Raw genomic sequence first — 115,946 nt, 5'->3', positions numbered from 1 at the left:
GATTCTCAAATCTCAAATAACCAAATTGCAAGGTACATTTGATTTCAAAATCTCAAATACCCAAATCGCATAATCAGGGAGAAAGTTTACCAACGTATATGCATTATTGCTAATTTCTATCTTTTTCCTTTTGTATTTAAGCTGTTGTTGGCGGAATTGGTATTTATTTTGTTTAGTTTGTTAATTTTCTATTAATAATATTCATGGGTTCCATTTTGTTGAACCACAGCCACATATGGATTGTGGTTGACCACACAATGGTTTTTATATTCCTAGTGTTGATGTTGGTAGACAATACGCTAGTTGCTGGAATGGGTTTGTAAGTAATTCTATTCCTATTGTGGTGTTTTTAGATTTGTGTATTCCTTTTATTATCAATCTCGTATAAAAAAGTTCTTGTAGACTTCATCTGTTTACATGTTGTAATGAACTGTAACTGCATTTTGATTTGTAAGACAAGAGAATGTTTTTGATACAATAAAATTTTTTAAAAAAAAACTAAGAGAATGGTTTTTATGCTTAAATGTGTTTCAATCTTCAAGTTGAATGGCTTTTGTGATTATGTGATGCCACGAATTGCTTGTTCCCCTTGGAATCTGCAACTTTTTTGTAATGGTATTTTTAGCAATAAAAGGGAGCGCCAAAGGACGGAGTTCTAACGAGAGAAGAGAGAGAGGATGGTAGGCTCTACAATTAAGGTATTTGTATGTGAGAGAGATAAAATTCAGATAGAGAGAGATGATGGTAAATGTAGGCTCTACGATTGGGGTATTAAAGAAAGACGATGGGAAGCGTGGAATGTACAAGAGAGAGAGTTTTGAGAAAGAAACGGGATACGTTAAGGGGTTAAGGAGGTATTAGTTTTCAAATGAAAATGAGTCATTCTTTAAATTATTTAGAACAAAAATATATAGTCAAAGGGATCCAAGGGGTTGAAAGATAAAAAATATTGAGACTTTATGCAGCAATAAATAATATAAATCCTTGGGTCTCTTAAGAAATAGGTGGTAAAAATAGGGTATGGAGATATTACCAAAAAAAAAAAAATACAGTCTTGCAAAATGGTTAAGCAAGCTACTAGAATTCAAAAGTAACATATGGTTTTGTATTCCAAATTGGATTGAGCATTAGAGATCTGTTGAGAGCCCCTTGTTATAGCCAAGCCATTTGCAATGACATTAGCCCCGCACCAAGTATGATAAAAAGAGATATTTTGTGTGGCACTGATAAAAGAGCTATCTCTTCAAAAATCTTATCCTGACGGTCAGTGGTGCTCCCAAAATCTGCTCGACAATTAAAAGGGGGCCCTAGTTTCTATTGATAATTTATCAGCTCATCAACACATATAATATCTTGCATATCAGGATCAGGGACTAACTCCCTACACACTTATTAAATCCATTCATAATTGCGTCATTTGTTTGCATATCCTTGTCAATATAAAAAAAAAGCTAGGTTCAAATAAAAACCAACTGCATGCAATGGCCGATGTAGCTGTCTATCCCACTTCTCATCAATAATCTCCCAAACATGTTTGTAGCAGGTTTCTTCATCATTGAAATTTTGGGCTATCTCTCTTTTGCATTTCTTCATAGCATCATATATGTAACCCATAGAAAGCTTGTCACTATCAACCATGCGAAGGACTTTGACAAAAAGAAAAAATATCTTAAGAGCACCCTTTCCCTCTCTAAAAGCCTTAGAAAGTATAATATCTCTCACCTTCTTCCCAACCTGATCATTAGACCACTTGCATGCTCTCCACTCATCTGAGATAAACATTTGCCTCAACTGCACTCTCTCTTGAAACCTTGTAAGAGGGCACAAGCCTCAAGTTGGCAATGTCTATGGGCCTTGAGAAGATTAAGATTGAGGTCCCTCCATGTCCCAAAGTATTCCTCTCACAACTGCCCTACAAAGTTGAATTTTGATGGTGCCTTTTTCTAGTGGTTACCTGCAAGAGGACCTAGTTGAATGTTCTATCAGATCTGGCTATAGTGCTCTCCCAGTTCCATATGAAGTCCGAGGTTGTGTTAAGTCTTGAACCCTAAACGCTGTCTCACCCATTCAACTACCACTGTTTCGATGTTCTCCATAACTTTAGGATGGATCTCTCCTTACCTTGAAAGATCCTTAGTTACATTCCAGCCAAACATTCCATAACAAAGTAAAATTGATGCCCTCCAAAGTATTACCGTGCCTTTGGTAGTGGACGTGAGACAAAAGTGTTTTTCCAAGTTGAAAATGTGTATTTTAATATTGATTTATTACTAGCTTGGCCCAACATCACTTCCGACTTAATCATGTCTTTGAATCACCAGACCAAGAAAACAACCATGAACTGCGCCATCTTCAATAATGAACCTGCAACCCACAACTTTATGTAGTCATACTAAGCATCATCACTTATATGTAAATGGAGAAGCTTTAATGAATGAAGGTGCTTCTTGAATTCCACCAAATCCTTCAAGGCACACTCAACGCAAAAGGACAGCCTCCCAAAGGAATAATGTGACGAACCATTCGACAACTCCATGCTGCATATTAGATACCAAAGAATAAGAATCATCTGCCACCAGCATATGTTGGTCAAACACACAAGAAACCTGCAAACCAAGTGATGAACACATCCCCTCTCCCATGCAACACTCCACTCTGATATTTTTACGCACAGAAAAGTATCTAAAAGTATTCCCCTGTACCAATTATTCTGTGATGCAGACCACATCTAACCCACAACCATTCACTGTACAGGCCATTGAACCAACCACTTGCCGTACAAATTAGCATAATTTAAAAAAATGGCATGTGAGGCACATGTTCATAAATGTGTCCATATTCTAAAGTTGGATGTATCCTTAAATTTTAGAAATAAAATTTTATTGGTGCTGTACAGTATTGCCACATTTGACTAATCGAACAAGCGCCGATCTTGGGCACTTTGAATCTAAATGTGTCTCATCAGTGTTGCTTCATTTTAGGTTTTTAGTTTCCAGTCATGCTTAACTTATAACTCAAGGATGTGGTTGACTTGTTTTTCCCTTGGATCTAAATTCATTACAGCACCCGAAGTCACCAAAACTGGGAAGCCTTGGACTCATCTTTACATTCCAGAAACCTGATCCTTCACCAACATTATGACACCAGCTGATCAATTCCCTATTGTCCATTTTCGGACCATCATATTTACATTACAATATTCCATACAACCTTTATCTAAATGAGAATTCCCGAATCTCAGGGCAGTCTTAAGCTAAAAATAAAATTGAGGCAATCAGTCTTGCCCAAGAATTGCAATGTGAAGCAATCTGATGGAGAGAAGGGTCCCACAGGTAGGATTATGGTCACTGTCGAAAGCTAAATCTATCAAACCTGTATGAGCTGTTCAGTATTTGATCACATCCAGATCAACCCCCAAGCACAATGGACCAGATTGGCTTCTAGAGTTACCACCAAAGATAAGTTTAAAGGTGACATCAGACCAATAACACAAGTTTTGCTGTCGATCTCACGATGCAGCCATGCATCACTTAAGACAATGGCATTTAAAGAATGCAATGTAAAGTTTCCTCAATAGGACTAAAATCAACCAAATCCTTTCAGAATCCCTTGGAAGAGTGGGTTTTTTTTTTTTTCCTCCTCTCCCCTCAAACTTGCCATATCATACATATGCTTGTTAACCAGAGATTAGAACCTCCCAGATCGCATCAAGCATAGACCCAATGCTGCATTTTCAGCAGTAGGTTTGGGAAAACATATGTACTCACGATTTCTTGTATAACTGACATTTTCTTGGGATAGAATATGCTGCCACTTTTATTTTGACTGTTCACAATTAGAGAATTGAAAGTGAACAATCCAATCATTAAAGTGCATACATGAATCATAAAAAATATGCTTAAATACACTTGAACAGCATGTCCGCACTCGGTATTAATTACTCCCGTGGCGATTCCAAGGTGATCCCCAATTGTATCTGCCCCTTAACATGCTCAATCTACCTTAACATGCTCAATCTACCACTATAATTCCCTTGCATTGATTAGTTCTCCAAAAACATTGGCCACACTGGCTCCCAATTAGCTGAGTCTTTGGCATTGCTCACCGGCCTTAAGATCCTTAACCCATCTTGGCCTCAACCACTTATAGTGGAAAACATTATCACCTGGGCTGCTGGCTCTGGGCCGCTCCCGTGGTATCTGGCTTTGATTTTTGATGAAATTACTCACATTTGCAGGGATATGGATGTCTCATGGAGGCATATTTGGCGGGAATGCAGGAATCCAAAGCGCTGGCAGACCAACTGGCTAAAGATGGAGAGCCAACCAATAGCTCGGGACCGTGATTGTCTGCTTTTTTGGTTTTCCTTTTTTTATTTTACTTTTCTTCATTGTAAGGGGTAGGTGTTATGGCCCACTTTTGGTTTTCAGTTGCCCATTTCCGTCGGGTTTTGGTACTATGCCCGAACATTTGTTTGTATAGGACTGCTCTTCCGGGGTAGTCTTTTCTTTATGGCATGAAACCCGGGCTGTGGGTCTCCTCTGCAACACTCTTCCACTTACTATACTCTCTTTAATACAACCGTTTAACAGCATCAAAAAAAATTCCCTTGCATTGATTAATGGTCCTTTTTAGACCATCTGAAACACAGAACCATAATGAAAATCCCACAAAAGAAGGGGGGTGTAGCTCCGCATTAAAGCGATGCATCTTCTGTTCCTAGGGACATGGAGCTATGACATATCGAAGATATGAAATACTACTATGAGGGAAGTGATTTACTCAAACCCAATAAATAACACACTGTAGGAGAGTAATTGCAATTAACCTTTCCCAAAAAATTTTTACAACATTCCCAATTCTACTAACAAAGCTCACACAACATAAAAAAGTTTAAGAAACTCCTATAAGGATATCCTACTCCTTCTATACCGAGCAGTATGAGTGAATGAATAATAAAAGGCCCAACTTTTTTCCCCAATAGAGTACAAAATAAACTCCCGAGATCACTCAGAAGGGAAACAACCGTGTCTCTCAGTGTGAGTAAAGGAAAAGATAAAATATTCATATGAGTTACATATACTATCTGTTGCAACCTGACTTGGTGAACTCTTCAACAGAGCATCTATACTCAGCAATAAGATCTCTGACCAAAAGATATAAAAAAATGAACAAGTTATTATTTATCGCAAAATCAATAAGCCCTAGAGAACCACAGCACAACTATACAAACCTTCGCTGGTTTAGCATCCTCTCATACTCCTCTAGTTTACACTTTTGGCCTTCTACTGTCTGAAAGAAGCAGCAGGTGCATCAGCAGTTTACGTGGGCATACCAATACAGATCACAAAAGAGTGACAAGTGTTCTTTTTGCCTCCAAACTTATGGAGTATACTAGTCTAAATTGTAACCCCAATACATTTATTGCCAATGGCATGGGATTTTAAAAGTTTCAGTGGTTTATTGTCTTTTTGTTAATTAAAAGAATGGGAGGAATTTCAAAGAAGCGAGTGTACTTAAGATACAAACACAATTTCATAGATATAGTAATACGTGCTGATAAAAGATTTAAAGAGCTAACCTATGTGTATGATCTTGAAGTATAATATGTGATGCAGTAGGAAAAACGCTTAAGAAACTGCACTACAGGATCAGTCAACAATTTTCTGGCATTGCAAATTTCACATCCAAGAGAGCAATAAAATCAAGAGTTTCAACATATCCCATTATCACCATATATTAAGACACTGCGCTACAGGATCAGTCAACAATTTACTGGCATTGCAAATTTCACATCCAAGAGAGCAATAAAGTCGAGAGTTTCGACATATCCCATTATCACCATATATTAACCCTTTCACATTCCTCTTATTTCCAAACATTACAGGTCACCTAGAGGCTCCAGCAGATAGGGCAATAATAGCTGGTTGGTAACACATGCCCAAGTAGAAGTTTAGATAGCTGCCAAGTAGCCATTTTTAACCTCATAAACTCTAATTCATGCAATATACCCGCATTTCATGTGGTAGGCCAAAAAAGGCAAGATGAGTTCACAACATCTCCACAAGTAATGCACATACGCATACACATATAATGTTAATACATAGAATTTGACATGTTTCAAAGCTAAACATTTATTGTCAGCTTAACAACTTACAAGGACAAAGTAAGTTTAGCAATATGCTTCTAAACAAAAGATATTTGTGATTCTTTGAAATGTGCTCTCCATATACAACACTAAATGAACAGTTCATACCATGGCTTTAGCATTTACAGATGCTGCTATGGAGTTTAGAAGTTGCTGGCACTTATCGAACTGGGTACTAAGCTCACTAACCTGTATGAAAATGGAAATGTCAATTATGAGATCATAGTGGGAAAATAAACTCAATAATTCTTAAAATATTACAAGAATTTATACAATTCAAAACAGTCAGCACAGAATCAAGTTCACTTACATGTTTGGTTCACACATTTTCACATGGAAAAAATCTCTCATGTGGTCAAGTGTGGGATATTTTTACATCAATTAGTTGCCAATTGGTGTGAAAAGATGAACTAAGAACAATTGATATGAAAATATTCCCACACTTGACCACATGAGAGAATTTTTTCATGTGAAAATGTTTTTGTGAACCAAATTTGACCATTATTGAGTTCTGAACAAGTTGCAATTTGGGCCCATTTGAAAATTTCTCCTGAACAATTTTAACTAAACAAGAGGTTTGATTTGCAAATATGAATTGATTCCCAACAGCAATTGGGCTTCCAAATGCAACTTTTGCAAAACCAACCAAGTTGTTTGGAAAAACATTCTCTCTCTCTCTCTCTCTCTCTCTCTCTCTCTCTCTCTCTCTCTCTCTCTCGTGCGCGCCCCACCACCTAGCCACCACTATTCCACCACCAACTCCGCCACCTAGCCACCCACTCCACCACCATCACCACTTAGCACCACCACAACTGCATAGCTGCGACTACCACCACTGCATACACACCACCACCTACTCGCCTCCACAGCACCAACATCACCACCACTCCACTAGCTTCACCGAAACAACCACCACCATCACACTACAATATGATAATTTATAAAAATTGCAACAATCAAACACCCATAAAGAGCAAATGCCAATTGACCAAATTGCCATTTGGTCAAATGTAAATCGAAAAGAAAAAAATACTATTGTCAAAATTTTGTTATCAAACAAACCGTCCCTTACTGATCAACAAAGGGAACAAAAAACGAAAGCACCCAAGTACAGTCGGAAGATGTGAAAGCTAACTTCCTTTGCATAATTAGTTTCACAGTAATTACTGAAACCCTTAAAGTTTAACATCTTTGTTCTTATTAACCTGTTAAAATTCGTTTAAGGAAGAATTTGAATTTCTTTCCATGAGAACTTTTTCCCGACAATTTTCCTAAAATCTCCATCTAACTCAATCTCTCATAAACTCTTTCTCCTTAAAAAATATCTTAGATTTTATATCTAAATCCAATAACAATATTATTAAAATTTCTCTAATGGTCTCTCTTTCTCACAATTCTCATATACGTGTTCCTAAAATCTCGCCCCTTGAAATTCTCTCTGACATAGTTGACAAAAAAAATAAAGCTATTTTTAAGAAACATTAGAATTGATAGTAATAACCCTTATTTAAAACCAAAGTAAAAATTATTGGTGAATTACAATTCAAACACTGCTGAGTTCCATAAGAAAAAATATAAATGATTTGAGACCAATTAGACTGCTAAGATTCCAAGTGGAAACCCAATGGAGTATGGACTTTTTTCTGGAATTGCATAATCGTACAAGGTACGAGTTTTAGGCACCGTTCAAGAAGAATGTGACGTAGCCATGGTTGATGCTCTGAAAGCACTAGACATGTAAGTGTGATACTAATTTATCCAATTAAGTGATTTGTTCTGTGAACATACCGCAGCAGCTGTATGTCACATTCTAGGGTTTCTTTGTTCTCTTTTGTGAGCCACTACTCCTTCTACCTTCCATTTTGATGGATTTACCATTATTTTTCTGCAACTCACAAGTTTTAGGATCTCACTCTGTATCCATTCCCCTACTCTACTATACCTTCATTAAACTTTTGTAGAAAATAGGAAACCATCCACTCATGATTACATTATTGTGGCTGTTCAATGCACAGGGCAGCGCAGTTGTCAATAACAAAAAATAAATAGAGACTTTCTAAGACACGATGAATATCCTCGACCAGCAAGAACTAATAAAAATTAAATAGTAAATAATAAAAAAGGTACTCAATCGTCTAAAATCTTCCCTTCTTATTCATACATTGTGCTATAAAGACTGCAAATAACTTGAAAAATCGAATAACAAAGAATAAAAGACAACAAAAAGCTGAAACTTATTACAAACCAGAGCATCAGAGTGTTGATCACGTGTTCCACCTTCTATTGCATCAGCTAAGTTTTCAATAATCTGAAACAAAGAAGATACGCACATCAAAACCCTATTGCCAATAGAGGGTCATTTATGAACTTTCAAAAAAGATCACAAAGACATGAAAAAAGTAACTTTAATTACAACAAAGAGGAAATAAAAGGAGGACGTAGAATCCTGCAACTAATTTCCATTCACATAAACAAAGCTAGGAGAGAAAAACCCTAATTTTCCCATGCCAAAAATCTCTAACTTCCAGTAAAAGAATTACAGGTAAAAGGTGGAACTGAGAAGGCAAGGAATGAAAGCGTTGTTGTTCATCGGTTTGAGAGGCGCTTGGCACCAAGTTCCATGACCCTCCTCGGCTTTGATGATCCATGGTGTGTTAGAGAGCAACCTCTATGATTTTGTTTAGATGCAGTCAATAAAAACGAACCTGCAAAGTAGTTGGTGCTCCTTACGACTATATACAAATCTATGGACGTAAGAGTGTATCATCATCGTACACTCCATTGATGGACGGATCAGGAAAAAACTTCGCGTCAGCAATTCAAATTCGAAGTTCGAACCTTAAATCCAAAGTTCCATAGAGGGAGGTAACTCTGCAAAATTCTCTGAGACTTTCTTTTTTTTTTATTTTGGTCTCACAAGTTCATTGTTTTCTTTCTTTATTCTTTATTTTGGTCTCACAAGTTCATTGTTTTCTTTCTTTATTCTTTATTTTGGTCTCACAAGTTCATTATTTGTTTGGTCTCACAAGTTCATTATTTATTGGAAGTTATTATTTGTTTGGTCTCACAAGTTCATTATTTATTGGAAGTTATTATTTGTTTGGTCTCACAAGTTCATTATTTATTGGAAGTTATTATTTGTTTGGTCTCACAAGTTCATTATTTATTGGAAGTTATGTAGAGAGATGCTTCAAATGCTTTTATAGCAAAAAGAAAATAGGCTTATTACAATATATTCACAACTAAAGCATATTAATCCAAAGTCCATCATGGTGTAATCAAGTGATATGTGATTCCAAGTCAAGAGTGGAGACATGTAAAAGATGTGGCTACTTAGGGATAGGTATATACTATAGAAAAATTATGAAATGCAATAAAGTTTTGAAAAGTGCATATATTATAATCACTTGCCTAAAGATTCCATATATCAAATACCAATATAATAATTTTTTTCAAAACAAAAATATCCAAAAACGTCACAAGCAAAAAAGTACGTATTCATCCATCATAATTATCCCTAAAATAAAACAATTAAATATCTCATAAAAAAATCAAAGGATTTTTTACAACTCGCAATAAAAATAAAAGATGTGAATAAATCAAAATAAAAATGGATACAATATTCAGAAAACATTTGGGAAAAATCTATTGAAACTCTTTCTAGGACCATCATAGAAGATAGTAGCCCTATAAAGCATGTTAGTCCCCCATTTGATCCACATCATAAATGAAAAGGCAAAATGCTATTAACAAAAGGAAAAGTATATAATGAGATCATTTAGTTTTGGTATAAAGTAATCACAATTATTTTTAATCATTGGATGTGAAATTAGATGGTTGCATTTATTCCATTGATCAAGCTCAAACTTCGAAAGAAATTTTTTCGAACTTTGTGACCCCTCCTAATTATCAAATTTCACATTGGATAGTTGTAAGTAATTGTGTCTTCCTTGTAACAATAGTAAATGATCTCATTGTATACAATCCCTTAACAAATACCAAAACATAGAAACAAATAGCCCCATTTATTGAAAAGTAGTAAAGCTATCAACAATGGAACCAAATGAATATTGGATAATTTACAACAATATATATAAAAAAAATTTATAGACCTAAAAGCTTACCTCATTATAGGCATCAATACCAACCTAAAAGTGGAAGAAACATATACTAAAAAGTTAATCCAAATATCATAGAAATAATTCATTAGAAAATTTTAAAATGATAGAAAAGAAAACTAAAGATGAAACGCATACCAAAACTACAGCTTAAATCTTGACGGGAAAGTTCATCTGGCATTAGAAAAAACCTTGTAATTGATGATCCAATCCTCAACAATCATGGATCTAAAAAAAAAAAAGATTATTGAGCCATAGAAGTATTGTATCATACAACATATTATTTGGATTGTTCATTTTCAAGTATGCATAGGACTGCCAATTATGGGTTTCTAGCAATGTTACCAATAATTGAGACGATGACGGGTTTGGTCCAGTAAAAGCCAGGTTGGCTACTAGTTGAATCGTTTGGACCTGATTTTAGATTAAAAAAAAGAAAAAAAGAAGATAGACTTGTTTAAAAATATAAAATGTTTTTTAAAAAAATTATATAAGTGTGAAGCTCTAAACAATCAAATTAGAGTGCACCTCAAAAATTTCACTAGAAGAGGTTGTGTTTGATGCCCAAATGTCCTCAAATTTATCACGTTGACAGCACAATGCATGGACATGAGAAAACAATGGATTTCAAGTTTTGGAAATAGTACATCTTGTGATGCATTTTTTAGACCATCAATTATCAAGGTTTTCATAGATCTGTTCGATTTGCATTATTTTTTAAACTTGAAATTTTATAATTAGAGATGAAAATATATTATAAGGCTATCACAAAGATTTTCAATTGTGAAACCTCTCGACACTATTTAAAGGTGTGCTTTACTTTGATTGTTTAGAGCGACTCTATACAAACCACACCCTTAAAAAAATTATCCAACTTCATTTAATTAATTGAACTACTTAAAATTGGCCGGTCTGACCATTCAAGTTTGGTCAAACATTTGGTTTTTAGTAGTTTTCGACCAAATCTAGCTTTTGCTTTGAATCTGACCCGCTAAGGAATTAGAATATTGAGCCTTGATAAATAAGAAGGTGGTTTGATGTTTCAAGCATCGAATTGTTATCAGTTATGCACAATGATAGACAATTACATGTCATGGTTGTACAAAAAGTGGTCTGATATTTAAAGTATCGAACTGATGTTTAAAATATAAGACTCATCACATTCACTTGTTGTGGCTTTACAGAAGGCCATAACATCAGACCAGCTGCTCCACACAAGGTTATGCTTCGTGGCTTTACAGAAGACGGTCTGGCCAACTTCTCTACAAGAAGAGGCTAACAAAGAGCAGTTCAATATTTAAAACATCAAACCAATGAAAGTTAAATGTGGTGGCTTTACGAAAGGCAGTCTAATTTGCCAAAAATGGGGTTGACTCCTCTACAAGAAACAATGTTAACAGAGAGCAATCTGGTGTTTAAAATATTGGATGACCCTTAGTAGTTGCATCGATAGCGGTACTTACTGAAAATCGAACTAGGTTCAGTAGAGGAATTAGTGTTAACTGAGAGCAGTCCAATGTTTGAAACATCAGACTGACCTTTTGGTATTATATAAAGGTGCTCCTTACTATAATTTCTTAGAGCCTCGGACCCGTATTAAAAGACTTTGTGATGGCCTGAAAATTTATTTATATCGCTAATTATAAAAACTTCAAAAATAGTATAGATCGAACAACCCTATAAACACTTAACAATATTGAAAATTTACAACCCAAATAATGCATTACAATATCATTATTTCCCATATATCAAATCCATTTTTTTCACATCAATAAATCTCGAGGTCGAGATAATGAATTTGTGGCAAAATTGCCTCTTCTAGTTAATTTTTTTTAGATGCACCTTAATTTGATCATTTAGAACCTCGACTTTATACAAAATTTTGCTTATAAATGTAGGGACCATAGTTAGCAAATCGCCGTTTAATCGGTAATTTTTTTTTAAAAATCACTGAAAAGGTCAACAAAAAATCACGTAGATTTCATAAAAATATTTAAAACGCTATTTTTCACAATATGATTTAAATCTGGCAAAAAAATCATATCTTTTTGTACCTATAATTTTTTTTTTGAAAGAAAGTTTTTTTTGCCTATTTGTGTATTGCAGCCATTGCTCCTTTCATGCTTTTGAAAAAAAAAAATATTATTTTTAAAAAAACCAAAAATAGAAATTTTTATCTTCATTCTTCAAAGCCACTGTTGCAAATTGAATTTTTTTTTCCCTTTGTTTTAAAAAACTTAAACAAATAGATGCAGATTTCAATTGCTATTATGGAAAATCATTATGTAAATGAACTACTTTTTATAGCAAATCATTTTGTAAAATAAATCATTGTGTAAATAAAATAATATACATGCAGATTTATGTGATAATTGTTTTTATGAAAAGACTCTTTATGGCACAAATTAGAGCTCAAAACATAGTCTTTTACTGATGAATGAGAAGCAGAGAATTTGACTACCAAACCAAGCAATCAACATTTTGTTTTTTATTATGTGATAACAAAGATAAATAAACTGTGAACTTATATGAGCAAGCAATTTTACCTATAGAATTAGTTCCCCAAATATAATACTTCATCTCTGCTTGTTGTTTGCCAAGAACTTGAAAACCCTATTCTTTTTTTCTTTCTAAAAATCAATTAGGACAATTAGGGCTTTCTCTCAAACGACATCCGAAAAAAAAACCCGTTACAAACTATCCCAAATCAGCATCCCATTTTCTTTTTCTCTCTCAGGTAGTGCCTCTTCCCGTAGAATTTGTAAAGCCTATGATTTCTTCCTTCATCCTTTTTCTCTCTATAAACCTTAATGGCTATGAGCTCATCCCTATTTTCTCTCTTCCTTCTTCCTCTCTCAAAACCGTAAACACTGATATGTGAAACCCAAATTTCTACTAGCCTCTTTTCAATTAAATAAATTTATAAAACTTTAACCCTAGTTATGGAGTGACCATGGTCACCATCCCATAGCTAAATCACTGTAACGAGAAAACAAAAATCATGTAGGTGTGATGTTTAAGTATTTAATGAATAAATTATAATGTATATTTGTTACCATACCATATTTAAAGTATTTACTGAATAAATTTATATAATATATTTGTTTTTGGTATGTAATAAGTAGGTGTGATGTTTCTTAAAGTATTTAATGAGTAGATTTTATATGATACATTTTTTTTTGTATATATTAGTCAATTATATATTTAATATTGGATGATTGGATGAGAATTATAAGACATCTAACTTAATGGACTTAATTGTATTAGTTTAAAGTTTTTATGGATGAATTAGTTATTGATGGCTTTGACATAAATTTCAGTTTTTTAGAATTTAAAAATTTTAAAATTTTTAGTATTATAAAATTATCTAATTTTTTGAGCCTAATATATTAGCGACGTTTTTATACCAAGTATTTTTGGTAATCTCTATTTTTTATCCGATTTTTCATCGAACTTTTTAAAATAAAAATAATTTATTTTCGATTTTACGGTGATCCTGTGTGTATTGATTGTCCTCGACTTGCTCACTATGGTAGGGACACACAAAATAACACTTGTACTATCATATGAGTTACCAGGTGCTAATTGTACAAGAAACAAAGGATCCCAGTTACTAATCACTGACTAATCACTGATTAGCAGATGAGTCTAGTGAGAGAGCAAATTGTAGAGAGAGTAACTCAAGAGAGGGAGAGAAAGCAACAATGGCGATGGCGAGTGACGTCTAGACAAAGGGACTGAAACTTTTGTTTTTGAAGGCACAACAAGAATGTTCCTCTCCCTCTCTCTACGTGGCTATGAGAAAAACCCTAATTTGAATTCGTATGACTGAGATAGTGATGTTTCTGCCCCTACGTCTTCAATGACTGGCCTCCCACGTCAAATCCTAGCCCTGATTTCTGATCTCTTCTCCCCCTTCTTTCTCTCTCCTCCAAAGCTCAGGGCCTAAGGGCTGAAGCCTTGTTAAAGAAAGCACTGGAGCAAGCAGATAAAGAAGAGAAGAGAGAGGAAGATGAAGGAGAGGAGAGAAAGTGAGGAGAGAGAGAGAGGGTGAAGGGAGAGAGGGCGAAGAGAGCGAAAGCGAGGAGATGGAAGAGGGGGAGAGAGAAAAAAGGGGTTACAGTGGGGTTAGAAGAAAAATATACAGAAAAGGGGTGGATGCTGAGGCGCTGTTTTGTAGGGCTGACAAGTGTGGGGTTGATTTGGACATGGCGAAGAGGTATCACAGGCGTTATAGGGTCTGTGAGGAGCACGCTAAGGGCTCTGTGGTCCTGATAGGACGGGTTGCCAAGCGGTTCTGCCAGCAATGCAGCAGGTACGCTTTCTCACTACTGTCTCTCTCTAAAGGTTGCGTTTTGCCATTGATTGCTGATTACACAATTCCTTCTCTCTCCTTTAAAACTTGCCTTTGCAACCCTGTGTTTGTGTTACTTGATTTTCGATGCTGTGAATCTCTCTCTTTCTCCAATTGATTCCTTTCTGTAATCTCGGTTGATTGTGGCTTTTTTCTTTAATAATCAAACGGGCAGATTTAGCTTTAAATTTATGTAGTTTCAGCTGATATCTTGCCACCTAAAAATATTACTAGCACTAATGGTTCATATCAACATAAGTTTCCTATCGTTTCATAGGAATATGGATTACTCCTTGAATTTCTCTCCCTTTCCATCTTTAAGGAAGATTATTTCTAATTAGTGGTTACACTCCTACTGTTGATCAATTTCATGGCCTCCCTTTTCTCCAACATGTAATGCTTTAGTAAAAAAACCGTCTTCTATCCAAGCTCACATTTGTTGGGGTCAATTAGATTTGTAAGGTTTTAGAGACTAAAAGTATAACAGGAACTAGAGTCTATACAAGAGAATATCTTGTAATCCCTGTCAAAACATTTGCTCCATTTGTTATACCAATCAGTGTTTATAAGATTGCCTCGGCCCTTTGCCGAGGTGAGTTACTCAGCTGAGACCGAGTGCACTCAGCCTAGACTTGTACAAGGCCAAAAAACCCTAGAAAAACGAAAAAAAGAGAGTAAAAAATATGGAAAAAAATAAAGGTATTCTTTAACATAAAGAGAAAAAGTTCATATAAGGTTTCAACCTTATATTATTGAAGTAAGATGTACCTTAAAAAATCCTCTAGACAAGAATGTTTCTGATGTTGAAAAACCAACTAATCATCTAGACTTCAATGTATGAATATGAAGGAAAAAAAAGAATTTCAAGTCCTAAAAAGAGTACATCTTGTAACGAGTTATATAGACAGTCTATTTTCAAAGTAGTATAAAATCAAAAGCAACCTTGAAACGTCCAAATATGCTCAAAAAAATAAGAAAAATGGATTAAAAAGTTGATTTATAGCTGGACATTTCAAAACAATCCAAAAAGAAGAAAATATAAAAATAGGGATTGTGGAAAAAGAACACATACCAATTTATGGCAAAAAATCCCAAATCATATACAAAAATTTAAACAACATACCCATATATTTTACAATTTTTTGGGTTATTTGGAAATTACAACTCAGGGTAACTCAGCCTCGCCCTCGCCCTGAGCTTGAGTGGACTTGGGTGAGTCTTGTAACATAGATACTGATATTAATGTCTTGCGTCTTTTATTCTCTATAATTGTCTCGGAAGTATGCAATTTTTTGGCCCGAAGTCATGAATCACGTTTCTTTCTCCATGGGGAGTTTCAAGAAATGGTATTCCATTTAGTCATTATGATTCAGTTTTAAGAAGGAACCAGCAATACGTTTCATCTGTGATTGCTCAAACATGCAATATATGCTTGGTTTTGTGAAGAGTCTCAGGTTTCTCTGAAGAGACTCAATGTCCATTGAAGATTATGAATATACAAGCTTGTCTTAAATAGACAAATATAGATGACAAAAATAGAAATAAATGACAAACACCTATACTCTAGTCAGACTTGAAAAATACAAGATATTGCATCTACCCTTCCCATATATATCGATTACAATATACACCTTCCCAAATATGTAGATTACCATATACACGTTCTATATTAACCTGATAGGTAATATATACTTTTCTTTCATACTCCCCCCCAAACTCAAGATGTTATGAGTGAGAGCAGCTGGAGTTTGAACACTAATTGCGAAACGAGCAGGATCTTCAGTTGCATAGCGTGACTAGTAGAAACAGTGGTTGTCATGCTCAGATTGCTCTATGATCAAACAAAGCAGAGAGTCGAGGTGGAGGAGATCAAACAGATTAGAGAGTCGAAACACAACTCAACAGAGAGTCAAAACACGACTTGACAGAGAGACAGATCAAGGAGTTGAAACACGACTCGACAAAGAGATAAATTAGAGAGTCGAAACACGACTTGGCAGAGAGACAAATCAAATAGTCGAAACACGACTCAACAGAAGTTGCACTGATTGGGTGAGCAACAGACTTGTCTTGAAAATCAACGACAATGCTTTAGGGACGAGGACTAGACACTACGAATGTGAACCCATTATTGCAGAGAGCGGACCGCCCAGCGCTTAGGCGGTCGCCAAGGCAGATTTCTCTGGGCACCCGCCTGAACCCGCCTAGGCGGCCGCCTAGGGCCTGCGGCCCACCCAAGGGCGGAATTGTGGCTCCTCGAGGGTATTTTTGGATCTTTTTTTAATATAAAGAGGTAAAATTATAGGTTTTAGGTTCATTTGAAACCTACAATCCATTAGAGGCTATTTTAGAGAGAAAAAGCCTCCCAAAAAAAAAGTTTCTATTGGGCCGCTTACGTGCTGGGCGCCTGCCTAGGCCCAGGGCGGGGCTTGGACCCCCCGACCACTTAAGAGCTGCCTAGCGCTTTTTGAAACACTGTGTGAACTTTGCTCTGATATCATGTGAAGAGTCGTAGGTTTCTCTAAAGAGACTCAGTGTCCATTGAAGATTATGAATATGCAAGCTTGTCTTAAAAAGACAAATACATATGACAAAAATAGAAATAAATTACAAACACCTATACTCTACCCAAACTTACCATAAAATATAAGATATTGTACGTACCCTTCCCATATATACCGATTACAATATACACTTTCCCAATATATAGATTACCATATACATCTTCTATATTAACCTGATAGGGAATATATACTTTCCTTTCACAGGTTTGACTTTGCCGAATTGAAGTAGTGGAATTAGCTGGATTTATGATCTCTGTTGTAGGTATTCCCTTGTCATAAGGATGTCAAGCAAGGGATTGCCCTCTAGATGTCCTCACACCATGGGTTAAACGTGTTTACTTGTATATTGAAAGGACATATTGAAATCAAGTGGGCAGTACTCAATTGCTGCATGGGATAAAAGTTGCTAGATTGCAACAAGGAATGGTGTTCACTAGGCTTCTACATATTCCAGGATTCCAATTCAGAAGAATCATCCATTCTCTTTTTCATAAGGGGTACATTTCTATATTTCTCATCATGTTTTGGAAACTCGTGGGTCGCCTCCTTTATTTAGTGGATGCTTTCTAATCCTATTTTATTTGATAAAATAGGCAGACCTTGCATATGCTCAATGTGGTTAGTGAGTTGTGAGTTATTCTAGATCTATGGGTGCATGGGGAATAATTGTTAGCTTGTCAGCATCTTCCTACCTTATCATTAGGGTGCAAAAGTGGATAGGGTGCCGATCCTAGGTTTTTTCTCGGGGTTGGATTACATATTCTTCTATAACTGATCTGTGTTCTATCTATGGTACCTGGACATGTGCCTACACCTTTTATTTTTAGTAACTATGGACATGTGCCTATGGATATGTGCCTCAACCATTCAATTTTAGTAACTTTGCGTATGTTTTTAATGCATAGCATGTGGATATGGTAGCCATGCGCCGAAGTATCTTTGTGTCACTGGTTCTACCAACACACACTTGTATGTAATTTGTACTATACACTACAAATCGTGGTGAGTACCTGTGTTCTACCACACACACACAACATTCTGAAATAAATACCTCATAGTCCTAATAAATATGGATGATAGCATCCCAATAGACTGGGTCTTAGATAGAATCCTAACAGATAAAAAATATGGTGTCCTAATAGATAACATCCTCAACAAACTAGGGCTACTATTAAGATCGGTTTTCCTTCTAATAGACTACAAAAATAAGATTCGTTCTTAACACAAATCTGCAATTGAAGTTTTAAAATTAGAAACTTATCTATTTTAATCTGTCATCATGCTTGCCCATGCATCTTACATGCCGCAATCTAGCATCATATATTTACATTTTTGTATATATGAATAATTACTATAATCTCTTCAGCTCTTTTCTTTGCAATGCCCTGTTGGGTTGGGATCGTTCCATTGCTTGAGATGAGAGACTGGTTTAAGATTCCAAATCAGTTTGCTTTTCCTTCTAATTGCCAAACTCTGTTGATAAGAATGGCATGATCCATGTATCTAGAGCTGCTGCTTGAATGTTCTCTTGGTCTTTCTTGGTGAGGATTGGGGAGCTTGAGTCTGATTCTGTAAGACCATGAACATCAGAGGAAAAACATGGGCATTTAGAAAATATTTAAGTTACTTGTCATATATATATATATATATATATATATATATATATATATATATATATATGGAAAATGATTTCCTAAGCTACTAGCTATAATGAATAATGTAAGCTACTAGCTCCCAGCCATCAGATCTTCATTAGGTGGTTCAAAATTCATGACTATCTGAATTTTATCTTTTTTCTAAAAATCAAATCGTAATGAAATTTTGGACTTGCGTACCAAAAAAATAGGGTGCACAATAAAAATATATATGAAAAAGATTTCCTAAGATATAAAATAACCAAAATACCCTTGAAAATGATGGGAGTAATTTGGTCATTTTAAATTATTGAAAGTAATTGTTTTATATTTTTATATGGTGCACAATATTGTTAGGTATATATACCCAAAATTTCATCTTAAGCTGATTTATAGGTATATAATCTGATTTATATATATATATATATATATATATATATATATATTAATGATCCTATGAGACCTTCCCACACCCATGTGTGTAGGATCCCAAAGGATCACCATTAAATTTGGCACAGATCTCTAAAAAAGTTATCACATGAGTGAGGGACTTGACTTTTTTAGAGATCTGTGCCAAATTTAATAGTGATCCTTTGGGGTCCTACACACATGGGTGTGGGAGAGTCTCATAGGATCATTACTCATATATATATATATATAGGAAAAGTCTTCCCAACGCCTATAAGTGAAAATGAACAATGATTTCTCCTATACTCATCACCTTCTAAAGTTCATCGCACGGTCACGATTGTCCAGTAGTGTTTCAATTTTCATTTTTTTTTTTATAAATTGGAATGATCTGATATTTGGAGTGTGTGTATATCTTAATGAGGGGCACCTAATAAAAATATGAAAAAAATATTTCGCAAAATATAAATTGACCAAAATACTCCTGTAAATTTTCCGGGGTATTTTGGTCAATTTATATTTTACGAATTAATTTTTGTTATATTTTTATTAGATTCACGTAATAAATATATATATTTTATTATATATATATATATAGAAAAAGCTCCTGTCAACAGTGTAAGCCAAACGGCCCAGATTGAATATAGCCGTTTGCATTTCGTAATTAAATTTTAATTTTTTTTATACAAATCCATATAAAAATTTAGAGCCCACCTCAAAAATTTCACTAGAAGAGATTGTTTTGATGCCCAAATATCCCCAAATTGATCATCTCGACATCAAGATGCAAGGATATGAGAACAAAATGGATTTCAAGTTTTGGAAATAGTGCATTTTTGGATCGTAAATTTTCAAGATTTTCGAGTTTTCATAGATCTACTCGATCGACACTATTTTTTAATCTTTAAATTTTATAATTAGAGATGAAAATATATTGTAAGGCTACCACAAAGATTTCCAGTATTAAAACCATATTTATTTCTCGACACTATTTGAAGGTGAGCTTTACTTTGATATTTTAGAGCCTTGGCTCTATACAAACCGCATCCGATAGATAAAGGCATGATTTTGATTCTTTCTTTTCCATTTTTCTTTTATTCCCTTTAAGAATGTAGTGCTGGTTGCGATTATCGTCTGATCACTTTCAAGCCCATTATTTATTTTGTATGTATTGAGGTTCTTAAACTATTGGACTTTGATATGGTACAAAAAAGTCTCCCATGCCTTTAAGTATGTTGGCGTCGCTGTGCCAAGACTGATATCCCATTTGGTTGGATAGTTCTTCCTTTCTTAAGGAAGTTTTGCAGTGCATTGAATGTGGGTCCACTTAGTACTCTTGAAACTCCTTGCTTGAAATGAAGTGCGAAGATCTTTTTCTTGAAAAAGATATTCACCCAGCTAGAAATTTGTTAAAATATAATATTGTTGAATGTGTTTCTTTGTATAATTATTTGTTGTTTGTATAAATATGTATTGTTTGTTTTATGTTGGTACATTGTATTTATTGTATTGGGTAAATATTGTTGAACTTGTTGGTTTGTGTTAATAGTTATTGTTTATTTGGAGTTTGTTTGAGTATTTGTTATTTATTGATTATTTGTCCTTTCATAGTAGTACACTATTTGAATTTGTTATGTAATACTCACTTTTTATGAACCCTAGAGTAGTTAGAAAATACCCAAATTTTTTGTATTTTTTACTGTATCAATTTATTGTGACACAAATTTTGCGATTCATTTAATACAATAGTATCGACGATGGTTACTAAGGGAGTGCAACTGGTATTCCGATATAGGGGGTCATTTGAGCGAATGCAGATGACAGTCGTATATTTTACAAAGGGGAAAAATTGAAGGTTACGAAGTATAATAGAAATAGTTATTTGGAGGAAATAAAAAGTCATTTTGGTAATTTAACAATGTATGATCCAAACAAATTAACTATTATGTACCACAACACAAGTCTTCCTAGTATGCTTGATTTGATTGATGTAAGTGATGATGTGGATGTATCTTTTATGTTGGGAGGGGAATCTTCGAAAATTGTTGTAAATATTGCATCTACAATGGAGCCAAAAGGGGAATCTATTAGTGAAGGTCCATCTTCAAGAAATAGCTATATCTATAATTTAATTTTTCATCTGTAATTTGCTTTAATTTATTCTTTTATGTACAGAAATTTTATTGTTGCTTCATCTTACTATATATATCTTTTGTCAACAGTTGGCGTAACACTTTGCCTCATCAAGATCAAAACATTCAAGTGGTGCCTGACCCTGAGCTTGTACCAGAGCGTGATATGGAGGATATTGAACTACTAGAGAGCCCTTGTAGAAGTTGGTAATGAGGTTCAATTGAATACAGAACAATATTATAAAAGTGTCAAAGAATGTCGACATCATCTTGTAGATTTTGCAATTCACAATAATTTTGTTATGAAGTTTGACAAAAGTGGATTGGGACGGGTATGGGTAAGTTGTAAGGAAGAGAGATGCACATGGCAAGCGCGATGCTTACGAGTTGGCAGTACGGCTTACTTCAAAGTTAAATATATGGTTAAGGAGCACACATGTAGTGGTTCAATGGGGAGGGTTCATTAGCCACTAGCTCGTAGTGATTGGGTGGCCAAAAAAATTAAAGTCTGCCTTATTGACCAAACAAAAATTAAAGTTAAAGACATTGTAAATGATGTTCAATGTGCTCACGGTGTCAGGCTTTCCTGCATGCAAACTTAGCAGGGAAAAGAAGTTGCTAGAGATATGATAGATGGATCACATGAACAATAATATCATGACCTCCCCTTGTATGCGGAGAAGCTTCGAATATCTAACCCAAGAACCGTAGTTCGCATCGACACAGATGAAGGCAGGTTCAAATGACTATTCATTGCTTATCGTGCATGCATTATGAGTTTTGTTAATGGATTCATGCCACTAATTGGTATTGATGGGACATTCTTAAAAGGAAAGTATCAAGGCATATTTATTGTGTGTCATTTCTATAGATGCAAATAATGTACACTTTCCAATGGCATTTGCAGTGGTCAAGAAGGAGAACTGCTAGAATTAGTATTGGTTTTTGAGTATACTGAGTGAGCTATTATATGAGTTTTCTAATCTGTCTTTCTTAACAATTATATCAGATCGACAGGAAAGCCTACCAGAAGCAATAGAAAAATGCTTTCCTACTTGTTTTCCAGCATTCTACATGCGACATATGGGAAAGAACTTCAAGGGCTTCAAGAAGAAGTCAACAAACACTGAAGTATTGCTGATGTTGTTTTGGAAGGCTGCCTGTAAAGCAACCATTAGTGGGTTTGAAAAAATTATGTTTGACATACAGTATGCCGACCCAGATGCATATGAATAAATTAAAAATATCCCTCCAAAATATTGGACAGATGCTTATTTTCCAAAGATAAGATACAGTCATCTTACCTCGAACATAGCCGAGTCATTCAATGCTTGGATAATGTATGCTCGAGATAAGCCGATCATTACAATGTGTGAAGAAATAAGAGTACAGTTGATGATCAGGTTTGAAAAGAAGAGGGAGTTAGGTAATAGTTGGAGCAGCCTGCTAGTACCAAAAGCCCAAGATTTATTGGACTTGCGAAAGATGAAGGCTAGATTTTTCATACAGTTATATCTGCCATGGATATACAGCTTGAGATCCACTATCTTGGGAAGAAGTACGCTGTCGATTTAACTCATTGGACATGCAGTTGTAGAAAATGGCAATTGAGTGGCATACCGTGTACTCATATGATTGTGGCTATTAACCATATGCATTTGGATCCCACAGCGTACTGCCTTCAGTATTTCACAGTTGAAACATTTAAAAGGGCCTTTCAAACTCCCTTTAGGCCTGTCCCGGATGATATTGAGTTGACTTGTATGTTCAACCATACAGTGTTGCCACCAAGGACGACACGCCTTCTTGGTAGATCGAAAATACAACGAAAAAGATATGAGACTAAACAGCCCATCACCAGTCCTATGAAATACAAACGATGCGGTACAATCAGTCATAATAGGAGGATATGCAGAGAGCCGATAGAGTGAATTATTTATTGTCAATCTTGCATTTTAGAATGGAATTGACAATTTGATGAATTAATGAAATGAGTGATTTAGATGCCGTCAATCTTGTGTTGAATTAATGAAATAAGTGATTTAAAAATGCTTATGAACAACCAAAATTGCTATATATATATGGCTAGGAATCTATTCCTTCCAAAGAGGTATGAACAATTTGTAGCTTGTTTGGTGCACAACAAAATACTTTCCTAAGGTGGAAAGGAAATAGCACAAACAACGACCCTACAAAATATTTTCCTAAGACGGAAAGGAAATAGCACAAACAAGTGTTGTATGACAAATAATAGAAAACTTAACAATGTCGATGTCATAGTTTTAAATCCGATTCAACTCAAGAATTCGCGAGTTAGATCATTGTAAAATATTGTTTTGAATACTGTTTTAAATGTTAAAAAATGAATTTTCAAGTAGATCTATAAACACGACATTGTAAAATACTGTTTAGAATGATAAAAAATGAAAAAAACCATTTTCGGCTGTTGAACAACCAAAAATTTGATTTTGGTTGTTGAACAACCGAAATTCTAGCAATTTCGGTTGTTCAACAACCGAATTGCTGACTGTAAGAAAATTGGGTTGTTCAACAACCGAATTTCTGAATGTAAATTCCAAAAGCTCCCTGGATTTTTTCAGTCAGAAATTCGATTGTTCAACAACCGAAATTTCTAGAATTTGGTTGTTCAACAATCGAAATAAACATTCTTTTGAATCAGAATTTCAGATGTTGAACAACTGAAATGTTGATTTCAACAACCGAAATGGACATTTTTTTGAATCAAAATTTCGGTTGTTGAAAAATCGAAATTCAAGAAATGTCGGTTGTTGAACAACCAAATTTCTGACTGTAAAAATCCAAGGAGTTTCTGGAATTTACAGTAAAAAATCATAATTTTTGTTGTTGAACAACCGAAATTAGAGCAATTTTAGTTGCTCAGCAGCCGAAAATGTTTTTTTTTTTTTTTTCATTTTTTAAGATTCTAAACAGTATTTTACTTTTATGTTTATAGATCTACCTGAACATTTATTTTTAACATTTAAAACAGTATTCAAATGTTTATAGATCTACATGAACATTCAAGATTTCCATTTAGATCTACTTAATTTTAACATTTTTAAAGTTTAAAATTTTATAATTAGATATGAAAATAAATTTTTAGATACATGTTATGATAAAATTAGGAGGTGCATTTTTAGATGCATTTTGTCATAAGCATTTTTAATATATGTTATGATAAAATTAGGAGGTGCACCTTAATTGGATTGTTTAAGGCTGCAACCTTATAGAAACTGCATTCTATGTATAGGACGACTAACTACAAATAATTCCCAAAAAAATAGAGTCATTTACAACATCTTTAAGAAACTATAGAAATGTATTTAATGACCATTACATTGTCCTTTCATAATATTACAACGGTAAAAATGACCATTGCCAAAAAAATACAATTATGGATTCCGCCTTCGCTTCGGCTAATACTGCTTTTGTCTCGTGTTATGTCTTCTACGCTCCTCAACTGCAGGTTGTGTGAATGGAGCCAAGTCATCAACAGCAGCCTGACTACTCTCACCCACTACATTTTGTCCGCCCTTTTCTTGTACAGCTTCTTCATTAACTTCACGTTGTAACAATTCTATCCTGGCTTCTATATCTTCCATGTTGACCGGCACAAACTTAGACAATATTTCAAATGCGTTATTAACGCGACTGTACACTTCAGAGTACCACTTCTATCTAAGTGTAAGTGCCTCTGCTACTAGTCTGAATTGCACTAACTTGTAAAAACATTTTGTAGGTTAATAAACATACAAACTGATTGGCAAATACAAAACTAAAGCAATTTGTAGGTTAAAATATACATACCAAATCATCTTCATAACCTAGAGGTCTCATTATATAATGTGGTTCATGTACAGGAACCACCTCTTCTTTTTCCTGGTTACGAGGTTGCAAAATATCAATAGGTGGGTTAGTGACATTGTGTATCATAGGATGTGACACTCGGCTGTACCAAGCCTTGTACTCCTCTAAGGGCAACGCATTCGCAGTATCGAACTTCAATGTTTGTCATCATGTGATCACGACGAGATAACCAATGATGAATCTTGTCATAATTGACATCTTGCCAATCTCGTTGCCCACCATGTCTGATGGACCTCTTACCAACAGATAAAGGATTTCTTGGAATGCCCTGTTTACCTCCAAATTGGCGACAAACACGATCTGGCATATATGGCTCGGCAATATCATCAAAGATCAGAGTCGTTACATACACTGCAGTTTCGAATGCTTCATGTTTATCATATGAAATTGCCTCATCAGGCTTGAAGTACGGATACCATATTACGTGTTATATGAAGTGCAATCACACATATGACAATCAATCAATACAAAAATTACAAATACTATAATAAAATTACGTGTTATATGAAGTGCAAAAATTACGTGTTATATGAAGTGCAATCACACATATGACAATCAATCAATACAAAAATTACAAATACTATAATAAAATTGAACGTATTGAATATCAAAGTACTAACTGACCTCATTTGGTTGGAGGTTGTCTAACTCTTGTCTAATGGGAGTTATCAAATTATGTGGATTGCCATAATTATGCTTGGGTGGCTCCCACCGTTTTCCCCTTGGCATATTTGGAGATATATTATGCGGTATAGGTATCATATGCATAATATGCTCATAAAACTAGCACTGCATTATATTAAGATATGATAAGTTAAAGAAATATTTCAAAGTAGTCTAAAGTATTATGCTTATATCTATACAAAAATTAAATTTACCTGCATAAGAGTGGCAGAACCACTGAAATGTCTTCGCTTGAAAGTACAAGCTTTTCCAAGCAAACGATATAGATATGCGAGGGCTGCTGCACCCCATGCATATCTGTTAGCTTGCTCAATATGATCAAAGAATTGTAGGTAACTTGTTGGGATTGTTGCAACTGATGCAGCAGTAAAAATAGTAATGCTGATGGGGAAGACTAGATAGGCTCGAGTATATCTGACTATTTACACAGGGGATGCATCAAGTGGCAATTCCAAAAAATTAGCCTTCAACCATGAATGCTTAATGGTTGTCAAGTTGCCTTCAGTGGACTATACCCAAATTGTCCTCTATGAAGTTGCGTAGGTCACTGATAGGGCAACATGTAACAGGCTTGCCATCCACAGACAATCCTAAAATCTCGTACACATCAAATAAAGTTGGTGTCATCTCACCAATTTGAATGTTATAGTGGAAGGAATTGGTCTCTGAGCGTCACCTCTCTACATTGGTAGCAACCAATGGACGATCAATTCGACTTGGCCGAATGATAGACAGAGCACCTAACCCAGACGTATTCACTAATTAAACTTGCTCTTCAGTTAGTCGCCAATCGTTCAATTGAAATGTCTTCTAATCGATTATAATTTCTTGTTTTTCCTGAAATATAAGAAATATGACACATACAAGTCACATTATATATACACAGGTACTTCCCATATGCAATTGAAACAAACAAAATTTATTAAAATATAACAAACTTCTGGAAATAGTAGATGAATATATTCATATACCTTTCTTTCCCATATGTAATATGATGAATGCTCTGGATGAAGCTGTAGCAAGCTAGGTTCCTGAGGACCTCCGGGGTACTTCCCCTTTGGATGGACTTACCCCCCCTTTGGATGGACACGACTGATAGTGACTGAAATCAAGACAACAATAACTCATCATGCATATTAAAATGGCATTATGCATTTTTATGTACATTACTACTCTACGACAAGAATGCGATAATAAATTTACATATCCAACTATAAATGGAATTACTAACACATCTGCAATTCGTAGGTAATCTATATATGAGTAAATCATATATCACTAACAATAGAATGGGGTCGTATGTAATCCATATATCAGTAAATCATATATCAATAACAATGGAATGGGCATGAAGTATAAAAGGTAAAATTTTTGTTCTTATATGATAACTAAGACAACGTACCTATACATCTCTATACCATCTCTATACCTAGTCAAAATTTATGCTATAAGAAATATTGAATTACAAAACCCATACCCACTCATTATTACTCCATTTCATACAACTAAAAGATTGGTTAAAGGGGAAGAAATAAAAACAACAATTGTTTTTTGCTTTTAATTATAACTCAAATGTTATTTATAACAAGATACATACAACAACATCCAACAACACAGAGCAACATATAAAAATTCATATTAAGCTACTAAATTTGAAATTACAAGTCCAACATAGCATAAGTCATACATCTTCAATTAAAACAGAGGGTTCTACGTTAAGCAATAGATTTCAAATTACAGATGGATTCATTTACATACAATCACAAAACATTTCAAATTACAGATGGATTCATTTACATACAGTCACAAAAACACAAACCCATTCAACTAATAAAACCCCTAAATTTGAAGTTCTCAATAACCCTAAATTTACAAATTCGTAATTAATAGATAATACACAAACATAATAACAGCTATATATTTCAATTTACATATGGATTCCAGCCACAATACACAACCATATTCAACTACTGATTAATGAAATCCCCAAAACGAAAAATGATATAAACAACATCCAAAAGCTTAAAAAAATAATTGAAATTTCTCTTAATAATCAAAATATATTGTCATAGGCATTGTCACAATAACACATTTAACTATATTCAATTATTGATATCGATTTATAATAAAACTCCCAAATTTGAAGTTCTCAATAACCCTAAATTTACAGATTTGTAATCAATAGATAATACACAAACATAATAACAACTATATATTTCAATTTACATATGGATTTATTTTCATACAGCCACAACACAACCATATTCAACTACTGAATAACGAAATCCCCAAAACGAAAAATGATACAAACAACAAACAAAAGCTTAAAAAAATAATAGAAATCTCTCGTAATAATCAAAATATATTGTCATAGGCATTGGCACAACAACACATTTAACTATATTAAGTTACTGATATCGATTTATAATAAAACCCCCAAATTTGAAGTTCTCAATAACCCCAAATTTACAAATTCTTAAACAATAAATAATAGAAAAACATAAATCAATAATTCATGTGTATCATTCAAAAATTAAAAAAGCACCACAAACTCACAGTTATAAAAATCCAAAAAGTAAAGTTATAAAAACCTCAAATCATATAGACCTTCACTACCAATTTGGAATCCGCCAAATGCGTCAAATGTCGTTATTTCTTATCAAAATACTAGTGTCCAAATTTAAATAGTTATTTAGGTTAAAAATGTAAGAAAAATTGGAAATGAGGGGGATGAAGTATTTTCGGATGTTCTTCGACCGAAACAGCCCAAGAACAGTTCTGTTTCATTTTTTAAAAGAGCCCCAACTAATTTCGGGTGTTGAAAAACTAAAATTAGATTTTCGATTTTTCAACACCCGAAAACCCTAATTTCGGTTGTTGAACAGCCGTAACTAGAGCGGGAAGGTTAAAAGACATATTCCCATTTCTGGTTGTTGAAAAACCGAAATTTTTCTGATTTCGGTTGTTCAAATGCGAAATTAGGTAAAATTGTATTTTTTTAAAAATCTCGTTATGAAAGTGAAAAAACTGACATGGAGGTAATAACAGAAACTAAAAGGTGGATTTGTAATAACGCATAATATAACAGATATATACATAATTTTCTCAACAAAATATTATACTTGAAATGAATTAGGAGTTTTTAGACAGAGGAGAATTAAAAGAGATGCTTGAATAGTTTTGAAATTATGAATTAAGAGTTTAGAGAGAGAAGAATTAAAAGAGATGATTGGGTGATAAAAAGAAGAGACTAATTGAGAGTGTAGAGAGAGAGCGAGAGGAATTAAAAGAGATGATTTAAGAGCTTTGAGAGTGATGAAACGGAAGAGGTGAATGAAGAGATTTTAGAGAGGAGAATTAAGAGTTTGAGGGATGAAGTTTTTATAGGTCTTAGGTTTTATGAAAACAAAATAAAACCTCACCTATAATGTTCTTTAGGAAGCATTGCGACATCAGATATCTTTTTAATGGCTATAAAATCAATTTTTAACACCGCCAATAAAATTTAAATCTAGAAAAATTGGTACAGATCAAGATCGGTGAACAGTTAATTTTAGGGCGAAACTGATGGTCTAGATGATTTTGGTAATATATAATATTTTTAAAATTTAAAATCTGAATTTTTTTGCATAACCACGGCGTTCAAGCTGAGAGGATCGATTTAAAGGTTTTCCAATATCTTAATTGTATTTTTTGACGAGTTATGTAGTGAAGCTTTACTCATTTTAATAGCGCTGCATGCCTATCAAACCATTTTCCATTTTAGGTTCGAAATTCGAACTCCAGCTGCCCTCTCTTATTCTATTACTTATATTGAAGTTCTAAACCAAGAGTAAGATATAAGTAAGTCATAATAGACGGAGAAAGTAGAGAGAGAGTGGAGGAGAGAGAGGGAGAGTAGAGAGGGTTGAGGAGAGAGGGTGGAGGAGAGAGAGGGAGAGTAGAGAGAGTTGAGGAGAGAGAGTGGAGGAGAGAGGGAGAATAGAGAGAGGTGAGGAGAGAGGGTGGAGGAGAGAGTGAAGAGAAGGGGAGGAGAGAGAGTTGAGGAGAGAGAGTGGAGGAGTGGGAGAGCAAGTAGAGAGAGAGTGGAGGAGCGAGAATTCAAAACTGTTTCAACTCCAGGCCAACGCAGGTTCAGGCACCAAAAAATTACATGCCATTGACTCTCTCTCTTCCGCACACCTGCTACTCTCTCTCTTCAACGCACCTGTTATTCTCTCTCTCCAACACACCTGTTATTCACTCTCTCTCTTCAACACACCTGCTATTCACTCTCTCTCTTCAAAACACCTGCTATTCACTCTCTCTCTTCAAAACACCTGCTATTCACTCTCTCTCTTCAAAACACCTGCTATTCACTCTCTCTCTTCAAAACACCTGCTATTCACTCTCTCTCTCTGTTCTACTTCTTATTGTTGGCATGTTGCTTCTCTCATATCTCGTGCTCTAAACAGTAAAAACCCCGACTGAGAATCACATTTCGTCATTATGAGTGGGAGAGAGAGAAGGGAACAGAAAAACGAGCAGATAGCTCAAGCTCTCTCTAAGCTCCCCCATAACAAGAAATGCATCAACTGCAGCTCCCCTGTAACTACACTCCAACTCTCTCTCTCTCTCTACAACGCTTCAAATCCTCAAATATGTTTTATGGTTTTTTTGTCATCGCTTTCACTCCCACTTGTTCCACAACGCTTCGAACCCTTTAAAAGTTTTCGGGTTTTATTATAAATCTCTCTCTACAAAGCTTCAGTGCTGAAATGCTTTTCTGCGTTTTTCCCCATATTACAGGTCCCCCAATATGTATGTTGCGATTTCAGTACATTTGTGTGCATGACTTGCAGTGGAATTCAGCAAGTGTGATCCAAACAATCCCCCCCTTTTTTTTTCTCTCTCATCGTCTCCTTTCCTTTTCTTTTTTCTTTATAAAATTCATATCAATGCTATAGTTTTTGGTTCTTTTTTCCTGAGCCAGATTTTTATTCGAATTAATGTAGTTTTCCTCCATTTTTGCTGCATCGAAAAGCCGAGAGTTTACACACAGGGTGAAGTCCATCTCTATGTCCAAGTTTAGGCCTGCTAAGGTAGCTGCTCTTCCTTCAGGTGGAAACCAGGTTAGCTCAAATGGGTTCTTTTTGTTTTATTCTTTCTAAACAAAATCTCTCTTTTTTGTCATAGGCAATCCTCATAAATGCTACTTATTTTATTTCATTTTCAATTTTTTTAGACTTTATTGTTTTCTAATCCAGGTTGCGCTCAAAATTTACATGAAAAAATGGGATTTCCAGGAAAAATAAACTCCCCGAAAACAGGTATTCGCTGACATTTTTACCTGTGTAGTTTCTTATTCTTCTTCTTTTTTTCTTGTGTTCCTATTCAAATTATATACCATCCCTTACTTTGAAATAGGATATCTTCAGTAGTAAGTGTTGGTTCCCAAAAGACAAGAGAAACCAATTCATTCCCTTTTCTTGTTCAAGCTATCTTTTGGCCTTTTTATTCTATTTTATTTTTTGCTATTTGCATTTGAATTCTCATTTGTCTTAGGTGCTTATTTATCTTTGTTTTGGATTTCTCATGTTGTTTCACTAGTGATTTGGAGAATTTGCGTAAGTTCATCAAACAAGTTTATGTAGAGAAGGCTTATGCAGCAGTGGATGCTTTTGCGAGGGGAAGGACAGTAAGTTCTCATATTCATATTAATCATTGTTATAAGAACTAATAAACACTGTGAGAAAGACTTGTGTTTTTTGTTCTTTTGGCTCTAAATATGTGAATTGAAATAAGATTTGCTCAAGTGCATGCTTTTACATTATAAGTATTATTTCATCACTTGAAATATTCTTATTTTGAACCCGTCATCTATTTTTTAAGTATTATGAACTCTGTTTCAGATATTTAGTTCATATTCAAAGGAAAAAGGAAACCTCATTATACTTAGATATAGGTAATTAGATTTAATCTCTTACTTTTTAAAAGACAAATAATATGGGTCTTTTTATGTTATTTTACAGGATGAATGTGGGTGTTTTTCAGTTGATCGAATATATCTGGATGATAATTTTGATGCAAGCCGTGGATCCTTCTCATCCTACAAAGACAGTTCTTCGAATCTCAACAAATTCAAGAGATTTCCAAGCTATGTTAGCAATAAAATTGATGGAACAAATAGCCATGGCTGGTATGATATGGTTAGAGATGGGCCAAGGCCGTTCTCTAATTATTCAGAAGATGACAGCTTTGAAAGGATTAAGAGTTTCTCTTCCTATGCCGAGAAAACAGGCTTGGATCAAGCAGGTGAAAATCCTACTGGCTTTCTAAATTGGGATGGTAGGGATGATATGGCGCAGCCATCCAATAATTCTTGTGGCTTTATAGAAGAAATTCCCCAGATCCAAAGTTTTCAGGGGAATGGATATGGTAGTGGATTAAGTCAAGGCATAAATTATATTGGGTTTGGAGATGCTGGCCTGTTTAATGGCTATTGTAATTTGAACAGCCAAAGTGGAGTTTCGGTTGGTGGTTTTGCTTTGCATGGACATCATAAACAATGCCTTTTGGTTAGTTTCCTTTTTATTGACATTAAATTGTAACCTTTCGATTTTCTCATGTTATTTTGGTAGCAGCTCTGTTGAAAGAGTGTTTACACGAATGCTACCGAAAAATCTTGTTTATTTACTTATGAAGAGCCTCTATATCTTCCAGTTTCCATTGTTTATTTTATTCACTTAAAATTTTGGATCGTGTCTTCCCCTTTTTATTTTGGTCGACCCACTTTGTGGTCAAAATGTAAGTTCCTCACATTAAACATTAGGGTATAATTTAAGGTTTAGCCTTTCAAGTGGTCCCACATGCTGCTTGATAAGAAAGGACAGAGCCCCAGCTTTTCATATTTTGAGTTTTTCCATAGAAGATAGTCATTCCAACTTAATGTATTAGTTACGATCTTTGGTCAACCCAGCACATCCAACTGGAAAAGAAAAAATGCACCATTATGGTGGTCAAATTGCTTTTTATATGGGCCACTTGAACTTGACATTGTAATATTGTAGACCCAATGTTCTGACTTCTGACCACTAAGCCACGATGGTGAACCCAAATTATAGGGGTCAAAATAGATAATGCGCTTTTCTTTGTTCATGTGTGTGTATGTGCTTGTGTGCATGCATGCACATGAAACTTTTTTTTTTGGCGACTTCCAATGCGTGGAAGCATAGATGGAATAAACACAATTTGATTCTGCTCTTTGGTTGAGGGCTTAGGATGGAAAGGGTGACGAATTACACATATCGAAGTCTACGTTCTTTGCCTATTCAGAAAGCCTCACAGGTTTTCCTTCTCACCAATGTGTTTCAGTCAGCGCAACAAGACACTATGTGCAAGGAATTGGTGCTGAAAGCGCTCTTAATAATGGATGGGCAACATTTGATCTTCCTCCTCCTTTTAGCAACAACAGCTCTCTTAACAATGGTCCTGCCCATATATATGGATCTAAGGAGCCCATCAATGGAAAAACTGAAAGTATCTCAAACCCCACATTTTGTGCAAGGGAAGGTTCTGTGAACCTTGAAAGTGATAATCAGGGTTCAAATTCATCTCTCTCAGGCCCCAGTGCAGGTAATACAACTGATTGGATGAAAAACCTTTCTAAAATATGCTTTAATCAGTATACTATGGAACTCATAGTTCATTGGGCAATCACCGTCAATTGAAATGATGGATGTTGATGGTGAGAGAATGGAACCCAAAGCCGTGGTCATTTCCTATTCTGGTGGTTCCCATGTTCTCTCCATCACTATTCATAGTTTCATTAGTCGGTGATGACCTCAATAGCATTTGGTTCTATGCTCCGTGGATTTCCATATACTATTCGTTGAATTGCTCTGCTTCTAATGTTGTTTCTTTCAGCATCAGCGGTTTCCCCGGTTAACTATTCCAGTTTGTAGGCTGAAAGAGATCTGTTATTGCTTCATCTAAAACTTGGAAAATTGCTCAGCACCTCATTTTTTTGGGGAGAAACAGACATGTTCAGAAAAATAAGGAAATTGTACAAAAAGTAGGAAATATTTTGGTAGATTTTTATCTAGTCTTGATTCAGTTCCAGTTCACTAAAGTCTTATAAATTTTGTCTTATGTTATTTCTGAATGGGCTGATCTGGCTGAACCTCAGGCTAGGATGATCTGTGTGTTATTATATGACCAATTTGCACGGTTTCATATGATTTGATTGGAACAAAATGTATTCGATATCAATGATTTCACTTCAAAATGGAATGTATATGAAATTTTTTGTGTTCTTTTCTACTTGTAGCAGTGTTGGAATGCATTTGCTTCGTGCTCTTCTTATGAAGGGCAAGAAATTCAATCAGAAACTTCAAATACTATTGTTTGTTCTGATAATAGTCCTTGTATCGTCAGCACACCAGTCGCTCAGCCCTTTGAACAGGTACTATTTCTCAAAGATCATCGAGCCAGTAGGTATAAAATAGATAGGTTAATTTATTCAAAAAATATTTTTGGACTGCAATTTGATTATTCTACGTTCGCTTTATTTGTTGTTTCTTAATGAAGAACTCTTGGGGCTGCTTCATTCTCTCTGTATAGCATCTATTGAACCCATTTCCTGCTACTGCTTTTTGGAGAACCAGAATCTCAATTGTATACTTCTGAGTGGGAAGCTGATTTTGCATCTATGCCAGAATACAGGAACCAAGATGAGGTATGTTTGATATTTTCCATGATGATGACTGGGTTTAGTTTGTAAAAATGGAAAAGTATCCTGCCCACATGATGTGAACAGGTGCAAGGGTGCACAAACACCCATCCAATGGTTGAGATTTCACAAGGCCTTACTAATGGTCAATAATTTATTTCATATTTTATTTTTATTTTTTATTTAAATAAAATATTTATCTGAATTTTAGAGTGTAGGTTTATTTTTATTAATAGAACTAAATAAAAATGATTAAAAATATGTTAAATAAACAATGACCAGAGTTTAGGTTTATTTTTATAGATAGAACTAAATAAAAATGAATGAAAAATATGTTAAATTAAAAATGACCAATATACCCCTATATTTATTTTTATCAATATTTTTTATTCAGAATAATTTTTTTTTTGTTTTTATTTAATTATACTTATAAAAATGAGGCTAAAATCCAAATTCCAGATTAATATCCTTCTTGAAAAAAAATAAAAATGGAAAATAAAATTTATTTTTAGCCCTTGATGGGGATGGTTCAATCTGAACCATTAAAAGGCGCTTGTGCAATGTTTTGAGCATCCACAGCATGTGGACGCAATACGAACCCAACCCTATTAAAATTTAGGTGATCCTCTATTGTCTTCATTTTGTTGTTTTTACTGTCACTCTTGTTTATCATGACCTGTATCTCTTAATCTCATGGCTTTTGATTATATCATACCATAATGGGTCCTGAATTTATATCTTGCCTTTTGATTCCACTAGTAAAATGTTGGTACTTCTTTGAATTTGCTTCTTCCACTCAGAAGATTTGATAATATAAGGTACTCTAGCTTGAGTAGCTCATGAATTTTAGAACAAGAGCTACATCATGTTAATTTTAAACTGACAAATAGAGGTGAATATTGATTGGGAGGAAGAGTTAGGTCCCAGATGCATATGGGGTTGCTTGGTAGGATATGCCAACTTTTGATAACAAACTTTGATTTATCCCGTCGGGATGATAAAATAGTGGCCTAGGTATGACCTATGTAATAACATGTGTCACACGTGTTTAGAAGAATCCGACCCGGCAATGAACTAGGCATGAATGTCAATGTGCAAGACATAATACAGACATGATAAATCTGTGTCAACATGCATGTATGAAAAATTTTGCTTCTTGGATTTGTAGACATTGCGTGTTTACTATGTGGAAATGTGAGTCTACCCTTATGACAAACAACACATGCCTATCTGGTTTTTAGGGCACACATTACTGCATTGTAAGACACACATGTCTATTTTGTAAGTCATGAATGCCTGCACATCTTATTATTTGGACAAGTGCGTGTTTAATTTTGATCCAAATATTTGATTTTCAAGGCTAATTTTAATTAAAATCACATATTAATTCCTATAAATGGACTTGTATAAATGTATCATACTAGACTTGGCTAAATATAGGTAGGTGACTCGGATTCAAAAGATGCGGTTTCTGGTATATTTGCCTTGTAACAATAATTAAACAATTGTGTGGTAGGATCGTGAAGATAAATTTGTTAGTATTGCCTATGTCAGATTGCATGCAAAGTTAAATATCTCTATGTCATATACATATTCTCATAATTCACATAATTTTATCTTATGTATTTATCCATTTCTAATTTGGAGCACATCTTTTTGCTTACTTGTTTTTGATAAAAAAATTTAACAACTATTCACTAATAAATATTGATTTTAACATATCAATAGCTGTTTATTGTATGAATTCACACTTTGTAACCTAAATCAACAAACTTTCAGGATGTGACGGACTTTGATTTTTCCCTCAGTTTGCTCGTATTGATCTAGAGTTTGACTCTTTATCATCTTTTTGGAACATGTATAGGAGACAATTACCACAGAATGAATTCTCTTATCTGACCTAAAGAAAGACCATTGAGGGAACAAGAGGGTACAATTGTTCTTTCTTTTTGACTTTGCATAGATAGGTGTTCGTGATGTGAGATGCCTAAGTAACCATATCTATTTATTCAAATTTAAAAGAAGCGGTCCAAATGCTTGCACACTGAACTCTACTTCTTTTGGACATAATTGATGTTGCTATTGTTTGTAAGCATTGTATGATAAATTGGTAATGGCATTTCTATACAAGATTGACTAATGAAAAGTTGTTGCATTATCATTTCATTATGGTTCTCAACTATCAAATGGATGAAGTGAAGAATGTTATGAAACTGTGATTTTCAAGAAACCATGAAGAAGTGTTTGATTTTTGAATGGGTGTTCGAAATGAGCTTAACTCGTTACTGTGGCCAAATGAGGCATATCATTTACTAGTGTTAGTAATTAGAGATACTGCATCATTTCTCTGCTCTTAGGACATACGATTGATTTATTTTTCTGGTTTGTCTTTTGAAATTGAACCCAGGTGTCAGTTTCCTCTATTGATCCACCACAAAAGTCAAGGAATCAATTTGATTCTCCTGAAGACTACGTTCCAGTGCCCATCGATTTCCCTAGTGCCAGGTTGATCTCAATTCTCATAAGCTCTCCTAATTCTTTGCCAAGAAGCATCTTTGGTGATTACTGAGACATGGATTCAGGCAATAAGTGAAATGTATTTTATGTTTCAAGTAGTTTTTTAAATGGTGTTTTAAGAAAAATTTCCTCAACAGATGTAACTTACATAATTTCCTCAACAGATGTAACTTACATTTGCATGATCTCCCATTCCATTTGGATAACCTCTCCTTATATGAAACTTCACTAACTGGTGCTATATGTGGTCTATTTGTAAAGAAAATATGCAATAGAAGCTAGAACACATGCATGCTACATTTTATGTTTATGTATGAAAGGAAGCATACATAAATGAGTAGAAGTTCCCCTAAATACCATTTTCTTTGTTCCTACTAATCTATTACTTAATTACTCTCACCACAAAATGAAAAAAGTGAGAAAATAGAATACATACCGGTGAGACTATTTCAGGTATCCTAATTCAGTTTCTCATTGCGGATCAGTATTGGCCCCTGGGAATAATAAAGTAGTGGCGGCACATGAGATGCTGCATCCCAGACCACCTTATGTGGACCGCGAATGCCATCCCAAACCTACTATTCTGGGGTTTCTTTGTTACCATATGCCACTTACTCTGCATCTCTTGATAAATGTGTGTGAGTTACTGCCTCCTTTCTAGAATCCCTGGTTTGCTCAAACAAAGCCTGGCTTAAAAAATTGGGAACTATGTTAACTGTATCTCCTCTCCCAAACACAACATGACTGAATGCCCTCATACATGCAACATTTTAAATATTATATATTCCTCCTGATTTTGTCGGCCATCTTCTTTTCCTTAACTGATCCTTAATCTCTTGAATCTTTACCTTGTGTGGTGTTGTTTAGATAATCTCATCAGATTCTACCATGATGGTCCCATCCAGATATTTTGGGGTGTCATGGAGCTGCTTTTGCCATATGCCTCGATATCACATTGTACTTTTCTGATATGAATACGGTGTTGTGGGATGCATGATAATCAGTAATAGAACAGCTTTTAATCTCCATATATTATAAGTTCTTTATAATCATAGTTCTGTAAGGCAGAATCCATATGTGTTAGCATACATGATAATTAAAATAAATCACATGCAGGATTTAAGATCTCATTGTAATGGAGTTCTGCAAAAAGATTTAAAAAATCTACTCCAACAAATTTGTATGCTGGAACATGTTCTTTTTATTTTTCTTATGATGTCCAACATATTTTGCATTATAGCTCTAAGGATTAGATTTTATGACTACATGTAATTATTTGGTATAAACCAATGGTTTAAAAAATGGATCGGTGCCCCAGATCGGGCACCCCAAAAACCCATCCGGATCGGGGAATCGGTGATCTGCATCGTGAATCGACCGAATCGGTCGGATTAAGCCTTAAAAGAAATCCAAAAAAATTATGAAAATTCATTATAAATGTTGTTTTTTAGGAATCCAATAAGAAATCGAGGTACTACATTATTAACTTTCATTTTTTCATCAATATGCGAATATTGAGGTGTTCTTTCTCTGTATGAACTTATTTTAACCATTAAATTTACATCACACAAAAGAAAAATCATAGAATTATCATGGATGAAGTATATAATCATAAATGGACTACAATAAAGAATGGTTTAAATTGATGAAAAATGGCCTCCAAAATCTCAAATCCTAATTCGTTAAAAAAAAAACCCAAATTATTACAACCTTAATAGAGTTTTTATGTTTTATTTGAGTAGGTAAATTTAAATTTTTTTTGTGAAGATACGGGTGGTGAGCACCCAATTATTATTTTTAAATTTTTTTTTTTTATCATATAATTTAATTACCACCGTCGGGCGTACACCGTTGGGCACACCATCGTAGCTTTTTACTTTTAAAGTCAAACTTTTATTAAAACCTCATGTGTTAGTAAAAGGCAAAGGTGTATTACACATGGTAATTATCACATTATTAAAGTGCTTTTAATGGAGGTTTTAATAATGTAATTATCACATTATACAATGTTTTAATAATTCCCACAAGTAAACGTCTGGGTGGGAATAGCAGAAAAGGAGGTGATAACGGTTGCGTGACTTGCGTCTTGAACATTAAAAAACCAGAAGTGACATTACCGCCATGGTCATGGACTGAGTGCTTGTGGGAATTATCCCATATCGAAACTTTAATAGAAGAGTTACATGGTATAAAGTGCTTGTGGCGGGTGTATGCTAATGTTAACTTGTTGGTAGGTTTGACACGCGTGCACCGCATGTGAAGCTCTTGTGAGTGACGTATAATGATCCCGTGAAACGCGGTTGACATCGCGGGCATCAAATATGCCTCCCAATTTTTTTAAAAATTTTGAGCTTACCCTTACCCATTGAAATCGCCCTTGTCACTGTAGCGACTCACCGAGTTATCGCTACGACTAGCCGGTTCGCCTGGGTCTAATCGGCCGATTCCATGCCGACTCATCGATTTTTAAACCACTGGTATAAACGACTGACTTCTAAAATGGTTGATACTGGTAACTTCTTTATGTCAAAAAACTCATGCTTTCATGCTGTTTGTGACAGCCAAGGAAACCAGGACAATGCTGTAGAAACTATGGACCCTTCGCCCTGCCTCTTGATGGCCTAGCTAGTCTATCACTGAGTTCAAGCTCACAAACTAAAGTTCCAATTGGCGAAGAGTTGACAAGTCGCAACCCTTTGACTGATCTGCATGCTAAGGAGTTCTGGTATAACTCTCTGTCTCTCTTTCTCTCTCTCTGCATACTTGTGTATGTTTGCATATTCATGTTTCTTGTATACTTGTGTTTCTTGCATACCAGTGATATAAATTTTAGTGGCTGTCGTAATCTGGGTCTCATGACAGACATTAAACTTTTTTGAAATCTTTTTATCGGTTTCTCTCTTTTCTCCTCTCTTGGTTGTAAGATATAACTTTGATAGAGAGGGGGTCAAGTTAGTGCGATGCCCATAGTTTAGTAACAGGTCTCACTAGTATGATGGCTGCTGTGGATGGATGGTATATTTCTCTTAGAGGAGGTTAAGAGGATTCCGTCTTTGTAGAGATGGGGAGAGCTCTTAGCAAGATCCTTCTATCATGCATTGGTAGGTGAACGGTGGATTGCCCCTTTGCAAACTAGTTTGGCATAATCAATATGGATCTATTTATGTGTAGGGAAGGTTGCAAATTGTTGGATCATCGATTTCTCCATCGTAACTATGCTAGTGCAGTATGATACTTTGTGCTAGATCTCTTTGGGATGGTTGGACTACACCGCCTTCAATGGCATGCTTGATCTGTTACTCAACCCGGGATCTCAGATAGAACTTGGATATTGAGGCAGTTACGTTTTAATTCTATTGCCATCATATGGGGGATTTTTAAGGAATGCAGTAGTCAGATATTCAAAGGTCAGAGCATTCGCAAGGTTGTTCTTCAAGCACAAATAAGAAACCATGACGTTACTATGAGGTAGTGCACACCACTGATAGAGTCATTGAAGCTGAAATTTGATGGGTGCCTAAGGGTAATCGAAGGCAGGGGGCATGGAAAGGACGCCAATGTGACCATTACACCATTCTAACTCTTCCTATGCAGACACATTAGCTTTGCATGAAGAATTGAAATGCTGCTCCCATAATGATGGGACGATCATCATTGAAGGCAATTGCCCAAGTGTCATTGAATGAGCTAGTAGATTAGTCTCTCACCCCTTGGTTCATGGCTATATCTTTAATGAAATTGCATATGCATGTTCCTTCTTATCTATATATTGTTTCATGATGTTATGGGGGAAGCTAATCTTGAGTCTGACGTACTTGCTAATGGTGGTGTGTCTCGTGATAGTTTATGGGTAGTGGCAGATAATTTCCATCATCGCGATGCTGACTCACCATCTCGTAGATGCATACATCTTGCTATTTGTTATTTTCTAATTCATTTTAATAAGTTTGCAAGTTATTGATATTAAAAGAAGCAACTCAACTTTAAGGTTAACATCTTCAAAAAAAGAAAAAGAAAAAAAGAAGTTACTCAACTTTGTAATGTGATTTCGATGTTTCTTAATGTGTAATGCAGGTACCAGTTCTAATGCTCCAACTCAGTTGGTGAAAGTAAGTATTATCTTGCCTACATATTATGGAACCAAGAGCAGTTTGTCAGTAATGTGTAAAATGGCAGGTAAGGCTTTGACTGTTATGTTTAAAGGGAAATTGTTTCATAATCTGGATGTTGGACACCTGGGGTGGACATATATCTTGAAAGAGTACTTTGTTTACCCTATTTTATTTTTTTTCCTCTTTGAATGCAGAAGGCTTTGTAAGATACTTGAAAGGACAATGAGGTAGACCCCTTGGGGCTAGATTACCCCTCCTCTCTCTCAAATTAGATCCTCATATCCAGAAAAAACTCTAGGGAAAAGTCTACATGCGGGTCTACCCACATCTAAAATATATGTAACTTGCATTCTCAATTATCCGATCAAAATGAATGGTTAAGATAGCGATAGCTTTCATCACATTTTTATGTTTAGATTATTATTTTTATATAGATTATTTTGATATGAAATTTGGGGTGTGCTCATTCTTGTAGGGGCACGCCCAACATGAATAACAGAAAATAAGTCCACTTGGTTTCAGACTTAGCGCAACCCAAAGTCATCAGTCCCTTTCGTTCGCACAACATTGAATCCTCAATGGTGATTGCTAAATCCTCTTTGAATCCCATTCAACTTGTTTCACTCAAACCTTGAAATTTAGACTTTGGAAATAACTTTTAGTTTCCTAGTCCTTCAATCTCATGCTTGAATGGTAAGTTCACTGGGATTTTCCTTGAAAAAATGATAATTCTTAATTTATGATTCGACAGGGGTTACTGCCTTAGAGTATTGTGCCTAAGTGAGGTGTGAGTGCCTCACTTGGCTATTAAAAGAGATGAGTAATCATTCTATTTTTCGATAGTCCTTTTTAGTTGAAATCTGGAGTTATTCTTGAGGGATTAAATATGTCCTAAGCTTAGTTGTGGTGCTTGAGTTGGGTTAAACTCTGACCTGGGAAGAACTATGGAGTTAATACAAGATGATGATGTGGCATATTGGGGTTCATTATATAATATCATGACCTCATCTAGTGCCCCTATTGTATTTCCATTATCAAACGAGACAACCTTTATCGATTTGTTGGATGAGTTTACAACAATTGCGCCTTCATGAATGTAGAATGAGTCTTCGCGGTGGACCTCTGTGGTGAAGATGGGCTTTGTGCTGCTGCTACTTCTGCTTCACCAATTGTTCTCTCTCTAAACTCAATTCCCGCGAAGAAGGTCCCCCTCTTATAGCTTGGAGTGCTTTTATGGATTGGTTGAATTAGATAAGCTTCTTGATCATTTGTTGTTCTTGAGCGTTTCATCCTTCAAATCAATGTTTGATGATGCCTTGAGAGAGATTTGGCAGGTTACAAGAAATCACATTCCAATTTGAACTATTTAAAATTGAAATTCAAATGTTAACAAGGCTTCTCAATTTTGTGATCCGATGCTTCATGCATGGATCGCTTTCAAAAGATTGTGATTTTGATTTAAAACCTTGTATAGGATAATAGATCACAGTTTGCGGATCATTGTAATCAAATTTCAAACCACGTTGAATTGAATTGGATTGAACTTTCATGGTATTGAATTTATGTTGGTCCTTATTAGCTCATAATCCCAATAGCTACGGCCACTAATCGAAAAGCATTGATCCCTTCTTGCGAGCTAATTTCCCCTCAAAACAATGAGTTTATCTTTCATCCAATTGTTTATATTATTTGAACAAGAGCCTCCCGAAGTGGGAAAAGAGCATGGGCTTAATTCGTTAGCGCATAACGATTTGCAACACTCCATCCTAAGTTCAATTCCTACAAAGGGCAGCAGTCCTCTCCCCATTGTCTCACCCAAAAAAAAGAGCATCTAGAAGTCTTCCCGTTGCATCATGCCTCAAACTATTTTGAGGTTGTTTTGATAGAAATGAGTTTTGGTGCCAGTTCCTGTGTATCAACCCTAACAACAACCTTAAAATTTCTTTCTTTCCGATTACACTTCTATTCAAGTGTCACAAAACACACCGAAACGGTAACATGTTTGTCTTTGTCCTTTCTACAAAGACACATAAATAAACCCCTATTCCATTTAATCCCACAATAAAAAAACAATGTTTTGCTTTCAATTGCATTTAATGCTAGTCAATTATACACCTACACAGTTTACACAAGGAGAAAGTTTATATAATGGCGAGGCTCTAAACAATCCAATTAAGGCGCACCTCAAAAATTTCACTAAAAGAGGTTGTTTCGATCCCAAATATCCTCAAATTGATCATTGAAACCTTAAAGTGCAAGGACATAAGAAAAAAATGAATTTCAAGTTTTGTAAATAGTGCATCTTGTAATGCATTTTTGGACCTTCAATTTTCAAGATTTCAAGTTTCATAGATGTGCTCGATATAAACTATTTTTGAAGCTTTAAATTTTATAATTAGATGTGAAAATATATTTTAAGGCTATCACAAAGATTTCCAATATTGAAACCACATTTTTTGACACTAATTGAAGGTGCATTTTATTTTGATTCTTTAGAGCTCAACTCTGTACAAACCGCACCCTTCACATAAACACGCCATAATGCATTTAGGACACTTGTAAAATATATAATATGACATACCCAAACTTATCCATCATAACTAATACATTACACTAACAGGTCTCCAAGTAATAGGCCATTGTGCCGGAGAAAAGCATCCGGGGAAGGTTCCCTCCCACGAAATTCAACAAAAACCTGAAACGTTTGCATAAATACAAATAAGTTAAAACGAATGGAGAAGACCCCAAGTTCACAAGAACTACCATGAAAAAAACTAGCACAAATATCGCCTGAGCAGATAATGAGAAAATCACTAGCACCAAGAAAATGCCCATGTTCACATATTCAGGGTTGGGAAAGTATGTTAATTGTTTGTAGCACCATGATTATGAAAGAATACAACAAAATTCATAACTAATAAATCAACTCACGTAGAAATTAATTTCAAGGGCCTTATAAGTGAGTATCTCGACTTATGCACTTAATAAGCTCAATTAGAAGCAACATTAAACTAACAGATCAGATACGTCAACATTATTTTCTTTATATAATTCATGTGTAAACATTACTTTTATTTTGGGAACAACTGATTGTGTGTAGACAAAATTTACAATATCCAATATCATTATCATCATCATCCGATCCTTATCCCAACTATTTTTTTTGTGGGGGGGGGGAGGGGGGAGGGGGGAGGGCGGGCACATGAATCATGTTACGCCATTGTGCTTTATCAGGGGCTATTCCCCCAGTTGAACCATAAGTTACCTCATCTTTTCTCACTACTTTCATCCATGTCCTTTAGGGTCTTTCCCTTGACCTTTTAGAGCCTTCCACTTGAACCACATTACCCCTCCGAACTAATGCTGTTTTAGGTTGATGTTGCATGTGACTAGACCACTTAAGTCTACTTTCCATCATTTTATCTTATATTGGAGTGACCTCTAAGTTTCCTCAAATATATTCATCGAATTACATCCATCCTTGTCTTGCTACTCATCTCTCTCCACATCTTTATCACAATTATAATTTCTCTTTAGATCATCATCATCATCATTCGAGCTTTATCCCAACTATTTAGGGTCGGCTACACGTATCATGTTATGCCATTCCGCTCTATCAAGGGCTACATTCTCAGTCAAATTATAAGTCACCATATCTCTTCTCATTGCTTCTATTCATATCCATTTGAACCTTCCCCTTGCCCTTTTAGAGCCTTCATCTTATATCGAATAACCCTTCGTAACTGGTGTTCTTCTAAGTCAATGCTGCACATGGCCAGACCATCTATATCTTATCAATCAAAGCTATGTCATCCATAAGGAAAATACACTAAGACAACTCATCCTATAGATGCCTAATTAACTTGTCTGTAACCAAAGCAAGAAGATATGTGTTCAATGCTGACCCCTTGGTGTAGGCCTCCTGTCATTGAAAAATTACTTATGCATCCGGTAATTATACTCACACTAGTTAGCGTTCCTTTGTACATATTCCTCACCATGTCAATATATCCTCTAGAGACTCCTTTCTTTCCCAACATCTACCAAATTAACTCTCTAGGTACCTTATCATATGCTTTTTCTAAATCAATAAAGACCATGTGAAGGTCGTTTATTTATCTCTAAACTTCTCAATCAATTGTTTTAAGTGGGAAAATAACCTAAATGGTTGACCTTTCTAGCATAAAACCGGATTGATTTTCTGATAAACTCTTTCTTTTTTTAGTCTTTGCTTAATCACTCTCTCTTGCAACTTCATAATGTCACTCATAACTTTGTTCCCTTGATAGTTCGTACAACTTTGTATATCTCCTTTATTTTTGGAAATAGGTACCACAATACCTTTTCTCCATTCATCTGGAATTTTCTTTGTCCTGAAGATCTTATTGAACATGTCAATCTCTCCCATGCACTTCCAAACCTATGTTGGTATACCAGATGATCCTAAAGCCTTTCCTATCTCCATCTTTCACAAAGCTTCTTTCACTTTAGGTATATCCTAATCCTATGAATATATCTATGACTTCCAACCTCAATTATGTCAAGGTTCTTCCCAATGTTGTTGTGCTCCAAGAGTGGTTGTCATTTAACGATTTTGAAAATAAATTCGTCACCATCCATTGACCACATCATCCTTCATCAAGACCCTTGTACCCTTAATCTTAATGCATTTAATATGATCTAGATCCCTATACATCCTCTCTATCAGTTTTGCTAGTTTGAAGACGCCTTTTCACTTTATCTAACCCTAATTTATTATAAGATCATCACATGCCTTAAGCTTAGCCTTTCTATTTTCTTAGTGTTATTCTCGGCATTTTTATATTATTTTAAGTCTTGATCACTTCTATTCCATTGCCAAGCATTTTAACATAATCGTTTTTCGCTAATAGCTATTTGAATTTCATGACTTCACCACCAAATTTCTTAATCTGAAGGTCTTTTGTACCTCTAGATTCTCTTAAAACTTCTTTTACCACTTTCTTAATACAATCAGCCATTTCATTTCACCTGACATTAACTTCATACTCATAGGTTCTATTTTCCTTCTTTTATCAATTTATTATTAAATAAATCTATTTCTAAGTGTCTCCGAGCAGCGAGGCCACACCCATTCGCAGTAGTTCATCCGGCCCTTTCTAGATAATATCGGATAGGAAGAACTTCATGTTTTGATTGCTCCTCCTCAATCCCTTTGTCAGGCCCGGTAAAGCTTTGGGTGGGAATGCTCACTAGGGAATTGATTTTTCAGGCAGGCTTGCTCCTTAATCATTTAAGAGGTGGTTGAGTATCAAGTACTTGCAATCCTAGAGGAGATTCAATCTATAAGGGGAGAGGCTAGGGGTGGACATTCTACTATTCGACATCGTCGCCCCCGCCCCCCCCCCCTCCCTTCTTGAGGCACATATTGGACCAAAATACTTTCCCGCACATGGCAGCATTGGGGTCTCCGTGCCCCTTAGGTCTTATCTTGGTTACGAGGCCTCGAGGCATACCTTGGTCATCCGGTGGCTTCTTATCCACAATTTGAGTTTCCTCGATGATCGTTCTCGGGCACGCCCAAGACAGCGTGTTCATGGCAGATCGAACACACTAGAAGTACTATGCCTTTCGAATCATAGCACCAATAAATCTATCTGGGAGGCCCTTTTCCAGGTCAACAGTGACACAGATCCTTGCACAGTTTTTAACCCATTGCCTATCCTGTGGTGGCTCATGGAGTAGACAGCGAGTAGAGTGCATAAGTACAGAGTGAGGCCTTACGACACGCTCCTAGGGACTACCCACTTTACCTACCAATTTGTTCCAATGCTTCCTCCTAGGAACGAGAGAAAGAAATGATCCTCCCCTCCTCTAGTTGAAATCTAGTACCCATTTTCCCATCTAAGGTTAGATAGCCTATAAGGTCCTTTGGATGTGCAAGCATCGTGTCAACGTCAAGGTGAACATGGAGATGAAGAAACCCTTCCACACATTTCGACTGCCTTTACAAAGACGTCCAAAATCTTCTCCAAGCTTTGAGGCTTTAGGGTTGAGCTTTGTTGAAGATTTCCTGTAATGTATCTCTATCTCTTCTATAACTCCCAAATCATCGACTACCACCACTTGGGAACCTACCGAGCTTTTCCGAGTGTATTCTCCACATCGCTTCCTTCCCTCTGTTTTCTCCGTTTTAAATTTCCACTACCTAATTCTAGGATACCTATTAATTTCACTCTTATCTCTTCCATCTCTTTATGCAAATATCCATAACCATGAGCTTATGTTGTGTGGTCAAACTCTCTTGAGACGTCGTCAAACTCTCCTAAGAATCACAATTCCCAATAGCGATCGAGAAAAATTAATTTTATTTTCCATTTCCACTCTCTTGGGAGTTTTTTTTTTTCCCTTCCATTCTTATTTGCTTTACAGTTAGTTGTTCGAACAAAAGGGGGAGTTTTGAGAACTCTTAACTCAGTGGCCAAGTTGGTCCTTGCCCAAAACGAGTTAACTCAGCAAGTTGAACAATCAGATAGCAAAGCTAGGGCGCGTTTTCCAAATTGTTAACAGCTAAAGTCATATGCTGTGGTTTGCACCCTGACCTTCACAAAGACAAAAGAACATCACTCACAGTTCAGAACTATGCATTCATGTAATGAAATGTTGCAGATACTCTTTACATGCTTAAACTTGGGGATATTGAATTTTTATTTTATAAAAAGTGGCAATTGCCCAAGTCGACTTCTTATGTTTTTCCAAGCATTTTTGAGAAGAGGTAACTATCTTAAACAAGCATGTAAAGTGATACATCATACATATACAAAAGTTGACATAATTAAAAATAAATAAAATGCAGCATCTTGCAAAATGGCTAAGCAAGATACTAGAATTAAAAAGTAACAGATGGTTTTGTATTTCAAGGTGGATTGAGCACTAGAGATCTGTTGAGAGCCCCTTGTTATAGCCAAGCCATCTGCAGTGAAATTAGCCCCTCAACAACTATGATAAAAAGATATATTTTGTGTGGCACTGAGAAAAAGCATCTCTTCAAAAATCTTATCCCGCTGGTCAGTGGTGCTCCCAGAATCTGCTTGACGATTAAAGGGGGGCCCTAGTTTCTATTGAATAGCTTGAGACCTTGTAAGAGGGTATGAGTCTCAGGGTGGCAATGTCTATAGGCCCTGAGAAGGTTAAGATTGATCTCTCCATGTCCCCAAGTATTCCTCCCACAACTGCCCTACCTGGTTTACCAAATGAGCACAAAGTTGGATTTTGATAGTGCCTTGTTCTGGTGGTTACCTGCAAGAGGACCTAGTTGAATACTCTATCAGATCTGGCTATGGTGTACTCCCAGTTCCGTATGAAGTCCGAGGTTGTGTAAGTTTTGAACCCTAAAAGCTGTCTCACCCATTCAACCACCACTGTTTCGATGTTCTCCATAACTTTAGGATGGATCTCTCCTTACCTTCAAAGATCCTTGGTTACATTCCGGCCAAACATTCCATAACAAAGCAAAATTGAAGCCCTCCAAAGTATTACCGTGCCTTTGGTAGTTGCGGTGAGACAAAAAGTGTTTTTCCAAGTTGAAAATGTGTTTTTTAATGTTCATTTACATTCAGTTACGAGCCTGGTCCCAGAAACATCACTTCTGACTTAATCATGTCTTTGAATCACCAGACCAAGAAAACACCCATGAACTACACGATTTTCAATAATGAACCTGCAACCCACAACTTTATGTAGCCAAACTGAGCTTCATCACTTATATGTAAATGGAGAAGCTTTAATGAATGGAGAAGCGTTAATCAATGAAGGTGCTTCTTGATTTCCACCAACTCCTTCAAGGCAAACTAAACGCAAAAGGAAAGCCTCCCATAGGATCAATGTGACGAACCATTCTTCAACTCCATGCTGCATATGTTCGTCAAACGCACAAGAAACCCGCAAACCAAGTGATGAACACATCCCTCCCCCATGCCACACTCCACTCTGATATTTTTATGCACAGAAAATTATCTAAAAGTATTCACCTGTACCACTTATTCTGTAATGCAAACCACATCTAACCCACAACCATACACTGTACAGACCATTGAACCAACCACTTGCAATACATATTAGAACAATTTTAAAAAATGGCATGTGAGACACATGTTCGTAATGTGTCCATATTCTAAAGATGGATGTATCCTTAAATTTTAGAAATAAAATTTTATTGGTGTTGTGCAGTAGGGCGACATTTGACTAATCGAACAAGCGCTGATCTTGGGCACTTTGAATCTAAATGTGTCTCATCCGTGTTACTTCATTTTAGGTTATTAGTTTCCAACCATGCTTAACTTATAACTCTTAAGGATGTGGTTGACTAGTTTTTCCCTTGGAACTAAATTCATTAAAGCACCCAAAGTCACCAAAACTGGGAAGCCTTGGACTCATCTTTATGGAATCACATTCCAGAAACCTGATCCTTGACTAATACTATGATACCAGCTGATCAATTCCCTATTGTCCATTTTTGGATCAACATACTTACATTACAATATTCCATACAACCTTTATCTAAATGAGAATTCCCAGAATCTCAGGGGCCAGTCTTAAGCCTAAAAAATAAAATTGAGGTAATCATTCTTGCCCAAGAATTGCAATGTGAAGCAACCTGATGAAGAGAAGAGTCCCATAGGTGGGATTATGGTCACTGTCGAAAGCTAAATCTATCAAACCTGTATGACCTGTTCAGTATTTGATCACATTCAGATCAATCCCCAAGCACAAAATTGCCCAGATTGGCGTCTAGAGTTACCACCAAAGATAAGCTTAAAGGTGACATCAGACCAATAACACAAGCTTTGCTGTCCAAATCACGATGCAGCCATGCATCACTTAGACAATGGCCTTTGAAGAATACAATGTAATGTGTTCCTTATTAGGACTAAAATCAACCAAATCCTTTCAAAATCCCTTAGAAGGGTGGGGTTTTCTCTTTTCCTCCTCTCTTCTCAAACTTTCCATATCACACATATGCTTGTTAACCAGAGATTAGAACCTCCCCGGTCGCATCAAGCATAGACCCAATGCTGCATATTGAGCTGTAGGTTTGGGAAAACATATATACTCACAATTCCCATTTTGGTTTTTGTTTATGGTCTTCTGACCCATTCTTTTTGTCGGGGGCCCAACGGCTCCCTGGACAACTGCTTGTATGTCTCTCCTTCATTTCAACATAAATGTTAACAGTTCTCCAAAAAAAAAAAAAAACATATATACTCACAATTTCTTGCATAACTGACATTTTCTTGGGGTAGAAAATGCTGCCACTTTTATTTTGACTGTTCACAATTAGAGAATTGAAAGTGAACAATCCAATCATTAAAGTGCACACATGAATGATTATAAACATAAAAAAATATGCGTAAACACTTGAACAGCATGCCCGCACCCAATGCTAATTACTCCCATGGCGATTCCAAGGTGATCCCCAATTGTATCTTTACCTTAACATGCTCAATCTACCACTATAATTCCCTTGCATTGATTAGTTCTCGAAAAACATCGGCCACGCTGACTCCCAATTAGCTGAATGTTTGGCATTGCTCACCGGCCTCAAGACCCTTAACCCATCTGGGCCTCAACCACTTATAGTGGAGGGATATGCAAAAAACATTATCACTTGGGCTGGCTCTGAGCCTCTCCCGTGGTATCTGGCTTTGATTTTTGATGAGATTACTCACATTTGCAGGGATTTAGATGTCTCATGGAGGCATATTTGACGGGAATCCAATGCCCTGGCAGATCAACTGACTAAAGATGGAGTGTCATCCAGTAGCTCAGGACCGTGATTGTCTGCTTTTTTGGTTTTCCTTTTTTTTTTAAACTTTTCTTCATTGTAATGGGCAAGTGTTATGGCCTACTTTTGGTTGTCAGTTGCCCATTTCTGTCGGCTTTTTGGTTCTACGCCCGAACATTTGTTTGTATAGGACTGCTCTTCCGGGGTAGTCTATTCTTTTTGGCATGAAGCCCCGCCTGTGGGTATCCTCTGCAACACTCTTGTACTTACTATACTTTCTTTAATACAACAGTTAACAGCATAAAAAAAAAATTCCCTTTCATTGATTAATGGTTCTTTTCAGACAGTTCTATTTCACAATTACACCATCTGCAACACAAAACCATAATTAAAGTCCCACAAAAGAAGGGGGTGTAGCTCCTCATTAAAGCGATACATCTTCCTTTCCTAGGGACATGGAGCTATGACATATTGAAGATATGAAATACTACTATGAGGGAAGTGATTTACTCAAACCCAGTACATAACACACTGTAGGAGCATATTTGCAATTAACCTTTCCCAAAAAATTATACAACATTCAGTATCATAAAAAATGAAGATAAAGCAGATAAGTAAACCAAAGAGCAACGATACTGAATCGGTATAGTTGAAATTTCATTTGCCTCAGATACCTGAAGTGGATGCCTTCCTCCCCCAAATGCAAGAATAGTTTCCCGGAACTTGTGACCTCTTTCTTTGATGGCCTAGTGCAAGAAACAGATTATCACACAATATTAGTAAAGAAGAGGAATATATTGATTAACCTAACCAGTCCAATAAATATCATCAACAATCATCCAATATCAGAATTTTACAAGTACACACCAGATAACAACCCTGCACTTAGAAAAGAGAATATAATATTCTCAGAAAACATACAAATCCCCTAACTGAAGTGCTTCCTCTATCATGAAAATCCTTACTAAGAATCAACCGAATTAAATTACATTAATTGTTATTTTAGCTTCAAGCCCATGGAAGTTGTTTATTGACAACTGAAACCAGTATCCAAGCACTGCATTGAGGATCCTGCCTTTGTTCCTTGGTGGAACTAGTAACACTTAGTATGTTTTGGCAATAGATGCAAAAATCAAAGACATAAGTTCCATTCTTAGTGGAAAGATTAAGCCAACAATGCATATTAGCACACTAGCAAGTGAGATTGACCTTTGCCCACAGTCACTGCATTTGAACATATCTGAAGCATAACGTGTGAGAAACGTGATGTCCATAGACATTTCAATACCGGTCCTAGAATGTTGGGTTTTTGTAGCCATTCATAAGAGGTCCAAGCATGTCAAGCCATGCTGCTATGCTTTTATTAGACATGTACATGTTTGAAAATGTTTTTATTAAACATTTACATGGTATGGGGTTGAGCGAGTTCTAAGACATTTAAAGGTAACCGAGAACTATGCGCTCACATATGGGGGAGGTTTAGAGATTGTTGTGCAAGGGTATACAGATGCAAGCTATCAAGGTTGATGATATGAAATCCACATCTGGATACATGTTCATGCTTGGAGGTGGTGTTGAGCTTGTACGATGTACATGAGTACGAATCTTTTGCGACAACCAAGCCACGATCTGTGTGATTAAGGAGCCACAATTTCATAAGAGGTCCAAGCATATCAAGTCATGCTACTATCATGTTCAGAATGAGGTACAACTTGAAGAGATAAAGATCACATATATTCCCACAGAGGCAATGATAGCAAACCCTTTGACAAAGGGGTTATTTGCAAATGTTTTTATTGAACATGTAAATGGGATGGGGTTGAGAGAGAGTAAGGAAGAGAGATTGTAAGGCCTTAAAAGACCAAGTGAGAGATATTGGGTTTTTGTGCTCATTTAAAGACGTTACGAGAGCATGTAGTAAAGTTTTATAATAGTGAAATAATGAACTCTAGTGGAAGTATTGTCCAGAGGGGACGAAGTTGGCAATATTGAACCAAGACTCCAACTAGGCTTGACAAGCTAGGTAAAGTTGAGTTTTAAAACCCTATGAGACCTGGGCATATAGCACAACCGAGAAAAGTTTGCAGGGTTAGCTATTGATGAGGATGGAGTCATGGAGAGATGCCCAGGATAGTTGGCCAAGGGAATTAGTGACCCTTGTGTGTGATTGGTCGGCCTAAAGAGACAACAACCAAATCCTCATCATGATCATCACACGACATGTAGGTGTTGCATGTGCATGTATCAGAGGTAGCCCTCTTGTGTATTCACAAGTCTGTGTGACCTAGGCTTGTCCCTAGGGGGAACCTGTAATCCATTTACTAGGATTATGTTCTCATCATCTATTGGTTGACTTTGGTAGTCCAATCATGAATCCCTGTGATGGACTCTGGGTCGCGGGAACTATTGGGTTAGTTTGAGAAAGTGAGCATGGGACATAATCACTAATAGAGATGGAGTGCCTCAGTGCTTTCGCATTTTTCTTAATGAAGTTGGATTTGATTCCCATCAAAATAATTTTAAAATGATTAATTTTGTTTTAAATATATTTTTTTAAATATTAAAATAAAATTTTAGAAGTCTCTGGATATTTTATTTCATCAAAATCAACTTTTAAATAAGATAAAATTGAATTTTCAGGCATTTAAATATTCAAAGAAGAAAATAAAATATTTAAGAATTTCTAAAATTATTTTATTTATCTATAAATTATTTTATATTTGGGGGCCCATAACACATTAGGGCCCACCATTTTGGGCCCAACTTGATGGGGGGCATGGGGCTCACTATGTCTCCATAAGTGGGAGGACCCATTTTTCTCCGTTTTTATATAAGGTGGCTTGTGTTATAAGCCATGTAGATTGATTTGAAAGAGAAATGGAAGGTTTTGTAAAAGAGGCTAATTGATTTCAAAAAGGAAATATGTAGAGATTGATTGAAAATAAAAGGAAACACATTATACACTTTTTTTACACAAAATATTTGATAGGATTAGGTTAATGAAGTTGAGGGATAAGGTTCTAGCACTTTCCATTAGATCATGACGGAGGATTTATAAATTGTATGGTAAGATCTTTCACCCCACAGGTCACCTATGATCAACAGTCTAGATGGAATCTCATAAGGATGGCTAAACCCTAAAAACCTTAACCCTTACCTCACTATTATAAAATGTCTCAATGAGGTTCATCTCAACACCTAACCCTTGAACTCTCTCTCCTGTCATAGATGGCATGCCACCCTGTCTCTCTACTCTTCTCTCTCTCTCTCATACTCTTTAAGGAAGAAGGGGGCACGCTCGTATGGTTTGATACATAGAAAGAGGGCACTGAAAGGAGTGGCTATGTGGAAAGCAAGGTCTTAAATTCAAAAATATTCTTTTACTTTTATTCAATATACCTGAATTCCACTTATAAAGGCTACTAAATATTGTTGTAAATAAAAAATAATATCTAGATACAACTTAGGATCTTTATTTTCACTGCCAAAAGAAATAGAAACTATCTAGAAGCTTTAAACAAACTTCCAATATAATTTTTAGTACAAAACAAGTTCCTGAAAATTGACAGAAAAATAAAAAATAATACTGAAAATTAATTAAAACTACTGGGAAGACTTACCGAAAGATGCATGGAGTTACCTTCACAGGTCTTGGTACAACCCCGCACCCAATTCCCTGACAGATGACTTATTTTACTCCTTTAGGTGTTGCTGAAAATTCTGATATGGAAAGGTTTTCAGACGATACTTTTCAACTTAGGGTATGTAAAAGCTCAAAAACTTAACTAGGGTTTCTACAAACCCTGTAGGAACAAATTAGGGTTGAACTTGTGAGTTGATCTCTTTCTAGGCTAGGCTTCTCCCATTTTTTTTTGTCAAAGTACAGCAAACCTAGTTTCACTATAACACCACCCTTTTTTCTTTTAGGTGGCGTGACACATATAAGAGGAGAGAGGGTGGCGTACCTCCCTTCGGAGTCCAATGGAGTAAAGAGAGGGGAGGCACATCACTTCAAATTTTAGAGAGAGAAAAAAAGAAGACAGAAAGAGATAGGCGTGATGGAGGGAGAAAACTTGTGGGTGAGAGAGAGAGAGAGGGAGAGAGAGAGAGAGAGAGGAATCTATTTTAATGGGAGCGAGATCTTGTCCTGATTTTAAAGAGGTTCGAAGTAGGTCTTGAAATAGAATGAAATTTATCTCCTAATTTGAATAGGATTTTCTTACGTATGCTTTATCTTTATTTTCCAACTAGAATTTTAGGATAATTAGGAAATTTGCAGGGTGAGAGAGATTTAATCAGATCCATCCATCTCACAAGTCAGCCATCATGATTTTAGATAGAGAGATAGGAACCTTATCCCCTTAGATTTTGACCCAAAACCAACTACTATTTAAACTTGAAATACAATCAAACTTATCATAGATCTCCCATACTCGAGGATAATCTATATTTAAAAGCTCCCATAGGATAGGCAATCAAATCTAATTTTAAAAACAAAAGATTTCCTATCTTTAACTAAAATAAAATTTGAAACAAGTGGGGTGTGCCCCCCCTTTTTCTTAAAAACACGGCGTGCCCACTTTTTCCTTAAAAAGTGGCATCCCAATTTTTGTTTAAAAAAACAAGTATGGGCGCTACCCCCAGGGTGGCACGTGGTCCCCACTCTTAAAAAGACATATACATGTGGGGCTGGATCTTTGATTCCATATATGTTATTTTAAGTTCTAAACTTTTCAATAATATCGTTCTGATGAAAATTACAATCGAAAAAATATTTTAAAATTTTGAAAAAAAAATAAAAATCATAAAAATAATTTAATACCAAATAAAATATACTAGAACTGGACTAGTACAAATGGGTAAAAAATAGTGACAATAAGGGCACTCCATTTGCCCCAAGAATCATGATCCACTGCTATTTTTTTATCCATCCCAATAAAGACCCATGACCCACAGTCTCATTTCAAGGGATCATGATTGGCTTGTCAAAGTTGGACAATAAATAGTGGGGCTATGATCCTAGAATGTGGATTTCAATCCCCCCTTTGAGAGCAAGTCTAGCAATTGTCACCACAATGACAAATGGGGCTCTCTCTATGCACATGTACACATGTCCCTCTATAGGGTTGCTTCCCAATAATGTGGTTGTCATGTGTACATGCCGTACGGAAGTTTGTTAAGGTTTTGACCCTTGCTCTCACAAGCCTACAACTGCACACAGGAGGCCACATAGTTCTCTTGGCCTACAAACATCATCTCTGAACATTTCTCTTACCTCAACAAAGGATGACTTACTGAAAACCCTTCTCAGTAGTGCCACATGCCCAGGAATAAGAGTTTTGGACATGACCAGAGCCACAAACCACCCAACCCTTGGTTAGTCAACACACACACTCCCACTGAAGTGCATATTCCTTTGTAAAATATCATATTTACAAGCTCTCTAAGCCTTTAAAAGCCATAAAACCCAACATGCATGCCCCATATAGTTAAAGAGACCCCATCTTGTGTGTGCATGCTCTCAGTACTAACGCAAAGGGTTTGGCATAAACTTCCAATTTTCTAAGATTCGAGAAAGACCCAGATCCTGTGTGCCATCGGTGGAGGAGACCCGATATGGGGTGCGCAAATTCCATTAAAGCTAATCTTTTGGCACATTGTCTTGTTTTATGCATTCTTGTGTTTTCTTGTTCCCAATCTCAATTGATGCAATTTGATTATGTAATGAAGAGTTTTTGAAAGGTGGCAGCAAATTAGAATCCTTTTTTTTTTTCCTTTCATTTATTTGAGGGTCAATTGTAATACTTGGACATATGTAAGTATTCTAGCCAGTATTGCAAAAGAAAATTTATTTTCTTAAATTATATAAACTGTGCTAGTTCACATCGTCCACTTTCATAGAATGCATAAGTACAGAAGGATAAAAGCAGACATAACTGACATGAAAGACATACTCTCACAAAAAACAAAAAGATCCTAGAAGTTTGTGCACATAAGAATCTATATCCTAGAAGTTTGTGCACATAAGAATCTATATGCATATATTCATTGGCACATGCATGAGATTGGTGGTTGAATAATGTAGTTCATCAAATACACTACTCCCTTTAATTAACCTAATGAATGAGCTTTCAATTCAATCCAAGGGAAAGACATTAATTTCAATTGAAGATCTTGACCATGAGGAGGGAACACAGCAATATACAAACTTTGTCAGGCAATAGTATTTTGCAAAAATGCTCATCCTTTTGCAATTGATAGAAAAACAAAATAACATGAAAAAAAACCAATGTTTTCTTATAGAAAACCAGTGATGAATACTAGAAAACGACAAATTCACATGAACGCTTTTGACGAGCCAATCATGAGCCCCTACATGCGACTGTGGATCATGGGTCTTGTTGGATCGGTTTGAGAAGATAATTGAAAATCACGTTACTAGGTCAAGTAGAGTTCCCTGATAGTCACTTATCTTGACTCATTGGTACTAGTCCACTTCTAGATATTTTATTTGTATTAGAAATGTTTCTATGAACATTAGAATTTTTTTCAAATTTTTTTAAATTAATTTATGCTGCAAATTTCTTGAAAAGGGTATTTTGATACACTGATAGTGTGGAAGGGGATGTGGGCTCATTGGATCCAGCGCCACATGTGTGCTACACCACATGGAAGGGGGGGGGAGGGGGGGTCTATGGGGGGCCACACCTCACACATGGGGTGGCACATCCCCCCTCTCTATTTTGTTTTCCTATTTTTGTTAACAAGTTTTTTTTTGTTAAAAGAATATCTTTGAAAAGGATATTGTATCCTAATTTTGTGGGAGTTAGTTATTAGAAATATGCTTCGACCAAAATAATCATTTCTTGACTTCATAGAAATTTATAGAGATAAAGGAAGTTCTAGAAGGTTCCTTTAGATTGGTATTATTCTAGTTTTACTAGATATGGATATGGGTCAAAGATTTAGGTGATAAGGTTCGTAATATTCCTCCCTAAATCATGACGGTCATTTAGGGGATGGATGGCTTAAATCTATTTCTCTCACCTCTAGATTTCTTAAAATCGTATTGGTCACGGTGAGTCATAATTGGATAGACATCCCTAGGGACCCTTGAGGTTTATATAAGGACGTGAACTCCCTCTCATTCTATGGTCAATTTCCTAGCCCCTCTCTCTCTCTCTCTCTCTCTCTCTCTCTCTCTCTCTCTCTCTCTCTCTCTCCTGAGGTAGCACGCCACCCCATAAGAACAAGGGGTGGCACACACCGCTCCAGTTCGGGTTTGTAAAGGGAAGCATGCCCAGCCGTAGTAAATAGGGAGGTGCCTTGTGACACACCCCAAGTGTTTCTAAAAGGGTTATAGAAACTCTACTAATGTTATGCTCTCATAAGAAACCCTAGGTTGTGAGGTATTGCATAAGAAAGCTTCCCGGCTCAAAAAAATCAGCAAGACCAATAGGACTAGAGTGTACCATTTGTCAAGGAATCGGGTGTGGAGTGTATTAAGTCCAATGAGGCTGACCCTAGGCACACTCAAGTCTTCCTTGTTGTTTGTTATATGTTCTGAATTTTCAGGAATATTGTTTGTACTTAAATTGTTAGGAGAAGTTTGTTTTTCTTTCTTGGGTTGTTGTGTTCATTCGATTTGGTAGTAAAAGAATATGTCCTAGGTTGTATTAGGGTATGTTTTTTCTTATTTACAACAGTATATTGTGGCACTTAAAAGTAGAATTCAGATTCATTAAATGAAAAGAAAAAAGACAAGCAAATTTACCGCCTTGAATTCCACATAGCCATTTCTTTCAAAAGCAACAATGGATAAATGTAAAACCACAGGATAGCATGCACCTATCCTGCACCATGCTTCATGACTATGGATATAAAAGATAATAAACTTTTGTTTCTTTTATTTTATCCAAGGTTTAAAAAAACGTATCAATGGATCGGCAATCCAGATCGGAAAATTGCCGGATCGGCAAAAGCCGACATTAAAAAAGTTTCAAAAAATTAGGAATTTCTTGAAGTACTAGGAAAAAATGTATTAAGGTATTTCTTTTCAAAACATTTTTTGAACAAATAATTTTTGGGCTTTTTAAAAAAGAAAAAAAAAAACATATTAGATTCTATTTTTATCATGTTGCATGTGGTTCACATAAGCGTTTTTTTCTTTTCACTCAATCAAAGGCGTTTTGTACAAAAAACACAAGGGCTAAAAACCCCATAAAGAGAAAGGTCAAAAAAAGTCCTATTGGGCAAGATAAGGACATTTGAGTGTGGTTTAAAATACAAGGCCATTTAAGAGGGATTTAGTCAACCGGTAGAGAAATCAACCGAAGGAAAAATAGTCCCACATTGAGACTTGAAGGATGAAAACATCTGTATAAAACTTATAACCCATTGCTAACAGTCAGAAGAATTTGGCACGCGTGGATGTGAGGCAAGCGGATCATTAGCATGCCCACCTACGTAGGTAGTACCACCATGTGTTAAAGTGTTGAACATTAAAGATAGGTCGGCCACCACTTTTATTTTAAAATTTAAGAATGTAAAAGCAAAATTTCAAAAAAGAAAAAAGTTGGAAAAGCCCCCATGTTTATTTTATTTTTATGAATTCAAGGGAAAAAGTGAAACCTAAAGGCCTCACAGCCAGCTTAGGACCTCCTTTTATTCCAAAAAAATACAAATACTACAACAACAACGATACTAAAAGATTCAATGAAATGCTTGAATTATATCCTATAATATTGAAAGTAAAGAATGAAAAGAGTTGCCTGGAGGAAATGCCAATTGTGCTTGATTCAAAGACTAAATTACCTAGTCCATATAATAGAAGTCATCGTTGTAAAGGATATCATCCTCATTAGATGATAATTACTGTAGTTAAAAAAGGTGCTTCCAACATCAATGCCAATGTTACTAAGTATTCAATTGAAAATTTATGACAGGAAGAGGATTCACTAAAATTAGTAAATTCACATTTTTCTCTACAACTTTATAACTAGAAATCATAATGGTGGACATTTGGCGTCAGTTGGAGAAGAAATTAAGTAGTACAAGGTTTTACCTCACTATTACCAAGCCCAACCTCCTCAAATGCAGAAAAGGCATCAGCAGACATCACCTCAGCCCACTGCATATATTATCAAAAATCAGAAATTACAGAATATATAAATAGAAAAAATGTGGTAAAGTTCCACAATAATAAAAACCAACTTTTTTGGCTGAAGAGCAGACTTTCAGATATGCGTGATTGGAATAACATTCTAGCTTAGTGGGCAATCAATGGGTTAGGTGGCATCTCCATATGACAAGAGATTGCCAAGTTCCAACCTACTACAGAATTATTCATGAAGTCATAGATTAAAGAATCCAAGCATATGAGCCGATTATCTATTTTCATCATACCTACTAAACTGTCACAGCATATAAAACTCCACTGACGTTTAAATGGTACAAATTCATTGTCTACACTAAATAGTGTGCCACTCAATTCGTTGACCCATTTGATACAATTAGGTAATAATGAATAAAACGCCTGAGCATGCCAGGAATATTGCATATATGTTCATAAACGTTTATGGAGTACCTGGTAACTGTAATATCCAGCATCATAATGATCTGCAAATATCCAATTGGGGATCATAAAAAATTAAGAAATTAAACTAGTACAATGCAAAGACTCCAAATCCACGAATAACAGAATGAGAACCTGCAAATATATGGCTGAAGACACAAAGAAATCTGTCCTCTAGCAACGGTGGCATGACCTGCGTTATCGACATCAAAAATGGACTCGGATCCACCAGGCAGATACTTCGTATGCAATTCAAGATCAACGATTGCAAATCGTATCTACATGAAGGATAACATGCAAAGTATCGGAAAAAGATTATCTAAATGAAACAAGTAATATATGGACTAAATTCCTTGTGTATTGTTAAGAGAATTATATCCAATCCAGCATAGTCATGTAATGAAGACCAAAATATGGCACAAACGTGTGGAAAATGCTGAAAAAGTCGAGATAAGTATAGGGAATTGAAAGTCATTTTTTCCACTTTTAATGTTATCTCTGAATGGTTAAGTGTGGATGCAAGTCAACATTCTGAACAAAGACCCTCAAGAATATGCAGAAACAACATAGAGGCACAGGAAAGATCTAAATTAAAACACATAAGATCACATTCTGTACACAGCGAAACTTACAGAGAAGCCTTCAAGAATGTCTAGAAAGAGAAGGTCCCTAGGATCGAGTTCAGTTGGTTCTCTCTAGCACTCACTAATGAGGACAGATTGCAATGGGATCTGTATGGACTTTATGTACAGAATCAGTTTCTTTTGGTTTGTATAAGGAAAGAGGTATTTATGTTATTTTGCAGTCTACATCACTTGCTAAGATGCCCAGACAAAGATACAGACAAATACAGATACAGGGATTAAGGACATTACACAAATATGGATACAACTATCCCGTTATGCATTTCGTAAAACCGAGGACACAGATATAAATACGAGTATCCCAGCTTATTTCAATGACTCATATATGCTATAGCTTAATTTCCAGGCCAAAAAATATGATTTACTAACAGATCAGACTCAGCAACAAAATAAAATTTATCAGTCGTGCAATCCATGGAAGATGGGATTAGCAATAACATCATCAAAGGCAGTTGGATAGCTTTGTGTTATCAGAAGCTACATAATAGTTTTATGTTTCATGAGAAGCTACATAACAAATCAACTCTTATCGAATCTGAATCATATGTTAGTTTACCAAGTGAAGAATTAACTACCTAGCTCCCTCCCTAAAACACAGGGAAATATTACCTAAAAATCAGCAAAAACAGCACCATAAACCAACCTGACGCAGACGTTCTGTACCCTTACGGAAAGTCCGTGCAGCTAGAAGCTTGGAATATACTACCTCCGGCAGACTCTCTCCAGTTTTATAGTGCTTTGCAATACTCATTAATGTATTTCTGTGTGTAATGCATGTTGAAGAATTGAGTTAGTACTGCATTTGGAGAGCAGAATAAGACTACTAGATCTACCCACCTGCCAAGATATAGTAGGAGAAAAAAATTACAAATAGGAAAACGAGAGAATCAACTAAAGGATCGTGATGATAATATGAAATGAAATCATCTGTCCACCAATGCCATGAGTACACTCATACAACAGCTGAAATAAAATGCGATATATTTGTTGAATCCCCTACCACTGACAATAATGAATCATGTCTCCATGGATTGGCTCAATATAGCAGCAAGATCTACTAGATCTGCACCTCAACTCTAATAAACTATTAAAAAAAAAAGGACTGATTGATGCTAGCAAAATGATACTGTCATGGGCCGATCAGTAGGACATCATCATTTAAATACTGTATAATTTCTGTGACACCGGGGTTTAAAAAAACGGTGATCTGGATTGGAACCAGCCGATTTGGATTGGGAACCAGAGGGGCCGGCCCGGTTCCTCCAAAACATCAGGAACTGGCTGGTTCACCTTTATGAACTAGTCAGTTTTGGCAGAGAACCGGACATAACTGGTCCCACCTTTTATTTTAATTTTTTTCACTGTTTTTTATTCTCTAATTTTTTTAATTTTTTATTGGCCAGTTTCATTCAGCCAAATCGCCAAATCCAGACGAACGATCCGGACTGGTTTTCCTGACAGGCAATCTAGGTCATTGATCTGTGTTTTCAAACCTTGTGTGTCACTGAACTGGGAATTCCAACTCACAGAATTTTATATACATTGGTGAAACAAAAGATGCCGCACATAGTAGATTCAACTAAAAGATATTCAACAAGGTCAGAAACCACCGCACGGAGAGGACTAGAACTCAAAATATGACATGCATAAGCACACACACAAGCACATGTACACACACACAAGCACATGTGCACGCACACACTCGCCTACACATACATGGATGATCTAAATTTCAAATCAAACTGGTAGCTATTGCAGCCTAAATCTCAAGTAAGAATCCACACCCTATAAATCATTGCCAACTCATTTATCAAGTGTTTGGTCCGAATGCGAAAAGGTATCAGCTATATGGCATAAGAAAATTGTGAACTAAAGAAACTTGTGAACAAAGGAAAATCCATATGAACCAGAACCTAAATAATCACTACGAGACATTGATATGGCAAGACCACTCAAGGTAAGAAATCTGAGGTGCTTCTATTTAAATTAAGGTATGTCAAATCCAGTGAAAATTCCATGAAAGAAAAATCGCTATAGGAGCTCTTTAGATGGATATGATTAGACAAAGATACCTGTGATAACACCAGTTCTCCATAAATTGTGAAGGCAGTTCAACAGCATCCCACTCAATACCACGATTGCCAGAAACCAACCCTTCATCTTCCTTGGTAAGCATATGCTGAAGTGCATGACCAAACTCATGAAAGACAAGTCTCAACCTACAATCAGGACAAAACTTGATTACAGCTGCAAGGCAAGACTAACATGATGTCTCGAGTTCTTTAGAAATGCCGAAGTACTTTTTACTGACACTGAATTCTCATGGAGCCAATTCAGTCAAAGCTCTAAAAGGCCACACGTGAGTCCATATGTGCATGATAACATTTGAAGAAGAATGAGAAAGCAAAACTCAAAATGCATTTCTGCTACAAGAAATATATAGATAACCCAACATTTCTTATTTCGCATTAAGAGATCCTATAAGAATATTAGAATGAAAGAAACATCTATAATCAAATCAGATGGGCACTTAAATCAAACATTCACCTCACGAAAAGTCAAGAGACTTGGCCCCCCCACAGGTGGTGTTTGATTGCAAACCATGTGAGCAATCGGCAGCCGAGCCAAATTACTGCTGCGCGACATTGCACGGCTTCGACTAACAACCACATCCATCCATGCCCCACCACTCTTGTTAGAAGGCCTAGAATAAGGATCAAAATAGAAGTATGCAATTGGACTGCCAAACAAGTCTTTGACACAATAGAATCTAACATCGCTATTCCATACCTGAACAAAAAAACATAAATATGTTGTGCCCAAAGCATACTGGTACGTGTGAATTTCTAGCCAAGCAATTGAAACGAATAATAGTAAATCGGGTCACAAGGGTATCTTATTGGAGCAACGCCATCAGCTGATTCAATCTCTATATCAAAGAGCATCTTTGAAAGGTTGAAAAGGCCTTCCATAACCCTTGTTAATGAGAAAAATGGCCTCAGTTCTTCCTGTAAATTCAAAGGAGGATAAAATGAGGAATGCCCAGCTAATTGTCCAAATAGCCATACTGAATCTTTTGATTCATTCATCTTTGGAAAACAAACCTACATGTTATTTTCAAACATTAACGTAATGCCCAACTCACTGATTAAATATAACTCAAAGCCATCAGAATGTGATAAAGTAACAATCAAATCCTAGATGTATGGAAAATACTATCAACTTTATCCGCTGACAAGTTTAGTGCAACAACAACAGAGATCCAAATGATGAAATTGATGGACACAGTTACCACTAGCAAGATCAGATACCAGGAAGCCATTGTCGTCCAGGTCCCCACAACCAGGTCCCACAGCTTCAAGAGAAAATCATACATTCCTATAGGGGGGCCAAGGCTAGGTTCATTCACCCTGACATTCCTGCTCTGCCAAAAGTTCAGGTGCTAGGTGTGTCCTGACAAAATTATAATTGTCGACAGCAGCAGGGCATTCCTGACATCGGCATGGCATAACACTTCGTAATTCATTAAAGGTAGGACGATCATTATGGTCCTCTTTTCTACATTCATGTGCATTTTGGTGATTCACAAGTCCTCAACAGCTCTCACGTATAATGGATCTCACTCCATTGCCATTGTGGAGAGGATGAGTTGCCTCTCCATCATTCGGATATATGAAAGCGATATAACAACCACAAGTTTAGAAGTAAGAAGAGGGAGACCAATTCCAGTGATCACAGACTCAATGTATGTGCTCTTTCCTGTTCCAATTTCTGAGCTTCAATAGATAACCTCTTAAGGGACTGGTATATGAGAGGGTTATAAGACCAGCCATTTCCTCTCCACCATTCCTTACCCTTGTTCAAAGAGAGCCACTGTCCCACTGCGAACGTCGAAGCTTAATTTTCATTGGTTCTCTAAAGATAACCAGGGTTTGCGATGCCTTTTATGGCCATCTTGCAAAGAACTAAATGGTTACATGATGTGCAGAAAGGGCAACTACAAGCTAATATATAAAAGTTTGTGATTATTATAAACCTACATAATGTGTTGTAAATTGTAATGGCTCTAGCGAGGCTACCAGTCTTAGTTGTCATGGCTGTACAGCCTGCCTCGATGATAAATATACTCCATCCATTACAATGAAAATAAAAACAGCAGACACTGTATGTGTATCTTGCTTGCATCCTCATTTGAATATTGAAGACATGACAAAAGAGATCTAGGAATAAAAGATTGGCAGTTACCACACCATATGAACTTATCTTTATCAACGTGCTAGGTTTCTCACTAAAAATCAACGGCTTTGTTGCTTGCACAGTTTAGACCTACTTTCCATGATTTCATTTCTACACCAAAACCTGTTTTTTTGAATTTCCAAGCCCCATGGATTTCACTCATTAGCTCCCTCAACCCGAAACATAAGGAACATTTGGTAGGTATGAAAATTTTAGAGAGAGAAAGTACCTAAATTTTTTAAAGAGAGAAACTGCCTCAAAAATTTTAGAGAGAGAAACTAACTCAAATGTTAACTTTTAGAGAGAGAATGTATGTTAACATTTTGGAGAAAAAGTAGGTTAAAATTTTAGAGAAAGTACCAAAAGTTTATAATCTCAAATTTTAACTCTTAGAGAGAAAATATATTAAAATTTCAGAGAAAAACTGTCATATTTTAGAGAGAAACTACTTAATTATGCTTAGAGAGAAAAATTATGTCAAATTATTGAAGACGGGAACTATCTCAAATTTTAAGTTTTAGAGAGAGAGTATCTTAAAATTTTAGAAAGAGCAATTATATTAAATTTATAGGGAGAAAGCAACTCAAAAAATTTAGAGAGAGAAACTATCTCCAAATTAAAAAAAAAAAACAATTTCAAATTTTAAGTTTTGGATAGAAAGTATATTAAATTTTAGAGAGAAACCATATCAAATTTTAGAGCGAGAAACTATCTCAAAATTTTATAGGCACTCCCAAATTTTTAGTTTGAGAGAGAAAAAGTATATTAAACTTTTAGAAAGAGAAATGGTATCAAGTTTTGTTACCAAACAATGGACATGGAAGTGATTGCAAGGAATCCATGAATTTTGTATAGTTTATCCAAACAAGAGATTTTAGGAATCCATGACAAAAATCCTTGACATTGAAAATCCATTGATTTCCTTGGATTTCAAATATCTAAGATTCTTAATTTCCTCCTATACAAACGGGCCCTTAGGGGATTTTTCGACATTTGATTTCCAGGGAATTTTAATATCCTAGCCATTGAGCAAACCCGTGAATTTTAGTAATTTCCAAGATATTAAAAATCCATGCCCCAAAATCCATGTGCCCAAACGAGCCATAAATATGTTGAACTCGTAATCTACCTAGGACTCCCTAAGCCCTATAATTGCAAAGTTATCCTCGTCAATCAGCACATAAGATCTCTCTCCCCTCTCTCCACTCCACTTCATTCTCTCATCTCTCTCTCTTTCTAGCTCCTCTCTCTCCCCACTTTCTAGAAGGTGCCACGCCACCTCCCCGTAAGTGTAAGGGTGGCATGCACCTCAAGGGGAAATTAAGGAGGGGGGCACGCCCAGCCTTCTTGTTTTAGAATTGGGGAGGTCAGGAGTTGCCATTCGGACAACGCCCTTAGGTTGAAAAAGGGTTCTTAGTGAAACCCTAATTGTGATCCTAGCTCTCTTGCTCCATAAGTTTTAGAAAGTGAGTCCCAAAAGTGCCTCTCAGTTTCAGATTAGTGGATCCAGCAAGTTCTGAAATCAAGTGCACTATTGGTCAAGTGATCAGGTGTAGGGTGTGCTAAGCACTAAGAGGGATAACCTTAGGCAAAAGTCAGTACGCTTTCCCATATTTATTTAATCTTATTTAGTATTATTCTTGGTTATTTATTTCCTAAAGTTGTTAAATTTTATTCAATCTTAATAAAGTTTATTTTTGGCATTAAGTTATTAAGATCCTAGATTGTAGTACACCAATTTTATTGCAATTGTGGCACCTGTAAGTAGAATTTCTAGCAATCAATAAAAGAAAAAGAAAGAAAATTTTGAAATTATAGCCTAGAATTCTACATTGCCACTTCTTTAATGGGCCCTTAGAACTATATAAACAAAAATATACACAATTTCTACAGCCTTGGATGGCAAAGGGCAAGCAATAGACATCATGAGGTGGGCAACATGAGAGAAACGTATGAAGGTATTTAACAATAATGACTCAACAAAGATCCCTTAGCTTTACATCCACAGAGAAGCCAAAGGTGAGCCTGATCCCAGTTTTCAGAATTTTCAGAAACAAACTATGATGTTGCCCTTTGCCATGCATAACATCCAAGCAAGCAATAGTTAACTATGGTCCAGAACCATTCATAACATCCAATTTTCAGAAACAAACCATTCGCAATTTCCAGATTTATAGAAGCACTAACTTTTCGGGGCACAAGTTTCCATTTTAATTATGACTATATAAACACATCCAATTTTCAGAAACAAACCATTCACAATTTCCAGATTTATAGAAGCACTAACTTTTCGAGGCACAAGTTTCCATTTTAATTATGACTATATAAATACATCCAATTTTCAGAAACAAACCATTCACAATTTCCAGATTTATAGAAGCACTAACTTTTCGGAGCACAAGTTTCCATTTTAATTATGACTATATAAATAGATAAATGGTAGGTCAGACTGGTTTGTTTCAGGGGAGAAACTTCAAGGATTGAACCCTTGACCGCCCCTTGCAAGCCAGAAGTGTGTACCACAAGGCCAAGTGGCCAACTGAAGGGAAAGTTGTAACTATAAATGGAATAGGGATTTTCATGGCTAAGGAAATAATAAAAGAAACTCCTAAACTTCTGAAAGAAGTGGCTATGTGGAATTCAAGGCAATAAAATCAAAAAAAAATTTCTTTTATTTATTATTGAATCTGAATTCCACTTACAAGTACACCATAATACACTAGTATCAAAGGAAATTAAAACCCTAAATAAAATATAGGACCTCTCCTTTTACAGCCAAACTAAATAATACAATCCAAGAAAAAAACCAAGCTTCTACTATCAATTTGAGTACAAATAACGTTGCTGGAAAATCACAGTAAATATGGAAATATGACTGAAAAACAAAAATAAACAACTGGGAAGACTTACTCAATTATTCCTAGGGTCACTCTTAAAAGACTAAGTACACCCCACACCTAATTTCCTGACTGATGGCCCACTTCAATCGTATTGGTCTTGCTGAATTTTCAAGGCCGGAAAGCTTCCTTAGACAATACCTTTTAAACTAGAGTGTTAGAGAGCATAGAGCATAGAAATACAGTTAGGGCATGCCTCAAAAAGGCTCCTCCCTTTTTCTACGGTTAGACTAGTCCTTTCTCTACAAATTCTAAAAAAAATTCTAAAATTTACATAAACATTTCTAATTGAAATAAAATATCTACTGGTACCAGTAGGTCAAAACCAAGTAACTATAAGGGAACTCCACACGACCCAGTGATCATGATCCACAACTGTCTTCTTAAACCAACCCACCGAAACACAAGATCCATAGTCTCATGCAGAGGCTCATGATTGACTCGTCAAAGCTGACCAATAAAAAGTGGAACAACAATCCCCAAATGTGGATTACAGTTCTTCTCTTAAGAGCAAGTTGAGTACATATCACTATAGTGCAAGAGGGACACTTTCTATGCACATGTACACGTATTTTCATCAGGGTCGCTTCCCGGTAATGCGGCAGTTATATATATACATGCTATGTGGAAGTTTGTTAAGGATTTAGCCCTCGCATTCATAGGCCAACATCCGTACACAACAGATCGCATATATCTCTTGGTCTATAGATTAACCCTGAGCATCTCTTCGACCTCAACAAAGGAAGACCCTCTGTAAACCCTTTTTGGCAGTGCCACAAGCCCAAGGGTGAGGGTTTTAGACATAATCAGGGCCATAGATCCTTGATCAATAAACAATACACATTCCCACTGAAGTATATAATCCACTATAAAGGCCTTTTACATGCTCTTACGGCCTTTAAAGGCCACAAACCCCAATAATTTCTCCCAGACTATGGCACTTATATTAACAAACTCTTAGGAACATATGTTTATGTTCAACCAAATGCGAATGCATTAAAACAACAATCGTATTTATTTCATAAGAATTCGAGATATTGATCAAACACTTGATTATGGATTCAACAATTCGTGATGATTCATCATCATTATAGGAGCCGTTTCCCAATTATATGGGTCCGCTACACAAATCCTGGTCCATCATGCAACAATACGTGATTGCGCAAAAAAAAGTGCAGCAATGCAAGGGAAAAGTCATAGGTCCCTAGTTGGATTGAACCAATTAATCAAGTTGATTTCACTCTAATTGCTAACATTTTCAGCTCCAAGACTGTCAAATCGCACGACAAATGTAGGATAAATATCTCATCATGTAACCATCACATAAATACAATTAGACTAGGAGAATTTATCAATTCCCAACTTATGGGATAGACGATAAATTGACACCTAAACCATTGAAGGAAGAGGCAATGTAGAATCCCAAGCCATAAATTCAAAAAAAAAAAATCTTCTTTTCCATTAATGCTGAAAATTCTACTTACAAGTGCCATAATTACAATAGAATAGGCCAACTATAATGTAGGATCTCAATAAATTACTGTAAAAAATAAACTTTTATTCAAACTGAATAAAACTTGACAAGTTTAGAAATTAATTAAACAAGAACAACAATAAATAGGAACTTAATAAATATGGGAAGACTTATTAACCTTTGCCTAGGTTACCCCCTTAGGGCTTAGCACACTGCACACAAATCACCTGGCCAATGGCACCCTTAAAGTTCTAGAATCTACTGATCTCACAGATCTGAACTGAGAAGCACCTCACCCTTTCTAATACTTTTGGGGCGAGAGAGCGAAAACACAATTAGGGTTTCACTAAGAAGACCCTTTTTAAACTTGAGGCATGGCATAATGGCAACTCCCTAACTTAAGGCTGGGGGCGCCCCTCTTTTACTCTCTCCTATGTTTGTGTGTGCCACCCCCAAACACTTATTTGGGGTGGTGTGCCTCATAGGAAGAGAGAGAGAGGCTTAGAGAGAGATGAGATGGAAACTTGGAGAGAGGCATGGTGAGAAGAGAGAGAGGTCTAGCGCGATCTCTAAAAGGGGGAGAATGACCTTTACATAAGCCCCTAGGGCTTAGGGTGTCCCAATCAAATTAGGAGTTCAACTTGATCAAGAATTGCGAAGGTGATTTGTTTCATCTCCTAGATCAGCTATCATGATCTAGAGTGAATGTTTAGAAATCTTATCCCCTGAGATTTGACCCATATCCACTTCTAATCCATCAGAACTTTGACCAGTCAAATCTAATCCTCTAGAGCTAATCTAGAACAATATAGGATGATTTGGTACTGTTATTCTCTCATAAAGATATAATTAGGCATGCAAATTAATTTAAAAATTGGCCTAGATTATCTAGATCCTAAAAATGATATCAATAAATAATAATCGGGGGCATCTCATTTTATGGGAGGTGTAGTCCTAGTGGGCCCCACACATGTGGGGGCTGTGCCATTAGGCCTTCCCCCCCTTCTCCCCCTTCTCAAGTGGATCCCACTTGCAAAAAAAGAATTGTCCATTAAATATCCTTCACTGGAAAATTATAGAAAAACCTTTTTAGGGTTTTTGCACATTTAAACTTCATTTGTAAAATTTTGAAAAATTCTCAAAATTCATGATAACGTATTTTTAATTGAAAACAATATTTCTGGAGGTCCATGAAAATCCAAAACACACAAAAAATACAACTTAGAAGTGAATAGATACCTAATGGGTAAAAAACAAGTAAATATCAGGGCCCTCCACCTGTGCTAGAATCCATGATCCACTATTGTCTTCTCAAACTAAACCAACAAGACCCATGACCCACAGTCAAGTGAAAGTGTTCATGATTGGCCCGACAAATTTAGCTACTAAACAATGGAATCATAGTCCCAGTATGTGGATGACAAGTTCCTCCCAAGAGCAAATCAAACGCACATATATAGTGCAGGGCACGCTCTCTCCATGCACATATACACGTGTCCCTCTATATAGAGTTGCTTCCCAAAGATGTGATTTATATATGTACATGTCATACAAAAGTTTTATTGAAGATTTGACCCTCGCTGTAACAGGTCCTTCCTTTGCACACAGGAGACCACATAGCTCTTCTGACCTACAAACGTCTCTGGGCATCTCTCCGACCTCAATAAGGAATGACCCTCAATAAACCCTCTACGGTAGCACTACATGCCCAAGGGTAAGGGTTTTAGACATGACCCGGGTCATAGACTGCCCAACCCTAGATCAGTCAACCACAATACACGCCCACTAAAGTGAATAAATCACTATAAATAATTTTATTTGCATGCTCTCTAAGCTTTTAAAGGCCACAAACCCCAACAACCACAAGTATTCACATCACCTCATTAACATTTAAACAAAAGGAAACATTCATATGGTCATCTTTTTGTCGATGGGTAAGCATGTAACTTAAATCAATAGCATAACGTCCAATAAGAGCTGCAGCATAGCATGCTTAATTTTGATGGAAGCTGAAAATAAAGCATCATAGAGATGATTTTGGTATCACAATGGGGAAATAAGGTATGTGGGTCGATATGGTCAATCCCAAAGGAGAAAGATGATGCAAGTAGCATATGGGCTACACTATCTAGCGGGTAACATCTCGAAGTCAATTGCATTTGAAAGGAATGTCCTAAACCTAACTAGATGTCTCTGTCAACAATTCAGAAAGAAAAACTTGCTACATTTGTTTCATATCTTTAATTTTTAAAAAAACACATAGGAAGCAAAGCAAAATTTTATTTAAAAAACCATAAGTAAATGCTATAATGCAACACACCTCATTGATGTCATACTTTGATTCACGAAGTCTCTCACTCCAAAATCCAGTGTCCCAATGTTGAAGATCACCAGCTTCTTCAGCTCCTTGTTCCCTGCAGAAAATCTTCAATTCTTCCATATCTGCAGATTACATTGTATATAACCACTTTAAAATAGAAATGCAAGTACCAAAGCATGGTTTCTACAATCCTTATGTGCAAAGCAAAAACTTCGTTAGATAGATTGAGCTCAATTAACACTTGCACATAAAAGAATACAAATCTGATTACAGAAAACTATATCACGAGATACATAGGGCAAAGATCTTATGCACCAGGCACATAGATAAATGCACCCACATCTTGATTTTGAGTCCAAGTGATGGTCCAATCTCAAACATCATGTAGGTCCATAAAAATCTAAACAGTAGGCTACCCAGTGGCAGAGATTGGAACATGACTTGATTGAAAGTCCTGATGCTCCAGGTACATCTGTCCCATAGCAATTGTGCCTTCAAGGGGTTTGTACTTTGATAGGCTTAAATTGCTCCAATACCTTGTTAGATCCAATAAAGTAAATCCCAGCTATAAGAAAACAAATACATCCCCATATACCACGACCCGCTTAAAATTATATTGCATACTAAAAAATGATTATAAAGATAATACCCAGAAACTTAAATGAATAAGATATAAAACAATACAAAACACACAATACAATATATAATATACAAGAATAAAAATGCTAACCCCATGTGTCCTTAACATGACAAAAAACAACCATGCCGTAGGTGCTCATCACCTTATTCATCATCTCACTCTTGTCAAATCAAGGGCGTCTAATTTCATCCACATCACCAATTCACCTAATATTTTACTCTATTGAACAATACAACATATTGACAAGTTTTAAGTAAGCTAGTGTGGCCTTTTCCCTGAAACATCTCTAATGTATGGGAGAGCAAAAAGCAACAACCAAATTCAAAAGCTGATGTAACAGCCATACAACATGCGGTATCTTTCACATTTTGCAAGAATGATAGAACCGCATCATTCTCAACAATCCTCACATCCAACATATTTTTCAGTCGCTGTTTACAATGACAATGTCAATGCCTTCCAGATTTTTTGAAATTGTGTCCTCTAGAATGTCTTCTGTTGTGAATATTAAAGTTTATGCTTCTTTCTTTTGTATTTAAGTCCCTAAGGACCGATTTTATCTTTTTCCATACTTAAGGGCGTTAATGTACATTAGTAAATAATTTTATAATGAATGAGAGAGGCATGTGGGAGAAGTGAAACAACTGTGACTGCCTCTCTTTTTCCCTCCTCTCATCATAACTCTCTCTCTCTCTCTCTCAGCCTCTTCCTTTCCTGCTCTCTAAACCTTCGTCTTTCTCATTCTCTTTCATCTCCTTTTTCTTTGTTGCTGTAAATTTTTCACTTAGTATCTATTAAAATCCCTTGTTATCAAAGTTTTGGACCTAAGTGTCCTAATAACATTTGTATGTGCAGTTTTGTCCACATCATAAATTTGAATAAAATATATGACTAGGAGGTGCGTGAGGGTGCGTAAAACCTCACATCTTTCTCTTTTCTCTCATATTTCTCACATATTTCTCGCTTCTCTCTTCTCTCTTCTACTTCGCTTTCTTATTCTCTTTTCTCTCTATATTCTTCGACATGGTATCAAAGAAGATCCTTTATGTTTCTTGAATCCTTTCTTTTTTGAATTTTTAATCTTTTCATCTTCCCCTTTCCTTTCATCTTCTCTTTTTTTTTGGCCCTTCCTTAAAAAACAGAGAGAGATAAATCATGATCTTCCCCTTTCTTTCTTTATTTTTAATCATATAACTACAACAATGTGCTACATTACCGTGCTACAGTAACATCTATATGGATCAAGATATACAGGGAGATCATGACCTAATTTCAATGTTGGCAACATGGTCATGCTTAGATGTGTTCAATTTGGTGTTGCCCTAATTTGTTCAAATGTGAGAATGTGACCAGATCTGAAAGACAAGTATCTCTCACCTTTTAAAGTTGTACTAGGTTTGTGTGAGTGACTGAAATTGGCCAACCTTGGTTGTCCTTCCTCTCCTTTATCTTTTATGGTCATGGAAAGTAAACCTCGCATCCTTAGTGTGCCTGACACTGTAGGGAGACAAATCACTTCTGAAAATTAAATGAGTCCAATTATGTTGTATGGGCTCAATCTGTCAAAGTGTCCTTGAGTGCAAGGGGGAAACTAAACTATTTAACTGGGGAAACTAAACTATTTAACTAAGGAAACTGAACTATTTAACTGAGGACAAGCCTGTTAATTCTGATAGTAGATATGAAGAGTGGATGAGAGAATTACATAATCATGACCTTGTGTAGAGTAGTATGGAACCACAAATAAGTACCAATGTGATGTTTCTTGATACAGTTAAGGAAATTTGGCATACTTTGGAAAAAACATATTCAGCAAATAAAAATATCCCTTGGGTATATAAGCTTTTTGAGAAAATATTTCAATTGCAGAAAGGTAATAAGAATGTGAGTGAACATTATAGTACCCTCAAGGGTATGTGGGAAGAGCTGAACCATAGTTGTTGGAAACGTCCAGGAACCCAAATCATTTTAGGAACTGGAATTGCGGAGTCGCGGCTAGCTAGAAGATTCATGTCTTAGGAATCGAGTTTCGAGTTTCCGACACTCCAGGAGTCAAGATTCCCACCCTCCTGAAATCGACACTCTAGGACTCAAGATTCTTTAATAAGCAGAATTGAGTTTCCGACATCTATGGAATCAAGTTTCTGACATATGTGGAACATAGATATGTTGTTGTTTCGAATAGTGATTCTAACATATTTGGAATCAAGTTTTTAAAATATATAAATCAGAGATCCATGCCAGTTTGAGATCAAGATTTCGTTTTTATGGAGAAGGAAGCCATAAGCACATCTTGAGCCTCATCAACTTTAGAACTTATATTGGATGTCTCTTATTAGAAGGTTTCTCGAATTTTAAAGCGATTGTGTTGACTATTGAACTTATGGTCATTATATACAAAAGACAAGTATTACTAAATTGAATTTGACTTCATTATTATAAAGACAAAATAGGATTATGTCTACGCCATGGTCTTACTTTTAATTGTATGTGTTGTATTTACCAATTATATTTTAAATTTAAAGTAAAGGCCATCCAGGGTAGCACAAGTAAAATAATGAAAGCCTATTACCACTAGAAGCATTTGAAGGAAGATTCCTACTCCAATTGACATGGAATCAAGATTTAAATCTCGTTAGAATCCATATTCGATATATTTGGGAACGTCTACCCGCAAATAATGGGTCCAAGTTTTCAAAGATGTGTTGGATCGAGATTGCGAAATGACAGAATCGAGTTTCCTTGGTTCCAATAAATGGTTTCTAAAGATGTGTTGAATCGAGATTCCGAAATTAAGGAATCGAGTTTCCTTGGTTCCAAAAAAAGGTTTCTAACGATGTGTCGAATCGAGATTCCGAAATTAAGGAATGGAGTTTCCTTAGTTCCGAAAAACGGTTTCTATAAAGAGTCCTTAACAGAAATGCGGAATCGGATTTCGGAACCGGAAACGTGAGGTCGGTAGAGAGATTCCGGTAACTATGAGTTGAGCCTATTTCAGCCTATATCTGGTGCTATGGAATTAGAAAAGAGGTTGTGTGAAGAATTTAGGGTTGCCAAATTTTTATCTAGCCTCAATCTTGAATACCATCCTGAACGTGCATTGATCTTGGAAAGCAGTGAACTCCCATCTCTCGCTAATGTTTACTCGCACATTCAACAAGTCAATATATCTGCCTCTCTCTCTCTCCTTCTGACTCAAGTATTGGTGATGGATCGGCATTGAATGTAGTTGTAGGGAGAGGTGATGGAGGTAGAGGTGGGGGACATAGTCATGACTCAAGAAAAGGCCGAGGGAGAGGTGATGAAAGCAGGGGTCGAGGAACTTGCAAGTGTACGCATTGTGGGCATGCAAATCATACGGTTGATGAGTGTTGGAACAAGGTTTGTAAGCCTGCTTGGGCAACCCAAGTTACTTACACATCTGAGAGTGATGACCTTACCTGAGTAGACTCAATGATCACCAACAACAGGTAAATTCAGCTGGTAACTCTGTTGTGATTTCCAAAGAAGAATATAATAAACTTGTTAAACAAGAACAACAGTCTATGGTTCCATCTTCCTCTTCTACTAATATCGTTGCAAATTCAGTTACTTTTGTGCTTCTTGCCTCCTGCGCCCTGGGTTATTGACGCAGAAGCATCTGATCACGACTGGCTAGTCCTCTATTTTTATATGTCTAAATAAGTGCATTTCTAATTCTTCTGTTACCCTGGCTGATGGATTGTTGTCCAATGTGTCAAGGCAGGGTACAATTATACCTATCCCTTCCCTTTCTCGAGCATCTGTCCTATATGTCCCAAAGTTTCCCTTCAGTTTATTATTTGTGAGCAAATTAATCAAATCTCTTCATTGGTCTATAACATTTTATTCTTCTTCTTGTATCTTTTAGGATCTAAAGACCAAGAGGACAATTGGTGGTAGGTATGAGTCAGGAGGCCTATTTTACTTGGATCATAACCTCATTGGTGTTGCTCTTCACTCTGCTGATTCTCCTTATTTATAACATCGTCTGCTGAGTCATCCTTCTCTGAAGAACTTGAAGTTGTTAGTCCCTTCTTTAGAGTTTGTGTCTGCTTCATGGATGATTATCGACAACTGACATGGTTATATTTAACAAAAGAAAAATCTGAAAGTTTCTCAATTTTTAAATTGTTTCACATGGAGATGCAAACTCAATTCAATAAGAATGTGTATATTTTGTGGTCTGATATTGCTAAAGAGTATCTTTCTAAAGCATTTCAAAATATTATTTTGTTGAACACGAAATTTTGCATCAAACTTCTTGTGTGCATGCTCCTCAACAGAATGGGGTTGTTGAAAGAAAAATCAGCACTTACTTGAAGTAGCCCCTTTTTTTCTTACTAGTATGCATGTTCCAAAGGTTTATTTGGGAGATGCCTTACTGACTGCATGCAATTGAATTAACCGTATGCCTTCTTAAGTCTTAAATGGAAAAACACCTCACATGGTTCTCCTTCCTGATGCTGCACCATTTGTTGTTCCTCCTCGACTTTTTTGGTGTGCTTGCTTTGTTCATATGTTAGGTATTGGTCATGACAAGCTAGGTCCTCGGGCTGTCAAGTGTATCTTTCTTGGTTATTCACCTTCTAGAAAGGTTATTGTTATTATCATCCTGGTTTACAAAAGAAATTTGTTTGTGATACTGCATACTTTTCAGAAGAGTCATTTGATTGAGAAAAATAATTTTAATCCTACTTCTGAAGAAGTCTCAAGGTCCTCGCCTTCTATTATTCCTCTTCCTATTCTTGTTCATACTTCTTCTTCACACCAGTTGCATGACTACATTGAATCTAGTGCACTCATACATCATGATGTTTCTCAAGAGCAGCCCATAAAGGTTTACACCAAAAGAAAAATGCATGTTGGACATCCCCCACCAACTCAGCTGGCCTCTCAATCGTCATCTCCGTTTACTAATGCACTTCCTTCTTGTGATGATGATGTATGCCATCTATAAAAGTATCAGGCCTTGTACTCAACATCTAATTGGGTATTTTGTTGCCTTTACAAATTTGTCTCCATCATATCAAAGTTTTGCTTTAACTCTGTCATGTATTTATGTTCCTAAGACCTACCAGCAAACACTTTCTCACACTGGGTGGAAGAGAGCAATGGAAGAGGAGATGGATGCTCTTCAGTCAAATGATACACAGGAACTCACCGAGTTACCAGCTGGAAAAAAAACTGTTGGGGGTCAATGGGTTTATGCAGTAAAATATCAACCTAGTGACATTGTAGAAAGAATAAAGAGCATATTGGTAGCCAAGGGATACACATAAACATTTGGCATCAACTAAGTTAAAACATTTGCTCATGTTACTAAACAAAATTCAGTTTGAGAGGTTATATCGGTGGCTGCCAACAAGGGATGGTTGTTATGGCAACTTGATGTCAAAAATTCTTTCCTTCATTGTGAATTACAATAAGAGGTGTTCATGGAGCAACCAACTGGGTATGTTGCTCAAGGGGAGTCAGATAAAGTGTGTAAGTTGAAGAAAGCAATTTATGGCTTTAAATAGTCTCTTAGGGCATAGTTTGAAAAGGTTGGTGAAATTGTTATAGCATATGGATTTTGGTGCAATCATGCAAACCATTCAGTGTATCCCAATAGAGGTTTGGAAGTGCGTGGGGTTTGGAATTCCATAGGGCTGATTGGCATTGGCTGGCTCACCAAGCTGTTCAACAAGGTGTTGAGAACAAAGAAAATGCCAGAGGAATAGAGGAAGTATTGCGGTACTTATTTACAACAACAAATGAGACATACAAAATTGTGCAAACCATTGAGCCACACTATGAAGCTCTAGAAGAGAATGATTGAGCAACGACTAAAGAATGAAACGAGTGTATGAATCAAAAAAGAAATCTGGTTTTATACAGGGCTGTCCACCACCATTGCTATTTTCCTACTTAGACAACTGATTGAGAAGTTTAGGGCGAAAGGAAAAGACCTCCACATGGTCTTTATTGATTTAGAGAAAGCATCATAGAGTACCTAGACATTTGATTTGGTGGGTGTTGAAAAAGACAAGAGTCTCCAGACACTACATCAACTTGATGAAAGACATGAACGATGGAGTGCTAACTAGTATATGAACAACTAGTGGAGAAAAGTTTTTAGTGACAATAGGTCTACATCAGGGGTCAGCATTGAGCCAATTCTTCTTTGTATTAGTTATGGATGATTTAACTAGGTACCTACAAGATGAGGTACCATGGTGCATGTTGGCAAATGACATAGTTTTGATCGATGAGACCCAAAACGATGTCAACACAAAATTAAAAATTTAGAGGAATGCTCTAGAATATAAAGGTTTTAAAATTAGTCTGGCAAAGACAAAGCATATTAGTAATAATAAGAGTAGAGATGAGGAAATTGTTAAGATTGATGGCCAAGAAATACCAAAAAGACCGCATTTTCGATATCTTGGATCTATAATCCAGAAAAATAAAGAGAGTTTGGAAGATGTCGTACACAGAATTAGAGGTGGGTGGGCGAAGTAGAGATGTACAGCCGGAATTTTATGTGATCGCCACATACCAATGAAGCTGAAGGACATATTATAATATTTTGTACATACTCCTTTTACCAAGTGCTGAAAAAGGAAAACAAAGCATTTCCAAACATTCACCCATTGGAATATTGAAGCCTTAAAGTGGAATGGATTGGGTGAGAGAGCTATGTTGTTCTAATCTCTCCCTCATTACCCATAGTTCCTCTCTCTCTCTCTCTCTCTCTCTCTCTCTCTCTCTCTCCACAAATTTCAGAAATGTCCTGGTCACCAAGGAGCACCCAAAAGCCTTATGAGGTCATCCTGAGAGAAGCCACTGCCGAGCCTTATCCCCTACACCATTTACCCCTCTATTTCTTTAACCCAAAAATCCTTTGAAGTGCTTTCTTTGCAGCGAATTGACCAAAGACAGGCGGATTTCCAGAAACCTTTTTTGTGGTTGTGTATCCATTTCCGTGCTCTTTTGGTGGTTATATATTGGTGAGAAAGTTCCTTTCTTTTCCCTTTCCCATTGACATGTTGATAGCATAAGTTTAGGGGAAAGCAATCTAAGGAAGTATAGATTTGGGGCATTCTGTTGTAGTTTGGAGAGCCTATTTGGATGTTGATTTCACGCTGGATTCAAGTGTATGATATCAAATGCATGTTATATGTTTAATGAATGAAATTTCTTCTAATTAGATAGACCCCATAACATATTTTGGTTTGCTGAATTTTCGTCTAGTAGCCATTTCACATCGATCATCTGGTATCAGAACCTCGGTTCCTTCAAATGGCAACTACAAAGACTGTTCTTTCCGATTTGGTGAAGATAGAGAAATTAGATGCCTTGGACTTTTCTATTTGGAAAAGCCTTGTTTTCTTACTTCATACCATGGAATTGACTTATGTGATTAATGAAGAGAAACCGGCTCAATCTACTGATGCTACAACTCTTAGAGATGGTCAAAGGTTTATTAAGTGGCATGTAGAGGTACCATCCTAAATTGTCTTAGTGATGAACTACATAAAGTATTTGAGTGTTATGACAATGCTAAAGATTTATATTCTGCTATTGAAAAGAGACACATTGATGATAACTATAAGGCCAAGTGTAAGTTCTATGAAAGATATAATTTGTATAAAATGAAAATTTGTATAAAATGAACGGTGTTCGCATATTTTTATGACATGTGCATCATGGCTAACCACCTAGCTGGTTTTGGTGAACCAATTAGTGAACATTAGCTAATTTTGAAGAGTATAGAAAATCTCCCAGACTCATGGAAGTATTTAAAAAAGATCGTTATAATAGGATTGTCCATACTTTGGATGACCTAAGAGGACACTTAAGGATGGAATAAAATGATAGGCTAGAGAGAAGCATTAGAGGGATAGAAACCAAGCCTATCTAGAAATCGTCAAAAAAAATGAGAAGGTAAAATCTAATAAGAAGTTTAAGAAGCCTCCTCAAGGACAAACTTCTTTGAAATATAAGAAATGCTATAACTGTACTAAATGGTCATATTGCCAAATATAGCAGAGACCTGCAGGGAACTCAAGAAGAAGGATACTGGACAAGCAAGTAGCACTAAGGAGTTTGCCTTTGTGGTTGAGGAATCCTTGATGGTGAGTTTGCCCTATAAGTGGTAGGTGGACTTGGGAGCCACTTGGCACACCTCCAACGCTAAGAACGACATGATAGACTTTAAAGAGAAGCGTGATGGTGTTGGAAAGCTTTACATGTGATGCATCGGACAGTCCTTCAACTAGTTCAAGACAATTTTTATGGGCCTTTTGACCCAATCAATCCATCATATGATGACCCCTTTTATGATGATCCACATCCCAAGCTCGTAAGGAGATCCAAAAGGAAATGGTCGACTTCTAGACGGAGTTCATTTTTTAGTTGGTTGCTAATTTTACGGTCTCTAAGTTATTTCCAACGTTCTAATTAAAGTTAATGCCAATTTGTCTTTTTATTTTTAATTCAAACGAAGGGACTTATGGGGTATTTTTATAATGGTTTAACTTCAGTGGGGGTAGTTTTGGTCCTTTTTTATCATAATGTTATAAAAGGGCCTAGGTTGTTAGGGTTTCTTTAACTTTTGGGAGGGAACAGTAAAAACATGCTACGGTCACTTTTTTGTATAAGAAAAACTAGATCTACTCAAATCTGGTCTATTTTGATCATTATTTTTATTTTTTTGCGTCTTTCCTCTACTTCCCTGTAACAAATTTGTATCATAACCTAAGTTTTCTTCAATAACAAAGCTGGGAATCTACAACCTAGTCTAGAGTACGCTTATTTTAGGCTAAGTTTTGCCGAAACAACCTAGAATTTTCTAGTTTGACCTAAGTTTTGTTGGTTCTATGCCTAGGGTTTGTGATCTCGGGGAATCTACGACAGCAATAAGAGGTCGAGGTAGGGTACTTATATGGATCCACCTCGTGATGATTAGGACCAAGAGATGGAGAATCTAAGGCAGTAAGTTCAATAACTTACAAGGTGGCTTGCAGGCATCAATCATGTGCGAGATGAAGTTTTGCTCGTCGAAGATGATGTTGAGTACAACCCTTCTCAATATCATGCTCCGTGGGGTGAGTCAATTGTAGAGTACTGTGATAGAAGTTATAGGTGGCACTCAAAATCCATAGATCTAAAAGTAGATATTCATGATTTTGAAAGAAAGCCGTAGCCCGATGACTTTATAGATTGGTTAAAGACGATACATAGGGTGGTCTTTGATTACAAGGATGTGCCGGATAAATAAAAAGGTTAAAATTATTGCCATTAAATTGAAAAAAAGTTCTTAGGTACGATGGGAACAGCTGAGAGCAAGGCAAAAAAGAATGGGAAAGCCTAATATTTGTGTCGGGAGAAAAGATGTAGAAAACGATTGTTGGAGTGATGTCCTTTCAAAACTCCAATGGTATTATAGCTCTTGAAATTAGTGGAGTAAAAGAGCAACATAACTATAGGGTCTTGGCGCACTGGGATCAACAATCATGAAACCCCGAGGGAGTCATGAGGTCGATTTGTCTTGATCGAAGGCACCAAGAGGTTTGAGGATTGCCTCTAGTCAAGGTCGGTTATTGTTATTGGGCCTCATGACTGTGTGATGGGCTAAGGCGATAAGTTTTTATGTGATTGATGATTGTGTTTGATTGTGCCCTATATGGTAAGATTAAGGCTAACAGAGGGTATTAGCCAAATCCCTGACTCTTAGAACCTTCTCATAGCATGTGCATAAACAATCACAAATATGGGAAGCCGCTCTTCTAGAGGATCCATTGTGAAGCGGGGTGCACATATGTCAAGATAGGAACCCTCGCAACATGTGTATCTACACCTAAAATCCACTAGTAGTTGAGGATTCAAAGTTACTCATTGGTTTGAATTTGATAAGCTATATCATGATCCCTTGATTAGCACTGTAGGTCATGAGTTTGTTGGGTCATATGGATAAGGTGACATTGGATTCCGAGTCTCCAATTCTTAATTCAACTCCATATGGTCTTTATTCCCCTTTGAAATTATTTTCAAATGGTGCCAAAATGGTTTATTTTGATAGAGAATGATGAAATGAATTTTTGGTAATTTTTAGAGATTTGTTTGGATTTTTTGGAGCAAGAAAAATGCATTTTCAAAATTGTTTTGACAAAATGACAATCAAAGACAGACCCTCCGGGACCCACACGGGATACCCAAAATGGCCAATGGGTATCCATGTGGCCATGGGGACCTCCACATCAGCCCCACATGGAGGTGACGCGTGGGTGACATTAACCCCATTAAGGACCCCCCTTGTCTTTACGAGTTTTGTTATGTTATGTTGGGCCAGGGGGGTATTGAATTATGGAATTTTTGTATTTTTGTATTTTTGGAAAATAGAAAAATGAACTTAGACACATGTTTCTTGTGTGAAGAAAGTGTTATGTGCGCATGTGTAAGCCCTTCTAAAAGGGGTATAAGGTTTGATATTTCAATTGAAATCCTACTTAACTTACACGTGGCACCATATGATTGGCTACATATGCTCTTTCAAAATGGAGGGAAAGCTTTGAATTTAAATTTTTGCTGGAAATGTACCTAATTACCTCAAGGGTATGCCATCAACTTTGGTTTCTAGTTTAATTATTTGAAAAGAGCATGGCTTTTTCATATAAAGGGATTTCGAATGAATTATGGATTAAATGGAGGATGTGCTTCATCCCAACTACACAACAAGATGGTATGATAGTGGATGAAAGGCTTCGATCAAGCCTCTCTTTGTAGTCATAGGATGATGACATTACGGATCAAGATTCCTCTATCTAGAAGCATCCCTACAGTTGGTGACTATAAATACCCCCTCAATCTCTCATTTCCCACACACTAGCGCCATTGTCTCTATCTAAGAGTGGCACGCCACTCACTCGCTGACTAGGTGGCACACCCTAGCCATTTCCCCTCTTGCTCTCTCATCTTTCATGTAAGAAATTCTGGAGTCTTGTGAGAAGAAAAATCCTAACGAGGGAAAGGAAGGATTGAACTCCATTGATGCTCAATCAAGCTCATCTACATCAAGGATGATCAAGCAAATGTGGCTCTCCAATTGAATAAGTTCTAATCCATTCTCCATTATTTTTTATGATATTCTTTGCTGTAAAATTCAATTTTACAGCAAGGTCTCTCCATTTCAAGTTCCTTGATTCATGAGATATTGATCTAGGATAGATCCTAGTGATTGAGTCTGTGATCCTTGTTGAATTGAGCTAGTTTTCCATGAGTTTTTCTATGAGTTTTATGGAGCTTAATTGACTAATATTTTCTGAGATATTTGAGATCAAAATCAGTCAATTAAAACTCATATTTCATGAAGCAATTTGTTGATCTCACAAGGCGAAACTCTGGTGAATTTTCTTCTAGGTGTGCCTATGTGTTTTGTGCATAATATTCAGATCTATGCATGTGTTTCTCACACGAGCTCCCACTAACTGTTTGATCTTTTGATTGATGAAAGTCCTTCCATGATTTGAAGTGTAGATCGATACATGCTTTGACTTCCCACATTCGATATAGTGAATTTGACCAAATTATGAGATTTGCCATCGCATGTCACACTATGGCACATAGATAAGACACATGATTGTAAACCGGGAACCAAGAACTCGAACTGGCTGCCCATGACCATGTTACTTTCTTATCTAAAGCATTCATGTGTATGTAACATGGAAATCTTGATTTGATGAGTTTTATACAGGCAATTGATGTATAATTTTTCATTGTAACTTTGTATGTTGCTGAATTTTCAAAGGCACTAGTTACAAGTGTCGTATATTGATCTACTTATGTAGTCTTGTATTGGATTTTACAAGGGACCCAAATTGAGTTGTATCCTCATTTTAAACAGAGTATATAAAGTGTTTATCGCTGTAATTTCCTTCATGTGGCTTTGATTGAGGCATGTGATGCCATAAGTAATGCCAATTCGAAAGGAAATTGAATTGTACTCTAAGGGGGAGTTTGGATACCTGACAATATATTGTCTGTAAAATATATTACTAGCGTAATACATTACCTGTAAATGGATTGTTACTGTTTGGTATTTAGATGCAACTTGGGAAATACATTGCTACTGTTTTGTTATGTCTGGAGGAAATATGGGAAATGCATTACCAACCTTTTACCAGCAATTGCCTATAAACTATCATTTCTTTCCTTTTTTTATCACAAAATTCCACTGAAATGTGAAATTAAAGTCATCATCACACCATTCCAAAAAGATTTTCTAATAATAACATCTTCACCATTCCAAAAAGATTTTCTAATAATAACTTATAAGATTTTCTAATAATAACCTATACCATTCTAAAGACATGATGACACCATTTCCTACTTATTTTGCATGCCTTTGGCACTTACATGGAATCACATGTCGTCTAACATGATTAGACGTTGGTTTCAACATGATAAGTCATTGCAAAAATATGATTGGAATAACATGATTTTATTGTGATAAGCCTTATTTTTATTTATTTTTTATAGAAGTATCCTGATATCTCTCTATATAATTTCAAATAAACGATAAATTTATGATACCAAATTCAAAATCTTTATAGTACAAGTCAAAAAATGGGAAGAAGTTTGATTAATAAACTAGAAGGTTTGGTAATTGCAGTAGAAAATTTTGAGGCATTGGAGGAGACTAAAGAGGTATCTTATTTCAATTGAGATTTTACTAATCTCTTATGAGGATTATGTTGCGTGAAATTTTTTATTATGATTGTGTAGGGCTTACCAGGACTCTCCTGGGGCTTAAAGAGAGAGGGATCACTTTAAACAAACCAGTTATTAGGGCTCAAGAGAGAGAGGGGGCGGGCTTAGAGAGGGAGGTAGCACCTATGCAAACCAAACGTTTCCCAAAGATATTTTTTTAAGCAAGGATAGGGCAAAGAGAGACGCACGCGTAAGATTTCTCAAAGATTACCCATCAAAGCGGTAATAGATTTTTCCCCCCTCAATGCACGTAGTGGATTTCGTGATTTTTTGAGAAATCTCGGGTAATCTCGAATAATCTCTTTCCATTTCCTTACTATTAAAGTGCACCTAAACAGTGGAAATGTCATATTTCCTTATAATCTATTGTCATGTAATAGATTTCCAGGTACCCAAACGACCCCTAAGTTTTTAAGTCTTGTACTTGGACTTGGTTTCTATACACTCCCAAAGATGAAGGAAAAATATCTCCCTGAAAATTATTTGCAGTCTTTATATCCAAAGATACATGTGTTGTGCCAAGGACATAGGTTGGTGGATTCATATACATATGAGTTTTACCTTTTTACTGCCGGTAGTGATGTGATCGAGCAGGTAAAGCAGTCCATTGGCAGGTATGTGAATGGTTGTGCCAATCAATTCAAGATGTGGTAGTTTTACAGAGGTATTGGACCCTCTATAACCTTGCCAAGCGGGTTGACACTCAGCAAAAAGGACCCTCGAACAGGTGTGGTGAGGGTGCAAGTGATAAGGGAAATAAAGAAGCAGACCGTGGTAGTGATTTTGGAAGAAAAAGCAATGTGATAGTTGCTGGTTCGACATCTCGCACAGCTGGAACGACCAACCAGGAAAGCTCCCTGAGCCAAAAAGGGGTTTTTTGGTGAGCTGGGTGACCCGTAAGGAGTGCTGGTAGCAATATTAAGTGCTACAAGTGTTTTGGCATTGGGCATGTCTCATAATAGTGCCCAAATCACAAGTTTGTTAACCATTCTGAGGAGTTTTATGATGAGGACAGAAAACACTCTTTTGAAAATGAACCCATCTACAATGCTCCAATTGATGAAGAGGAGCTGGAAGTGACCTATAGCGATCATGGGAAGGCATTGGTGATCCCCCACAGCATGATTATGCCTTAGGTTGTAGAACACAATGACTGGTTGTGCACCAACATATTTCCTACTAGTTGTACTGCATATGGGAAAGTGCGTAATCTAATCATTGATGGAGGGAGTTGCAAAATATAGTTTTTCAGGAGATGGTTGACAAGCTTAAGCTCAAGACGGGAAACCATCCAAAGCCTCATACAGTTGTGTGGTTCAAGAAGGGCACTGAGGTACTTGTTTCTAAACAATGTCTTATTTCTTGTTCTATTAGAAAAACGTATAAAGATGAAATATGGGGAGATGTAGTGCCTATGGACGCCGTTGGGGAGACCAGGGTAGTATGACAGGCATACGACTCTGACTCATGATGGTTTTAGAAACACTTACTCCTTTGTCAAAAATGAAATTAAAGTGATTTTGGTACCCTCTGAGATGGAAAGTGCTTCAAAGACAAAAGAGGGCAGCACTAATCTCTTATCTTTAACGAAGTTCATGAGTACTTCGGGTTAGGCGAATGTGTTGTATGTTGTGGTTCCAGTTCAAGAAAAGACCATTAGTTCGATTCCTCCTAAGCTATAGCCATGAATGAGGGAGTTCAATGATATCATACCAAGTGATCTTCCTGAGGGATTACCTCCTAAGAGAGACATCCAACATCACATCGACCTCATCCCCAATTCTAGCCTCCCAAATAAAGCAGCCTATAGAATGAGCCCCAAGGAGCATGAGGAGTTACAGAGGCAAATTTTAGAGTTACTACGAAAGGGGTTTACTCAGGAGAGTATGAGCCCATGCGCAGTGCCAGCATTGTTGACACCCAAGAAAGATGGTTCCTAGGGTTTTCATTTCTTGTTCTTCTTGGTAGCCTTCCTATGGTTTTCATCCTCCAAATATGAGAAAAAATTAGGAGGGATCAGTCGCTCTAAAAGAAGATACTCGTGGCTACCTGTTGTGCTCTGATCACCATCATCAATAAACCAAAACATCTAGCTTCTCAACTCTCTCTCCCCCCCACTATCACTCTCCCCGTCTATTTCCCCTTCTTTCTCACTTTAAAACACTCACCATGTGGACAAGTTGCAAATTTTCTGTTTCCCTAAGTGGGTTTGTAGCGGGTTTTGATGCCCATTTGGAGTTGTGTTCAGTTAATTGAAGAAAAACTAGGGCAGGCAAGCAAGAGATTCTTTTGGGCTTTGCTTTGAAGAAATCTCTGCAACCGTCAGCTTCATTTGCGCCTTTTGATCACCCAAGAAATGGAGTATAGTTAGGCTTTGAACCTCTGGTTTTCAATTGTATTCTTCAAACTCTGAATACGTAATTCTTAGATTTTGTCTTCACTTTTTGGGAAATGCAATGCTCATGAATGCTTCTTAGAATATCTATCTGTTCTGATTTTGTTTTTGTGGAACATAGAAGCTTTCTTATTTTGGGAGGGGGAGAGAGCTCTTTGCACAGGAGGTTCTGTGGGGCAGTTTTAGACAGAGAAAGAAAGGGGAAAAGAGGGGAAGAGAGAGTGGGGGAGAGAGAAGCAGGATGTTTTAATTTGTGGGCCTTAAAATTTTGAATTAATTCATCAAATTCATTTAAGGGCATTTCTGTCGTAAATATGTTGAAAAGTGGTGGTCTTTTTTTAAGGGAGGGGGCGGAGCTAGAAAAAAAATCTTTCTAGGGTATGGGTATCGACTGTAGAAGACTTTTCAATGGGGGTATTTTGGGGAGATAGTTACAACTAGGTGGGATTCCATAACTTTACCTTTTAAGACGCCCATTCCCGACCATTCACCCATGGGAATATTGAAGCCTTAATGGAGGCATAGGACATGGGTTGGGTGAGAGAGCTATGGCGTTCCAGTCTCTCTCTCTCAAACCCATAATTCCTCTCTCTCAAAAGAATTCAGAGGTGCCTTGATTAAAAAGGAGCACCCAAAATCCTTGCAAGGTCACCTAGAGAGAAGACACTGCCGTACCTCATCCCTACACCATTGACCCTTCTATTTTTCTAACCCAAAAATCCTTTAAACTGCTTTCTTTATAGTGAATTAACCTAAGATAGGCTGATTTCCATACCTTTCTTGTGGATGTGCATCTGTTTTCATGATCTTCTGGTAGTTAATATATTGGAGAGGAAGTTCCTTTCTTTACATGTTATTAATATGAGTTCAAGGGAAAGCAATCTAACTATAGATTTGGACCATACTGCTTAGTTTGGAGAGCCCAATTGGATGTTATTTACACGCTAGATTTGATATTGTTGAGTATATAACACTAAATGCAAGCCATGTGTTTGATGAAACTTCTAAGTAATTTTAATTAAATAGACTTCATAGTATATTTTTGTTTGCTGAATTTTCTTTTGGTAGCGATTTCATATCGATTCCATCAACTCTCTCAAAGGCAACGTTAAGAAAAAAATTTCTTGCAGCTTTCTAGACAGCTTCCCCAGTGATTCCACTTCACATACATTTGATGCACAACAACCTGCAACACTGAAAGTCCAACAACATCTAAAAAACCAAAGTTCATTGTATGAAAATTTCCAATCTTAGCATTACATATTCATGTTGACTGCAATATAGCCATTCAACATAACGAATCGCTGAGTACACAGCTCCACGTTTGTATAGTGGGAACATAAAAACCACACAATTAACTTAACCTTTATATATAACATAGAACATTAAAACAGATCAAGTACCACCAATAAATATAGTGTAGCTACAAAGAAGACACCAACCTGTTGAATATTATTAAATTTGTCCCTTTTATGATCGTCCAGTGCAACACCATTGAGAACTGCCTCCTTTATATGTGCTGAAAGTACAAAATGACTTACTTTCAGCTGGAGAAGCAATATCAGATTTGAAATGAATAATGGCATCATGCATCAAACATCCATGACACAAGAAAGACTAGACCAAGGAAAAACATTTAAGTACAGATAGAAAATACTACATTTAAGTGCAAAAAGAAAATTACCACCAATAAGAAAATTTTACCACAAATATATGTCAAGGATCGAAATACTCATAGTTGACAAAATAGCTTTTCAGAGGGTAATATCCCATCATGTAAAGACAGTAACGTCATCTCAGGAAAGAGTTTGACGATGCAACAAAGGCTCATGATTATGGATGTCTACATAAAGAGATGGAAGAGGAGGAATGAAATTAATAGGTGTCCACAAACTAGGAGGTGGAATTTAAAAAAAGACAAAATAAACTTATTTAGGGATAAATTGATAAAAGATGGAAAATAGAACATTGAACATGAAGTTGATGTTGGATTTTTGTCCTTTAAAGGCTGTGAGAGCATGTAAACTGATATTTCTAATGGATTATGCACTTCAATAGGAGTGCATATGTTAACTAACCAAGGATTAGGCGGTTTGTGACCCTAACTATGACTTAAAACCCTTAACCTTAGGCGATATGCCTAGGGATGATATTTGTAGGAGGCGAAATCTGTGTGATCTCCTATGTGTGGTTGTAGGCCTATGAGAGCGAGGGTCAAAGCCTCAACAAACTTTTGCATAGCATGTACACATGACAACCGCATTACCAAGAAGCAACCCTGTAGACGGATATGTGTACATGTGCATGGAGAGTCTCCTTGTGTTGTAATGACAAGTAGTAGATTTGCTCTTAAAAAAGGGAACTGAATTCCACATTCGAGGATCACAATTTTGCAGTTTATTGGGCCAACTTTCACAAGCCAATCATGAACCCCTGCATAAGACTGTGAGTCATGGGTCTTTAGTTGGGTTGTTGTGGATTGTGATTACTGAATCGAATGGAGTGCCCTTATAATCACTTATTTTGACCCATTGGTACCAATCCACTTCTAGATATTTTATTTTTAGTATAAGAAATGTTTCTGAAAATTTTAGAAATTTTTTAGATTTTTTAAAAATTTATTTCAGTTGTAAAAATCCTTATAGAGGGCATTTTCAGAAAGTTTAGAATAAGGAAGGGCACATGTGGGGAACTTGGATCTAGCCCCACATGTGTGCCACTCTCACATGGGTAGGACGTGTGGCCTATAGGGGCCACATGTGACCCATAGAGGTGGCATGCCCCACTCCTTTAGTTATTTGGTTTTTTACTTAATTGAAGCATTTTAAGTGAGACAATCTTTTAAAATTAAAAAGGTTTTCTCTCCTATTGTTTGTGGGAGTTTGTTTTGACCAAATAAAGTTTTGACCAAACAAATTTTAACAAGATATCATGAAGTTATGTAGTGGTTATAATTCTAATTAATTTAGAAGTTGGATTTGGGTCAAATAATGAGGGGATAATGTTCCTAATTTCCACCCAAAATTATGATGACTGATTTGTGGGACGAATAGCTCCAATGAATATCTCTCATCCCACAGATTTCCTAAGTTCCCATTGGACAAGCCGATTCATTAAGATAAGCATCCCTAGAGAAGAAATTCTAATCCAAATAGGAGAAAGATTTCTTTCTATTTAAACACTTTTGAGCTCCCCTCTCTACACACAATTCTCTCTCCTCCACACACTAAATCTTTGTCTCTCTCATCATTAAAATTCGTTTTCCTCTATCCTCCCTTGCAAAAAAGGTCATGCCACTCAAAATTTGATAAGACAAGGGTGGCATATTGAAACCCCAATTAGGGTTTTGCTGTTTAGATAACCAAAGGGGTGCACCTAGCCATAGGAGGATTTTATGCCTTCAAGCCCAGCCCAAATTTGTTCCTTACGGTTCCTACAAACCCTAGTTAGGTTTCCATGCTCTTTAAAACCCTACAGAAAGAGGTGTTGCCTGTGAAAGCTTTCCATATTGGAAATTCCACTCAGACCAAAAGGATAAAAGTGTGTCATCAGATAGGAAATTGGGTGTAGGGTGTATCAAGTCCTATGGGGGTAACCATAGGCATAATCAAGTAAGTCTTCCCTGCTGTTTTTATTTATTTTTCAGTCATATTGGCATATTTTCTGTTATTTTTCAAAGAACATATATTGTCCTTAAATTCATATAGGAGTACTAAATATTGTTCCTGGGTTGTAGTTTTTTGCTTTGGCAATAAAAGAAATGGTCTGAGGTTGTATTTAGGGTTCCATTTTTAGTAGTATACTGTGGCCTATGTAAGTGAAATTTGGGTAAATTAATACAAGTTAAAATAAAAAAATTTAATTTAATACCTCAAGTTTTCAATTAATATTATGCGGAATGAGCTGGCCGACTGTGTTAAAAAAGTGGCAAAAAACGTTTTAGGAGAAACTAGCGGGGAACAAAAATTCAAAAAGGAAACGTGGCGGTGAAGTGATGAGGTTTAGAAAACCTTTTGTGAAAAATAATCATAATGTTATAAAACTTGGCAATGTATTATAAATGATCAAAACTTATACGAATATCAAACTGCTAAGAAAAATGCTAAGAAAATAGTAAGGCCAAACTTAAGGTATATAATAATTTATATAATAAACTACGAACAAAGAAGAAGAGACAAGTAAATTTTCAGTGGCAATAGATCTACATCAAGGGTCAGCATTGAGCCTATATCTCTTTGTTTAAGTTATGGACGATTTAACTAGGCACCTACAAAGAAGAGGTACCATGGTGTATATTCTTCGCGGATGACATAGTTTTGATCAATGTGACTAGATGCTCTTGAATCTAAATGTTTGTTTAATTTATAGTTTTGATCAATGTTTGAATCTAAATGTTCGAAAATTACTTGGACTAAGAATATATAAAATGCAAGTTTAGTAATAATAAGAGTACAAGAAAGGAATTAATTAAAAAGGATAACCAAGAAATACCTAAAAGAAAGTATTTCCGATATCTTGGGTTAATAATCCAAGAAAATGAACAGATTTGAAGAAGATGTCGCACATATAATTAGAGCTGGGTGGGGGAAGTGGAGATGTGCAACATGAGTTTTATGTGATCACCGCATACTAATGAAGCAAAAAAGGGGAGTTCTATAGGACAACTGTAAGACCAGCTTTGCTTTATAGTATGAAATGTTGGATGGTCAATAAACAACATACCTACAGGACAAGTGTAGCTGAGATGAGAATGTTGAGATGGATGAGCGGTAAGATAAAAAAAGATAGAATTCAAAATGAATACATCCGAACGAACTAGGGTGTGGCTTCAGTAGGCAATAACATGAGGGAAAATAGACTTAAGTGAGCTGGCCATGTGTAGGGTCGACCTAATACAACACTGGTTAGGTGATGCGATTTGGTTCAAGTAGAAAGCTTTAAAAGGGCAAAGAGCAAGCCCAAACAGACATTGAAAAGAAGTAGTGAGAAAAGATATGGGGAGTTATGGTCTTCCTCTGAGCGTAAGGCCCTTGATCGAGCAAAATGAGTGCAACAAAATGTAGCCAACCCCAAATAGTTGGGATCAGTGGTTTAAAAAACCGATCAGTGCCTCGGATCGAGCATCCCAAAAACCGATCCGGATCGGCGAAACGGCGACCCGGATCGGGAATCGGCCCGAATCACTCGAATTAAGCCTTGAAAAAATTAAAAACAATTATTAAAATTCATTATAAATGTTGATTTTTAGGAATCCAATAAAAAATGGGCGTACTACATTATTAACTTTCATTGTTTTTATCAATTTATGAATATTGAGATGTTCTTTCCCTGTATGAACTTATGTTGACCATTAAATTTACATCACACAAAAGAAATCATAGAATTATTATGGATTAAGTACATAATCATATATGAACTACATTAAAGAGTTGACTAAATCGATGAAAAATTGGCCACGAAAATCTCGAATTGGCGGAAAACCCTAATCCGCTAAAAAAACCCAAATTATTACAACCTAACTAACGATAATATTATATACCAACAATATTTTATAATTATTTTATTATATAAATAATAACAAATCCAAAATATTTTATAATATCATCTAATTTAAAATATATTATTGACAACTGTAAGAAAAATAGTACACTACATGATTTATAATACAAAAATTAATAAATAAAATAAAAGATTTGGTTATCAATGTAGAAATTATTAGAATGCGTACCAATTTTCTTTAACTTTTTAGGTTTCTAAAATAAATTAGTGAAAGAGATTGTTAGTAGAAGGAGAGAGATTTCAAATGGCATTGTATGAATCCTATCTTTAAATTAATATTACTAAATTTATGTTAAAGACCATCATGTTATAAAAATAAAAAATATAATTAAACCAGTTATTCCTAAGTTGTATTAAGAAATACCGTTTATTTTTTTGACAAGAAATACTTATTGTGTTATCTTTTTTTTTTTTTTACAAGAAAAATATGATACTTGTTGATTATCTTCTTTTTTTTTTTGACAAAAGAAGAAGATGTTGTACTACATTTTTTTTTGCTTGTTGTATTACTTTTTACTTTTTTTTAAAAGAAAAATAAAAAAATGATGCTGCCAAAGTACATTATTTTTTTTGATGCCTCTTATTTTATTTTTTTGCAAGAAACACTTGTTATATTACCTTGTATTTTTTTTACAACAAAAATAAAAAATGTGGTATTATCTTTTTTATCTTTATCTTGAAAAGCCTTTTATTTTATATTTTTTCTATTTTTTTACAACAGTATTTTCTGCCTTTGTTTATATTTGTGAATACAACTTGTATTTTTTTTACAAGAAAAATAAAAAAATGTTGTATTATCTTTTTTTATATTTATCTTGAAAAGCCTTTTATTTTATATTTTTTCTATTTTTTTACAATAGTATTTTCTGTCGTTGTTTTATTTTTTGACAACAAAATTTTCTTTGTTGTGCGCAAAGGGGTTCGCACTCTAGACGTCCACCGAAAAATCGGTGTTGTCAACCAACACGGCCATGTCGCCTAATGTGATTTTATTAGCTTATGTAATAATATATATTCAATCGTCTTGCTTTAATGATTTTTTGTGAGGATTATCCCACATCGAAAGATGAATATCGCTTGATTCTCTATAAAGTCATGTGTAATAGATACTCGTTGCGCGTGTAGAAAAGCGAGGGGGTAGACATGTGAGGTGAGTTACCATGTGTGGAGGATTTTTAGGTACCACGTGTTACTCCCGTGAGGCGGCCACATGTAAACCTAAAAATTACAGGTTTTTTCGGTGAGACTTGCGAGAGACTCACGATTCACTATTGGGAGCCACCCAGTTCTCTCTGGGCACGGGCGATTCCCGGTTTTTTTGTGGAACCAGCTTGGTAGCAAACGATTCCCGAGTCGAACCAAGCAAGTCCGGCTCAACTCGACGAGTTTTCAAACCTGGTTGGGATAATGCTTTGAAGATGATGATGGTCTGCCTAAAAATGTCGGTCTCACCGGCCCTCCATGGCCCAATTCTCTCCCCACATGCTCTCTTTCATCCATTCTCATTTACTCTCTAGATGACCTCTCTATTTCTCTCATCCTCACTTACCCATATCCTCTCTCTAAGTGGTCTCCTCAAACCCAAAGATTCCCACACTCTCTCCCAAGCACCAAACCAAATTCTTTGTGTATAGAATCTCTCGCTCTATACTTCACATACCCATATCATCTCTCTAAAAGATATTGTGATCTCACTTGCACCAAATCAAATAATCTTTTTTCTCTGTCAAGTCTCAGCTTTACCTACCCATGTTCCCTCTCTAAAACGCCGCTCTCATACCCACATGTTCATGATCTATCTCTTATTGTTTTCAGTTATTTTAATTCAAGCCCATAAATGTGTAGGGATCTTTATTTGTATGTTGGGATATGATTGTTTTTCATCATTTTAAATGGAGCCCAAAAAGTTGAGAGGGAGAGAGAGAGAGATTTAGGTCAGGTGTATGCTCATAACTTACAAAAATTTTAGTTTTAAACTTTAAAAGATTTACTCCACATTGGGGAGGTTCGAGAAAAGTTGGACACCAATGAACTATAAAATACAGCATAGGGGAAGGGCATGTGCACTCCATTCTGCCTTGGGGGTGTGAGGTCATTCACATGGAAATGTGAGACCTCAAGTAAATAATAAAAATTTGAAAAATAAAGCACTTGAAATAAATAAAAATTACATGAGAAATGTGAGGCCTCTAGTGAACAAAATATTTAAAAAATAGAAATTACAAGAAATGAAAATTTACATGGAGCTAGTGGTTCCTGCCAAGATCCAACAAGTTCATACAATGAACAAGTCCATTCCTATCTAGAGCCGGTCGGTGAAAGAAGTGGCTATATGGAATTCAAGGCTATAAAATCAAAAAAAATTAGTTTCTTTAATATTGAATCTGAATTCCGCTTACAAGTGCTACAATACACTGCCGTAAAAGAAAATTAAAACCCTAAATACAATCTAGCACCTTTCCTTTTACTGCTAAAATAACTAGATACAATCCAGGAATAAAAACCAAGGTTCTACTATTAATTTGAGTACAAATAATGTTTATGGAAAAAAACAATAAATCTGGAAATATGATTGAAAAATAAAAATAAATAGCTAGGAATACTTACTCGATTATGCCTAAGGTTACCCTTACAGGACTTAGTGCTCCATACACCTGATTTCCTAACCGATGCCGCACTTCAATCGTATTGGTCATATTGAATTTTCTAGGCCGAAAAGCTTCCTTAGGCAATACCTCTTAACATAGGGCTTTAGAGAGCATGGAAACACAATTAAGGCATGCCTCGAAAAATTACTTCCCTTTTTCTAGGGTTAGTCAAAACCCTAATTAAAGTTAGGCGTGCCACGCGCTTTTATTTATCTATGCGTGGTGATGTGAAAGGAGTACAGAAAATTAAATCCAGCCTTCTTTCGATCTTAAACAAACAAAAATTCAACAATAATGGAGGAAATAAGGTGTTTGTAAATCAATTCATGGTGAAGAATAAGCTTTCTTTCTTCTTTCATAAAATAATTCTTTATAAAAAAAATATTCATGTCCCTTATACACAGTGTTCAAAAAAACGGACCGCTCAGTGCCTAGGCGGTCCAAAAAGCCTGGGCGCATTGCCCTGGCCTAGGCTGCCAAATTGGGCGGCAATCCCTGGGTGGTTGCCTAGGCGGGCGCCTAGCGCCCAGCCCTGTGCCTGCCTATGGGCGGAAAATTTTTTTTTTTTCGTTGTATTGATTTTTTTTAAAATATAAAGGGTTTGAAGGATAGGTTTTAGGTTCATTTCAAACCTAAACCCACAAGAAACCATTTTAGAGAGAAATAAACCTCAAGAAAACTAAATTTTTTGACTTTCATTAGATCGAAGTATTTCTCAAAGTTACAGAAAATGGATTCAAACATCACCCAGGTAGATTTGATTTAGTTTTAGAGTTTATAATCCTATTAGAAGGTATTTTTTATTATTTTAGCACCAAAAAAAATCTCAGAGGTGGGAGTTTGGAGTTCGAGCAATCAAAATAAGTGCAAAATTTTATTTTTTAGATTGTTGGTTTTATTTTGAGATGTCTTCTTCAAGATCTAGTCGAAGTGGAGATCCGGGTTGGAAATATAGATATAACCCAAATCCGAATGACAAAAATTGCATTAGATGCAATTTTTGTGAAAAATATAGAAAAGGGGACATAAATCGGTTTAAGAAACATCTTGGCGGTATTAAGGGGGATGTTGCCCCTTGTAAATATGCTCCTAAAGCTATCAGAGAGGAGATTAAGCAATATATGAGTTCTGTAAAACAAAAATAGGAACAAAATCCTTGTCATTTGAATAGGTCTATTTCTGCGACTTCTGGAAGAAGTGATCCGGGTTAGAAGTATGGTTATAACCCAAAACCAAACGATAAAAATTGTATAAGGTGTAATTTTTGTGAAAAATATACCAATGGGGTTATTAACCGATTCAAAAAACATCTTGCCGATGTTAAAGGGAATGTTGCTTCTTGTAAAAAGGTTCCTGAAACTATTTGGGATGAGATTAGACAACTTTTGAATTTAAAAGAACCAGAAAATGATGAAAATAAGCATTGTTCTGTAGAAATATCTTCTCCAGATTCTTCTAGAAGTAATGATCCAGGTTAGAAGTATGGTTATAACCCGAATCTGAATGACAAAAATTGTGTTAAATGTAATTATTGCGGAAAGGATACTGATGGGGGCATTTACCGATTTAAAAAACACCTTGCAATATTAAGGAGATGTTGCCCCATGTAAAAATGTTCCTGAGACTACCAGGGAGGAAATTATACAATATTTGAGTTCAGGGAAGTACAAAATGATACAAAGGTGTAGAGCAGCCAAGACTCCTAGGGCCTCATCTGCACATACTAGAGGTAGAAGAAGAGGAGGAAGAGGCAGATTCAGAAGAAACAGAGGAGGACGAGTGTTATATTGAAGGGGAGATGAATCTGGTGATGATGGCCTCGATTCTGATGCATACGATAAATCTTACCCTATTCCTTCTTATGATGATGGTAATGACTGAAGAGTGAAGACTCTTGGTGTTGACTGTTGACTATTGTGTCCTAGACTATATATTTTATGAATTTCTGTATATTTTCTTTTTCTTATTTTTAGTTTCTAGTTCTACTTTCTAGTTTTTAGTTTTACTATCTAACTTTTGTTTGTACAGTCTACAGTGTATCAAACTATCAGTGTATGCTTGTATGGTTTTACTGTTTTAGCATTGTATGAAAATATGGATTATGGTCTTATGGATTATCAAATTTCTCTTCTTGACTTCTATCTTTTGTTTTTAACTGGGATTATGGCCATACCCTCAGTCACACCATGAGTCCCTCTATCAAGGGCCTGAACCAGGGCTGCCCTAGGCGCCTGCCTAAGCATTGGGAGGCCTGGAACCCATGGTCGCCTGGGTGCCGCCTTACGCTTTTTGAAACACTACTTATACATAAGCATCTCCCTCTTAAATTGCCCTTAAAATAGGAGTTCTCCCCTTAAGATCATGTTACACCCTCATCTCTCTAAGTCATGTAACTTTCTAAAACTTGGACCCCCATAAATTTCTTCATGAGAACCCATAACTTCCATTGAAGGAGGAGTTACCTTATCCCACATAAATCTCTCCCTAGTTGTTAGGAAACTCCCATCCAACTCGAACACCTTCCTCATCTACATCCCCCCAACCACAAATTAAATCACGCCACTCATGAAAATAGGAAAATGGCTATCCTAACCCTATTTATTAAATAAATTCCCTTTAGCCCTTCATACCCCAAGTCCTAAATCAGCCAATAACAAACAAAACATTACTTACATGCCCCTTAAAAATCAATTTAAAAATTAAAAATAAAAGAAATATTTTAATCAATCTAGTTCTTCAACTTCTTGGATCCGATTTGAATAGTACTCCCCGAGTTGGAAAAAAAACTCTTCTCGAGTTTTTGCTATTGCATCTTCACCATCCCTTAGTTGATGGTATACCCTATGTCTCCACGCCATTGTTCTTTGTGAGGCATAAGGCCAAACATTCTTAGCATGTCTGGGCTATAAGCTTCGACATTGATGGAAGGAGTATAAACTTTATGGGCAGTATCACAAGCATCAACAACTTTAGCTCTTACATAGCCATCACGTGTCAATACTGAGATACTTAATTCATAGCTCAAACAGAGATAATTCATAGTTCAAACAGAGAACTCTTTTGCCTACTTCATGGGATGCTAGAGACATTTTATTTAATGTCAGAGTGTAGCCTTACTTGCAATGTTCTTGAGTATGGGAAGCTGCAGAGCTTAGAGAAATAGGACAAATAAGTCCTAAACAAAGATAGAAAAACAGTTCTGCTCATCAAATTTAATTATTTTATTTCCAACAGAAGTTTGACTGCACCAGGAAACATCCAATACTTCTAGTTCAAAAGACCAATTCAATCATACAAGTAGCACAAAACCAAATATATCAATATGAAGCCATTCATTTAAACATGATCATTTGATAGGAGACCCCTGACCTGTCAATTGGCAGGTCCAAACAATTATGTGACCGCAAAATTGTGTTACCCAAGGCCAGCCAACTTGAAGATTCTTTAATAGCTTTAAAGGCATTGTAAATTGGTTTGCTTTGTGCCAATCTGAGTTCAAATTTGACCTTCCCTGGCTGTACAAGAATGAAACATGCAACTTCCATAAAAAACAATCCATGCAAACCTCAAACTGTATTACTAAAAAATCAAGTACCTATTGTTGTTAATCGAAATCAATGAGAAGTAGATATGACTAGGAACCAGATCTCTGGGACTGTGTTTTTTTCTTTGTGGTGACTTCACTCATGATTAGCATCAGTTCTGTCATTTTAGTCTCCAATTCATTGTATTTCTCAGCTCATGCCATTAATATATTTAATGTCTCTCATGCTTTGTTTTCCTTTCAGTTCATGTTTCTGATTTTCTGGTTATTGTTTCATTCTATTCACTTTGAATGGGGTATTAAGGGATTTATATAGTTTTGGGAGCCCAATTAGTTGGGAAAAGGCTTCGACAACGACGACGACAATGATGATGATGATGATGATGACAACATAGTTTTGGGGAGATTGGCTACGAGAGAACCAGGGTAAGTATACTCAGGAGGAGGTTAAAAGTCATGGTCATTTAAGCAAGGGAAGATGTGGATTTGGTGGAGTAGGGAACTAGTAGGGAACAAATAAGAAGGATTGGTCGTTGCTCTAATGGGGCCTGAGCTGCAAGTGAGAGAAATTTTTCTACTGGAAATGGTAATGGGATTTGGTCATTGCAAGGAAAACGAAGTACCAGGAATACCTAGTGCTTTTTCAAAAGAGAGTTCAACAAAGTTGGGACTGATAGTTTAATTTGGTTATATGGAAGGTAGTTTCCTCAGTGGGTAGACAGCCGATTGCCGTCTTGCATCAAGCTTCGGAAGTGTGAGGCCACTAATCACAATAAGAAGTGTCTGCGGCTTTAAGGGGGTTGAAACAAAATGGGGAGAGAATTTTAATTTAGGTAAAACTCATAAGAGGGGAAGTTAATTTCCTGAGTGATTAAACAGCCAAATGTGATTGTGTATCAAGCTCCTGAAGTGATAGGCCATAATCACAATTTCCAAAATCTAAACCATTGAATTATGAGGTAACTGTATGCATTAAAGCAGAACTGCCTTTCTTCAAGGAATGGACAAGGGAAACTTAAAGGCTTGTGTTTGCAATAGCATCAGGAGTTGCTGATTCGACATGGCTGATGCAAACACGGCACCTGTAGGGGTAAGACAACTGATATAACTTTGTGTCGAATATCATCTACTGCTATTAGAAAAGAATAAAGATACATATCACCTAGGGCTTTACCATGAATGTCATGACATGGATTAGGGGAGATACCAATCTCATCAGACGCATCAATTTCATGGAAGATAAGGGAATTTCTACATAATTATAGAACCTACTATCGATTTGTTGTACTAATCAATAAATAATGCAAGCCCAAGGAGTCAGTGGCGAATCACTATGCTAATATGCTGTAACAAGGGATGAATAGGCATACAGGATATTCTACCACTCAATAATTATTTGTCCCTTACTTTTTTTCTTCCCTTTTTTTTCTTCCTTTTCTTGATAAAAGTATGCATTGTCAATTGAAACTTCATTGATTGATGATCTCCTCGAAAATATGTAAATTAATAGAAAAACCTAATGAATAAGGCTTGCATGAAGGTATTAGTGTCTGTATTTGTATGGATGTATGCATGTATATATGTGTGTATGTATAAGTGTGTGTGTATATGTATTTATGAATACATGCAAGCACCACATTTAGTCTATTCATGCGGACATGCATACATGTATGCGCATGTGTGTATGTGTGTATATGTGTATGCACACACCAGATTAAAGCTCCACCTCAAGTGCTCTCAAATATTTTCCTGAGCTTAAACCAAAGATGCAACAGCAAGAAATGATAGTGAAAGACAACTTGAAACATTGAATTTACTAGATAGGAAGGAAAAAGACCAAATTAAGACAAAAAATGACAATCATTTCACCAAACTATGAATGTAAATAAAAGAACGGGCATCAACAAATTACTCAATTCACAGGGAATGATCTTGTGGCGCCAATCAAACCTTCTTAATTTAGCACACCCAAAGCTTCAATAGAATATGATAATAGTTGTCTCCTCCACATAAAAAGTTTAACATACAAGCCATCGAATAGAGATGGTCTAAACTTTAACAGTGTCAAGGAGGCTGAATGACATTCGTCAGAAAGATTAACGAAGGTCAAGAATGTTTATGAACCAGATCTTCTGTAAAATGGTCGGAAGCGTCAGGAGAGAATATCCAATGTCAACATGTTTGCATGACATGTCAGCAACGCCAAAGCAAAACATCAACATGCAAAACAAGTCTTGTGAGATAATTGACACAAATATCTACATTTGTAGCAGCAATTATACAAACATATTAAACTTCAACAGCACTCATAATTTGAAATGATGAAAGAGATGAGGGTAGCAGCCCCATTTCATTGCACTTTCTAAATCTTTTGTATTTATAGCTAATACTATGGGCTCATCTTGATCAAAAACCAAGGAAACCATTATGCTTCTTGTTGCACAAGTATGAGCACAGCTAGATGTACAGTAATACAGGAAGGCGACTTTGCCTTTTTCAGCAGCTGCAGATGTCATCTGTTTAAAGATCTATGAGCACCTATGTTACTTACAGAAATTAGCATGTTTACAGAGAAGTTTTCAGTCCCATGAGATTAATTAATAGCCATTTAGGTCTCATCCAACTCTCCTCCAAGCAAGATTAACATACTATATCTAGTAAAAAGAAGTCCTAAACACAGAAGTCTATGTATTTTTCTAATAGTATTCATGCAAGCAGGTTGGTTCTAATAGATGTATAAGGCAAACCAACACATTTGCAAAGCAGTTCGGAATATCAAACTGAGTCGCACAAATAAAAGCTCAGTACCATGTATAAACTGACACAATATTTGTCAAAGAAATTAAATTTTGCATCAATATATACAGTTACAACCAGATTCTTTACGGTGGCTGAAGTCTGCAAATGCACATTATTATGTGAAGGGTATACAAAGTACGCATTGACAGCGTAGAGAAACTGCATATGTTCAACTTACACCCTGAACTTAGGGGTCTTTAAGCAAAGGCCATGTTTTGGAGAAGGAAACTTCATTCTATTCATATGAAACAAAGAGGGCACTCTCCAGTTTTCACACAAGTTAGGCAATCATGCAGCAATAATACAACAGGTGAAAGAAGTCTTAAGAATTGATACCGTACATGAACTTCCTCAATAGCTGAACGGAGCTCGGCATTATCTTTCACCGACTTGAGATGATTCACAATGCCCCAAACTACAGTGAGATTATCCACTATCTTCTCTAATGGCACCACTAATTTATCCCAAGTTGGCTCCACGGTATTCTCTAATTCAACCAAATCATCTTCCTGCAAATTCAGACAAGAACAGCAGATAGTTTTTAAAGCATGAAAGATCGATGGAGTCTACCTTCCTTTTATAGATCCAAGTAATTTACAATAGAACTCCTTGGATTATCTGCTAACCACTCAATCAATTACTTATTCGGAATGATAAAAGGGAAAAATAGTAAATATGAAAAACAAATTGTGTAAATGTGCGTTTTAATGATATCGATTGTACAAATAAAAAATGATTGTACGAATAACAAGTCTCTTTTTGTTTGGTGGGGGGAAAACGAATAACAAACTTTCCTGTGACCTTTGCCAATAAATGAACGCACTAATTGAACCGGTCCTTGTATGTTTCAGGGGAAGAGCGATTGCATTTAGCCAGGGATGGGGTTTTTGGAGCATCAATCAACACACCCATTCAAATGCAGTATTCTTCCAAATGTCCCTCTTAGATATGAGTTTTGGATCTTAAATTTTATAGTCGATAATCTCAACCACTACAGCCATGAATCTGGAAAGAAAATGGAATTAACCTTAAAACTAGACTGTTTTGAAAAACTTTGTTCTGGAAGTGTTTATTTTTCTTTGCATATCATCAAATATGCAAGCTGCAAAAATTATAGATCTAAAGCAAAATGTACTTGAGTGACTTAGAATGTATCTCAGATCCTACAGTTAACGTTTCTCAAAAAAAATAAAAAAAAATTATCGTTTCTCAAACAAAAAAAAAAAAAAAGTGTGTCAAATCCTAAATCTATCTCTAAGATGGATTTTTGGAAGGGGAACATATTTGAATTGGTGCATCCAGGACACACCATAGTTTTTTTTTATAACTAGATGTTTCAAGGGCATAAATGTCCTTCATAAGATGCTGATCGTGTACCACTACACTTCAGACATTTTGAAGATTGTAATGGCACTTTTCAATCATTGGTCCAGAGAGACGTGTATATATAACTTGAAAGACTCATTATTTTTTTTATTTTATTTTTTTCAAGGTAGATTGATGAGGAAGGGTTTCCCCTTTGAAAGACTCATCATTCATCTAATGAAAAGTTGGAGATAAACCTAAAGACTCCTTCCCCAAGCTTCTTAGCTCTAGACACATACCAGGCCTATGTAACAGCCAGTAGTCAAATCCCCCTCATAGTTTACTAACAAGCAAAGACATGCCCTGAACTTTCGCCCAAACCAAAGAATCTCATAGCACTCCCTTCAATGAAACCAATTGAAGAAATGATTTGCTATCATGAAAGTAAATGAAATGTTGATTAGTCAAATAGAAATAACCAATGAAGCAGTCGATGGAAATCTAACATAAGCACTTAACATAGTAAGACCACAACTCAATTCATATTTACTGCTTTTAAAATCGGTACTCGAGCCCGAACTTTCCTCGGTCACTTGGACCAAGCAGGGTGCAGGATCCATATGAATAACTTAAGACTCACGGAGAGTCTGATCCAAATCACTGAATTTTCATGTATTTTTCTGTAGAGACTTGGCCAAGTTGGCGGTCTAAGTCGGCCTCTGACACAGGATCCAGATACCAATAAGTTCAAGCCCAATACTGAGCTTTTAATCACTGATTCGTATAATGGATTTGATACGAGAACTTGGCAAAATTCGATAAATTGAGGGACTCGATAAATTGAGGGAATCAACTTTCACATCCAATGTCAGAAAATTGTTTTTAGTTAGCAAATACCAGAAAGAGATATGGTCACCATGGTAGATCATGTGCATGGCACATCACATCCAAAAAGACACAAATATCTCCTATGATCATGAATGTGTTCCCTTGTTCTTTTGGTTTATATTGTCATTGTAAAATATATCCATTTGTTAAAATGCATGGAAATGAAGGGGGATTGGGTTTTCTTTTGTGTAAGAGACTGCAACTTTTCCAGAAATTTATCGAGGAGGTTATTCCCAATTGAAATATAAGAATTTGACTGTGGTCATTGAGGCTGAGAAGTTGTTCTCCATGAAGCACATCATCTTTGCATGACAAGCGAATTAAAACCCACTAAAATGTAAACTTGTTCTTCTTCTGCCTTTGAAACCTTTTTTTAACAATCTTTTCAGCAATTCATGATTTCAACATTATTGTGTTCCATTCTGTTTCACTTGAATAAAATGTGTATATCATCAAGGAGAGGGCACATTCTTATCCAAAAAGGAAGGAAAATGGAGACCAACACACTCTACGTGTAATCAGATGGGAAAATGACTATGATGATGACGGTTGTAATGAGATCGTACTACAAAGAACAGGGACTTTAGAAGATAATTCATAGAAGAGGTCATAACTTGGTGAAGTCTTTAAGTCTCAAAGTTTAAACTTTAATATTGCAACTACAATTCTTCAGATTGTTTCAGTTAGAATGATAATGGATTGTGATGCTGACATTTATGTTCTATCATTTTTCTAAAGGGATAGTTATACATGGGTTTCATACTTTTCATAAAAGTGTGAATGGAAAACGAGTTTTGTTCATTTGTCCAAATCCCCACTAAACATACCGATTATTTTTCTAACTCTCGCAAGTCGCAACTATGGTTTCTGCTTTTCTCATAGTTCAACTGTAGTAACTAAGTTAAGCAAGAGGCAGGATGCATATTAATTCTTTTCTATTTTTCATCTTTTCATCTTTACAATCACATATTTTTCCCAAATATACAGAAAAAAAAAAACAGCATCTGAACTCCTTTCATGAAGCAACACAAAGAACTCAATGCCTTAACCATGAAATACCCTAGGCTATATATTATGTGCAAGTATCTATCAAAGTATCGGGAAACTTTCCTTTTAGTTTTCCTTTTTTTTCCCTTTCTTATTTATTTATTTCTTTGCTTGGCTAGTTTGCTGCAGAAAAATTCTATGTCAAGAAAACAAAATAAACATTTAGAATGTTAGATGAAAATGTTATTTCTTCATTATTTGTAATATTGGGAATTAACATAAAAGAAACCCTTTTTATTTTTAAAGTTTAAAAATAGTCCCATATATTTTATATTTGTACACTTCAAAGTCCCATTTTTATTATTGTACTAGTTTTATTTTTTTTATATATCAGATTAAGCTCAAATTTTGGGCATCCATATTTTTTACCATAACGCACTTATAAAAAACAGTAAAAGACGTAATTAAGTTAAATAAAAAAACCAAAATATCCCTACACAATTTAAAATTTTAGGTGTATTTTGGTCATTTTATCTATTTTTTAAATTTTAACAAATGTGAGATTGTGATAAGTATCAACACTCCAAATTTGATACCAATCCCAAGTATTAAAATAAAATACAATACACACTCAGAAAGTGGGACTTGAGCATGAAATATAAAACATACATAATTGTTGGCTATGTGGTCATTCTAAGCCTTAAAGCGAAGAGTCTTTCGCTCAGTGGAAGCCAAAGAGAGACTGAATCTGGGTGCTTGACGCACTAGGGCCCAGATTCATATACCACAATTATTAGAGGCAATGAGAGTATACGTTTTGAGAGTGTGAGCTCAGAAAGGTGTGAGGGTCACCACCCAGTCAGGACTATATTGATTAGAATGCTTTATAGTTGATGTGATAAGTCAGGGCTTAGAGAATCCAATCGAGAATAATAGAATCTGAGTATTTAAAAGAGTATTCGTCCTGTATGGAATTGTCGGCTTACGGGACATGAGCCCAAATCCTGCACAAGACCGTTCCATGGCATGTGCACCCACAGTCTTATGGGGAAGCCACTCTTCTATAGTATTATCCGACTTAAAAGAGTTAGTGTACATGTGCTTTGAGAGGACTCATGTATTTGAGTAGAAACATGTGCCACAGGGGTGCACCAGTAATCCCCTGAACCCTTGGTGACGGGAAGCTCTGGCTCAGCAACTTTAGTGTGGCCAATTATGTGTCCCTGTCATAGATTGTGGAGCATAGGTCCGTTGGTTCAGCTTGAAACACCGGTGGAACGTCATTCGGGATAGCCCAATTGAAAACTCCAATTAGTGTTATATGTCTAGAGATCTTATTTAATCTAAAATTGATGAGCAAAGATTTTATATTGATGAGAAAATGTATAATAATGTTGAAATTTTATTTTGATAATTTTTGGGATTTTTGAAGAATTTTTCAGATTTTTTGATGCATCAAAACTTGTTTTATTGAAATTATTTGGCCAAAATGACGATCGAGGACAAGCCATTGGGATGCCACGTGGGTCCCAAGTGACCATAAGGATGCCACGTGGCACCCCCACACCCCCTTGGGTGCTGACATCATGCCCATGCGTGGGGAGCATTGTTGTCTTTTGTTATTTGGTTATATTATCTTTATTTAAAACATTATGTTTTATAATGTTCTGACTTAAGTGAGTTATTTTGTCACATGGTGTTTTGTTCACACATGTGGTTTATTTACATGTGGTTTATTTGGCATGTGTGAAGTCATGAAAGTTTGAGAATTAATTTGATTTATATTATTATCCACATATAATTTTGTGGCATGTAGGTATATCTCATGTGGCACTACATTATGGGCTTGACCCATGTGAAACTTTAATGTTGTTGAAATCCTATTGGTGGTGTCATAAGATATTTTATTCACATGTGTGGATGTCCCATATTACCTTTATGTCTATATCCATGTCTTTTATTGACTCTCACAAATTATTTAAAAACCATGAGCATAAATGTAAACATGAATTTGGACTTAATGGGAAACAAAACATGGAGCTAAGGGCTTTAAGGTAAAATGACTATAACCTAGGTTTTAAGGAGTGACGGGTGTCAAAAGCTCATCTATTGATCTTGGTAATAAGATATGGATGAGTGGCTTGGATAAAAGCCTCTCATGTGCCATTGATTTAAGGAATCAATGATCAATATCAAATTCACCTTTATAATCTAAGTATAAAAATAACTTATGTGATCAATTATAACCCTAACTTGTGTATTCACTTCAAAGAGAGAGAGAGCCCCCTTGACAAAAAGGTCACCACCTATGAGACTATCTTTTTCCTTGAGCTTTTATTTGAACCCTTTCATAGAGTAGTCCCTCATTTGTGTGATCAAGCTCATACTATTGCTTCACTAATTTATTGATTTTTCTTTCTTATATTTATTCCTACCTCATTTTCATTATCAAAGCTTGTTGTAATTATTAATTTACAATAGCTTTCTTCATTTTGGTCATGAAAACTTGATATTTGAAGAGTCCCAAAGCAATTGTATAGTTCATACACATGGTATGTGTAGACTAACTTGCTTACTCTATGATCTTGAGTAGTTTCACCTTGATTTTTTTTATCTTATTTTTCTGGAATTTTTTCTGAGAATATACAACTGATGAGAGGTTTCATCGTATTTGAGCATATGAAATAGTCCCGTGAGTTCTTTTTTTAATGAGAAAAGTTTGTGTGGTCCCTTATGGACCAGATGGTGTAGCTTCCCCATAACTTCCTTATTTTGTATGGTATCTGTCTCAAACTTTGAAGGCCTATTTTGATACATGTCTCTCTCATAATTTGATCCCCATTAAGTGAAATAAAAATGATCATTTGCTTCTCATTTCATTGATCTCATTGAGTTATTATTATCACCTATGCCTTAGACAATAGGACAAAATTAAGTCCTCAAAAGGCCCTTTCGTGGCCCGGGCACAAGGGGTTCGAACCATGGCTTCCCCATATATTTTTGCATGTTAATTTGATATATTTATATTTATTGAGTAATTCATGATTAATTAAATTGAGAATGTTATGTGAATATTGAGATTGTTCTTTAATATTGCGGTACGAGCTTTAATGCTATGCTTTATTGTTTATATAAATTGAAATCTCATTGGATCATTATGATCAAGTGTATGATGTGTATGAGACATTGATATATATGATGAAGATGAAAAATGAAGATAGAATTATCACGTAATTTTGATATAATGGGAAATTTTGAGTGCAAGTCATATAATATGTCGTAGAGGTGTACATTGTGAGTATTTGAACATTATATTGAGTTTAATTATATTTTTTTGAGTAAGAGATTTGTAAGGACCTATGAGGGTTGAATTTTTATTATTTAAATGTATATAAACTATGTTTGTAGGCTGGAATATATGTATTATGGTTTTGTATTGAGGTTTTCATGCATTTAAATTTTAATACAATGGAAAAGTTTTAAAATAACGCAAAGAACGTGTTTCTAGCATTGGTCTTATACCACCAACAATAACTACGTTTACATTTTGATAATAAAAAAGGATTTTTTTCATAAATTTCTTTGAATCATGTTATCCAAATTGAGTGTATTTGACAAGTAGCCTTACATGAGAACACTGGTCCTCTTTCCTAATGGGTTTCCCTATTGATGGTTTGCCATGTGCTTGTCCTATCATATTCCAAGAAATCTTCATAATAGTGATAGCTTGACAATTTACAGTAACAAATCACAATTTGAGAATAGCGACAGGCTGAAGATTCACAGTAAACCCATCAAAACATAAGGGGACATCGATCAGCTAGCCATTTACAGTAAGGTTTTCAATACCTGGAAACAGCAAGGGAAATGGAATGAAAAGGTCGAAGATTTTCTTCAGCATTACAGACTAATTCTTGGAACTTGTAAGATCCTTTGTACTGGGCCAACATAAAAAATGAAAATGGGAGGAGAAAAAGCTCAACAGCCAAGAACAAAAGATTCAATTGCATAAAATGAGAGAGACGAAAAACACGAGCTTAAATCACCCACAACAGAGAGAGAGAGTAAATCCCAGTAAATTCGAGTAAAACTAAACTAGTCTCTGTTAAAGAATCACCACACAGAAGAAAGAACAGGATTTCAAATAATTCGAGCCTCATCTTTCACAGCAAACAGTGCATAAAAGCAAAAGTTCAAATAATGAAACTTAAACCAAGAAATTACAAATAAATAATCATTATTACAAGTTTTCATCTGATAATCCAACCAAATTGAAGCGAAACCCACACAAAAAAAATGATTACGGAAAAGATAAAAAGCAAAGAAAAGAAAAGTTAGTACCAGTCGTCTCAAAAGCGTCTTTATTCCAGTCCTCACATGCTTGGCCTCAATCATGTCATATGGAGGAAAGGTGAATTCACTCAACAGTGGATTCTCACCTTCTGTTTCTGCTGAAGAAGGGATTGGACTCTCTGCAACTTTTGCCGCCATTAATAGAAGCTTCAAGCCACTTAACAAAAAAAATTGAACTTTCAGTATGTTTCCATTTTCTCTTTATAAAGAAATGAGACTAAGAATTTTCCATTCTCTCTCCAGAGTGACGATTGAGGACCGAGGAGTCGTGGTCACAGGAGACAATGATCATGGTCCAAAAAAGAAAAAATTATGCTGAATTGCTCATTTCTTCGTTGGAGTTTTTGACTTTCTTTACATCTCTCCATAATGATATTGGTTCAGACTTCAGAGTGAACTTTCAAATTCGACAAATATATATATATATAAAAGAGGTGTGACCTAGTGCGTATGGCTACGGTAAAAACCAATGGTTCATATTCAGTCTGGGCTGATCTGTCCATTACAAATATTTGATAATATTTTTATTTTAATTTTTTTTTACAAATCCAAATCACCTGTGTTTTTCAAAAATAGACGAATCAATAAAAAATATAAAAAAAAATATTTACATGAAATAAATTAACCAAAATACCCTCAAAAAGTTTTTTAAGGATAATTTGGTTAATATTTTTCACTAATTGTTGTTTTATATTTTTATTAAGTGCGCCTTGATAAGAAGAACGTATGCCTAAAATTTCAAGTGATTTTGATTTGTAGAAAAAACATTTAAATTCAAACACTATCGGACATCCGTGAGCATAAGATCGGCCACAAAATGGCCTAGATTCAATCTGAACCATTCGGGTGTGGGCATATGGGTATACAGCAGTAACTCCCCATATATATATATATATATATATATATATATATATATATATATATATATATATATATATATATATATATATATATATATATATATATATATATATATATATATATATATATATATATATATATATATATATAAGAAAAAGGTTGTGTACGCCCATGTGTGTACCACTACAGTAAACGTCTAACGGCTCAGATCGAATATGGGTTGATCTGACAATCACGGTTGTTCGAGAGTATTTGAATTTTAATTATTTTTTTCACAAATCGAAATGATATGAAATTTGGAGTGTGTGTATCTTAGTGAGGCATACCTAATAAAAATATTTCAAAAAATAATTTGCAAGAAACTTTTTTAGGGTATTATGGTCAATTTATTTCATATAAAATATTTTTTTGATATTTTTTGTTGATTCTTCTATTTTTGATGAATACACTTTCCAAATTTCTGATCATTCCTATTTGTAGAAAAAAAATGAAAAATAAAATACTACCGGACATCCATAATTTGACCCGTTTGGCATTTACTGTAGCGGTACACAAATCGGCATACCGTAGCATCTAATCGGCGTACCTTAGCATCTTCAATATATATATATATATATATATATATATATATATATATATATATATATATATATATATATATATATATATATATATATATATATATATATATATATATATAAAGCTGGGATTAACCCACGAGCTCATATGAACATATGACCCAAATGGCCCAAATTGAATTTGGGCCGATCTGACGATCACGGATGTCTGGTAGTATTTAAACTTTATTCATTTTTCTAAAATTCCAAATCACTTGAAATTTTAGGTGTGTGTTCTTCTCATCAAGGTGCACCTAATAAAAATATAAAAAAAATTATTTGAGAAAAAAATATGACCAAAATATCTTCTGAAACATTTTGGGGATATTTTGGTCAATTAATTTTATGTAAAATATTTTTTTTGATATTTTTCAAAGATTCAACTATTTTTTATAAACACATGCCCAAAATTTCAAGTGATTTGGATTTATAGAAAAATAATAATAATAATAATAATAATAAACTACCGGACATCCATGATCGTCAAATCGGCCTAGATTCAATTTGGGCCGTTAGGCACATATGTTCATACGAACTAGTGGGCTAATCCTAGCTTTTTCCTATATAGAAAAAGATAGGGTGCGTAGCCTAGCTTAGATAAGCTAAATACGCCAACGGCCCAGATTGAATCTGGACCGATCTGAAGATCACGGATGTCTGGTAATGTTTGAATTTTAATTTTTGTTTCTACAAATCCAAATCACTTGAAATTTTAGGCGCGTATTCATAAAAAAGATGTGAATATTTGAAAAATATTTAAAAAATATTTTACATGAATAGCATTGACCAAAACACCCTTGAAAGTTTTGGGGGTATTTTGGTTAATTAGGTTTTTGCAGATAATCTTTTTTATATTTTTATTAGGTGCGCTTTGATGAGAAGAACATATACCTAAAATTTCAAGTGGTTTGGATTTGTAAAAAAAAAAAATTCAAATTCAAATACTATCGGACATATATGAATGTCAGATCGGCCCAGATTTAATCTGGGTTATTGGCGCATTTAGCTTATCTAAGCTAGGTTGCACACTTTAGCTTTTTCCTATATATATATGATAATCTAAACTTCACAACCCTTCAAATTACAAAAGTTAGAGATAGACAGTTGTGAATGGTGGATTTACTAATTTTGTAATCTATTTTTTTAAAGAAATTATTTTGTGATATATTTATCATTACGTAAGGGTAATTTTATAAATATTACTACAGGACAAAGGGTATTTTTGTCATCTCCATAAAAGATAAAGTTGAAATTTTTACTAGAATACAAGGGCACTCTACAAATAAAATTCCAAAATACTAACTTCTAAAATGCCATTGTACTTTTGTAAAAATTTTAAAATTGCCCTTGCTTAATAGTTAAGTTATATATTAAAATAATTTTTTAAACAAAAAGTAATCACTTTTTTTATATATGTACCCATCACAACACCTTCTAACTTTAACATTTGTATTTTGAGGGGTTTATACCCTATATAGGATAATCTAATATATATATATATATATATATATATATATATATATATATATATATATATATATATATATATATATATATATATATAAACACTACGCAATGCCTATAGGCGAAAATAAACAGTGATTTTGGATGTAGTCATCACCATTTAAAGTTCATCACACGGTCATGATTATCTAGTAGTATTTTAAATTTCATTTTTTTATATAAATTAGAATAATCTGAAATTTTTAAACGTGTGTTCAACAAAAATATAAGAGAATCTAATAAAAATATAAAAAAATAATTTGTAAATAAAAATTAACCAACTGAAAATTTACAGGGATAATTTGATCAATTTATATATTTTTGAAATATTTGTTTTCATATTTTTATTATGTGTGTATCACTAAAATGTACATACACTCCAAATTTTATATCATTCTGATTTATAAAAAAAAAATTGAAAATTGGAACACTATTAGACATTCATAACCATACGATGAACTTTGGATGGTGATGAGCATAAGCGAAATCACTCATTTTCTCTTATAGGCGTTGAGAAGAATTTTCTACCTATATATATATATATATATATATATATATATATATATATATATATATATATATATATATATGTAAGTTTATATAGAGCAGAGGCTCTAAAGAATCATATTTGAGCCTACCTAAAAATTTAACTAGAAGAGGTTGTTTTGATGCCCAAATATCTTCAAGCTGAACATCTTGACATCAAGATGCATGGACATGAGAAAAAATGGATTTCAAGTTTTGGAAAGATTGTATTTTGTCACGCATTTTTGGACCGTCAATTTTCAAGTTTTTATAGATCTATCGATCTACACTATTTTTAAAGCTATAAACTCTATAAATAAATATGGAAATATATTTTACGGCTATCACAAAGATTTCCAGTATTAAAACCATATTTCTCGATACTATTTAAAGGTAGGCACTAATTTGATTGTTTAAAGCCTAGGATCTATACAAACCACACTCATATATATATATAGTAACTTTTACTCTTAACAGTTTACTGTTGACTTTGATAACAAAACGGGCCAAGATCTACAGTGATTTTGAGCCAACTATTTTATAACAAGTAAGCAAATAGCATACCATTATTTTTGATTAATTCTTGTAATATTCGAATATAATTAAGGCAAAATAAGATTATTATAATAAAGGGAATAACATAAATGTCAATAACAAACCACGATGTGTGTGTGTGTGATCTCCTATTTTAATACTGAAGACAAGTTTAAACTGCATTTAAACTTTCAAACCATATATATAGATTTCAAACCATATTAACTGTTACAAGCTATAATCAAACTGACTGAAACATAATCTATAAAGCATATGAAACAAATCTTACAATGAACACATAAAAAACACTTACAGCTTACAAATACAATAACTGGAGAATAGCTTCCAGTTGTGAGGACAGTATGATGGGAGTGTATGGAAGTTACAGTCGCACATGTTTAAACAAAGAAAACTAAGATAGGAAACTGAGATAAGAAGATAAGAGAGAACCTGGTTTTGATGTATAAAAAGATAGGAAAAACCTGGATAGCATGATACAGGTTCTGGCTGTGAGGTCGGGACAGCAGCTGTGGTCTTGCGTAGAGGGCAGAGGGATGAAGAGAGTAGAGAGAGAGTAGAGAGAGCAGAGTAGAGAGAGCAGAGCAGAGTGTGAGAAGGAGGAAGCTCTGAGACCTTCGGAGACCTACTTAAAATGAGGAAGGGTCCTTCCTTTTATAGGTGAATATTGGGATAGCTTAGAGAGGAAGTAAAGGCAGCGACAGACTTGATATGGCTAAAAAAGGAGGAGAAGAGACTTAAAGCGAAAAGGAAAAGACAAAAGTGACATAAAGTGAAAAAAGAAAAGACAAAAAGGAAAAGGAAGATGCTTAAAGGAGCATCTTAAACAGTATTTATTTGTCGTCTTGTGTCGGCAGCACAGTGCTTTATGTCGGCAGCTTTGTCGTATGTGTCGGTGGCCGCAGTAGCTTTGTCGTATGCGTCGGCAATTGGTACGGAGGGCATCTTGGTATAGTATCTGAGGTGATATGGTACGGTGTAGCATCTTTATGGTCTTTGACTGAATTCATTGGGGTCTTCTTCTTCTTTTGGGTCAGTTTCTTCTTTTGGGTCTGCTTCTTCCAGTGGAAGATACCTATTGTTGTGTGTTGGTGAGGATTGTACGGTCTCATCGGATGAGACCGGTTTTCTTCCTGCTTCTGCAAAGATTTCTTTCATCTGTTGTTTCAGGGCATCTTTGGAAGCATTTGGGTTTGTTTGAAGCATATTTCGTAAATATGTAGGGAAGTCAAATAAAGCATTGGTTGTATTATGGTCAATTGGACTTGGGTTATATATGGGTTTTTGTGGAGGTATTCTTTTGGGTACTACGGTTGTAGGATCCATATTAAAGATATCCCACCACTTAACTGAAATGCTTTTTCCCAATCTTGGAATATAAGTATGGTCAGCTGTATTATTAACAGAGATTGAGTATTCCCATTTCATAATCCATGGGAGTTGGTATAGTGCAACAAAGTATAGGTGATTGTCTGTATTATTATCACTATTATTGAATCTCACAAATTGTTCCTACATTTTTTGGAAAGCAGGAGGTAAAATTGCAGTAGTTGATCCCCAAATTAAAAACCAATTTTTAAACCAGTTGGGGAATCGTTCAACAATAGGCAATCGGAACTGAATATACCAACTATGGGTATTGTTTGGATGTTGATAATAAAATATTTAATGCCATGCTTCTATATATTCGGCATACTTATAATATTTGTATGAAAAGTCAGGATTATGTAATTTCTTCCCTTGAACAGGATTGCAGCCCCAATCATCATAAGAAAGTAATTTCTTAATCTGGATTTTGGAGTATGCAATTACTCTAGTATTT

At 35.7% G+C, this 115,946-nt stretch overlaps 2 protein-coding genes, 2 long non-coding RNA genes and 1 pseudogene across 5 annotated transcripts; 3 read left to right on the top strand and 2 right to left on the bottom strand.

Moving 5' to 3' along the window:
- Positions 1–4,808: 4,808 nt before the first annotated feature.
- On the bottom strand, positions 4,809–9,067 carry LOC18446437 (mediator of RNA polymerase II transcription subunit 9). Its single transcript, XM_011629579.3, has 5 exons — positions 8,689–9,067; positions 8,394–8,456; positions 6,257–6,337; positions 5,234–5,292; positions 4,809–5,146 (listed from the first exon to the last, which is right to left on the bottom strand). Exons 1-5 carry the CDS (start codon positions 8,794–8,796, stop codon positions 5,083–5,085), a joined length of 375 nt encoding a protein of 124 aa, XP_011627881.1. The 5' UTR covers positions 8,797–9,067; the 3' UTR covers positions 4,809–5,082.
- Positions 9,068–13,888: 4,821 nt separating this feature from the next.
- Positions 13,889–23,371, top strand: LOC110008297 (uncharacterized). The gene is made up of 2 exons (XR_016046708.1): positions 13,889–14,581; positions 21,449–23,371. It is a non-coding gene; the product is annotated as an uncharacterized LOC110008297 (long non-coding RNA).
- A 6,689-nt stretch (positions 23,372–30,060) lies between these two features.
- On the top strand, positions 30,061–31,044 carry LOC148779218 (uncharacterized). The gene is made up of 3 exons (XR_016046707.1): positions 30,061–30,517; positions 30,719–30,784; positions 30,954–31,044. It is a non-coding gene; the product is annotated as an uncharacterized LOC148779218 (long non-coding RNA).
- Positions 31,045–31,202: 158 nt separating this feature from the next.
- Positions 31,203–41,670, top strand: LOC110008291 (uncharacterized). Its single transcript, XM_088856615.1, has 10 exons — positions 31,203–31,239; positions 31,337–31,346; positions 31,475–31,607; positions 31,942–32,487; positions 33,284–33,544; positions 34,242–34,373; positions 34,499–34,646; positions 37,048–37,145; positions 39,719–39,882; positions 41,232–41,670. The coding sequence occupies exons 1-5, from the start codon at positions 31,203–31,205 to the stop codon at positions 33,488–33,490; spliced, it is 933 nt and encodes a 310-aa protein (XP_088712741.1). The 3' UTR covers positions 33,491–33,544; positions 34,242–34,373; positions 34,499–34,646; positions 37,048–37,145; positions 39,719–39,882; positions 41,232–41,670.
- Positions 41,671–43,721: 2,051 nt separating this feature from the next.
- LOC18446433 (organellar oligopeptidase A, chloroplastic/mitochondrial-like) lies at positions 43,722–110,477 on the bottom strand (annotated as a pseudogene). Its single transcript, XR_016048181.1, has 17 exons — positions 110,055–110,477; positions 102,875–103,042; positions 99,560–99,705; positions 99,129–99,210; positions 98,653–98,718; positions 73,134–73,248; positions 72,178–72,299; positions 64,160–64,258; positions 63,852–64,040; positions 63,634–63,728; positions 63,323–63,469; positions 61,894–62,011; positions 60,742–60,884; positions 60,619–60,650; positions 60,097–60,162; positions 51,707–51,778; positions 43,722–43,964 (listed from the first exon to the last, which is right to left on the bottom strand). The product of XR_016048181.1 is annotated as an organellar oligopeptidase A, chloroplastic/mitochondrial-like (transcript).
- Between the last annotated feature and the right edge of the window lie 5,469 nt (positions 110,478–115,946).

Source organism: Amborella trichopoda, chromosome 13, assembly GCF_054954075.1.
Source record: "Amborella trichopoda isolate Santa Cruz 75 chromosome 13, AtrichopodaSantaCruz75HAP2 v2.0, whole genome shotgun sequence".
Classification (NCBI taxonomy): domain Eukaryota; kingdom Viridiplantae; phylum Streptophyta; class Magnoliopsida; order Amborellales; family Amborellaceae; genus Amborella; species Amborella trichopoda.
The sequence above is the reverse complement of the archived record's forward strand: the minus strand, read 5'-3'. Positions and strand labels throughout refer to the sequence as shown.

Bases quoted from the DNA above. Each gene is read 5' to 3' on its own strand.
- LOC18446437 (XM_011629579.3), bottom strand. From the start codon at position 8,796: ATGGATCATCAAAGCCGAGGAGGGTCATGGAACTTGGTGCCAAGCGCC. The intron at 5,293-6,256 runs GTATGAACTGTT...TGCTTCTTTCAG, and splicing joins CTGTAAATGCTAAAGCCATG to ACAGTAGAAGGCCAAAAGTG. The intron at 5,147-5,233 runs GTTTGTATAGTT...TCTTTTGGTCAG, and splicing joins AGGATGCTAAACCAGCGAAG to AGATCTTATTGCTGAGTATA.
- LOC110008291 (XM_088856615.1), top strand. From the start codon at position 31,203: ATGGGATTTCCAGGAAAAATAAACTCCCCGAAAACAG. The intron at 31,608-31,941 runs GTAAGTTCTCAT...GTTATTTTACAG, and splicing joins CTTTTGCGAGGGGAAGGACA to GATGAATGTGGGTGTTTTTC. The intron at 32,488-33,283 runs GTTAGTTTCCTT...AATGTGTTTCAG, and splicing joins ATCATAAACAATGCCTTTTG to TCAGCGCAACAAGACACTAT.